This window comes from Myiozetetes cayanensis, unplaced genomic scaffold, assembly GCF_022539395.1.
Source record: "Myiozetetes cayanensis isolate MyiCay16 unplaced genomic scaffold, myiCay2020 scf6-25, whole genome shotgun sequence".
NCBI lineage: Eukaryota > Metazoa > Chordata > Aves > Passeriformes > Tyrannidae > Myiozetetes > Myiozetetes cayanensis.
In genome coordinates, this window is record NW_026087853.1 from 7,496,794 (window position 1) to 7,640,972 (window position 144,179).

Here is a 144,179-nt window from a genome sequence, read left to right on the forward strand (position 1 = left end):
AGTTTTTCTACTAACACGCTACAAAGCCACTAGATCAGGGAAAAACCACTTCCACCTCACACTGAACTTGAAATTAAGGAGGATTTGCAAGAGCTTACTCTCACACTATTCAGACATCACCTGGCACAACAGACACAGCTTCTGTCTAGTTGGTAGTCCATACTTTCTGCAGCATTAGACAAGCTGCAGGGGAAGCAGCAACTACCAGCCTAAAATTTTTCTCATCTTAGACCCAGAAACTGAGGCTGCTGGAGCCTGCCCATAGCTCCAAAAACTCCACATTCACATTATCACATCTCTCAGTGTGCTGTACACTACTCGACAGCAGGGTTTATCGGATTAGGTTCACTAACAACTACCTGACTTTTAAGCGAGACCAGGCTCGGGACGTGAGTACTGAGCCCTCTGCATCTGACAATATTAATTGATATCTGCTTTACAGGCCTTGCACATTGCAATATCTACCAAGGCCTCTTTTGACTGCAGGCAGAACAGTCATGGCAAGTTTAGCAGCAGTCTTTCACAATCAAGGTCTTCCACAAACAGTTATTTCTGCAAGATGAAAGCAGCCTCCCTGGACAGCAAGTAACTGGCTCCCTGCAAAGTTAGTGCTCTATGCCCTTCAGATTAGGGAAATTGCATATTTGTTTTCATTATGGGAAATAAACTGATTAGCAGATGGCTATTCATTCTTCCCTCTCTGTCAACTCTAATATAATATAAATAGAATTTATAAATAAAAATCTTACTTCAATGAACATTCAAAGAGCTCTCAAAGAAATCAAAATTCCTGCACATTAAGTATATGGTTTTTTGCAAATTAAGTAAATTAATCTTTAAAAAGGAAGTTTATTTTTACACTTGACTGATAGCATGCAATATGATTAAAATACATTGATCTGCAAGCTTTAAAAAGATGATTGAAGATTAACTTAGACATTGGACACACTTAACTAGGTTTTACAAACTAAGTGGATATTCTTCATGCTATGCAAGTGCCATTTCTTGTCTTTATTTCAGCTCGGTATCTTTATCAACATGGCAAACCAAAGTAGAGTGTTAAAGGACAAAAAAGTCAAGCAAGAGAGACCCACTTTCAACTTGTCACACTCTATTCAGGGCCAACAAGTCTGAAGCTTTTGCCCAGACATGGGTTTCACATTTATGCAGCATGCAGTGGAATGTGCATTTGAAATAGGCAGGGAAGAGCTTGTGCAGGAGACACTCAAGCGTGCACAGGGAGGCCTGAGCCCGTAACTGGAAGAAGCGGTAGAGATGACCTGTTATTCTGAATGTGTTGTTCCCTGTCTTTCATCTCCTAGCATTTCTCTGCCTGTTCTATTTTGATAATAAACACTTACTTGGGTGTGCTCACAACAGACCGGGGAGGCCTCAGCTGCAAGGGTCTTCCCAAGGGCAGCATAATGTGAAAACAAACAGCTCTGCAGGGGATTTATAGGACTAGAAAAATACAGAGAATTCTTTATTCCTCTGTAAGCCGGTCAGAAATCACTGCAAAAGGACAAAAATCACCATCACACTGGTGTCCTCCCCTCTCCATTCAGCAGATGCTACTTTAATAACAATGTGATCCAGCCTCATTATAAAGTTGTACAAAAATACCACAGCATCTCAGCGTATTGCTATTTTGTTTTCACATAATTTATGCCTTCTTGATCCCCAGCTATCACCTATCCAACAAACTGCCATCAGAAATACATTCTCCCAGACTCAAGATTAGGGAAAGTGCTGCTGTGTAGTTTACAGTAATTTCCTTCTCTTCCCAAATGCAGCAGTCAGACCAGCAGCCCATGAGGCTCTAACAAAACACCAATTAAAAAATATATGAAAAATAACTGTATTGCAGTAGCAAATACAAATATGGACCAAATAGGAGACCTGTGGAGCAAGGTCCATAGTCAGTGAGTGCTTGCCTCTCACTTGTAATATGCCTCTAGACAATAAAACACTTTAACATATGTGTAAGACATTGCAGTCAGTGAGCCTTAAGATGCTTAAATGCACTCTTGAACAAAAGCTTAAAGAAGAAATAAAACATTCTCCTCTATTTTTATAGTTTATTTCCAAAGAAGGTCCCTTGATTGAAATAATACTGTTTGTGTTAAAACTGTTTGACTCATGGCTTGAATTTCCTGCCAATGTTTCCCCAAAGAACCCCTGCAAATTACGAAATAAGAATTTGTCTTAATGACCATTTCCAGTCTTGCACTAAGGCCATTAATTATCTGTTTTCTCCTAAACAACAAATGATAAACTGGTATCTAAAAATTCAGTCAGCTATTAAAACACACTCTGTATATCAGAATAAAACCTAGAAATCTCATTCCAACTGCAAGGTCTGGAAAGGAACTGGAAATGAAGTCCACAGGGCCTCCCTGTTCCCCTCATTTCCAACATATTCCTGGTCTTATTCCTCTGATTCCCTAATTGGTAATAGAATCACTGTATCTCAGCTAACAAACCCACATGTCTAGACTCTTTCTCAAAACCAGGTTTACCTGCCCTTCACAGGATGCTCAGCTCCTACCCCATCATGAATTCCAGAGCTCCCCAGGAATTAGAGAAGTAAGAAAGGCTTTCCACCCTCCCTTGGCCATCCTTTGGGTGACTGTCTGAAGCAGGCAGGTCAGAGCACATTTCAGCCCAGGCCATCAGCAACAGCACCCCATCCTTCCTAAGGAGGGTGAGCTCAGAGCCCAGGTCAGTCAGCCCCAGGAAGTAGTGTCTTTTTACAGGACCTGGCTCATTGTTCATACTGCCAAGCCTTTTCTTCATTGTGTGACACAGACCCTCCAGGGTTACTTTGTCACCAGGGAATCCACACAGCATTTTGCATGCCCTCAAAACTTTAAGAACTTCCTAGATATTTAACCCCAAGAGAAAGAGTTAAAGAATTTTAAAACCAAGAGATTGTGTTTTTACTGTGTGAAATGAATTCAACCAAACACCGCAACCCAGTGGAAGCTCCAGACCTCTTTAAATGAGCTCATACAGCAGATAATGTCTTTTTAATCAGTTTGATGCTCTGATAAATAGACTCCTGTGTCCTAGTAGGGGGAGAAAAGGAGCAACTGAACTGATGCTTGCTCAAAACAAACTATTTTGAGATAGAAGCCATTTGTGTATATAAGTGCCAGAAAGCCTCTAATTTAAAAACACAGGCAATTCCTTTCTATTTCAACTCCATAAATCTGCTTGTCTAATCCTGAGATATTTTGAGGGGGGATTTATGATAGCCCATGTGCCTATCATTCCACTTGCCTGCACAGCAAAATTTGCTTGAGTACACAAAACATATAGCAACTTGTTGGGCTGAGTAATAGTAATAATCCATCTAATCACAGTCAATTCAGCTGCTGGTTGCTCATGGGCATCCTTTACACATTAATTTAAAGACTGAATAAGCAAGATCAGAGCAGCTATTTAACAAAATGCATGCTCATAAAACTCCTCTAAGCACCCAACACTCATTTTCAGAGGCTTGTGATCTAAGAGCATGCTTTTAAAACCAGTTTACCAGCTTTAACCTTTCTGCCTGTCATCAGAAACATACAAGTCAGGAGAATTTTATTTCATTTGTTACTAAATGATACATATTTCTGATTGATAATTTGGGCTTTGGGAAAAAGAACACGTATAAGCAAACAATGTGGTGTGTGGTTTTGGTTTTTTATTCGTGGTTTGATTTTTATTTTTACAAAAAACATGTGTTGTGTCCATTCCCCAGTCTCCACATGCCTTATTTTCAGTCAGAGTTACCCCAGTGAGGTGATGGGTAGCACGCAAGGTCTAGGTGGCACCATCATTTTCTTCATTAGAAATATTTCTTGTTTAAATACATCTGAGCAGGAAAACCACACACTGTCTAACTAGCTGAGGTTGTGGCCCATGAGGAGTGTTTCCCTGTTGTTTTCATCTGTCACAGAGCTGGTTGGCAGCAGAGGTCACCACTACAGAACAATTCATGATCTACTAAAGCACGTCACTGCTGCAAACCCCACAGCTTAAACCTGGTAACTTGTGTCCCTTACATTGTCACAACAGGGGAGTAAAGCAGAATAAAGAAATCTAGTGGTTTTAAGGGTGGGTGTGGCAGGACTAAGGGTCAAATTCCCCTAAACCAGGTGGACATTCCTGTGTGAAACAAGCACTCCCTGGACAGTGTGTCGGGAGGTGGTATTGCAAAGCACAGTTACTAAGCATGACTCCAGACTTCTGTCCAAACTTGTGCCACAGAATGTCCCAGCCCATGGCACTGTAAACAGAATCTGGTCACTTAGACCATGATTCAGAGTTGGCTATCAGTGATGCCCCTGTATCACCGCCTAAGCATGCTGCCTCAACCACAGCACCCAGACCATCACAGGGACGCACGTGTTTCCTGCACAGGTGATGTCACAGGCATCAGAACATCAAATAATTCCTCCCCAAGACAACACAGCAGTTTGGCTCCAGGAGAAGGTGCACTCACTTCTTAAACTCAGCCCTAAAGGTATTAGAAGTCAAGCATCAAGAGGAAAGAAGTTCCCACTGCCTTTCCTGGAGGAACATCAACAATAAATCAGAAGTGGGTTCTGTGAACACCTGAGTGGAAGTATGAGGGGCTAAGAAACAAGTATCCACCAAGAAAGAAATCTCAGCATGTGAGAAGAAAGAACAAGAACTTCTCTTCCCAAGAAGTTTTTCCTGACTTTTTTGCTTCAAGGCTTGAGATGGTGAATGCAGACAAAAATTCCAAGGATTAAAGAAATACAGAAAAGGCAAAAAGCTAGTAGTGGGAGAGTAAGTGACCACAAAGTGACCACATGCTTCTGCATGGCAGTACTCCTTCTGCAGAGTGCCTGTAACAACCCCAACAAAATGCCATTCAAGAATTACTCCTATAGAAAGTACAGTAAAACTGTATTGACTGGTGAATTGTTTCCCCACAGACCACAATACCACCACAGGAGGTAGTTCAGCAAAAGCAGAGATCAGTGGAAGCCACAGTGTTTAAAGAAGTTACTGGTTGGAGGAGGGCAGGGCGTTTTAGTGGAGCATTTGTTATGACAAGGTAGGTATGCATTCAAAGATCACTAGTTTATATCCAATATCATATGCAGACCTAAATTTTAAAATTTCAATTGAAAACTGCAGTTGTATGCATTGCCTTGCCCTTCTAACTGGAAAAGAGATACTAGAAAAACACTTAGTTCTTATTAGAATGCTACCTTCTCTTAAAAACACTTTTTTACATGTGACTGAGGATGCATTAAGTCCTTGATTATACTTCTAGTTAATATAAATTTGGCTTGTCAATACAGCACTCAAATTGTTGGTTTATGAAGCAACATAAGAAGGTCACTGGGCAATGAACTCAGTGAGAACTGGCTACAAAAATTTAGAGTCTAATTATAGATGAGAAGTAATCACTTTTTTATCAGTAAAGATACCATTGTTACATCATTCTACAGTATATTGCAACTCGGTTTCTCAAGGAGGCTTATTAATCACATAAGCTTCATAATATTCCAGTTAGTTGCAATTACTGTACCACAGCAGAAGTAAACAGAGATTGAGAAACCAAGTGTCTTACCCTCAGATCCCTTAAATATTCTGTGGCAGATTCAAGGTGTTCTTTATAGTAATGAAAAGGACGGCAGCTTAATAGCTAAGCACCAAATTGATATTTGGGAGATCTGAAGTCACTTCATTCCCATACAACTTTTGTTTTGTAGCTGGCATGCTTCCAAATATCTCTAGGTTCATCCTTAGTACCAGTGAGTAAAACTAATTAAACAGCAGCAAGACATGTTAGATAAATATAGAAAGCATCAAAGTAACCCAGCCACACACAGCACAAGCAAGTACTGCTTGTGCAGTAATGGGTTTTTTCACATGTAAGAAGGGAAAATCATTCCTCTCTTAATTGCCAACTGCTTAGTTTTAGACAATAGGAGCTGAAGCACAGGTTAATCCGAGGAGATTACACTTTACCCCCAGTGCAGATACACAAAGCAGCTTATTCCACCTATCCTTTCAAAGTATAAAGTGACTTCACATCAAGGAACCCCAAGAATGTGGGCAAGTTTGTGCTAGTATGCTGTAACTTCACATCACAACTTACTGCTCATGCCTGTCAGTGCCATATGGACTGCCCTACAATCCTCTTGGATTGTGCAGTTTCTGCCTCATGGCAGAGGAATTGGGATACACACATAAATATGCAGAAGGCTTTGTGGGAAAACACAATGGGAGCTCAACTAACCTCACCCAGCAGAGAGGAGAGAAGCTATAGGATAAATGTTCGTTCCTGTGTGCTTCAGCACCAGTGCTACCACACCACCTCTCACTAACTCACGGGGGGAAATCAGTGGCCTGCAATCTACAGAAGCAGCAATATGTCTTATGGAATTAAAGATATGAAAGCAGAGACATAATGGAGTGACACTGACTTTGACTCCACAATTCCTTCGGTTCTGGGCATCAATAGACTTATTCAAAAACTTGTTTAATAAGAGAACACACGTCGTGCATGTGGGTTCCTAAAACACTGTGTTGATTTCAGCCTCTCTTTGCTATGTTCCCAGGGCTGCAATACTTACCGCACTTTAGCTCCAACCTTTTCATTCAATCAGCTGTCAAATATATACTATACATTGAAATATCTTTCCTTCTCTACAAGAAAGAAAAATTTAAGATTAACAGAAAAGACCCCTGGGTCAGGCTTAGAAAAAAGGTACAGAAAAGATTTGGCTTTTCAAGTTTTGTATATGTTCTACAGCTCTCCCAGTATCACTAAGTCTCTTCATCTCAGGGGAATTACATTTGATAGCATATTTAGTTCACAGGACTAGCACAGTTACATTAAACAGAGGCTGCTAATAAAACATTACATCTTCCTCCCCCCGGCACTCCATTTGCCATGATGTAAAAGGCAGACACCCCATAGAGAAATTAATCAGAAAGAAGGGGAATGAATCTAAAGAGTGAAAATTAAAGACCCCATGACATCTACATCCATCTACCACATCCAGATGAAACAGTGTGCCAAAACTCATGGATTTATTAAGATCCTTCTGAGAGATGGAAGGGGTTATAGAATTCAGCATATTGGCATCAATATAAAATATAGTTATTTAAATGGAAAGATTTCTTTTTGTTCATCGGTGAAGCTCCACAGAGAACACAACATCCTTTAGAGGAAAGCACATCTGTTTTGCTCTGGAAACTGATGAAAAAGACTTAAAGCCAGATCCTATAGAGGTAGTATCAGTCTGACTTCAGTAAAACCATGCTGCTTTACCTTCAATAAGGATACAGCCTAAGTATCTACACTTCTCCCATAGAGGAAAATCTAAGCAAGTGTCTGTGTTCAAAAAAACACAAACAAATCATAATCATCTGTCCTCACATCCCAGTTCATCCCCATTTGGTCTAGCGCTCTCAAAGCTTTTCAATAGCAGAACTATTCCAACATAAGGAAAGCCTAAAACTGTCTTCAGCTAAAAAATTTGGCTGAAATGGATTAACCTGGATAGAATGTGAAAGAAGCAATCTTGACTTAAAGTACAGATGCACTACTCTAACTTTTGTAGACTTAAACTTGTAGCACAGAGGATGGATTTAACCAGCAAGGCAAATAGTAAGATGCAGACAAAAGTGAAGGGATTATGCAGCAACTTTTAAACCACCATGCGCATTTTGTTTGCAACACCCTAACTAAATGCCAGGATTTAAATTTATGACACATGTGCAAAAGTATATGCAAGAAGAACCTCATGAACCTTAGCTCTTCCAGACAGTACTGCATTTATGAAGCTCAGATTAGAACTTCCTCAAATAGGAATTTAGTAGAGCAAGGTTTGAAATGCTACTTTCAGATCTGTTATGCTTAATTCAGGTAGACCTGAATTTGGCGTGGGGAGCAGGGAGAGAAAGACCCTCCACAAGACAGGATACAGGATAAATACAACAGCTTTCCTGTATAGGTTATGTCACTTTGGGTCTTTGCAGATGAACAAGGCTGAATCAATCAAGCCTACTTACTTTACCAAAATAAAAACTTAACTTCATTATAAATTTAAGCTCACCTTTTCTAGACACACAGACTGCAAAAATTTCAACAGGAGAAGAATTCCAAATATAAAGCTGCTTCTATTCTCAAACATGATTTCAAACTTGGCAGCTCTGGGTCAAAGATCAGAACTGGGCCTTGAGAGATTATTAAACAAGTATTAAAGTAGAGTGAGGACTATTATTATATGCTCTTGCTAGGCAGTCATGTCTCCTGTGTCACAAACACTTTCTTTGCAGCAAGTGGCTGCATATCAGAAGACAGGAAATGTCAAATTTTGTCAGAGCTGACTTCCAAAACACATAATTTATTCAGAGTGAAAAAAAACTTCTTACCTCGTGCTCTTGCAGACTGCTGAGGTGAGGAGAACACAATGATCTCCTCTTGAGAATGGATGGTAACATCCAACTGAGGGTGGAAAGGCACTTCCCACATATTAAAGAATCCTGTTCATACCCACACTCCAGTTAAAAAACAAACAAACAAACCAAAACAAAACATCATAGTAGAGACTGCAACCAAATAACAAGACAGATAGCACTCCCATTAGCTGCTATCAGTGCAAGCCCACTACTTGACAGTAACATCTTTGGTACAGTCCTGCCTAGTCCACCTTTCTCACTTTATTTCCCCAAATGTTCCTTCTGTTTCCTCCATCTTCACAACAGCTTACTTGCCTTTCTGCCACTGCATATGCAAAAGAAAGCCAACAACTGGTTGTCCAGGCCCAGTGTTTTTCAGAAAAGCCCCTCTGAGCCTCTCAGTTCATAAGGAGCCCCCTGCTTAAATTTACCAAACAACCCAGTGCCAAAGTAGCCTCTGGTAACAATGCTACGGACATTCTATTTAGCAAATTTCACTAGATCATAAAATAATTTAGGTTGGAAGAGACCTTAAAGATCATTGAGTCCAATGTTAATACAGCACTGCCAAGGCACGTCCTTAAGCACCACATCTTTTAAATACCACCAGGGGTGGTTACTCCACCACTTGCCTGAGCAGTCTGTTCCAATGCTTGACAACCCTTTATCCATGAAGAAATTTTTCCTAATATCTGATCTAAACTTTCCCTGGCATAACTCGAGGCCATTTCCTCTCATCCTCTTGCTTGTTACCAGGGAGATGAGACCAACTCTCATCTCACTACAACCTCGTTTTAGGTAGTTGTAGACAGCGATGAGGTCCCCCCCAACCTCCTTTTCTCCAAATTAAAACAATCACAGCATCTTCAGTCACTCCTCGTAACAGCTGTACTCCAGACTCTTCACCAGCTCCCTTGTCCTTCTCTGCACACACCCAAGCACTTCAGTGTCTTTCTTGCAGTGAGGTGCCCAGAACTGAACACAGCACTTAAGGTGTGGCCTCACCAGTGCTGAGTTCAGGCGGAGGATCATTGTCCTGATCCTGCAGGCCACACTATGCCTGATACAAGCCAGGATGTCACTGGCCTTCTTGGCCACCTAGGCACACTGCTGGCTCATGTTCAGTCAGCTGTCAAACAGAACCCTCAGATCCTTTTCCACTGGGCAGCTTTCCAGCCACTCTCCCCTAAGCCTGTAGTGCTGCATGGGGTTGCTGTGACCCAGGTGCAGGACTCAGCACTTCACTTGTTGAAGCTCATACAAGTGACCACAATCCATCGATCCAGCCTGTCCAGATCCCTCTGCAGGACCTTCCTACCCTCCAGTAGACAAACACTCCTGACCAGCTTGATGTCATCTGCAGACTGACTGAGGGTGCCCTCAATCCCCTCATCAATAAAGATACTAAACAGAACTGGATCACTGCTTACCTAAAGATCAGAAACTCGATATTAAGAATTCCTCCAAGGATTATAATGTAGTAGACTTCCAACAACACCACCAACAGAACAGCAAACCACATGAAAGCACCTTGACTATGACCAAGACTGTCCCAGTACTTAGTTTTTCAAAATATGTTGGGCTGTGGCAACACCTGCACTACCAAGATATTTCATTCTACCACTTCAGTGAAGGCAAAATGCTATCCTGCTGACATGACAGAAAAGAGCAAGTCAAAGGAAGCATTCAAGCAACATCATTTAGTAAGATAATTTATGCTACAACTTCTGGGAGTTAAGAATCATTCCAGACACATCCATAGCACAATGCTATTGTGCTTTCTTTGTAAAAGATAGAAGTGGAAAGGATGAAAACATTTCTAACAAATGCTCATGACATATTATGCCAAGATTATTATCTATGGTTAAGTATTCTTTGGAGGATGTTGATTTATTTACCTGGTAAAAGGCTTACATGGACTAGATCTTAGTTTTTATCAGCACTACACATGCAAACACTCTGCAAAATATTAACTAAGTGAAATGAAGCGAGTTGGAAGTTGTCATGTGTTTCTGACTTCGTGTAATGCCAGATTTTTCTACGTTAACTCTCATTGGATTACTCTTGCCATTTCCCTTGATTATCTTCCTCTACAGTTTTACAAACCAACAGGCATTACTTCATTGCTATGTTCAGTACTGTGGTTTCCTCTCTTCTCATGTTACTATCATAAGAACAGTAGGAGAACCATTCTCCATGCCTTTTAAGAAAGAGGTCTGGTGCCACGGGCACCTGCTGATTGGAGAGGGCTTTCTGCCCTTGGCAGAGTAAACTGTTCCCCTAATACAGTAGGCAAATGACAATTAAGATAAAGGCTCAGGTATATGAATAACTTTCACTATACATTAGACTTCACTCAAGGGTTAATAATCTGCCCAGGGTTGAGGCCTGTGTGAAATGTCAGGATTTATCTGAAGCTGTAAGGAAGGCCTGTTCTAGCTTTCAACACCAGCAAATAAACCACCTGATTTTAACAAGATCACAAAGCAAAGCAATGCAATTTTGTTGCTACCACAGTTTTCTGCCTGAATGTGTGTCTAGGTGTATAATAAAACAAATCATTTCATCCACATAAACTTTCTCCAGGAACGTGACAATATTCAATTGTAAAAATATCGGTGAATTCCTACCTGAGGCAAGTTTAGCAGAATTCAGATTTGTTAGCGTTACAGTGACGAGTACCCTTTCCTCAGAAGCACATTTTTGTCCTGTAAATAATGCTCCAGCATTTGATTCAAAACATTTGGGCAGGTCCAGACAATATTAGATTGATAGCTCTTGGATGTGGGGCATCTTCCAACAGCCAGAGTAAGGAACAAGGAGCCAAGACTACGACCTACTTGCCTCACTAATTTGTGTGCCTTTGCTCTTCCTCAGTTTACCCTCAGTGGCACTCTTCTAAGAACAGCTTGCTTTAACGTTTGCTGCGTGCACATACAATGCACCTAAATACTATTGATTTCACAGCAAGGTGCTCAGCTTTGAAAAGTATTTTGGCATGGCATGCAAACGTGAGAAAAGCCTTAAATGAAAACTTCTCCTCAGACTAAATACTTCAGTTCAAACTAACAATTTACATCAGAATAATTCACATCCACTTCAGGCTAAGTTGTGTTTCAAGCTAACTTAACTTTTTGCACTATGATGAGAACAAGAGAACACTGGTAGGAAATACACACGTCAGCACTTTCTTTTCCTTTAAGCACAGTGCAGGCTTTGAAGTAGCAACAAATGAGAACAGGTGTATTTTGTAAACAAAATTCTACATCAACTTTCATGATTGAAGTGATTAAAAGACTCATCTTCCTTACTGTAAAGAGTAACAAAAATAAACAACCATTCTCTTTTTTTTTTTTTTTTTTCCCAAAGATATTAGGTTGATCAATTAGGACTATTGCAGAAAGACTTGAATTAGTCTGATTAGTCTCAGCTACTTAAATTCAGAAGCAGATGCCTCACTTTGCAAGACTGGTGATTAAAGGCTGCATTCACAAAAAAAATTGGATTACGCACACTTAAGACAATACCTACCATTTTTCAGCTCTCCCCCTCCACAGCAGATGGCCTGTACAATTAGTGACTTCAAAAAATTCTCACTCCAACTCCTCCAAACTGAGTCAGGACTGCCTTCACTTCTAGAGGTAAAGATATGTACAAGTCAAGACTATTTTCAAATGTTCTTCTCATATTAGGACTGATCACACAGGTCAAGAAAGCCATTCAAACCATTTACACAGATGCTTAAGACAAAATACAGCGCTCTCACCTTCCTGAAAGAGTGACCCATATGGCTACTAGCAGCAAGGGAAGAGGCAGAATAATAATATGAGAGCCTTGGCAGCAAATAAAATCCACATCTCACCCTTGTAATGCTTCAGCCAGCACAAGTAAGTGAGAAAGCCAGGACTCTGAGACACAAAATGGCTCATTATCTACCCCAGAAGGCACAGCACTGCCAAGCTGCTCTTTATCAAGTCCTTAACAGGTGTAAAATTAGCACTTGTTATTAAAGACAATGGAGTTACATGTATTGCCAGCAGCTGAAGAAATGTGCTAGAATTGTTTTCACCTCCAGTTAATTCGCCACCCTTCAATAATGCACACAAAGCCTGTAAATTAGAGGAGTGCTTTCTGAAGCATGGCAGCGAGCTAAGCCAGTGTGTGAGCATCCTTTCTAAAACACGGGTGCTTTCCTGAATGAAGGCCTGAGGACTAAATCTTCTCTTCATCAGTACTGATGCAAGTACATTTACCTGTGTGTACTCTCAGGTAAAGCTGTGCCAGTGTAATCTGTTATCAGAATCTGGAGCTGTAAGAAATCCTTGCAAGCAAATTCCAGTACAGAGTTATTTTCAGCTTTTCTAACCCTACTGAGGACAGATCAACCACCTACACCAATATCCTCTCTTCTCAACTACTTACAATTCATTCCTGGGAATGAAGTAGAGAAACGTGTTATTTACTGAGAGAAGCAAAATCCTATTTCAGATGTATCTCATTATAGTAGATGACCTCAGGTTTAAGACAAGCCACTGAATCACTCAGGACTGTGTAGCTTCATTGTATATTTTTCTGTTTTAATATCACACTTAGCTGTGAAAGCAAATTATTTAGATACATACTGTACATAGGAATGCATCTAACTGCTGAGCCATTTTATTCAATAGCACTACACTTCTCACCACCCTTCCCCTTCTCTCCAGTAACTAGGAGAATGGTTGGCCAACAACAAACAAATCTGACCACGGACAGAAATCTCAGTGATAATTACATTCTCACAGGGTTTCATGAAAACTGGCAGTGAGATAGAGGAGGAAATTAACTCCTCCACCAAGGGAAAGGCGAACGCAAGTCAGGCATCTCGCAGTCCCCGTGGCAGCAATTGGCCAGGCAGCCAGCACTCAATTTGCTCTGCACTAGCCATAGCACACACTACCTTTTGTCTGCTGGGACTGCCACTGGGAATGTGTCTGGAGCTCAGCTTTACTAGGAGGGGATGGAGGGAAGGTTTTCATAAGTCCATAAGACTTACTGTGCTTCTCTGCTTCTCCTGCCAGGTATCCGGCACAGCCTGAAGAGCAAATCATGAGGCAAAGCTCTCTTTCTTTAGTTTTGATATTGATTCTATTACTGGTGTGTTTGGGAATGGCACTGGTCTAATGGAGAACAAGTAATTCAGAGTTACTAATAGCCGCAGGTTCTCTTCTGTTGTAATGTTCTGCAGTTTTCCTTTTGTCACTTTTTGATGCAGTCAGAACATGTCTGAAACACCCAATATAAAAAGCAAACTGCATTTCTATTCAAAGGCCCGTGGACAAGTTCAGGTTTGGACAAAATGGGGGGAAAAAACCTGTTTGCTTAGGTATGAAACATCTTACCACTGTGTTTGGTTCATAACGCATCTTAGAGAAGGCAAAAATCAACACAAAGCAAATAAAAAGAGCAATTTCTTTTTGCACAGAGCAGATCTCCAGCTCTTGTTGGATTGATAGGTGTGGTGAGTCACCAGCATACTGCCAGGGCTGTCAAGTCATCACTTTAGCTGGCTGCAGTACAAGGCTGAGTCCTTCCACATGGTCACCACTCCCCTCTCTGCGTGCAAATAGACTACAGCCTTTTCACTCCTTGTTCCAAATGCACAGTGAAATCTGTTATTTCTTCATCAGTCTCCCATCCCTCTAGGCATGGGAGTGATCCTCATCTGATGCATGTAAATGCTAACAAAGCCCCCATCTTGATATTATATGGTTTAAAACTTAAGGTACAAGAAATGGCAACAGCAGTGCAGTACGACAAAAACTGGAAGGTTTCAGGTGGCCCATAGGGACCTGCCATGCTGGCACTGACATTGGTGACATTGCTAAACTAGACCTGGGCCTCCTCAGAGACTGGGAACTAGTAGGAGAACTTGAATTATAGTCTGGTTGCCACAGATACTTCTGTCGACCAGAGGAGCAGCTCAGTCACACACTTACCCTCTCCCCAGCCTGTGTGGGTGCACTTCAGAAATTAAAAGAAGCAGCAACAGGTTCCTTAAAAGAGTACATGCCAACGCCCTGCAGGCTGGCAAAACTCATCAGTCATACATTCTGATAAGATGAGAGCACAACAAAGGCAAGGCTGACGCAACACCTTTGTAAACACAGAGCCACACTGGCTTTGTTGAAGTATTGCCACATTTTAAACTTTACTTACAAACAGCAGAACTACTGCCTGTGCAGCGTGTTGCTGTGGGAGGCTACAGTTAAATCACCCCTTGCAAAGTACCAGGAGCTCTGTGTAAGTAGCAACACAATGGAAGCCACTTCAAATGCATGCAATAACTTGCATGGGTCCTCAAGTGCCATGAGCAGTCCTACACCTCACTTACTTACCCTCAGCTGGAAAACTATTAACTAGATGCATATATGCAAGGAGCAGAGAGAGGCTCTTGCCTGGGAAGGGAAGGCAGGGCACTAGCATTTCCAAAGGTTCCCAGTTAGTTTGCATATGGTGCTCTCAGACTGCTGTGCTCATTTCCAGCCTGATTATTAACACTGCTAATGGGGAAAGAAAGGCCTTGGAGGACAAGGAGTGCACAGCTGCACACCTGGTGCACACAGAGCCAAGATTCCTAGCCATATTCCCAGCTTATACTGACCTATCTATTATATTAACTGATCTTGTAACATGAGTGATTCAAACAGCACATCAAATCAGCACATCAAATAAGCACCATGGAGGGCTAAATTTTACAAAAACTTTCAATCCTGTATTTAAATGACATGCCTGAAAAGGGATCTTTAGTTGCAATGGTAGACCAGTCAGTGTGTTGTCAGTATATCTGGAAGTCTTTTCTTACAGAGTTAATCAGAATAGCTTCCCTAGTTCAGATTTTAAAGGAAAAAATAAATGAGATTTGCCATCGAAGTGTAATGCTACTTGAAAGTGTTGGGTCAGCTGTCTATCAAGGATAGCCTCATCAAGTAACTTCAACATCCAGACCAGAGAAGAAAATTTTTCCAGTCACAGGATCTTTGAAGAGAGCTCCAGGGCACCCCAAGAATATATATACCAGACCTTAGATTGTGTTTTGTTTTTTTCCAAAGAGTAAAGAAATAGGGCAATATAATAAGCTCTGAAACTAAGAAAAATAGTTGGTTTACACATTCAACACTTCGCTCAGCTGCCTACTGGACATTATATACGGAATCCCATGAAATTGGAATCTGTCTTGCTGGAGTTCTTTGGGGCATGGATATGTGGTGTACATGAATTATTTCAATGGTTGCCAAAAAAAAATATTAAAAAATCCTAGCAGTGTGAAGTTCTAGCTTTTGAATTTGGATTTAGTAATTATCGCAGCTTAATGTCTACACCCAACAATGTAATGAAAAGTGTGACACAAAACTGAGCAGTTAAATGGAAAAAGGAGGAAACAGAGAAACTGTGTATTTGCAAAAGTGTTTTAGAAAATTGCTACATCAAAGCTATACATAGGGGTTTTGCAAATTATTTGAGGCTGAGCATAAATGTGACCAAGGATGTAGAGAGGGGAACAGCACATGGCTGCCCCCAGTCTTCTCCAGTCCTTTGTGCTTGCCCAGAATGCACAGCTTTTGCAAAGTGCACAGTCCATGTATTGGCATGTACTTCCATTATGGATGTATTTGTATATATTATTACGTTTTCCTCCTTCTGTTTCTCTCCCCAAAAGCAAAGCTTTCCCTCATTTCCTATTGCGTAAGTAACATCATCTTCACTTTGAAAACTGAGCAGTTTGAGAGTGGCATCCCATTGTGTCTGCAGGGTTTCAGCTAAAGGTTTTCAGCTGCAGGTTTTGCTCTGTACTCAGAAAAGGACATTGTGAGAGACATATTTTTAAGAACTGTTACGTGCTCGATTTGAAGGGAAACACAGTAGTGCACTTTGTCCTTCCTCCTCATACCCTGTCTATTTAGGCTAAAAAATTGTGTTTGTACAGCACTTAGCCCCATGAGACTGAAGCCTTTAGGTACAAATGTAGCTCATTTAAATGGTAATGTACAACAAAATGAGTGGCACCCTTCAAAACAAGCAGCATTTGTAAGTGTATCTGTGCCAGGTGCTGACAAATGGAGGGTCGTGGTTACAGGAGTAGGCAAAGGTCCTGGTGAGCCAATATTTAAAAGTTGTTTTTTCCAGTCAAAGGCCAAACTCTAAAACGTCTGCTTGTTTCTCTGCTGCCTGTGCCCTGAAGCACTGTGCCTGCCTCCCAGAGAGCAGCATCTGAGGACTCCAAAGGTATTTCCTATACAAGGTCAGATCAATTAAAATGTGCTTTAAACGCAGCCAAGTGAGCTGTGGCAGGAGCTCCACAGCCTGATTAGGTCCCTGACACTCTGAAGGGCAGAATCTAAGGCAATCCTCTGACCTCAGGTAGAAGAGCAAGATAACAAGAAGCCATGGACCTGCTTTTTTCCTTACTTTGGAACTGAAGGCTTTGCTCCTTCTGGTCACCTAATATTGCTTTAATACCAGCAGTGCCAGGAATTAAATAGTGACCTGTCTCTTCTCCTATTGAAGTCAACAGCACAGCTCCAAACCCAAGTCTTTCAAAAGGAAACAAACTCTCTCATCCATCCCAGGGAGCACAGCAGCAGGGTGTGCACTACTACCTTCCTTTACCCCACCTCATAGGAAGCTTCTATGGAAATGTTTACACTAAAGAAATAGATGAAGCAAAACCTTAGCAGAATAAAGTTGTACTTGCTCATTCCAGGGCCTGGGCTGTCCACTTGGAAGACAAATCAAACAAACAAAAACTGTCTCAGAGAGACCTTCTTACCACCAAGATTTGAAAGGTCTTATTCTCAATAGAATATATCCATACAGAAATGCAGCAAGTGAATTATGCTACTAAGTGTTGATGCAGTGGAGAGATGGCAGAAATGTTATTTGTGTCTGCTGTAAGGGCATCTCTTTACTGTCCAACCCCCACTAAGATGTAGTCGAGGGACACCTGCCCTTCCCCCTCACATGGGGGTTGCAGGAATATATAGCCACACCCAGGAATGACCTGTCTCAAGCTGGAGAGCAACTGTCAGAAGCAAAAGACATTAAAAAAAAAGGTAAAAATAGGCCACAGAGGAAGTGTGCATCACCCAGAGTCCCTGCATGGGTTGCTCTGAAACATCCCTCTCCTTCTGCCACCATCCTTCAGCTGTCCCACCCACCCTCTCTTGTGGGGAGGCTTTTGGGAAGGGAAATAGTGAGTGAAGCAATGTAAGGTTACTGTAAGCTGCTGTAAGGTTACTGTCATGCCAAACACACCCCCTCACCAGGCAGCTCCCCTCAGGTCTGATAATAAATCTCCCCGAACACCTACACTGTCAGGGGTCATGTCTTATTCTATGTATTTCACAAGCATATTTCTGCAAGTCAAATTCTGCACAAAGCCATGAGATGCTACATACAGGAGCAGCCTGGGAGGCAGTTTCTGCTTTCTAATTTGCCCTTGTGAAATCATTGCACATCAACAAAACTATTCTTTCCTTTCTCCTAAATACCACTGATAAGTAAAATATTTTTAGCAGAATTTTCATCTAGTGAATGTCAACGTAGCTCTGCTGAACCACCGCTAAAGCAATTTACACCATCTGAAGCCCTGGAGCAAAAAAAATCCAAGTCAATGGGATATAAGCCAAAATTGGAGTGTTTTGCTGGATACAAAACAGATTTACTTGCTTGCTTAAACAGGTGCCTAAGTGCTCTAGTGAATTGGGGCCCAAATATGGCAACATTTTTTATTTGTGTCCACTTTTACCAGCTTGGACATCTGATACAGAGGTCACCTTATAGCTAACATTTTTGCCTTAAACCCTGCCTATAGCCACACTATAGAACAGCTGCCTCTGGAGTTATGTTCCATGCATAACTTTAAAAATAAAATGCAAGTGATTGGAAAACGTGTTTATAACTAGAAACAGAATACATGGGTACCTTGAAATAGAAATAAATGAAACGCTTTCTGTATGCTGAGAAAAGAACAAATAATCTCATATTTCTACTGCATTCTCTTTTAGTACTGATTCTTCAATACTGCAGTTACAGTGTCCTAGAACTGCCTCAGATGCAACTGGTTAGACCAGAAGCACTGTATGGAAAAAGGGTTGACACATACATTAAACAAATTTTGGTCTAAAGAGCACTTGATTTCTCTATAGGGAATCTGTGTTTGTAGTAACTGCAATTCCAAATAGTTTTGGCAGTGTAGCAATGTCCCCACCAATGTACATGGTTTAGTGTGCGGTTAGCAGAGCTTACAGAACTGGCTACTGACTCCTCCAACACATCCACCCAACTTGTAAATCCTGACAAGTGAGTTGAAATCCCACCTCCCAGGAATAGTTTTATGTATTGAACCATGACCATTGGGTAGGAAAAGGCAAAAGTGAGCATGGAGGCTGTGTCCAGAAGTTTCTCCTCACTTTCTGAGGTGGTCACCACATAAGAGTCCTCCTTTTTCACTTGATTTCTGTTCCAGTCCATACTCATCTCCTCCTGAAACATGCTTGACCATGTGGGGACTTCTCCTCTCCATTTTCCTCACATGCAGGCAAGCTCAGCTCTGGCCTCCTGGTTTGTGAAACCTGGTGAGAGTTGGGGTTTGAGGAAAAGGGAATCTGTATCCCCGAAATCTAATCTTTAAGCTTTGAGTCACCATTGCATTGGTTAAAAAAACCCTGCAGCTGTCAATACATGTCTTTCCTCTTTTTGGGAAATAAGTGAGTTGCTTGGTAAACTGGGACAACAAGGGACTTAGAAAGGGTTGCACCAGCAAGGAGAAGGTGAGGGATTTCATGGGAAGAACTGCAAGCAAGGGAGAAAGAATTCTAGCATGAACTATCCCTACCAAAAGTTATTCAGGCAATTCTCCAAAGCCAGTGGGTTTCTAAAGTTTTATATGATACCATAACAAGCTCAACATGATCAGGTCTTTAAGCGTACAATTTAATGGCTATTTTAAATCATTAAATTTCAATAGACAAGGAATGAAATAAAGCATCCGGCCTAATTTTGCAATTATCATTATAATCTGATATAATTAAGCCTTTTGCAAAATAGACTTATGTTTGAATAAGTTCTAACCAGACAGAACTGCAAAAGTAACCTAAAAGAAAGGAATATTTCCTGAGGCCTTAATGTAGGAAAGATAATTTACTATCCACAACTACCAAAAAGAACAGCATTTGCATAGGGAAAACTCCGTATTTCATCCATCAGTGCCTCACCTTATTTTGCATCTCAGGCTTGTATTTTGTCACCAAGCCAGAGGCTAAATGCATTTAATATGCAAGCTATTGCCATGTTGACTTGGAACTAAGCAGCCCTGAAGTGTCTCATTTGCTTCTTTGTGGCAAACATAACCATAGTTAGAAATTAAGGAGAAAGTATCAAATGATGCAAGTCTTATCAGAAAACACTATATAGAGGAATATTAAAACAAATTATCAGGTTTATGAAAATTGGGATGGATGATTAGTAGCTTGATTTATATTTCAGAGGATGATAATATTGCCAGGGTGGAGGAAAAGCAATGAAGACCTCACAGGAGAGGATGAAATACCTGGCAAATAAATAAAAGAAACAAAACCTCTGGTGTCCATTCAGAAGGGCATTACAGGTTAGCTTGAAAAAGACTGTGTGCCCAGTGCTGCTGTGCCCAGGGCTCAGAGGTACCACAGGTCAACTCATCCTGCTGCAGCACCATTAAAATGTGCATCTCCAGAGGACAGTGTAATGGCACCAGTGCAGAACATAACACCAAGTGCAGAGTTCCTCATGAATACATTCTCCTTTTGCCCTTCTGTTTGTGGAGGTTTTCCCTTTTGCTAATAAATACTTGTTCCTCAGCATGCTGCTCCTTTTTTTATTTTGATTGTATTTATTTATCTGATCCTTGCCCTGAAAAAGACCCACAACTGAATCACTACATGGGTTTGATTCTATCTTTGGAAGAACTGTGACTTTCTGCACACAGAAAGTAAATATAGCTGGGATTTACAAGTTAATAAATATATCTGGTATTAAAGGGTATCAGCAGGGGGATCCTCCAGAAATTCCAGATGCCGTATTCCTTTGCGTACAACCTGACACAGTGCCAAATGTTAGTAAGCAAACATGGTGCACCCTTTTCCAGGGATAAATCTCTGGATACCCTTTGTAACCCATACAAAGTCACAAAGATATTTAAGCATCAAACTCTTGCTCTGCCTCTCCCACTTCTCCAGCTGCAGAATAAGGAGAGGGAATTTAACCCCCTCTCAGGCCTCTTGTGACAGTAAGAAAACTTAGTGCATAGATGCCATGCTGTTAGGGCTACATAAGGAGAGAAAAAAAAGGAGGGGGAAATTTCACACATTATGGGGCATTCGGCCAAATGGCTGCAAAAAAAATCACTGGAGGTGATGTCATTAGAAGCATTAGCTTTACATTAACCCTGCCTGGAGTGACTCCAGACAGCATCAGTGAGTTGAGGATCAGGCACAGCTACTGTCTAACACAGCAGAGAGAAATCAATGTAGCTGTTTTGCCATGATGGACCTACGGGGCCCAGGGGTTCATTCCAGTTCCTAGTTTTCCTGTGGTTTTAAACCCATTTTTAATTGCTTTTTCTGATCAGGGAAAACAAGCACGTGAGTTGCAGGTCTTTGTTCTGTGAAGTAAAAAGTGCTAAGAGAATATAAGTATTATCATCACTATTTATTTTACCCTTTGGTGTTTTGTCTCTCTTTCCTGATTGGTTTATGATGACTAATGTCAGAAGTCTGTTCCCACTTATATATCTCTTGGGCAAAGAGACAATGTAATATGACATTTAATACAGTGTACCACAGGCCATCCTCTCTCTTATGAACATGAAAATCACACACATAGCAAAAAGCACTCATAACAATAGATGTATCTTTTATTCACAGATAAAAACTGAAGCAAGCTGTTATAATACATATTTATACAAAGGATTTGAAAAAACCATAAAAAGGAAGATGATTAGAAAATATGATTCGTTATGAAATGTGGTATTACATACACTATTAAACCTTTTCAAAAGTATTTGTTTGGCAACAATTTATCAATAGTTTCCACACTTAAGTGGCCTCCTTCAAAAAAGCACAAATCTCATGCAGCATGTATAAACTTGATCCTGAGGGTTTGCCTTCCTTAGAAAAACTGTAAAAAGATATACTATTTGTCTTAAAAGTTCAAAATGCAAATGCTATATTTATAGTCAAAACTATATAAAAATATGGACCTAACTTAACATTTACAAAAACTTTTTGCTCCTTTTTTTTTGTTTGTTTTATGGTTTTGGTAATAAACATAATTCTCAATTCCTGCAGTCAGAGAGGAAAAAAGAAAACCAAAACAAACCACAGTGCCCTTTGTAGACTTCCTCACATTACGTTTACAACTCCAAAAAAGACCAGGTCTGTGAAAAGTGAGGTTAGTAACCAAGGAAGTAGGTAAGCAGTTAATATATATCTATATATGTATATATAAAATGGAAAACAAACATTTATTTTGATCTGAAAAAGTAATAATACAAAACCTGAAGGTAAAACAATCATCTCAAAATGCCATAATACTCCTTTTCAATAGATAAATGTTCATAAAAATATCTTGAACCCTAACCAAGAAAACAATTATAATACAATTTTAATTCTGCTACATAAAACAGCTTTTCTATGAAACAAGAAGGCAAGTTCAGGTATGAAAACATAATTTACTTATTGCTTTTGCTACAATGTTGTTTGTTTTTTACATATAGTCATAAATACACTATACAGTATAAAATATTTTGTAGGAATACATTTTGTGGTCTGCTTAGGTTTGCTGGCTTTAATTGTAGCACCAAATACAAAAATGAAAATCAAATGAACTTTAAAGGCACTTCCACTGTATGCTGTTTGTTTGTTAATTAACATAACGGTTTGTACTAAATTTTTTCACTTTCCTCTGGTAGAAGCAATACTTGATCCTACTTTTATCTTTGTACAGCTCAGGTCACATTGAGGCACCAAATGATTTATGAACATTCCCATCCCTCAGCTGTTTCTTTCTCTTACAACATTCATTGTTGCTTTTTAGTCTTCACCTTTCCTCCTTCACTTCCCAGCTACTTTATGTCTTTACTTCTTCATGTCGGACGACCCAGCTTCACTTCCTTCAGTCCCTTGAAAAACCTCTCTTCAAACCTCCACTTCCCTTACTCCATCTTGCACATCTGTTATTCCAATATCAAAACACGTCACTATCATGATATGTGACTTGCACAGATTAACACACTGCTCCAGTTCTTCTGTCACTTGTTCCAGTGCCTCCAGGTACTCCTGTGACTCCTTGTCAAGATCAGGATCCACTTCAACTGCCAGACAAAAAAATTACTGAGTAAGAAAACAGCTCATGGTAAAACATTATTCTATCACAAGGGAGACAATAATGTAAAGTAAAATTTAATTTTTCTTGAACTCGGATTTTTTTTTTCCCCATATTGTTCAATAGATGCAAAACTCTACCTTGAGACTTCAGTTAAGCACAGCACTCAGTTTGTGAACAAATCTCATGTCTTATTTTCCCAGCTATAACGTGGGAACAACTTTTTCCTTCTTCAGAAAGAAGGATAATAAAAGATTATATAAATATTTAATATTAATAAGCATCACAGTGTGTCTCTGCACCACTTTGATGCTCTCTTCTGGTTGGTTTGGAGGGTGGTTTTTTTCAAATCCTGCATTAACGAAACACAGATTGAGTCACAGATTATTTTAGGGTTTGATTCAGCAAAATATCTTAGCAGGTGCTCAAGTTTTTCAGTCGGACTGCTGACATGCTGAAAATCTGCTAGATGCCATCATACCCACTTTAGCAAAATACTTACAGTCTTCTTTCCACTTATTTGGATCCATCATCAGCCTGCACTTTGTCTCTTCCAACTCTTCCTTCAAAAATTCATGCTTTGCCTTTATTTCTCTGATTCGCTGCTGGCGCCTTTCTAGTATCTTCAGCTTGGTATGGAAATACATCAGACCCTTTTAAGACACAGAAATGACCATTCCATTAATTTTTCTGTTGAGAGCTGACTTTCAACAGTCTGACACAAGCTTGTAGGAGTTACCAAGTGGGTTGTTTTGTTTGGTTGTGGGGTTGGTGTGAGTTTTATCTTTTTGGGGGATCTTTTTATTTGAAGTTTACATTAATGGATTCTAATGTAGAGGATCAGCAGGCTACATCACTTGAGCATTTGTTCACTTCTCTGAATTGGCAAACATCTTTTAATACTTTCTGAAATTACTACTGGTTGTAGTCAAATATTTTTTCCAGCAGTGAAAATTATAAACACAGCCTAATGATAATGTTAGACTTACAGTTCATACTAAAACAGATGAATTCTTATTTTCTTAAAAGTATTCCTACCTTCTCAACATCCTGGAAAGGCTATTATGAAAGAAATGGGAAAAAGGCATCAGTAGAACATAGAATTCTTGACTACAAAACAGAATTACCCAAAGTGTTTTCCAATTACAAGTAAATTAAACTCAGTGTATCCCTGATCTAATAGAATTCTGTCATCTACATAAAGAGTTAATGACCCTATCATTGAGGGAGTCTGTAAGGTTCCATCAGTCAGGCTAAGATTATGAAGTCTTCTCATAATGTATTCATTGGTGACTTCCATTTACACCATCAGTCATGTTAGACGCAATTAATTTTAGACAGTAATCATTTTCATTTTCTGTGTTAAGAGTACCCCAACATATGAATTGTAAAATTAATAATTATAGTACTTTAATTGCAATCAATTTCCTGAACACCATTCCGGCATTCAAGCAAGGACTCTGTCTGTATATTGTAATTTAAGTTGTCTACAGTTGTTGTAAAATATGTAAAATAAGTGCTGACCTCAGTTTCCTCTTGTCTGTGCCGCTGTAATCGTTCCACATCATCAATCTCATAAACTTTAATTTCAAATGGCTCTTTTAAAGTGCCTGGCAAAGGTGGCAGATCAACCCATTGGCCAGTGACACTGGGTTTTCTTCCTAGGGAGGCAGCATCTGGCAACGGAGCAGGAATCAGTCTGCGACGCTGGAGACCTAAAACACAGAAAAGCAAGCATTCCTCAGACTCTAAGAGACTTAACACACTGCAGAATGTACTGCAGTCAATTAAAGAAAGATTGAAGTTCTTGAGATACTCAGGAAGAAACACTTTTCTTGATCTTTTCCTTTTAGTAAAATACCCTCAGGCTGCTAATTGAGTTACTGCCTTGACAAAGTATGTCTCACTTGGTTCACAGATGGGAGTAACAGCAGTTCCTCTCCCAAAGCAGATGTCTGAACACCAGTTCTTTATTCTCTCCTCACAAAAATATTTTGCCTGGATTGATTTTTCTTTGGTGGACTACAGTGGTATTCATTCCCTTGCAAAGGCAATGAGAGAGTGAGTAATCCAATACTGATATTGGCAGACGTATCTGGAAATCTCCTGCTCCTCCAGTTGAAGCCAAGCAAGGCTAAGACCCCTTTCATCGTACTATCTCTTCACAAAGACCAAACAGTTCCCTCCAGAACTACTGCTGATATTTTAGAGTGCTAAATACCACCAGTTTTCAGTGACTTTGTGGGATTGAGAGGCATTCAGAAGGCATCAACCAACCAATCTGCAACTTCAGCCACCTCCAACATTGAGATGTATGACCCCTTCCCAGCAGCACTCAGGTCAGTGCATGACAAAACTCACCACTTCAGGCCCTCAGTAGAGGTGCTCCCAGATTTACCAAGAAACATCATACTGCCACCACTGATGTGTCTGCTAGGGCTCAAGTGTCATGAAGCAGAGACTGAGTTATGTCCTTCAAAAATGCTGATACTTTTGATTACAAGAGTTAGCACTTTGGTGTCCAGCACTTTTTTGTGATTATAAGTCTCTCTTCATTCTGGAAAAGGTTGACTTTTACAGTACATGTGCCAAGAACGAGAACAAAGCAACACATGACCACTGATATCTGAAGAGCTACCTATTTTACACTCTTAAAAAAAAAATCTCTCAATTTCATCCTTGCTAATTTCTTAGTGACAAGAACAAAACAGGAATGTTTTCAAAAGGGGAAGACTTGATTCTAACTACAACACCTGTTCACCATTCTCACACCTCAATCCATTTAGCCTGAAACACCACTATCGTCCTGTCAGAGGAAACCACACACTTTAACTCTGATCCTGGAACCACTCTGGTGACAGCAGGATCCCTCTGAAGAGGACACCAAACAGATACAACCAAACACATGCAATTAGCCAGAAAACTTCATATCCTTCCCCTGTACAAGCCAGGGTTAATGTCATTTCTCCAAGGATGATGTTAAAGGATAAGGGAACAAGGTTTTCAGTAACATATATGGGAGTAGGATCTGTCCCAGAGATTGCAGGACTCCAACACAGTTTGGAGCAACAAAAGCTACTCCAAGAATCTCTAATAATGTGCAAAGGTTACAATTATTTTAGGATAATAAAGGGTCTGAACCAAACATTTTTCATAAGAAGTATTTGATGCACTTCCTAGCAAACCTCATTTAATGTATAAAACTCACTATTTTCTTGAAGTCTACAGCACTCCAAAAAAAGTAATACATAATTTACTGATATAGAGCAATTACAGTTGGAAAAAGAAATAGTTTGTCATTTTTAAAGATCTTATAAGCATTTCCTGGGGCAAAAACAAATACAAATCCATCAGTGGGTAATGCCTTCTCAATATGTGTGCAACTCATACAGCTGTTAATATTGATTTGCAGGAAAGGTTTAAGAGGTTGATATGCTATGGAAAGAGAACTGTGGCAAACGTTGCACTAGGTTTCCAGAATGATTTATCACTTGATGAAACAACTCAGTAGCCTTGACCAGAAAGCACCATGAGATCTACATCAGCTTCACTCATTTGGTTTTACTGCCAGAACTGAGCATCATGGGTACCTACAGGGATTGCAGTAATTACCACTTTCCAACCCAAAGTTCAGATTCAGTGCATTGCTGATATTAGTTCTACTATATTTCCAATAGTCAGTATGCTCAGGTTGCTGAAGGAGGCTGTTGGTCATAGTTGTGTGGCACCGACTGCCACAGACTCTTTACAATACCATAGGACCTCAACCCAGATCAGTAAAAACAAACACTGTAACAGCAATTATATGAGCCTGATTTTTGAAGGTGGCTACAAATACATTTGACTACAACAACACTTACATGAGCACTACCTGCAAAAGCAGTAAGGAAAGGCACCAGAGAGAAGGAAAGGGGACCTGGCTCTCAAACGCCCACTTTTGCAAGCTGTGGTCAGACTCAGAAAGTGAGACAGAGTAGCCTCTTCTAAGCTACTAAACTGTCAGTAGTTTCCTACTGCTCAGTTTCCTACAGCTTATACTGTCCACACGTACACACTAAAATTTCTTTCTATAAATACTATTATCATGCAGTACAATTTTACAATTAGCTTGTAGCATTAACCTAGGAGTCACTGCATCTTACACACACACCCTACTGCTCTGCCCCTAAGCCTTATCTTTGGGTAATCTAATGCACATTCAGCAATCCTCATTAATTCACAAACACTCTTCTTCCCTCCAGGCCTTTCCTTTGTTTCCAAACTGCAGTCCCAGCCCTCTCACTGACATTCCCTCACAGATGCCTAGCAGCAGAGCTCCTCCTTCTCTTACCATTCTTCCAGGATCACTTACTTGTTCCTCACAAACCCTCATCAGCACTCACCCAGCACCCTCACTTTTTGCCAACACACCCATAAAACCCTCCTGTTTTGGGCTACCGTGGTGCTGAGCTCACTGCTGACCCTGTTGAGGAAGGAAGGAATGTCCCTCATCTGCCGGGGGCCATCTGCTGCCTCCTCCCTCGCAGGGAGGCTGCCGGTACCCTGGGGGCACCCTGCACCTCTCCTGCCCTCTCCACCACAGCACCTGTCTCACACCTGCAGCTTTGAAGTGAAATAAATGACAGGTAGCTGCTGTCACAGCAATACACATGCACACACAGGCACATGCAGTCAGTCCACCTCCCTGCTCTGAGATCCCTCCAAACCTTCTCTGTGAGGCCACGAAACACCTCCATCCCCAGGGATGCAGTAGAGCACCAGCAGACACACCTGGACACCTGCCCCTTTATTCCTTACCTGTTGATCGTTTCTTGGGGGATTTAAGGCTCCTCATCCGACCCGGAGATGACATCCCGCTCTCGCTCATGGAGTCGTGTGCTGAGGAGGCGCTGCCAGTGGCCTCGCTGTCCCGAATCATGCTCTCGTAGCCACTGCTGCCCCCACTGTGGTAGAACAGAGCTGTCCTCCCCATGGCTGGGGGCAGCTCCCCGCTCAGGACGCTGCTGTTGTCGCTGCCGTGCCCACTGCTGTAGCGCTGCGGCCGCCGTGGCGCTGTGATCTTGCTGTACGGGGATGGCAGCACTGGGATTTGTGACTTCTCATCGCTGAGGTTAATGCCACTGTCATTGCCACTGTCGGAGTCGGTGGAGCCTCGGAAGTGGCCTGCCTTGGCAGAGCCACCTGACACCAGCTCGTTCACGCGGCTGTTGGCTGCCCTCATGGCCTGCTTGGTCCCCATGATGGTCCCTCGGCCAGGTTTGCTGCTGACAGGCTGCACAGAACGGGGGGCTGCCTTCCCGCCAGGGGCCATGCCAGAGCTCTTCCCTGCAGGCTGTGCCAGGGACTTCACAGAGGAGCTGAGAGACTTTGACCCACTAGCAGAGAGGCCCCGGTTTTTATTCCCATTGGCTTGCACCTTCTGGTTAGCTACAGGTTTTGCCTGGCTGTTTTTACCTGGTGCAGGGGCAGCGAAGGGCAGTGGTAAACCCACGCTGGAAGCAGCAGGGGGGATCCCCAGCCTGGGGACAGAGCGCCCTGCCCGGTTGTTGCCAGCGCTCCCGCTCTCCCTCACCACACTTGCTTTGGATCCAACCGATGTCAGACTGTCGCACCTCTCCAGAGACATGTGGCTCCCGTATCGGTGGACTGTTTCACTCTTTGATGTCTTCACCTTTAAGCTGGACGTCATCTTGGGCAAAGAGTGGTCACCCTTCAGGTTCATTTTGCTGCTGGCACTTTCACTAAAGTAAGACCCAGCTTTGAATCTTAAATCTGCTTCATCTTCAGCCTTTGGCGTGGGAGCTCTGGCAAAGTCCAGGCCAGAGGCTTTCCCCCCACCATTACCCAGACCAACAGGTTTCTGCTCCAGGCTCGACTTGCGTACAGGAGGTGTGGGAGGTGTTGGTCCACCTGGTCTGGGCAACATGGTTGATTTCTGTGGTGCATTCTTCTTTCCCAGTGACGATTTCAAGCTGCCAGTGGCCAAGGGAGCATCCGAATTCCCTCGGGTCACAGACTCTGGCAAAGTACTGTTAGCATGCGACACCGGCATCACTCCAAGTGTGGTGGCTCCTCTCTTCAGCTGTGGCATCTTCATCACAACTTCCGACTTCTTTGCAGCTCCGCTGGAGGATTTGCAGGCCATTTCACAACCATCCACAACCCTCTGCGAACAGGCAAGCATAGTCTGAGACTTCGTTGGCCTGGATGCTGTGCCAAAATACTGGGCAGCTTTTTCTGGCTGCTTCTCAGTACCGAACGTGTGAGATTTTGGAGACAGCAGTGAGTCTGCAGGTTTTGCTTCCAACTGATAATCGGTGCGTAACAGCCAAGGATCTTCAAATATGCCATGTGGATTCTGCAGCTCTTTATAGCTGAGGACAGTATTATTGTGGATTGGAGAAGAGGTAGTTTTTGTTTTCCTAGGAAGACTAGAATGTATGGTTTCTATCACTGGTGTATCACGAGAATTACTAAATTTAATTTTTACGGGTTGATCAGTGACACAAAAAGCACTTTTTATCTGAGATGCTTTGGTAGTTTCAGAGGTTTGAGGGCTTTTGCTGATGCCTGAGGACAGCTTGCTGGAACTCAAGCTCTCACCCTCCAGTTCAGAGAAGCAAAATCCACTGTCATTCAGAGCGCTTTTCAGGGGGACACATAAATGGGATGAATCCAAGTTGAAGGGTTCCTCGGACTTATTACAGCTGTAAGATGACTGTGCGACAAAACTGTCACTAGACTGAGCTCCATCACTTTCAACTGTACAAATGCTGACTTCACTAAGCCATGAACTGATGGAGGAACGTCTGCTGCTGGTAAAGGGATCTTTAGCAAAGGGCACAACAATATCAATATTTACACCAGTAGAAGTTTCCTGTGAGGTATAAGCATCAAACTCATCATTTATGCTGCTGATAATACTGACCGGCCTCGAACCTGATGCAAGGGCTTGAAGAGAGCAGTCACTGTTAAAGCTAATGATACTGGAAGGTCTTCCATTATCCATAATTCCACTAATAGACAGTTCTTCCACCACTGTGAAAACAAGCTCATCCTCTCCATTCAGCTCAACAGGCTGCTGCAAAGTCACTGTGGTGGTCAGTATATCCCGATCAAAACACTTCCCTCTGAACGCCGACCTGAAGCTGTGTACCTCTATCGCACCTGACTGATTCTGGGTGTTGCTACCAACCAGGAATGTGCTTCCTACAGGGTTTTGCTCAGGGTTGTTTCCCATCTGTTTGCTCATTCCCACAGGAGGAGTCCGAACTGCATTGCTATTGTCCAGCTCCAGATTCTCAGCTTTGGAGCCCAGTGAGTGCTCTCTCTGCTGAGGAGGGGGAGGTGCTGGGCTTGGCAAGGGTCTCTTCATGTACGAGGGCTTTTCCTTAATTACACATTCAGCTGGGGCCTTATTCTGCTCTGGATTCCTTGAAGGGCTACACCTTGAGGACTGCAGGGATTCAGTGATTGTCTCTCTCTCTCCCTCCAGTATCGAGTCTATTATTTTGTTGTCAGCTCTGCTCTGCAGCTTGGAAACCTCTGCTTTCAAGTGAGGTGTGCTGTTTTCTTGACAGTTGCCATTGCCACCCCTTGGTACAACAGCCTGGAAAGGAAGATTATGTCCTTTTTTGGGAGATGCAGCTTCTTGTGGAATTGGTTTCTTGAATCCTCCAGAAGGAGAGGATATCTTTTCCTTTATCAGCTTAGACTGTGCATTTTCTGTACCTCCAGGAACAGGACTACAACTGGACCCAACAGAGATTTCTCCACAAGCAAATTTCATGGGCTCCTCACTTCCATCAATGCACTCTAACCTTTCTTGCAGTTCAGCAAAAGTGTTGCATTTAAAATGGTCCTTGTCAGAACTCCTACCAATAGCAGAATTGTCTTTACTTCTTTTCTTATTTAGGGACGGGATTATGGGAACAAACTCTGGAGGACCTTCATTATCTGTCAACTCCCTGTCGGACAAAGCTGCCCCATTGGGACCAACATATATGACAGTATCACAAGACTGTTCACTGCTGGATGAATAATCAGGATCACTGGATATATTCAGGACAGGAAGGTCAGGGTCAAGGGCAACAGTTCGTGGGTGGAATGGGCGCAAATGGGGTGGTCTCCGGACATGTCCTTCTTCACATGAACTCTCTCCTCCAGAGGAGCTGGATGCATACTGCGAATGATCAATACAGGAAAAGTTATTAATATTAATTGACCAATAAGTGTATGTATATGTATATGTAATTAATTAAAAGGTCAAGTTTGCTATATATTCCATGCTTCGTTTATACTATCACCACTATATCTAGTGGGAAAATAAAATTAGAGTGGAGGGTGAATTAAAACAACAAGGTCATGCTACATAGATTTTACTGTATTAGTAGTAATATAACAATCACACCTTTTCAGATAATTTCCATTAAATATTATGCACCATCTTTCTGCCCAACAGTTTTCTGTTCCCTCCTTATTGATTTTCAATTAATACAAATAGAAGCTTTTGAGATAGTTCCACATGTAGGCAAAGAAAGAATACGTGTTTGAAACAAAAAGAAGGGAAATTCAGGATTAAGGATTAGGGGGAGGATGATGGCTCAGTGCCAAGTCATTTGTTAGCTCATCTCCTGAGCTTTTATGCATTTTGTATTACTTCTTACCATCGAGAAATCCCATGTTCCCCTACCGAGAGGTTAGGAAAACTCATTTTCAAATGAATTAATTTCTGCTTGTTTGTGAACCAACCTTGGACTTCTTCTTTCTCATTCTGTGGATTCGCGATGCAAGCTGAATGGTGGTGAGAGTTTCTGCATAATTGGCTGGGGAGTCAGAAATATGTGCAATCATGGTAGTTCTGCAGTTGATGTTCCCAAGGGATTCCCTCAACAACATTGTCAACTTGTTGTCCCTATGCAACAAATAAGAACACTAGAATGACCTAAAGAAATCACAATCTTGTTCTGCAGAATTTTACACCACAAACCATACTTTCACTTTCATAGGATATATGCATGTATGCTACATGTAGATGAGAAATATGCTGTTATTGACCACACTTAAAATGTGTCTAAATGTACACATACAAAGATACCAGTATTTTAATTTACCTGCCTGTGTATTTGCAGTATGATAAGTCGTTTTCTTTGACACTTAGAAAACTGTAAAACGATTTACTGATAACTGTTTTATGAGGTTTAGCTTATATTGCCCAAAACAGCTCATGAGTGCTGTATTTTTAGCTGAACAGATTTAGCACCTGGATAGTTGCACTCTGCGAGCTCTATGCAAACAATTTTGATAATAAGAAAAAAAATAAGTCAACAGAAATGGTAAGAAATTTCTAAACAAATACAACAATGTTAGATACTAGAAATATATTGTGTCACCCCAACTAATGTGCTTTCCATTCTACCACCTATGGCCTGCTCTAACATAGCAAGGAGAAGCAGAAGGCTGTCCTGGTGATGCAAATCCTTCACTGTGGACAGTAAAGCTAGCAAGAGAGATGACATTTTTGTCCTCCACTGGTCTCCAAAACACCTCTCCTCAGGGCTCCCTGGGACTGGTTCCTACTGGCTCCCTGGGTTAGTCCACCATGAGGGAACTACTGTTATGTCTGCTCACTAAACCATGGTAGACGACAAAGTTGAGGATCTGCCCTTCCCCACTCTAACCCATCCATCTTCCCTTCCATACACAAACCTAGCAACTAGCCCGAGGAAAATATCTTTCTGCCTAATACAGAAAGAAACAACACCTGTTTGAGATGCATCACTAGATAAATATGTGAAATGACATGATTGATAACAACAGCACAAAGTTATAATGCATGAAGACAAGCAGCAATTAAATTTAAGGACTGAAGGCCAAGTTCTGGTAAGGGTATCACCAGTGTGGCTACTGTCTTCAAGCTGGGCTCCCCACAGGTGTGTTTGACACAAAATTATCATCAAGTACACTCCACAAAGGAACACAGCTAAGTGTTCACTTCTGCTAAACAAATGTGCAACATGGTGGTCTTCTTTTTTTTTTAACTGAAAAGATGTATTATTCAAAAAGACACACAGGAATAACAGCCTTTGATGACCATATTTGATAAACTCTCAAGTATTTTCTGAAATTTCAATACAAGTTTTATTTTGGAAAAAGAAGAGAAAATCCTATGAAATTTTGGTTAAATTTTTCACTAATGTCTAGCTGGCTGAGATCAGCCAAAACTCCAAATCCAGGAATCAAAGAAGAGATAGAAAGAAAACACCTTGGCCATTTTCCCTTCACTTTTTCCAACAACCAAACTGTCCCGAACATTTCACCCAACGTCAGTACATACCCACATGAATATAATTTTTGGCTATGTAACTAAGGATTTCATGTTACTTTGTAACATTTAGAAACCTGTGTGTATGTCCATACGGACAGGTAGATGAATAGATACATGTATCTGTAATACAGAAGTGGCCTTAAAAGAGGACAGACCCCTCTCAGACAGAATTTCCTTTAACTTGATCTTAGCTAAAAAGTAAGTTGTTGATGCAATTCATTTCTTAGGTAACACCAGTTACAAATTCAAGCTAATGCAGACAAGAATTCACTTACTTATATGGCACATGCTTAGCACCATTAATTAAGGCCAAAATTACATTGCCCAGGGCAGAGAGAGACAGACACAGAGAGCCTCCTCCATCTCGGCTCTTGCTCAGCACTTTTTCACAGCTCCCCAGATCAATGAGATGCAAACGACTGCGTCCTCCAGACACTAAAACAAAAAGGGGAAAAACAGTTGCACATCACGTTCTTGCATGGACTCAAGCCAAACTTGGTATTCAAGATGTATTCAAATGAGGAAAATAATGAATATAGCATGTGATAATGACCAAATTAAATATTAATTGTGAGGAAACCAGATATTGGCCACAGCTACAAAAGTTAAAGGTGACTCAACTGGCTTGAGAGTTCACTTCATTTTTTCAAGTTCATTGCAAGTTATTACTAAAACTAACCCAAGACCACATAATTTGAAAATAAACAATATGGTAAGAAGATTCATACTTCCTCCTTTGCCACTCTTCTCCATGCGATACTGGTATATATGAAGAGTAAAGAGCATATGTGAATTCCTCCTATCCTCTTCCTCGCATTCAGGTTTGCTGGTGCTTCTGGCAGCAATTGCAGCATCAAGGAAAAAGGCAGCTTTCTCTGCTGTCGGGGCCCTTAGCTCACTTTGGTTTTGAAGCTTGAATATAAACAAGAAAATGACTAATTAGCACAGGGGCAATTTTTTATTATTTTTTTTACTGAACTGGCTAAATCTCCAGGGCACTAAAAGAAACAAATATGCACACCATGGGAGAAGGGTTTATAAATTAAAAGCAATAAATTTTTTTTACTGTCTTAAAAGTTGTCATAATTGTTGTCAGATAACAGGAGATAAAAAGTAGAAGAAAGTCAGGCTCAAAAAAATCTATGCTGTGATATTCATTATACCTGGGTTCCACATATTGGATCTTCTCTCAGATAAACCCCAGGAGACTGGCCATCCTGAAGGCTGCCAGTGGCTACTTCAGCTAACAAATCCTTAAGGTTTTCATCTTTGCCACTGATCTCCACAGCAGATACTCTAATAGAGAAACGAGTTCCAGTTTTTTCTTTACGTTCATTGATTAATTTGAAGAGCCAAGAAATTGCACAGGGGATGATACCAAGGCTTTGTGTGGAGTTATCTTTCCCAATCATGGTAAAAGATTTTCCTAGAATGAAAAGACAAACATGAACATAATTTACCTTTCTTGTACAAGACAGTGTGTCTTCATATCACCACTGTACATTGCATGTAATGCCACATGAAGAACAGATGCAAAAATTCAAAGTATGTAATTATTAATCTATTACTATTTATTCAATTAGGTTTGCAATTTTTGTAAGTCAGACCCACAGCAAATTAATGTTAAAAACATCTCTGATCTTTTGATTTTCATCACAATGCACCCACATAAACCTGCTCTTGAATAAGCTAACCTGATGCCACGTTTTACCTTTTCAAATTAAAACTTACAGTCACAGTGTAGAAATAAACCATGATAAGTTTGCAAAGCTAATTAAAAAGAAATTCTAATCTATTCATATACTCCAGGTTTATTGTTCCAGGAGCTGACAGCATGTAATTACCAGACTGACATAGTAATTAACTGTAACGAATTTGGGAGCTCACCAAGCTTGACATGACCAAAGCAAAATATGCAACCATCTGCACCATTCACAACAGACTGGATTACTTCTGCTACTGTTCCAGAGCATACCTCAGCCTGAAAGAAAGATTGGAGACAAATAAGTAAAAGACATACACTGCTGTGGTTTTTACTATTCTTCTGTAATGAAATGAATGACTCAATATTTTTGAGGTGCAATATTCTCCCCATTTTTATGGCATCAGTCCTATTATTTTAGTAACTATGCTATCTTAAAAAAATAATAAAATACGCTACTACAGCCTAAAATAGTTTTCAATTCTATTAAACCTATTCTCTTGGAATATTGATTCTATGACTAATGTAGCAGACTGAATGGTATCCAACGAGGCTTCCTGCTGGTATAATAGCTTAGCCAAGGCTATTCAGTAATAGTAGCAACTCCACTGAAATTAAGCTACTGAGGAGTGCTCACAGGAATTAAAAAGACATCCATACTGAAGAAAATGCATTAAGATCCATGAATAAGATTTCATAGCATCACATTTTCCTTTTCCAAGGGAAACATCATCATCAATAAGGAGAATTTGCTAAAATATTTGAGTGTGTTAAAACCAGTTTATCCACGTCAGTGACGGTTTCAAATACACAATACGATGATCTATTAAGTACAGTAACTGGGGGCAGGGGAGAGGGCTGGTGTAAATATGTAACTACAGTGAAACGATAAGGCTCTGTTTGCAGGTGCATGGCAGCAAGTTTGCCTCCAGCAATGACGCCTGCACAGAAGTGGCTGCACTGGCCAACGTCACCCAGAAACACCACAACAGGCCACCCAACAGACCCACCACAAGGGACCGAAAAGCCAGCCCAAAACAGGGGTCAACAGCCTGAAGGACTGGTGCCAAAAACAGCAGAGAGGCAGGCTGTGACCAGCCACCTTGCAGCAGGGCTGGCAGCACAAGTGAGAAAAAACTCACTTGCAGTTCTGGACTAATGTTGAAATCACTGTTTCATACTTCTTCACAAAGACTCTGTTAGAACATATGCAGGATCTTAAAAACAGCCTCCAGATGTGGTTACCATTCCTCTGGGCACTGCTGTGTAGGGGAGGTTATTCTCCATTTTTAGTGCTTGGCCAGAACTTAGACTTAATAGATATTTTCATATCTATACTCTGGGATCCAAAAAATTAACAACGTTAGGAGAAGATCTGAGGGTGGGATTATGAACTAGATCTTGTCGTATTTTCTCAACATTAATAGGCTATTTTCAACCTGGAAGCTTTGTGGTATTTTTCACCCTAATTTTCTTTCCAGCAGTTCAAACTTGGCACAGTTCTTCATACACTGTTGAATTTGTTCTTCTTTTTAAAGTTGTTCTAGAACTTTTTTTCTGAATGAAAGATTTTACCCCAGAGGGAAACTTCAGGTGTACATGAGTACAACCTCATTGAGTACCCTGCCCATCACAATCCTCTCAAAGACCAGCTGTCCTGCCTGTATAGCAGATTTCAGGTCTAGGGCTACTACTGTACAAATATACCCTTTTGCAGGCCAAAAGAAAGGCTTACACCACGATCATCAAAACCATCAAGATAAAATAATCACTCAAAACCACAGTATAAACAATCTGGAAGTGGTGAAGAGAATATTAGAGCTCCCTGGCTGCTTCAGTACAGGAATCCCAAGGGGTTAGCTTTATCTTTGCTCCTAACAACACCATTTAGTTTAACATTAGGCACATGTTCATTTCTCATTGAAAGCCGTGGGGAAGGACTTTATTTCAGGGCCATCAAATGGATGGAAACTGAATTTCAAATTGGCTGTGTGTCTTGCTCTAACAAGAGAAAATGCAGGAAGGCAATTTAGTCAGCAAATCCATCTCCCCAGCTATTACTCCTTAATTTTACATCTCAACCAAGCTGAAAAATATAAGAATTTACATACTTGTCTATTAATTACCATGTTTTTCCAGGCACTAGGGCAACTCATTTAAATAAAGTTCCCCAGAAACAGAAGGAACTCTTCAGGCAATCAAATGCAGTGGCCACGAGAAGACTCGGGAGGTTTATACAAGTGATTCCAATACCTGTGAAGCATCCTGGGGGAAAACTGCATCAAAGGCAAACATCTTTGGGACAGCAACAACACCTCTTCTGTGGCCTGCATTTGAAGGCCCACTTGCTGCTGGATCATAAAAGGTGATTTGCTTTTTTCGTGGGTCTACCTTTAGGAAGGACATGGATTCAGATGTTTCGTGTGCTCCTTGAGAGGAACAAATCCTCACCATCACTTTCACCTGCAAGAATTCAGAAGAAAGCAACAACTTGAGTTCCCAGCTACAGATAAACAGATGCAAAGCATTCCTCCCAAACCCACTCTTCTTCCTATGATGGGTTTGTTTGTAATGGTTAGGTGTGTCAGAACAGCCGCAGGGCAAACATAGAGCCAGATTTTCCAGCCTGGGGTCTTCACTGAACTAAATAGCTTTTGAAGGTGCATTTTGTCTTTTCAGTTGATTCTGTTCCAGTTTTACCATTTCAATTTATAAATGTCTGACCTGCAGGGATGATCCACTGCAGGTGTAACACCATGCCAAAGAAAAGAAAATTCTAGTCTCCTACCTTTCAAGTACTCAATGCGACCGAAAGGACATGCCACTTTGAAAATCAGTCTGAATAACACAGGGCTCAGTTAGTGCATTTGAACTAAATCTAGAAACTTTCAATTCTTTGTTCACATTATTCTAATAAAAAGGTGTTTTTCTCATAACTTTCCCAGGCACATGCCTTTATGCTGTCATTGCTAGGCTCTTTAGTGATTAGTTGCAGATTTAATAGGGGAAAAAAAAGGAAGGAAAAATCCCCCACAAACCATTAAAAGGTCAAAAAGCTTGAAACAAAAGCACTCACAGAGTACTTTTCTATTGCAACACTACAAATTATAATATCCTACACAAAGATTTTTAAAGCAATATTTTTAGAAAGCTCAGACATGTTATCTGATTTCCAAAGAAGTTTATGGGAGCCAAAAGACTCGGTCTGAGGAAAGTTCAGCAACAGCTGCACGCCTGCTTCTTTTAAGTTTCCTGGAAATCATAGTCTTACTTGAAAAACCTGTGAAATACTGCCTCCCACCCACTTATGACCATTTATCCTTATGCAATTATCCCAAGGTCAGTACCAGCATGTTTTATACACCTTGCATTGAAGTAAATTACCATTACAGGTGTAACTACAACTCTGAACTGCCCAGCAGATCAAACTTCCGAGAAAAGCAGTGCTTGGCCAGAATTACTGTTTCCATGGCCAGTCTAAAATGTTTCCCTGGTACCCCACACAAGCCGAACAACAGTATTATCCCTTTATCCAACTATCAGACAACTCTCTCAGTACCAGTGTTAACTAGGTAGTTTCACTGGATGAAGAGCCTCCATGGCTGTGATATACCACAGCTGGAACAATTTACACTTGCACTCTCCACAGCACCCACCAGGAGCTTCATCTTCTGCATCACAGCTGCTGACCCACTAAACACCCACTCCTGTTAAAGCACTTGCACCTGATTTGGAAGGGGAGTGACAGAGAGTAACCCCTTCACTGCAAATCTATCAGGTGAACCCTCCAGACACAGAGCACGCAGTCACCTACTGGTGAATCAGCACTTGGTGAGGCCACACCTCAAATCCTGTACTCAGTTTTGGGCCTCTCACTTCAAGAAAGACATTTTGGCGCTGGAGCATCTCCAGAGAAGGGCAACTGAGCTGGTGAAGGGTCTGGAGCACAAGTCTGATGAGGAAGAGCACCTTAAGGGAGCTGGGGTTGTTCAGCTGGGGAAAGAAGAGGCTCAAGGGGGACCTTATTGCTCTCTACAGAGAACAATAGGCTGAAAGGCTGTAGCGAGGTGGGAGTTGATCCCTCCTCACAGGTAACAAGTGGTAGGGCAAGAGGAAATGACCTCAAATTGCACCAGGAGAGCTTTAGGCTGAATATTAGGAAAATATTCTTCACATAAAGCGCTGTCAAGCCCTGGAACAGGCTGCCAAGCGAAGTGGTAGAGACACCATCCCTGGAGGTATTTAAAAGATATGTGCATGTGACACTTGGGGACATGGTTTAATGGTGGGCTTGGCAGTGCTGGGTTAACAGTTGGACTCAAAGATCCATTCCAACCTAAACAATTCTATGGTTCTATGAGTCAGGCTTGCTTTCAGCCCTGAGCTGGATACTGCACATGGAAGCCAGGTTCAAAAGCTCACATCTCTGCTAAAGAATGATTCTCCTTTTTTTTTTTTTTTGCTAAATTTAACCTCAAATCTGCCGGAAGAGTTTGATTCCTACTTACTATGTTTCAGGAACATTATGTTGTTAAAATGGTGTGCACTTATTAGACTGACATATTCTTTGTGTCTTTACAAAAAGAAGGCACTTTGCAGTCAGCACTTCCCTGTCACTCCTGAACCCAGAGAAATACTGGCAAAGCAAGAACCAAAGCTGAAAACCTACTTCAGCAAAGCAAAAAATGGTAAATGCAAGCAGCAAACAGAGCAGAGCAGGCTGAGCCACCCTCTGGGACTGCCCTTCATACTAGAGAAGATGAAAAGATGACAGCATACAAACCTGCACCCAGTGTGTGCAGTGAAATGCAGTGCCCAAGCCAGGATGATCTACAGCAGACAGGTGGGAACAGCAGGAAGCACGGCACTGAACTGTCCCTGCCTTTATCAACTGGGAAGGGCAGGTAATTTGAACATTTTATTTAAGTTCTCAATTGTTCCAGTTTTCCACGTCCTCCTCTGTATGGCGGCTAAGCTGCAGACAGGCATCCCTATACAATTATTCAAGCACCCTCACAAAGCAACTGTAAAAGCTTTTCCTCAACATTTTTTCCAAACAAAAAGGTTAAGAAACAACCAACCCTTCCCGTAAACACTGCAGGAGGCTCCACCAAAGGTAGCAGCATATTCTTCTACCTATTGACTCAAGCAGTACCCTTATTCAACACTTTCTTTTCTTTCCCCTTTCATAGTGATATGAATATGGAAATACAGTCCCAGAAAACAAGCAAACCTTAGAATAAATGAAACAGCTGCCTCAAAAGCAAAGTGCATCAGAGGTGACACACTCAAGGCTGTTTCCCCATAAAAGCTGCATGAAGCCAGCTTTGTGTATTAGCCTGCTAGCTCAACCTTGACACGCTACCAAGGTGCTCATAGAAATAACCTCCCTCGAGGCAAAAAAAACTGAAACAAAACCTAAATATATAAATATATATAAGTACAAATGCCCACTCCAGGGTCACTTGATTAAAATGAATTTTAAAATATACGCTGTTTTCAGAGCACTTATCTAAACAGTCCTTTCCTGTTCTCTCCTCCACCTATTAGATTATAGCTGCCAAAGCAAGAGGAAAATTGGTTTGCTTCTCACCTAAACATTAAGTTACCTCCATCAGGGTGTTGCTCCCCCTAACCGCAATGATGGCTTCACCCACAGAAAAACCCTGTGTATCAAATTAGCTTTTTAAGACCACCTCTATGAAACAGAAAGATAATAAAATAGCTTCCCATACTGGACCAGATCCCAAACTTAACAAGTCTCGAGGGTCATCTTCATTTTTACAATGGAAGTGAGCTTTCAAGACAAATGGGAGGAGGAAGAGAAAAGCAGCTTAAGGGAGTTCCTCTTTTAATGTTTAAAAGCAGATTTGGCAGTAGAAAAACACTGATTTCATATTTAGTTTCCCTGCTCACTAAATATATCTGTAGGTGGTATCTACCAGAGATTATAGGGTTATAATGTGTCACACTCATTCATGATGCTGAGCCAGACTGATTTCATTCAGAAATAAAGCAGAAGTGCTCATGAAAGTACCAATAAACATGAAGATTACTCAAATATATCCCTTCACAACAGCAAAAACTAAGAGCAGGCAGATCCCAGGTGCATGCACACACTTCTAAGTACATAAAGGAAAGGTTTGGTATAATACTATTTATTCTTCTTACACTCCTTGCATGCCTGTGTTTGAGGACCAATATTAAGTGACAGCTTTATATTCTCAGCTCTGAAGTTCATCCCAGTGTTCTGGAATGAATACTGCTGGAAAAGCAGCATACTAAAGGGCTAGCATGGCTCTCGCCTTAAGGATCAATTTAACTGCAGCTTCTCCTGGGTCTCTTTATCTAGTTCTCATCCAAAAGGCATGCTCACCTGCAGGGACAGCAATGTGCAGTGCAGGAAATCATCCAGATACAAGGGCTTGCAGGGAGGGGAGGATCCAAGATAACATGTGAACCCATAAATCTGAAAGTAACTTTGGCCCATAACTAGAGAGCGAATCAGCAGTAACTGCACTCCAGTGCTTTTATTCACTTATGAAAATGAATTATTATAATTAAGTGCAATAACAATAATTTCAGGCCCATTCAGGATCACACCCATCATAGGCAAATTATTCAACAATATGTCCAGCTTTCTGTGGTCAACTCCAGCTGCAGTGGTACCAGCTACCGGTAACATTTGTAAAAAGCAAGGAAACACAAGGAATTTAGAAGAGAATGAACAAAAAAAATGTAAGAATACGACAAGTCAAAAGGAATAAAAACAGGTCTGGTGGGAGGTGGAAAGAGAGCTAAAAGAAATGGTGGGGGGAGGGGAGAGAGAAAGAACAGAAACGAGGATACGCAATACAAATTTGGTGATTTCAGAAAAGTCATCCCAGGCTGTGGGCATCCTGCCCTGACCTCCTTTAAGGAGAGCTAAGACAGTACCTCCATCCTGTGATGGAAATGCCCCTTATTGCTAGAACTAGGTATTATTACTAACTCTTTTTCTTTTTGCCCTTTCTGTGTATTTCTTATTCAATGCAGAGAACAATGCAGGGTAAGAAAAAGAAACACAAGTGGAAGTTTATAATCATGAAGGATACAAGACTTTGTACACAGACATTTTTACAGACATTGAATAGTGGATAGAGGCTCCATTTTAATGAGGATGTTGATAAAAAGGAGGCTAGCTTTATATTTCAGTTCCATTTCTGCAAATAAAATAAACACAAACATCACAATACTTGCAGACTAGTAACATTTTTCTCAGTGCCTAAAGACAGCCTAAATCATGCAAACCACTGAAGTATCTCATTAATTAACTGACTCTAATCTAGTGGGTTTTGTACACTGGGGGGTTCACACTCCATTGCTGAACTTTTCCAAATTCATGTTTCTGCAGAACCAACAGGTCAGCAGAATTGCTGAAGGAAATCCTATTAAAATCAAAAGTGTTTGGGAAAAGAAGATGGCAAATACATCTTGAATATATCATTACAAGATAAAGAATTTTTAAAAATAAATAAACAAGGACCTAATTTGGAAAAGCTTTAGAAATTGGTGGCACAAGGTCAGAGACCCCTCACCCAGCACAACAATGGATGTAATTTTAACCTTCACTGGCAAGAGTGGGAGAGACATTCAGAGCAATCAAGGAATTATTTTTTTTTAAAGTTTATCTGTCTGTCAGCCTGCAGTGGAAGTCAGGGCAAAGAAAGGCAACAAAAGAAAACATCTGCAAGCTAGAATTAATTTGTTCCAGCTATGTAAGGGCAAGCCTAATGGATGGATGCTGAAGCATAAAAACAAAAATCATACCACACGAGTCTGGGACTAAACCCCCCAAAATTTTAGAAACATTTGATGAGATCACTAGAAAATAACAAAGATCTACTCAAATTTCAGTAACCTGTTGGAGTCCTGAGCCAAAACTCTAGACCTTGAGATCTTTGGCCCTTATTAAAGTGAAATCTAAATGCATATTTAACAATTTTCACCGAAACACTGAAATATATCAGAAACTGAGGGATGCATTGCTGGTTGGCCCTTCCTCCTCTTGCAGCTCTCCTCCTCCACTGCTACTGGCTACCCCATTTCACACCTAAAGGTCACAAGGAGAGACCTCGTGCCCCATCACCACATGGCAGTCACTGTTCCCATGCTGTGACCTTCTCCAGTGTTGCCAGACCCATGTGCCCCTTTTGTGGGGACTCGTGATTTCCAGATCCTCCCCCCAACATACTGAATGAGCTGGAGTTGAGGAGAACAGGACGAGGGAGTCACAGCAAACAAAATAATGGGCTGACTTCCAGACTCATCAAGACAGTGCAGAACATCAAGCCTATGTCCCTGCCAGAAGGCAGGTCTGCAAAAAGTAAAAGACAGACCGAAAAACTGTGAAACCCAAAATTCAAAGAAACTGTCTGACAGCAAGACACGAATGTGAGACTGATGGTCGGAGGCAAGCTAGCAATTTAATCTAATAAAGCCCATATATTTTGGATATGCTGAATTGAATGGAGCTATCACAAAGCCACATGTCTGTCAATGAACACAAAACTCCCCCAAGACCAGTGAGGAATGTGTTGTCCCAGAAGAAATCACATCCAAGGCTGAGTTTGTAGAGAAAAGAGCCAGTGATAACAGAGAGAATGATCTACACAATCCTACTCAATTTTAGACAGAAACAGCCAGGAGACTGACAGTCAGGGTCTCACAGATTACTACCCCATAACCGAGAGAGATGGAAGGGCTATAAACTCTGAGACCAGAGAAAAGAGGAAGAACCATCTCACACTTAAAGAACCATATGATTTGAATTCTGGTCCTATCATAGACCTCTACTACATGTTTTAGACAATTTAAAAAATACTATATATATATATATGTATATATCTCAAAGTTGTTCATTCATCTCTCAGTGGAGGGTGCCAAATACTCTACCACAGTTTAATTAGGAGCAGACATGTAGATGGAAAAGACTCCACTAATTCACTAGGTAATGACTAGACTCAATGGCATTTTGAATGCTGAGGAAATTAAGATCCTGACCCAGCCAAGTATGTTAGCACAGGCATAACTGTAACATATGGTACCTCCTTTGAAATCAATGGATGTGAAGTGTTTATGTTTTTGTAGTGGTGTTTTGTTAGCATTTGATGCTTATGTAGTTGTCAAGTTGCAAATCAGACATAATGAGAAGGAAAAAGTAAAAGGAATGGATTAAAAAGCATGTAAAATTTTAAAATACACAGGCTCAAGCCTTTTTTACTAAAATAAACTCTGACTTAATCTGTCTGTATTTTGGAGAGGTGATGGCACTATACTGGAATCCATTTTAGAAATGTCGGTCATATTCTGCATAACAGTAGTATCATAATCCCTAAATGAACAAGCAATTTGATCTTTAGCAATAAATGTCATTATATCAAATTTGAACAGACACTAAATATTCCCTGGAAACACACATCCTTGACAGGCATCATGCAGCCAGGAAGGTAATTTTGCCCAATGTTCACAAAATGGTGTACAGTAGCAGGTTAATTAAATAACTATGTTTAGACATCCACCATTCTGAATTAAGATTTCTCACCAAGAAATTACAAAGAATTCACATTCAGTTGAATAAAGACCATTTTCCAATGAAATCACTTATTTTTCAACTACAGTGTAAATCAAATTACAAAAGTCCTAGTTCAGAGCCAATATTTTTCATGGATTTAATTGTAACTGACAGATATATAACCCTTGCTAAATTGGTTTACTGTGGGTAGTTCGTACAAGCCTTTCATAAACTGCCACTACCAATGGATGGCAAATTTATATGCAAAACTGCCATGCTAGCATAGACCATCTAGCTCCCCTGAGAGAACCTAAAAAAAGAAAAAAAAAATCACTTCTATATTGTACTCTGTTAAAGAAAAATTGATTCGCTATTCCCAGACAACGTGAAGAGAACTATTTCATTTTTTCAAGGTGAAAAAAGCAGAAGGTGAAAGAAGAATTTATGTATTTTTATCTAACTTTTCCACATTTTTGTTTAAGCAGTTCAAGGTGTTTTGGCAGGGATACATATACTTTGGATGATGCAGTGCTACACACATCGATAGACAAGTACTTACTATGATACATGACTTATATTAGAAATAACACTTTAGTCATTAGGAAACAAGGAGCAATAAAGATGACAAAATTAAGTATCTATTTGTTATCTGTCATCAAACCATCGTGAGAACCAGTGAATGGGACACACAGCACACTTAAGAAAATCCTGCATGATCAGTAAATCATATTAGCAGTACCTTAGCTATGGCTTGGTAAAGCATAAATGAAAGTAAATGTCTAAAACTCGTAAGTGGAGACCAGTGTGGATATACCTGTCCAAGAAACATGTCTGACAATTCAGGTCCTCTTTAAATGCTCCACTTCAATTGTCTTACATAGGAGGATTCTGTCATTATAACATAAAAAAAATTGACAGAATCCTTGAAAGAGACAAGCACTTAAAGGTGCTGTTGTAAGTGATGCAGTATTATAAAGAATGAGCTGAATAGAACCCCAGAAAAAAAACATTTTGCATGAAAAAGGCTTCCTACCATGCTAAAGAAAAATAGCACATTAGAATGCTACACAGCAGCCACTGTAAAAAGGATGTCTTTTTTAATATCACAATATGATAAATTATCTTAAGTAGCACATTAATGTCAGAAATTGAGCATAATCTAACTTCTTTCCAGTGACAACATTAAATGGCTTTCAGACGTCTTTCCTACTATTCTGACATTAAATTTAATAACACCCAGAGAGACCACAAAAATGATTCAGTTACAAGAATCATACTGCACTGGATCATTGCCTTTTAAGTAGGATTCAGCTAAATGATTTGGACTCTGATGCTTTTGGCACATTCAAGAGAAAGGTATGAATTTTACTATGTAACATCTATCCGTAGTGAGCAAAATTCCTTTCAGTATCCAGTTTGCCTTGGTAGTAGGATTTTCCTTTGTGCATGAGTTTGATTATTGTTGATTATATGAAACATGGGTCCCAGACAGACCTACCATTCTATATTATTTTTTTTTCAACTTCTCTCTGCTTGGTATTGTTGAATATTGACAATCCCTACAAGCACCTGTGAGAGCGTATAACATCTTACAACATTAGTAAAGAAAATTAAGCAAAAGGCTTAATTAAAGATTTGTATCACAGGACAAGTTCACACACTGCTGCTGAAATTATTATAATGGGAAAAATTAGTATTTCTGAAATGTAAAAGAAATTAATAAGACATTTATTTTCCACCTTCCAGAAGAGTACTTGAAACAGTGAGAAATTATAAATTCAAACTGTAAAAGATACACACAGGCTCTCTGCTGAAGCAGGTCTCTAATAACAAACGCATTCAACCATAAAAGCCATACAGCAATTTCACCACAGCAGAACTGCATGATACGCATGGAGATGATGATGCAAAATTAAGAATAAATTTAGATGTTGGGCTCAAATAATCAATAACAGAGTTCAAGTGCAGGAACCAGCCATCGCGATCTCCCCACATCCTGTCTCATCCAGCAGTTCTCCCAATGCACAGTAACTGCCTTTGCTGTAGTCATGCAGCTTATGAAAAGCAAGAATTCAAGCCTCTTCCTTTCCCCAAACGCCAGTTGGGCTCAAAAGTTCAAGACAAGGTCCCACAACCAGTGGCAGGACCTGTCCAATTATAGACACCACAGAAGAACACAAGACAGTCCAGGTGCTGCCTTCAATCAGCTCCTTAGACTCAACTGTCCCATCACTCAGTTCAGAATAATTCTTATTTCTGTGTTTAACTCTGAAACCAGTGGAAGGGCTTAATGCCTTCAGCTCACTACTGAATCAGTGCTTTGGCCAAAGGGAGTTTTTGGCAGGATAAGCCAATAGCCATACACTTTCAAAGATGTCCTACCATATCAAGTAAGGATAAGGAAGATAAAATTCTAGGTACAGATGTTAAAGTGTTAGGTGAGGTCTTTTTTCCAAAGGTTTAGGTTTACTGGGGTCCAGGTCTATGCCAGCAGGAAATACACTCCATTGCTGCGGTCTTAGGACTCAGCTCTTCCTTCACTCAGTCAGAGCAGTGCCTCTCCTCTGAGAAGGTAATTTGGAGATAAACACAGGATAGAGGAGGTGATATCTTTATATTTCTTGTTACCATCCTCTCAAACTTCTTTAAAGAAGTTCCTCAAGGAAAAAGGCAAGTACAGAAAAAAAAACCCACATGAATGAATGTCTGTTATTTAAACATTATGAGTCTGAGGAAGAACATTTATTTATACCACATATTGTTAGAGACCCCCTAAAACTAACAATGCTTAATCTTTTTGCCATCTGAACAGTCAATAAAGCATTTCTTTAGAAGCTCAGGTTGATAACAAACCTAATGCTGTAGCTTCCACACTGGCTGTTAAAATGGGTTCTGGTCATGCCTGATTTCCTTACAGCTTACTGTCTGTGCATGCATAGTTAGAGCTGCTTTTCTTGCGTACACTACCGTGTGTTAATCAATATGAAAGTTCATCTGCCTCCTTACTCACCCAGTAACTTCAGTGTTGTGACACCTTTTTCCAAATCTTCACAGTCAGTTTTAGTTTTGGCTGCTGTGAATACACAGCTTCACCACTTCACCTAAACCCTTTAATAGAGATGACACCAAACAGGATGGATTTCCATATGACAACACTGCTAACTTTGCTTCAGTGTGAGATCTACCCTCAGTTTCCTACCAGTTATTAAGCCACTAGAGAATACATGACAAATTAGAGTTTTTTAAGAGACCTAGGTCAAGGCACTTGTCAAAAAGCTTTTACATAATCCAAATATACTGTACACCAGACCAACCCTATTCTAATGCTCACTGACTCTTCTACAAAATGCTAATGTATGTGTTCCATCTGTAAAAGCTTCATCAACTGATCCCTCCTATATCACATTAATCCCTGCCGGCTAATTTTTATCTTTATTATTGTCTCAAACACTTTGCTGGGATACCTGGTCTCAAAGTCAGCTTTATGACACTGTATTTCTAGATTCCCTCTGGAGACCTTGTTCTACTTTTGACCTTCATGTTTTCCATATTTTGTTCCTCTATCTCTTATAACATATTGAATACCAGCTAAAATACAACCGTGAATATCAGTGGGGTGAAAAATATTAAGAATTACCACTGCAGGGACAATACAGAAAGCCATTCATATTTGCCATTCTAAATGCTTCAATGTGCACTTTACTCTGAGCTTCCAGCAGATTTACAAAAGAAATGGGACTACAAAGAATGTGTCGGTACAGATAATAATTAGTTGCTGTAGTATTCAGGCTTTAATCACTTGATGTGCCAACTGTACCAAAATACCATTTATTGTAATAAATGGTACTTTGTTACAGTTGGCATATCATTCATCTCTTCAGTTTGCTACACTGCTCTCACTGAAGCATCTTGGACACTTCATGGGTTTCCAGTTTGTTACTTCTGTTTGTCATTCTTGTATAACTTCCTCTCCTCAGAGGTGAAGGAGGAAAGGGCTGCCCCAGCAGCTGCTTAACCCACTGTAACCACACAGTAATAGTCGGGTGAGGGACACTGTTGACATGGAAATGATCACACAAACCAAGGACAGCACAAGCCACAGATGCTGCGGTAGAAAAAAGCGACTCCAGAATTCATCACTGACTCTGTCCCCTATGTCACTGGACAGGCTGCAAGAAAAAACTGAAGAAAATGATAATCAGGAGCAGTGTAAAGTAAAAAGCTGTTAGAAGAGAGACTGAAGTTAACAGAGGATCACAGCACAACTGCCAGTGTTTACTGATTGTTCTCTCAATTGCTAAGACATTTAAAGCAGTGAGGAATAAAAGTGATTACTTTATTCCCATCACCCTCATCATGAGATACCAACTGAGTAAATCTTGATCAACAGAAGCAGTTGAATAGGAGATAATGGAGAGTGCTAATGCACACTGAGCTAAATGATATTAAAAGCTATTTGGCATTGCTCAGAAAAAGGTGAAACTATGAAGTTTTAGTACTAAAGTACACTTACAGAGGAGTGACACTGTTCCTTTGACCACAAGTTCTAAGAATTGGGACACATGAAATTTCATTTCTGCTGACTCATAATTTTTACAAAAAGCTGTATTGCTGGAGGGCTTTTTTTATGGGCCAACACTGATATTTATGATGTTGCAAAAGAGGAATGGGTTAAGAGAGACATTTAATAGGTATTGCATATCAAACTGGATCAGAGAAGATGCCTAGTTACTTTGTGTTTTGAGGAGCATTAAAACTAGTAACTAGCACTCCACATCACCGTTTGGATGGTCTAGATTTTAACTGTAAGAACTAAAGAGCTGATTCAATTAGCAAAATGCTTCTATCCTCTCCAGCATAGCACAGGATTCTTCCAAATTGTGGTTAACAAGTACGTGGTGAGAAGGACTCAGCTGAAATCCTGGGCCCAAACAAACAGTATCTTCAACACTCAATGATCCTTGTAGGTCCTGTCCAACACAGGATATTTTATGATTCTATGTTTTTAATGTTTTCAGCTGAGAGCTAAACAACAGACATTTTCAGGGTCAACAGTAACTCATTGACCCATAAACTTTGGAAATTCTTGTTGTAGTGTGCCAAAGCAGGGGAGGAATGCCACCCACATTTCCAGTGTGCTACAGGTATATCTCCTGTGCTGAAAGAGAAGCTTCCACAGCTGACTTGATCAAGGTCCTACCATACTCCTTAGCATTTTGGTGAAGCTCTTCCCTTGGAAAGCTCTCTGCTCTACTCACTAATGAAGAAAATAGGCAGAGCACATGACCCAAGGCATATAATCTCCTGCTATCTGGGATAATGCACTTGATCCATATTAGACTTTGTGAAACTTGTTTAAGACACCTGATAAACCAGAGCCTTCCATGAAGTACAAGTCATGTTGGGAAGCTCCACTGGCCACCCTCAAAGCATAGTAAAAAGGCTGAAGTTTCTTGGTTAGACAGAGCTGGAGGCACACAAGTGAAATGAGGTACAAAGACAGCTTTATTGAGCTGTAGGCACAAGGATATACAATCACACTTTAAAGGTCTTCCTAAGGCAAAGTGCCTCAGAAATGCCACGCTCCCTGTTATTTTGCCATAGACAAGTACTAAGTCCCACAGAAAAAAGGCAGGCACAACAAATGGGCTCCATTAAAAACTCACACACAGAAAGGGTATTCCTTAGCAAAACCTCATCCACCTGGGAATCTCTAAATTAATGTGTCAGGTTTTCTGTATTTCACTATTTAATACTTCATTCTCTTTTCTAAGACACTGGAAGAACAGGAAAAGAAACCACATTTTCATCTGTGAGTTTCCACCTGCTTAAAATAGCCAAAACTATTCCTTTGTTTTCCATTTAGCATAAACTCACTCAGTTAGGAAATATAAAGTATTCTCTGTGAGCAAGTGTCAGTTCTAGGTATTTAGGCTGACAATCTCTTTCTGTTAATGCTGATTTGTATAGTTACTCTAGGTGCATATTTTAGCTCTCCTGTGCACATTATATACTTCAATTCTATCTTCAAACACTAATCTCTTGTAACCTATGTAAATAAGTGTTCAGACTCTGCTGTGTGGGTGATTAAACAGTTATAAATATGAATAAAGCTCTAAGTAATTGGTTTGTATTTTAATTAATTTTAGATAAAATTAGCACAAATTTTTTGAATTTCAAAAGGTGCTGCATTTCCTAAGCTGGTGAGATGTATATTTCTCTCCTGCTCCTCCATTTTCCAACTCTTGCTTTACAGTGACATGTGAAGCAGAGGGAAACAAAGCCCCCTCAGTGTATCTCCTCAACCTCAGCAGACAGACAGCACCAGCACCAGCTGAGCCTTGCTGGCAATGCAAAGACTATTTCTTCCACAAGCAAAGCCTGTACGTGCATTGGTTTAGAACCAGTGATGTCAAAGGAAATTTTGTCTCTTACTGTAACAGAAGGAAGGGCGAAACAACCTTTGGCAATACTGTTGTCAGTGATGTTAACTGGCTTCAAGGAAGACTGCACTCCAGCACTGAATCTGCCCTGAGTCTGCCAACTCTTCACAAAATCAACAGGAGATAACAGGAACACTCAAAAGGATGTGGCTATCTCTCTCTCCCAAGATCCTTTCCTTGAGCCTGCCCAGCTCTGTTCTAGGCTGAAAGCTTCCAGGCCCTTTAAAATTTGCCAAGAAAACCGTTTTAAAAAATTGAAATCCAAAGTTACCTTTCCAATGCCAGGGTTGTCCTTGATTTTGGACACAGCTCTCAGAAGGCATGGTGGTGCTGGGGGAGGACAGAGCTGCAGGATGCCACTAAAGTTAGTAGCATAAATAGAGAAGTCATGTGTGTGTGGCAGGGGTGGATGGCATTTCTTTCTCTTCGAAGACAGGTTAAGCTTCTGTGCTGCTCTGTATAAAAGTAATAGCAAGAAAGGACAAAGTTACTAGGTGTTAATGGGAATCTGGACCAGACAAACAGATGCTCATTGTCATCACTGCCTGCTTAACAAATCAAGTCATTACGTTCTAATCTGATTTCATAAGGATAAACCATCAGGATGCCAACAGAAGGAAATATGGGTAGGAAAATTAGCAAAATATTCAGTTAACTTCTCCACCAACACAGTTTAAATTATTATCTAACTTTCCCTTCTTTCCCCAAATAGCTGACATCTGAATCCTAGAAAGCTAACATCTCACTGACATAATAAAAAGCTGAAATAATCCCCTTGTCACTGGCAGAACCAGATGGACTTTGTTGGTGATAACATTATGAAAGTGGTTCTTTGTACTCTACGAGTTACTCAAGGCAGAGGATAACACTCCAAGTCAGCTAAGCTCAAGATCCTCTCCTGTTGGCTGCACAGAAAATCCTTAGATAACAGAAAATTTCCTTCAAGACAGATTGGTTTTTCCTCCCCAATTCCATTCTTTCACATTAAAATGGAAAGCTATTAAAAAGACATGCTTTAATGTGCTGAATGATAATGATGTTGCTTTTGAAATGTAGAATTTCAAAACATAAAAGATGGAGAAAAAAATTAAAACATACAATTAAAATTGTAACATTCTTCCCTGTGAATAAAAATAGGAATATAATCATTTTTTTCTGTGATTCCCCATCAGCAACACTGAACAATACAGCAAGAAACAACAACAGAAACTCGACTCTACATCAAAACCCACGTGATTAAAGAAAAAATAAATCACACTGCAGGTTTAAGTATAATAAAAATGTGTTAGCAAGCACATGCTGGGCATCTGGGGGTGGCAGTGAGGGTGAAATCTCAGCTTTCAAACTCAAGGAGAGCTTTACCACACAAATAACACACGTGGGATCTGACCCTGAGGCTGTCAGTAGATAGTAGTCCACCCACAAATAAGTATCATAAAGGATCCAACATGTTATTTTCTAAATATTTCTTTGAACAACTGTAAAATGCTCAAAATTTGCAAAGTGTTCCACTGCCAGCATCTGCGACCAACCTGAGACCATGCTGCTGATGCCAACAGGTCTTCTGGGGGCAAATCACTATTCTGGTCCATGCTGGCAATAAAAAGGCTTGTCACTATGAACATATTAGTTTATAAATATGCGATGACCAAAAGTATCTTTATACAATGACTACTTTATATTTTCATCATGTCTTTCAGCCTAAGATCTCAAAGTACTTTTCAGTGAGATCAAACTGGCACTAGCATCTGTGAAGTATTATAAGCAACAGACAAGGAGAAACTAAGTCAGTGCTTTGCTGTCAAACCAAATTAAGGGTAAATCTAGAACCTTAATCTTGCCATGAATCTTGTCATCAGGCAATCTCATGCTAAGTCAGTTTAGTAAGCTGATCAGAGATAAGAACTCTTCCTTTTCTTATATTTATGGTAGGTTACAAGCAAAACCAAAAACCGAGAGCAGGAGGGCTGCAGAGTTTCTTCCAGCAGCACTATTGCCTTCAAATGAGTAATAATAGAAAGAACTGGTTGTGTCTGAGGAACAAAATGCCACATTTGAGTCAACACTGGACAGTCAGTGCTAAGGATAGGACTCTCAATACAGATCTACAAAATTCTCAGTCCTATGTTCTATATTTCCAAACTTGTTATGTTAAACTCCTGAACTTTTTACTTCAACTTCCAAAGTTGCAGACCTCCTATGTGCTCCTTTCTCCCTCTATAAACATTGCAATGTTTAGGAAAAGACAAAGATTTGTATGATGAAAAAATGAGGTTCTAGTTCCAAACTCAGAGGGAGCCTGAAGCCACTGTCCTTTGAGCAGGAAGCTGGACTTTTGCCTCTGAGGAAAGGAGCAGCTTTTGACTCTGACTGCATCCTGAAACCAGCAGGAACTGGATCCCACAGTGAAGCAAAATATCACAAGCATGGGTTTATACAGAACCTTGGCGGGTTGGTGGCAATGAGAACTGATTTAACTGCCTAAATCTCAAATCCCCTTGCTAATACTTCATTCAGTATGAAAACATATGCCTGAAATAGGACACCAGGCACACAGTTGCACAAATTCACAGTGGTTGCAGCTGCACATTAAAACTGTATAGCCTCCTAAATTATATACAGCTTTACTGTGCAGGAAAGAGTCTCTACCTGTTGGTACTGCCATTGTGGAACTCAAGACAGTCATTAGCCTCTATCTCCAAGTACCAATTAACAGTTGTGGTTATTATTTAATCATCTTGTTGATTAATATGAAAGATAATGTTTATTTTCTTGTTTACATGCTATGATCCCTTGTTGAAATTATAAAAACTCCTCAAGAGAATGTCTTCAAAGCGCAATCAAGATATACATTAAATCCTGATGAAATAATTACTCCTGCAACAGATCTGGCTGAAGGAGCTCCTCTGGGAAACATACATAAAAGAGAATGAGATAGAAAGGACAAATTTACTCAGGAATTGTGTATTCAAGCAGCTAACTAAGCACTAACACTCAGTGAGTAACTGCACCCAAACAGGCCTAGCTAAGCAAAGCATACAAATAAATCAAGAGAAATTCCACTTTTTAGAAGCACAGAATCTCTCACAATACCTCAGTGGCACATTTCTGGGTCATTTTGATAAGCAGATCTCAGATACTCAATCCAGTACTAGTTACACACCAAGACAGAACAACTTTCGAAGTGGTTCACTTCTGACAATATGAGCCACCTTTCTGCATCTCCACTGTTCAAAGGACAATGTCATATGCTAGCTAAAGCAATTAACTGCTGTAGTGCTGATAAATCCTCTTCCTATGAGTCTGGAGTGCCACTGTTTTACTAAGAAATTTGGCAAAGGGACTGCTGATGTCCATGTGAGATAACAGGAAACTGAAAGGAGAGGAACTGGAGTAGCTGTTGCAGAAAATAATCGGTGCTTTGATGGGCAACAGGCCAACAGCACTAATAATGATGTATGTGGTTCACACTTAAAATGCATCTCTTGTCAGGTAACAGTGCACAAAGCTTAATTACAACCTTTCTGTGTTTGAATGCAAGAATGACTTTGCCTGGCATTAAAACAAAGTTGTTTCTGGAGCTGGAACATCACAGACATCTTGTAGCAGTATCTAACAGCTTGCTGGGTTTGGTTTTATTTGTTGGTTTGGGTTTTTCTAATAGGGAAAGGTTAAGGATCTAATGGAAAGAATAGGGTGATTTAGGTAAAACAAACACCACTATCAAGCCATGCACTCTGAATATGAATTCAAGTAATTGTCATCCTCAGCCCCTATAAAAAGCACAGTCAGTTCTTTAACAAAAGCCATTTGGGTAGTAGCCTTCATATGCTTTGCTTAGGCTCCTGGACTTGTCCAGGCAAAGAACACAACATAAGGACTCATCAATCCTTATGAACTTCTTGCAGAACCAACAATATACTTGGTGGCATCCCAGCCAAGTACTCATTAGGCCAAAATATAGGCCAAGCTGGTCTGGACATGGGTCCAAATAAATTAAAACAAAAATCAACTTCACAAACCTCCTCACTTCAGTAAAATTCATGAGAGGATGTATTTACATGGAGCCAATTCTGAAATACTCCAGAGTGCTGGATTTTCTGCAGTCCTTATCCAACAACCCATTACTGAATCTATACCTAAGTTTCCAGTTGTATCTTTTCTCCAGCATTCCTTTTCTCAGGGGAGTTCATTTCATGGAGAGAGAACAAGGAAGGATTTCCTAAACTGGGCCCTTTTTGCCTAGCACCAGAAAGACAGAATTCAGGCTCATACCAGATCACTTTCTGTAGGAGCCTAATTGGGTGCCATGCCTATTGCCTGATTTGCTTCTTTTTCTCAAATTTAATCTTGCACAAGAGGCCCTCACGTACATCTTCAGCACCACAGTGGGCTGTCTGACCTTCCTCAACATCAACTTCTGTTTCCTCACAGGAAAAATTATGACCCATAGGAAATACTATGCAAAACTTAAGCATTACAGTAATTTGTTTCTCCAGGCATTTGCCAAGCATTTTGTCACACTTTTGTCACAGTTATACACTTTCCACCTACCTTTGCTTTCCCCATTCAGCCTTCCCAAGCACTCTTCTACAAAACATTCTTGCAAGGGAAACTAAGCTCCATATTCCTAAGCTGCTCTTCCAATTAAAGCATGAGAGACATCCATGTATATTACTTTTACCTCCAGCTGTGAGATCTACTGTCTGCATTTTGCTTAACTCTTTCCCTCTTTAATAGAAGATGTCTTTTAAGACACTCTGGAGAGTTCTTTCCTCATAGCTAGGTGTCACAGTAGAAAATAAAACTAATATATGGCCCATGCAGGGGCACTCAAATATCAAATGACAAGGGACAGTCTCTAACCTGCTCCTTACCCCACACAATTTACAGATTACTAGGTTTTCTGCCATGCATGGATGAGACCAGTGAGGAAAACCATGGCCAGATCAATTACATAATGCTCAGCATCTAGGGAACAAGACTGCAACAACAGCCTCTACAAAGCCTGCTCATTGAAAGAACCATACTATTTTTTATTTTAAATTCTGCCTATGTAGTTAGTATGACATTTCAGATAGTCTGATGTAACAGCAAGCTGCTTCTAGCTTACACTCACTGCACATGTTCTGCACGTTATAGCTGTGAAAGTAAACAGCACAATTTAAATCCCTTAAGCATCCCTTCCGGGTATAACTTTTCTGAAAAAAAAAAAAAAAAAAAAAATCAGACTTTTATAACTATGCAAAATTACAAAATTTTTGCTTAACACTTTGTGGAATTTATTACGCTTCAGAAGGGGATGTGAAACATGCTCTGGGATGCATACCAGAAATGGGTCAACTGAGATAAATGCAGAGGACTTAATTGACACCGTGGGTGGGTTTATGGACAAACTGCCACAAGTCACAAAGAGAACTGGGAGTCCTGCTTCCCATTATTAACATCCACTGACAAGAAAAATAAAAGAAAACTTCTGCCCGTTCATTTCAGCATGACTCATTACATATTAACAGTTTTAGTGTTATTAGCCAGCCTTATCTTTCAAAGATCACAATCATTATTCATATTGTGAGAATGCTTAAGGGCTTCACTTAGAGGGTCAAGGTCAAAGAGGTGTACAGTCCAGGCCTTAAATATCCTGAAATTCAGAGTTTACTCAAGAGTACACTTAGTCAAGACTTTTGGTTTGACCTTGACAGACATCATGGAAGTGACTTTTATCCTGATTCTGAACCCTCTGCAAAGTTTGCAACATTATAGATGCAGGTTTACACTGAGAATCAGTCTACTCTAAAGCAAAGCTTTCCTGAACTTTCCCAGTTCCAACAAGGCATCGACTGCCTCCCATAACCAGTATCCCAAGCTTTTCCCACTGCAAACCAGCCCCTAAAGGAAGCAGTGGGAAAGTCACAGCCTATCATCATATCTGCAGTTCCAGTTATTGTTTCCTTAATTACTCATCAATACAGATAATAAATAGACGGATGTCCTACAATACACCCTCCAGCACTCTGTCCCAAGCCTTCCGCAATTCAGAGAATAAACTTGGTTGGCATTATTATTTTTCTTATCACTATTACTTGTTTGATTTCTGGTTCTAAAATTAGAAAAGGTAGCACAATGGAAGAGTGCAGTTGCTACCCAAAATCCCAAGCAAAATTAAAAATGAATAAGGTATCAGTTTCTGCTAACAGCATGCAACGTGGAAAATAAAATGTGATTTAGAAAAAGACATTTTTAAAGAGAAAACTGGGAATGTCTAAATCTGTCATGTAGGTTTGGAAAGGATAGGCACCATTTGTATTTCTACAGTAAAATTTGTCCACTTCTAAAGTATGCATAAAACTTTGAGGTTACAGTCTCTTCTTCCCCCTAGAACAAGCTTAGAGGTTCCTGGGATGCATATATAGCTCCAGGAGGATATAAAGGCTTTCCCCACATAGTATCACTACACAAGTACAGCACCAAACCTTTGTTTGGTTAGCTGTCCCAGCAATCCTGCCGAAAAGCACTGCCAGGAAGAACAAACAATTAATGTTCCTTATTTCCGTGGTTCAACTTCCTCAATAAATAATCAGTTCATCTGGATCACAATGCACAGCCTCAAACAATGGCACTTTTATAATGGATGATGGTAATAAAGTTTCAATAGAAACCCATTATTCTGAAACATTCCAAAATGTCAAACCACATTTAATATTGTGGGGATGTTACCAGTACAATATTATAAAAGAAAGTATCTCCAGTACAGACCATGTTCATGCCTTGCCTCTTGCACACAACATAAGCTTGCAATTTGGGCTTGAACTTCCCTTTGACCCCTTACTTTTCTCTTACTGTCTCTTATTAAAATCAGCAAGGTAGAAATAAAGATCAGCTATTTATTAGGAAAAGCATTACAGCTGGAAGAAGAGTCCAGAAGAGATTCTAAGAGGTTATCTACACTTTCCCACTGCTAGAGGGTAGGATGAACCTTACCTAATACAATCCAATATATATTTCTCCAACTTATTCCTAGAAATCTCCAGTAAAAGCAAGTCTACACCCTCCCAAAGCAATCAATTCCAGTTTTTAACTAGTCTTATTCTTAGAAAACTCACGTCTCATGTCTCTCATTCCTTATCTTCCCCCCATCTCACCAGCAGACATGCAGAGGAGTTTACTTCCTTCTCCTGTGGAAGCTGTTACCTGTATGAAAACCACTACCACACCCCAGACTTTTCTTTTACAAATTGAAAAGTTCTAATCCTTCCTCAGGAACTTTCCTCACAGGTCAGGTTTCCTTGATTTCTGACTATCCTTGTTGTTCTCCCCCTACTCTATTCACAACTTCATGAAGTATGGAATCAGGGCTTCATGCATCAGTGAGAAATAATCAAGCATCATCTGAATTAAGGCACCATACAGAAAGGCCAGGCAAAGCCACTTTGGGATAATCTCAGAAAGACCTCCAGAAGATAAGTTAAAACAAACCTGCTGGGTACCCTGACATCAGAAGAGCTTCTTCATGCTATACAGAACCAAGAGCTGATCCCTCCTCTCTGATATACATCATTAATTTAGCAGAAGAAACCAATCAAGCCCATCTTCAAGCAGTCAAGTAATTTGCATACAGGAATCCAAGGAGGAATTTTCACTATGCTTCTCCGTAATTTTTCCCCAGTTTGACAAACACCAAAGGGTAGATCCTCACAAGCACTGAAGAGTTACACTCCAGCCATTTTTTTCTGCTCTCCCAAAACAGCAGCCTCTGAGGTTGCTGCTACAAAACTGTCATGGGTAACGTCAGCTCCATATTCTCTTCAGATTGCAGATTTAAGACATTTTTCTGGCCAAAGAACATTGCTTGAGCAGCCAGGACCAGCGTTCAGGAACTGACTTTTATATATATATATATACACACATACACTCACCAGAATAACAGCTAGTCACCGCAGCCTGCCACATACCATTTCCAGCTCTGCTCACTAATGATGTTAAACAAAGCAAAGAGCAGACGAACATATTGCTGCACTTCCACACTCGCTGTTTACAATTGTACCATATGACAAACTGCTGAAAACCTGTGTAGGTTAATCTTTAAGTAAGCAAGACTGTCAACACCTAATATAGAAATATGTCAGTTCCCAGGCTACACACTGCATAGCTATGGAGTGAAAATACAGCTACCTGAACGCCAGCAGTATTTCCCAGCTCTGTTTCATGACCTAACTGAGCTAAAGCAGGCAGAACCACATCAATCTAAGCACACTCCTTAGGCAAAAAACATTGGGCTTATTTGCCAGCGAGACATAAACTCATCAAACAGTCAGGTTGAGCAAAACAGAATTCTAGCCTCATTTGTACTCTGTCAAGAAAAAGTAATAAAGACATTTTTAAAGCTACAAAGTAACGAAATTTAAGCAATAGTGTTAACTAGCCCTTCATTATTAAAGTAATCACTTAAATAGATCGCTTAGCATTTTGCTCTGTAGTATCAGCTCCTGGTGCACAGAAGACGACTAATTTTTTTTTGTTACAAAAGATATTACACTCCATGCTATTCATCAAAAACAATCTGCTATGAAACGCAACAGCATTCTGCTCATTCAGGCTGCTCCGGGGAAGAAAGAGATGCACTTGCAAGTTGAAAAGACGAGAGAAAAATACATGACATTTCTAACAAGGGTTCATCTGAAGCACTAGATTCAGACAAGTGTCTGACAGGAAAGAGGAAAAGTAAAAGGGGGGAAAATTCCCTATTTTCACATTCTTGATTGCATATACCAGTCTGAATACAAGTGAGTATCTGTGACTGTAATGCCTCCTTTACCATAAAAGCTGTGGGGTGGGTTACAGTTTCAGGTTACCTTCCTTTGCCCCAGCACACCATGCCCACAGGCGTACCCTTCTCATCAATTTCAGCTCCCTCAGTTCCATATTTTATTGCACATCCTGAAAATCCACAGAGGATCCATTCCTACTTCATGGGTTTTATTTCAGATGCTTAGTCAAAGTCTTGACACCTATACTGCCAAGCAAATAACTTCTCAGGGGGGCATTTACTTATTCCTACTGTTAGTGACTTAAATGGTCACTGACAGCACTAAATGATGCAGGGGAAATCACCCGAGTACAGGAGTCATGTGCCCACACAATGACTATTTTTAAACAGAGGAGGGACACATGGGCTTCTAAACCCAGGGTTTCCATGATTTATTTAACTGACATCAGTTCTGAAGTAATATTTCTCACAGGTATAATGGGCTGAAATTACAGCACCATTTGAAATAGCACTTAACAGGAAAATTTAGGATGCATGTTCTTCCGTCACTGTGGATGGAGGGATTTGACTATTTCTGACCCAAAGATGATAACTTCAAATTTCAGTAGAAATTAGCGACTCCTGAAGACCTGCTGAGACACAGTATCAAAGGATATTCTGAAGCTTGCCCTGAACTCCAACAAGCTTCACTAATAACATTTAGATTAGATTCATTTTATGCTGATTAACTTCCCCTGAGTCATTTCCTCACAGTAAAAACTCTATAGGGCAGTGCTTCTTAATAAGTGAGTTCCACCACTGCGGACACAAAAAGCCCAGCAAAGCAGAAAGCAACCCCAAGAGCAGCACTAACTGATGTTGAGTGAGGTACTGGCTAAGCTCTTCGAAATGTCCTGCCAAAAGAAACATCTTCCATCCTCCAACAGGAAAGATGAAGGAAGTTTTAGAAAGCCAAAATTCAATCATATTTCACAGAGAATTTAAAAGTATCCTCAGAGTAATCCTGCAGTTGATCAAGCACTGCAGCTATAGTGCTACTGCATTATTTTGGCTTGACATTTCATTTTTGTTATAAATGATAATGTGGGATGTCTTATTCTACCACAAGCACAAGCAAGCAAAGCAATGTTGCTCAGAATAGAGAAAGCGTCACTTCAAAGTCCATCTGCCCTGCAAACCACATCCTGCACATCATAAACTTAGTGTTAGATCGACTGCAAGTTAGTCCTGAGAACTAAACACTCACCTATCAGTCTGATTTAACTATTTCACCTGCTAAGTCTGTCTGTCTTAGCAACATGTTAAAATAGTTAAATATGGTACTGTAAGACTCTGAAAGTCACTAACAAAGTTATAAAACAGGTGCAAACTGTCAAATTACATCCCCACAGGAAAGTAACCATTATCATTTTACCTATGGAATGCTCCATTCCCACTGCAGCAAAACCACCAGTGCAGCTGCCACTGCTGCCAAGCTGAGGAGCCCCAAATAACGGAGTCAGAGCAAGCGCTGGTGTTCAGGAGTCCAGGAACCAAAAAAGCAGGCAGACTGGGAGGGCTGGGGTGAGGAGGAGGCAGGAGAAGAACTCCTCTTGACAAGCTAGGAAGGGTAGAAAGAAGGGAAAAAGCCAAACGGAAAGAGAGACTCTGGTAGCCAGACAACAGCAAGATTCCATACAGTCAGGAAAACAGAATGATCAAGTGTGTTCAGCTAGGAAGGAAGGAGAAAATATAGAAAGGATCATGTAAAAAAAAAATCTTAAAATTAAGGGAGAAAATATTAAGTCCAAGCAAGCAGAAGATCCAAGAGAGGACAAAGTAAGAAGAAATATCTGCATGACTCCAGTTAAGTACTTCAGACTTTTCCCTAGTTTAAAATCCACTGACCGCCATTTACCCCCACAAATAAATGCAAACTTGGGTAGCTCTGAAGTCTCCCCTCTGGCATACTTGTGGACACATCTGTTTTAAATTATTCTTTTTTGCTCCTCCTTATGGGGCACCGAGGACATCTCAGAACATAGAGGTAATCCACGACCCAACCACTGCAACAGCCATCTGTACTGAACCACCTACAGTAGCTCAAAAAGTCATCACATCTCCTGGAGAGGCTTCCTCTGGTACTCCAGAACCTCTTGTATTATCCATCAAGGCACTCAGAGCTGAAAAAAGTCAGTCCTCGTCAGGGATAGCCTCACATGCTAAAGATCTCTACGGTATTCAGTCAGCAGGAAACACTGCAAATGCTTTGTTGTGCCCCAATTCAGTTTTTGCTATGAACCTAGGAATAAAGACCTAGAACATCCTCTCCAAAATCCTGACCTCATCATGAGGTTCCCACATCACTAGATCCATTTTTTCCATCTTTCACTGTTTCCTCCTTTTCATACTTCCTGCCAATCTGTTTTGCACCAGGTTCCCTCCTTTTTTCATTCTGCCACCTCCTGCCCAACCTGTTCCCACACAAGTCCTACGGGCTGTGCTATCCAAGTGAGGCTTCTCCTTCCAAACATGTCCCTGACACTGATGCGCCTTGCATCATCTTTCCTTGGTTCATACCACGATCCTTAACACTCTGTATTGGGAGCTTCATCTTCCAAGGCAATGACTCACAGATGCCCAGCGCTGCTTCATCTGGTCACCACCCCGTTCCTTCTGAGGCTCTCTTAAATCCTCACCATGTGCTCTCCACCTTGGCTCATCACTCAGTGCCTGTCCCCTCTAAATCAACAGGCATACCCCGATCGCAAATCTGTCGGCCTTTGGGACATTCTTCACACTTTCAGTAGTGTTCTAACTCAGCAGTGCTGACATCCAAACTCTACGTTCCCTCTCCTCTCAGCTACTCCAATTTCTTTACCTCCTCCCTTTGCTGAACTACAGCTCTGTGTCTCATCTCTGTTTGCCCAGTCAATCTCTCAGTCATCCTAGATGAGCTCTCCATAGCAGGGGGCCTGGCTCACCATGCGCTGATAACGCACTATGTCAATGTACGATGCTGTATTAGCAGTAATGATGTTCCGCTGCTAAACACGCCGTCCTGAGAGTCATTTGTGTTCCCAAGAACAAAGCCTACTAAATTCAGGCTTATCTCCTAATTTATCCTCCTTACAGGCTAACGTGAAACGGGATATACCCAAAGCATACACTCTTTGTTTGTCCTTAATTACAGGCAGTATTATGCTGCCACAGCAACTAGGAAAGCTTAAGCTGCCCTGAGATGATACAAGATACTGCACAATGCCACACACCCTGCCCCGTCTCCTGTCCCCACGTAGTGCTGTGCTACGTGCAGGTCATGTTTTCTCTTAGCAACCACATTCCAGCAGCCACGGCATGGCACCGGCAAGACAAGGCAAGCCCTCTGGTGACACCCGCTCCCTCTCCATTTGCACACGTGCATGAGGGCTTTCCTGCTCTCCCCCCAGCTCCATGCAGAGAGGGGAAAGGGGACAGGAGGGCATCCCCCTCTCCAGCTCCACACAGCGGGGAGGACACTGCAGGGATCAGGCTGCTCCAGCCTTCTAAGTCCAGAGTAGGGAGTCATTAAGGGGAAAAGAATAATTACGTATCTAATTATGTACCTGGCTGACCCTCAAAACAGCTGGATGCTCCACTTCATCTGAACATCCATAGTTCTCCTCCAAGCTGCAAATTTCTCAGCCACCCTTCCTGACCAGTGACCAAATGGTAGCAAGAGAAATTGGGGCATTCCAGGCATTCAACAAAGGAGGGATGGTGCACTGAGGGGCTGTTGGGCTGCATTAATGTCAGCAAGCTCTGATGTCCCTGAGGAGCCCTGCATCTCTTATGATACTGCTACGACACTGCAAATTAGGGACAAACCATGCATGGGTTTTGGATAAATCTGCCAGCAAAGTAGCCTTACCTGGGAAGAGCTGGTACCCTGCTTCCCTAGCTAACCAGTTCAAAGAGAATTTTCGCACATCACCTCAGCACAGGATTCCTTGGGCGTGAGTTATGCTTACTGAGGAAGCTTTAATGAGTGACTCCACTGCTTCTCTTCACCTCTGATTTATCAAGAATTTACTATGGTTACCTGCAACTATTGTAAGCACTTCTGTTTCAGCCTCACAGACTAGCTTAACTACTACACGTCAGCACAAAAATCTCTAACCCAGGATACAATGAATCACACATTTTCTTCACCTTTCGGTGAACTACTGCTTATTCGTAACCCAGTTATCCACTTTATCTGTCAAAGAGATTTAATTTGTGCCAGTTCCACACAAAGGCAGGATACCAGTGCATCCCAGCAGGGTAGTGGGCAAAAGTTTACAGCTATTAAATACAGGGAACTACATTATGAGCTTAGCAGAAATATAATTCTTGCTTTTAACAGGACAGAGAATGAGAGGCTGAAGTGATTTACCTAGAAACATCTTAAACATTGCAACTTTAAAAAAAGTATGTCTTCCTTTTTTTCTTCCCTTTTTTTCATCTGCATTAAATTCCGAAAGTACTGGTAGTCATGGAATAATCAGGTTTAACAGGTTAGCAGTAATATATGCCTCAAGTGTTCCTAATACATCATAATCTTCTTTCACAGAATTTGCATCACTGTCAAACTGAACTACTGATTTTCAGTTGATGCTTTTAACATGTTTCTATGGTTACTTTCCAAGGTCGTATCACAGAAGCCTCAATAGCAATTCAGAAAGACAAAAGGCATTTTGCACCCTTCACCATATTAAATAATTTATGAAAGTTAAGGCATCCTCATGGAAAAGAAAATCATAAAAGAATAGGTTCTGAGGTTATTTTCTCAGCAACAGTTTGAAGCACAGCAAAATCAATATCTCTACAAAAGCTTTCAAGACAAGACTATTTGACTAATGTTCCATATGGCAGAAAATGCTAAGGAACACACAGTTTAGATTATATGCACAAGCCTACATGAACTGCATGAATGGACCTTAAAGCAAAATGTAGACATCTAATTTGCTGCTATCAGCTTCATCTTTTAAATCAGGCATTAGGCATTGTCTCAGTATTCCAAACCTAAAAAATGCAAAAAAATCCCTGGGAAAAAAAAAAAAAGTAAAAACGGTAATGACAGCCTTTATTACTTCCACCATTTTTCATTCAAAGCCACACAGATTTCATCTGTCCCCTAAACGTTACAAATTTTGACTAGTGTAATGAAAGCTTGTACACAAAATATCTGAATTCTCTGCCTACCGCTACACTAGATCAGAGTTTATTGGAACTAATTGAAGTGTCTAAGGCTTGGAACAAAAACACATTAGTCATTTAGTGGTTGTGCTAATATTGCTATGCCTTTCCTGCAGTTTCATTAGATACAGACTGCTTCAATACCCTAATCATATGCTCAGTCACAGCACAATCAGGACACAGAGTACTGACAAGCTGTCCCACCATGCCTAAAGCTGATAAGGTGTCTGCTCTATGAGTAACCTCAATTATTGACTATATTTTATGGTCAATCTAATGACCAAATGCTTATCAGTGAACCATCAGGTGCCTGTAATAGGATAGTGACCCTTAGTTTATATGTACCATTACTGCTCATTAGTGAATAATTAGATTCTTTAATCCAAACTCACAGGCATTAAAATATGATGGAATATCCTGACTCTAGAAGAAGACAACTACGCTTATTTTAACTCTTCAGATGTTCAATTACATTACTCAGAGATTGTATATTCTGTTAAGAAAAGCTGCTTGCAAAAAGCATATCATGTGCAATGTTTTGTATCATGTCTAAATTGACACAGCTTTCCCAAACATGTGCAGGAAGATGGTGAGAGTGGAAAGATAATGGGTGTGTTCACTAATGTAATTCTCCAGATTTATTAACTTTAATGTTTTTAATCTAGCAAAGCCCAGCAACATAGCAAATAATTTAGAAAACTGAAAACCAGTAAGTGCATAGTGAGTGTTATATGTTTGGAAGAGTATTTGTTAAACAAAAGCAGGCAGATACAAGGGAAAGGAGCTGCAACCATACAGATATTCCCCTGCTTCAAAGGCAGCAGCCCCACAGCAGCAAGTGCAACGCTGTGACCACGCCAGTTTGAAAAGATCAACAACTCGACATCAAAGAAGATGGCAAGTTTAGAAGAGGGACTTAATACAGCTTGTCTTCTGCTCAACACTGCTTGCTTTGATATCCATTTTCTTCTAAACAGCTTTTGTTTCATCCTAGCTGCCCTGTCAAGGCTCAAACCTTCCTTCCAGCTTGTCACTGGGGGCAGGTCCCCATGGTCTCACCCAAACAGCAGCACAGGCGCTGCTGCCACCACTGTCACCAGCCACCAGCAGGCAGAAAGGGCATGTTAATGGTGGCAGCTTCGATTTATTGGGGGTCTTGATTCTCCTCCCAAGGGAGTGGTATTTTCTTTTTGTCAGATAGCCCATTAACCTCTTCCCAAGTGCATGCCTCTTCTCCTCACCGCTGCGCTTCTCCTGCCTGTTCTTGGAAACACCATTTCCTCTCCTTCCCAGGTGTCCAGGTGACAGAAAAGCCTAAGAGCTTATTATAGTTTTACAACAAAATATGCCAATATTTACTTAGTTGCAAGCATAACCCACAGAAGGGTCCTACAATTATCTCACATATTTTCACTTAATAATATAAAGTTTGTTCAGGTTCCTTATACAAAAAACACCTGGAAAGAGGTATAAAGTGTGGAGCACTAGGCAAGGCACAGTTTATGTTACGCCAAGGGACAAAGCCCAGCTGCATTCTTCTTAAATCTGAAAAATGCAAGAATAAACCTCTCCTCTTGAATCATAAGGGTGAACTGGGAGTCTCTTCACAGCCATCTATGAACATGAGCTGTGCTTTTTGCCTGAGCTTTCTTATTCTGTCAGTGACCTACTGAGAAGCTCCATTTCCTGCTAAATCCTCTGGTCCTTCGGTAACACAACCACTGAGTAATGCCTGGCAATTTGCTTGCGTGACACAGTCAGATGTTAATCAAAGCTTTCCTCCTTCTGTGACAGATCACAGTGAGGAAAAAAGCTTAAAACTGATTTAATTTCTTAATACGCTTCTGTCTGCTGTCTTTAATATTTGGCTTTGATTTTGAATACTTAGCACTTCTCTGCATTTCTTGGTAATGAATAAAATACTTTTTTTTTTTAAGCAGAAGATAATTAAGCTTGAAGAAATTAAATATGACATTCAAATGAGAAGGAGGTTTGGATGAATATGTAGATTTGGGCTGCACATATGCTTAACAAAATCAATGCATTCACTGCAAAGAATATCTTAAAGATTCTCATTTTAACCACGGGTACCTCTTATCACCAGGTAAAAGTTTTACTGCAGCTCTTAGTTGTTATTTTCCAGGTGAGGAAATGAACTTCTTGTACTATCTTTTGATTTTGTGACCTTACAAACAGAAAACTCTGAATCCTATCAGGAAGCAAATTGGAGCAAAAAACAAAGCAACCGACAAAAATAAACCAAAAAAACAATGCAGGCCATAAGCAAGAGTGTGTGTCATTTCACCAAATAGACACTCTAGTTCTAATGTGAAAAAGACATTTATATGCTGCCAGGAAACCATGTCACAACCCAAAAGCTAATTGTGCTGTACAAGCACAGTTAATGCTGTTTCATGAAGAGTTAGTCTGAATCCTTTATTCATATGAAAAAAAGTCTGTATCTAGTGTCACTGCAGCTCAGGAAATCACAGATGTAGTTTCCACAAGCATCCTATGAAGGCTTTGTCTTCCAAAGTAACTAAACCTACACCCAAATATACTGAACATTAACATGCATGCAAATTTTTACCTTGCTACTCTATTTCTAAGGCAAAAGTTCCAACCAGAGCTCCTTTTACGAAAGGTTCATGTAAAAAGATGCAGGTTCTCAGTAGACTTGGTCAAGGAGAGGCCAATGATTTACAAAAATATATATATGTGTGTGTGTCTATGGGATTATCAATATATTAACTGCATTTATTCCACAAGAACAAACTGTGCCAGGCTCTGCAGAACATGACTAACACACTGGCCTTGCTATAAAGTTCAGAATTTAAGTGGCTGAGGAGAGAAACTCAGAATGGAAAAAAATCAGCAAATGTAATGAACAGGGACTACAGCCTAACACTACTGCCATGACTCCTCTTCCATCTCCAGGTGCTTCCTGAGAGAGGATTAGTTGAACAGAGAGATGAAGGAGAGAGAAGTGGATGCTGCTGTAAAGGATTCAAGGCAGGGCTGACCTTCTTCCTCAACAAGTTCACAGCCAGATGGTGCGAAGGGAAACAGATAGGACTGGAAAGGTTGAAGTAAAGAAGCCTGGTAGCCCACCAGTGCTGGACAAAAGCCCCCAGACTGTTGATATCCTAATACCTGTAGTCCCTGCATAAGATATTCTCCTAGCATCTATCGTCACTCACTCATCCTTGAAGATTTTCCCCTCTTCTCCCCTCCTGCTGAGAACTGCACAGCTCAAAGGTGGGAGGAAGACTCAGCATGAAAACCTTGATCCATAAAGGTCCCCATGGCAGGAGGAGTCAGAAGAGAAGGAGCAGTGGCAGAGGGAGCCTCTCCTGAGGTGAATGCCAATGCTGGGGGAGCAGCCCAGCCAGGACCATGCAATGGTACCCACCTGAGGACCTGCTCAACATATTTATGACTGCCAGGGATCAGTGATGGACCTCTCTCCCCCAGCCCTTCTGAGATTTTATGTGTGTCAACAACAACACAAAAACAAACAGAAGTGCTTTGTGCACAAAAATTTCAACCAGCCCTGTTCTTTGATTAAAAAATTGAAGAGAAACAATTTTGAACAGATGAAACATAGGTAGGGAATAAGCAATGTACTAATGGGTTTTTAAAATGTTTTAGCTAGCACATAGCTGCTAAAGCTATAAAACTCTGATTCACTCGAGGCAAAGACAGATTCATGAGAAGCAATTAGGGCCTGATCCAAAGTACAGTGATGTCATTTGCAGTCTTGTTGCTGACTTCAAGAATTTTTGACTCAAACCAATGACAATCGCTTCACAATAAAAACAGAACTGAGTTTTGCTGACCAATGACAAAAGCATCAATGGGAGAAAAAATTTTGGGTCTTATTTCAGACTACTAGGCAACGATTTCTTTCAGTTCCAAGGAAGGTATTTTATTTTCTGCCTTACCCTGTGAAAGAGACAAGTCTTTACATTTGTTTGTGACATGCAGATTAACACTGAAATAAACCCAAAGTAGATTAAGCTAAAATCACACTGTTTATACCCATAATAGGAAACACAGTAACAAAAGCTGTGCTGCTGTCCATTCTAGATACTTTGCATAGTATTCATCTGTCCTTACTTAGGTAACTAAACAAGAAGAGAGATGCCTGAGCTTTCCCCTTATTCTTCCTCTCCATTCCCACTAATTTCAGACACCTATCTTTAAATTAAACCAATCATCCTCTGTAGGCAGCCATTTCTCTGTGTTGACTTCAAATCCACAGCACAAACCACTAACTTACATAAAGAACTCTTATGGCAGTCATTTCCTAACTTCTTGTGTACAGACGGACTGTGATATGTAGGCATTTAACACTTAAGATTCATTGTACTATTTTCTTCTGAAAAAACAAAACTTGGGAAGTCGAGCTCTTTTTGAGGTCAGGCTGTAACTTATAGTAAACACCATTTATGTAATGGTACAAAACATGTTAAAGATCAACGAAAAGGAAACATCACAATTACCATCGTGTTTAAATGATAAAAAGTATTCTCACTCCGTGCATAAATTTGACTTTACTGCCATTCACAGACATACGTTTCTCAATATTGTCTGAAAATATGTTCAGTTCTGAATTAAAAAGGAGTTGGAATGCAAGTACAAAGCCCTGAATTTTGTTGTTTTAAATACCATCTGCTTGACAGCGTATTGCATTTAATCAACATTGCTAATTACAACAAACATCCAAACAAAACTAACATATAATTTTTGTTACAAGACCAAGGAATGAAAGAAGAAGATTCTTCTGGGCTACTGCTAAAAAAAGAATTTCTTAAACTGTTTTAACTGTTACTACCAACCATGCAAAAACTTTCATTTGGACACACAGGCCATGCTACTGAATAAAAATCTAAATTTTTTTTTTTTTTTTAAACTTGGTACTTCGGCTTTAGCACCAAGGTAACCTACAGAATAAAAGGCTTACGGTAGAAATGGCCATCAAGGACTAGAATATGCCCAACACACAATTTCTAGGATTTTGGTTAAGTTCCTGCTGAGGTCTCCAGAGAGAGAAACAGGGTGTCACCATCACACCCCTGCACCCCAGCAGCAGCACAAAGCCACAGTCATGAGCAGGTGACCAACTCCACTTCTCACCAGCCAGCACCACACAGCACACCTTCTACCCGTGGCAAAGATTCAACGGCATTTCACAACTGCCTGAAGACCCATGAGCAGTTATGGAAACCAGAAAGGTGAAAAACTACCTTATGAAGAAGGACGCTGCAGCTGAAGTACCCGCCGAGACCCCGGCCGGAGCAACCACGCTCTGGGAGGCTGCCATGCCGCCGGCTCCCGAGGGGTCGGAGCTGTGCTGCCCTGAGCTGATCTGAACGCTGGGAACATCTCGGCCACTTTCTGGTGCTGTTTCTGCCTGAAAAAAAAACAAAAAACCGAAAAACATATGTACAGGTTAGTACTAGTTAATACATGGCCATGACAGGGAAAATCTCATGCAGCACTTCCAAAGAGTACCTTTGAAGGTGAAGATCAGCAGCAGCTGAGGAGTGATAGAGCTGGACAAGTGTACCACAGCAGGTCCAGCAACAGAGAATGTAAAAACCATGACCACAGCAGAGGAGCAGAAAAACAGAGAGAACCTTTGTGATGGGTAATGCACAGTTAAATAGTTTGACAGGCATGAAGAAATGGAAAACGATAAGCAGAACCCTTTTGTTTTACAGTGTTATTTGGGAGCTGGCAGAACTGTTTATCTGGTTCAGTTATAACTGTCAGGAATTATTTCTCAGTGGCACATCATCTACAGAACCTATCTGTTTAAGAGGAACTAACCAAACAGTCACATTTGTAACATGTTTCCAGATGAATAACTCTAAGAACTAAATAAAAGAAAAAATTGATTTTTTTAAAAACATATATATACTGCCTTGCTTTTCAGCATTATTTATCTTAGCAGCACAAGTGTATGACACTTTTTTTCCTGTAAACCATTCTAGTGGAAGAACAGGAGCGACTGGAGATGCATCTTCTCCAGCATAATGCATCTGCAGTGTCTGAGACAGTTTGGAAGGTGGTGATTGTTTTGCAATTTTTGCCAAAATATCAGACATCTGTATTGTGAAACTGTGTCATGTCTATATCTTTGTGTTTAGGCCACCAACTCTTTCAAGTACCGAGTTCAATTAAGCCCCATCAGTCAAATGCTCACTGACAGTGCTGGGATGCTTCCTTTTCTAAAGAACCTGCTCTATGTCTAGGAGTTCTGAAGATTTAATTAAAGATGACACTACAATAAATATTTGTCAAAAGAGTTAATTGCTTCATGTATGATAATATATGATGTTTCTGTCATCTGAAATACTACTTTGACATTTCCAACTAATTAGCTAAAATAAATTCCAGGAAAGCAGACAGCCTTGTAATGAAGCACAAATGCAATTAAGGCACTTCCTGGGATGCCACCAAATTTTAAATTTTGAGCTGCCGTAGATCATGTTTTACAACTATAGATATGCAGACATGGGAATAGGACCTTCCCAGTTCCATACACACCCTCAATTTTCTCATACACCAACAACACAAACAGATTTTCTCATGAGAATTGAGGCAACCCTGTTATTAGGTACTAAGTAAAGAAAACTGTCAACCAAGTAGTGTTCAACAGGTGCATGAAAAGATGTCTGGAGTTTCCTCTGGACTCATGTCTATATAGACTGAGTGCTGAATTCCCAGTTCCCAGCAAAGTCAACAAGCAGAAAGTACACCCAGCTCTTTTGAATGTCTGCTCTTTAAAGACTAGTAGTATTAGCAGTATTATGGAGTGGCTGACTAATGCTTTACCATAGAGTGCTACACAAAAATGTACTTTTATAGAGCTCACCTAAGAGATCTGAGGCTGAGATACAGAAGAACATTCATGCAGATTAAGTTAATCCTAGCAAAGCTACTCATGCTAGAAGCCAAACTGGAAACTTTGAATAAGCCTCTACAAAACCCTTCACTTTGTAATGCAGAAGTCTCATGAGATCAGATTTCTTAGCGATGCAGGCAGAAAGACAGACCAAGCATAGCCTGAGATCAAGACTGGCACACAGAAATGGTACAGCAAGAAAACATGCTTTAAAAAGGGAGTTTGTCTATCCCATCCATGATCTACTGGCAATGACAGCCAGGAACAGAGATGCTTGGAAAAGGATCAGATTCACTCAAGTGGTTAATTGCTTATAACTAAGTGATGGAGTAATGAACCTTGAGGGGGTCAATAAAGCAGGTATTTGATCATTAATGCACTGAAGCAACAAATGTGTGGTCTTGACCTATACCAGTCACAGAAAGTACATGGCACGGGGAAGAATGCAGATGGGTAAAATCCACTGTGGTATCTGAACTTTGGAGTTATGTGAACTGACACAAAACACTGACAAATAAGTGGAGCTTACTTATGGATTTAACAATTTTCAGACTAAAAATATCTACAGCAGAAACTCTGTAGCCATCACCTGGAGCCTAAAAACTAGCCCATCAAGGACTGTCATTCTCAGCAGCAATGGCCTGATGGCCAGCAAGAGAATGACACCCAACCAGCAACCACGGTGGCAGACACTGCCACATTAGTGTCTGAATACTCCCCCACATTCTGTCAGGAGGACAACCATAACCATAACCCTCCGACACATAGAATGTTGTCTCAGATTAAAAATTACAGGCTCAAGATTAATTCCCAACACATTTTTCCACTCACTTTCAACAGGGGCTATATTACACAATGGACCTTGAAACAAAGAAAATTATGTTTAAGCAAAATTTTAGGGAAAAAAAGGTAAAGCGGTAACGTGTTTCTAACCAATCAAACTTTAACTAGCATATAATCTCAATGATAGTATGATCTAAAGCTAAATATGAAATCTGTAGAGTTAGCATGAAATGTCACTGAATTTTACAGTAAAGTGTAAGAGACTTGTAACAACTGACTGGAACCTCTAAATAGATCAATTCCTGTAAAAGCTATTCACACTTAACAAAAAAAAGAATAATGTGTAACACATATTCCTTTTACACCACCTTTTTATTTCTATGAGAACTGAAAAACCTGTATTTCTAAGAGACCAATGATTTTGGACATATTAGGTATGTAACTTAAAAGATCCAAATCAAATCTGATATTTCAGATAGCAGATGGTTAATATACCTTCCAGAACAACATATCTAAGTTGGATGTCTGAAAATTGCCATTCCCTCTTTAGACACATTTGAAAATTCAAACTGCAATTTCTGGATAAATCTGGAAGGTTTTTTTCTCAATTCTGTGTGTGCACGAAAGGAGGATGAAGGGAAGCCAAGGAGAAGGCACTGCTTCTTGTAAAGAGAGAAAAAGTGAAGACATGCAAGATAAAAACTACTGCAGAAGACAACCCATCCCATTTCATTTGTCTTCAACTACCCAATTAGCATTCCTAAACACAGAGGTAACATCAGTTTTGCTGCATGATCAGAAGCTGAAAAACCACAAAACTTCTTCCAAGTTTAGGACTCATTTCAAGGACTGCTTGCACCATCCAAAGTGACAGGATTTTCCAGCACAGCCACGTTCAGGTCTCCCTGGGACAGCTACATCTCTCGGGTGGTGAGGAGGAGGACTCGGGTATGAGGAAATTTGCCAGGTCCGAGTGCTATGCCCTGAGGCAAGAACACTAAAGACAAGTAATGGACCTGGGCACTTCAGCCTGTCACACCACAAAAAAAGAATGCAGGAATTACTTCATGCTCCTTCCTCATCTCAACACATACTTTTCTCACAAGTGCGTATGGAAAATATAATTCTCTAGGGGACTGTAAGCAACTTCGTGTGACTTTTTCAAGCGTGCAAGTCTGCACAGAGAGAAGACTCCAGACTGCAGCTGAGAGGGAACTGTGCTTCAACGTTTACTGAATTTTCATAAATCACTCATGATCAAATGCTGAAATCACAATCTCGTCACTATAAAGTGTTACTGACTGCACCGAATATTTAAAGTGTCATAAGCCTCCACATCCAGAAAGTAATGTTTGTTTTAATTTTCTAAGAGAAGATTCACTGGACAAAAACCATTAACCCTCTGGAAACAATCTAAACTTCAAAGGAAGGATTTCCAAAACTGCTCTATAGGACCCCTTCTTTCTACTCTCCTCAAAGCCACATGAAAACCAGCACCAGTACGAGCACAGCAAGGACAACATTTGAGAATGCCACACGAAGCATTCTGCACTGCAGGAATGACCAATGTTTTGGTGTTTCATACCAGTGCCTGCATCACAGACAGGAGGCTTTTGGTACCAGGTCCCAGTGCCCACCCTGAGGACATGGGAGCAGAGCTAGACATGCTGTGTTCCCAGCTGGCAGCATCCACACACACAGCTGAAGTTGGCAGGACCACAACAAGTAATTACAGCATGAGTTGTTCCCACTTAAGACAGCCAAAGGCTGGGGGAGAGGGCAGGAAGAGATGGAGGTGACCAGACATCCTCAAGCTACAGAGGTGTGCTGGGCAGAGCAGAGGCACTCCCATTACACAGGTTCTCTGCCGTGACTAGATGGCAGGAAACATCTGCCCAGGTTTAAACAAGTCAGATTAGTCCAAAATCACACTACAAAGAAGTTGGCCATGAATGAAACTTCCAGGTACACGGTACTCTGTCAGGCCATTACCATCCAAAGGACAATTACAATCCTAACAAGCTCTTTACAAGTTTGAAATGCAAAGCCAAAAACTAAGCCATAATGTTTTCAGTTTCCTGAATGCTTCCATTATCTGGACATTGACCTTTGTCCAGGGATCCAAAAAAGCCAAGCTAAGTCATGCCACTTGGTCTCTGTAACACGTGCAAGACATGTCTCTGGTGACAGGCAAGAAAAACACGGGACTATAAAAATAGAGAGAAAAACTAGTCCCAGGATTAGCCCCAGGACAGTACTGTCATGGCAAAAGAAAACCAGAGGGTTGGATAGAGCTGCAAAAGACTATCAAGAACAGAATCATAGAAGATAGAATGGAGAAAATTACAAGAGCTAACAAGTCTGACACACATCTCTGTAATCAGAGTCAGAACTCAATACAATTTACTTTGTTTCAAAAAATTAGTCCCATAATGAAAGTACTCCACAGGGTTTCAACAGTGTATTGCAGGTAAAGCTCTAGCTGCTCTAGTAGAGCTCTGTACTGGTGATTTTTTCCCCCTCCTTGTTTTTACCTCTTTCTGACTAGCAGTCAGACATACAGAATTCTGAGTATTTGCTTTAACTTACCATTTTCCCGTTTCTGACTAGAATGTCACAGTCAATTAAATTGTAAAAACTACTCGATCTAATGATTTTGCAATATATTAAAGCTACTGTTTGTATATGATAAAACAATAATTTTCTGCCTAAATGATTCATTCAAAGACTCTCATGACCTATTACCACTAACTGGAACAAATGTGACGTAAATCTCTAGCTGGATAACGCTCATAATATAAACCCCTCTTTCAAGTAAGCATGGATAAGTCCTGCACACGTCTTCTGTGTGAAATGCCTCCTCCTGACTGACGAGCATTACATAAAGTTAACAGGGCAGCATATGCCAGGCTGAAGTGAAACATGTTCTGGGATAAACTTTTTTACTGCCATTTGACGTTGTTTCTGCCAGGGCTCATTATAAAATAACTGGGGCATTTTATAACTACAATACACTACTGTAGTCATTTTATAACCTGCAGCTGTGATGTGGTAACCAGAATGCCTAAACCTGTAGCTCCAAACTTTTATATGCATCTCGTGTTCAGTGAAAAATCAAATGCAGAGCATAATATCCCTTCTCTCAAAAAAAAGGTTTTCAGCTACAAAAGTTGCTAATGCCTGGCTTATCACTGATCTCTGAAAACGAGGCAGAAGGAGAAAAATTACAGAGAAACAGAATTAAACAGAAATAGGAAGGCCCATCTGCTCTCACAGACTGGAAAGTAATATAGGCAATCCAAAGGCAACCTCAGAGCTCTTGCCTTTTGAAATTATATCTGTATTACTAAAACAGGTTGAGGGTTTGGATCTTAACCATCAAAAATTAGTAGCAGTCTGTGCCTCATGCACAGAAAAGACCTCATCCTTCAAGTGCAGGGCACATGCACCCAGCTTCATCCAGCACTGGCACCCCTGACAGTACAGGGATGGAGAATTAGCAGCTTCTTCCCTCTGACCAGGGGTTTTTTGATCTCAGTCTGAGCCAGATCTCTCCTAAACCATGATCCTTGGTCCTCAAAAAATTTATTAAGGTTTTGGGCAGGCCTCCATCTACAAAATGAAATGTCATTCATTCCTTCATTGCCCATGTTCTCAGCCTCTGAAGCCGGGGCTCTGGTAGTGCAAAGATGCCACCAGGCAGTGACAAACCAATTGGTCCACATTTCAGCCACTCAGGCCACCAATACTAAAAGAGACAGCAAGCAATTCTCTTTTTCTTTCCTTCTTCACAGCTATCTGACCACCAGTCACATGAACCTCACCCTCCTATTTGCTCAAACTCACCACCTGGAAAATCAGGAAGTCATGAAATGCACTATCAAGAAGGACATAGATCCTGCTGCACATTAATATCTCAAATAAGGACTTTTCATGTGCAGCAGCTTTAAAACAGTCAGGCTAGAGGAACTGTTTCTTCCAATGCTTCCAGGCAAGCATCAGTAAGTGTTGCCCAGAGCCTTCCCTGCTGACACATATTACAATAGTTACAACCTCCAGTGCCAAAAAATATAGCTGTGTACTGCTCAGAGTATTTATTCAAGTGGGCAAATATACAGTTGAACCCCTGCTTTTTGTCAGAGGTTTATATGAGCAAGCAAAGGAATTCATTAACAAGCTCATAATAATGCAAATTTCTGTCAGTTTAGGATTGGGTTTCCAACACAAAGACAAATGGTTTTCCATTAGGACTGACTTCCCTAGGCCAGATGTGTTTCAAACAGCCACTAAACCCAGGACACACACAGAGCTTTGAGGTGGGAGAACTTGTGTCACCTTCCTGACTCCACAACAGAATTTCTCAATCATTTAGGCAATTCAACCAAATCTCCCTGTACCTTGATTACTCTCTATTCAGCAATTACCATGTTCCCAATTTTATTATAATCACTATATTGTTATAATGATTGACATACAACGTCATCAAATAAAGGCAAAGGTGGACTGAGACTGTCATACCTAATTTCTATTTCAATCATGCTTGAACTGATTGTATATTAGATGTAACTGTCTTAAAAAGAACATCCCTGGGATCGATTTGCCTGACAGCTACCACATGCAAGGCACCCATTGACTAGTGATCTCATTTGAAGAGGTACAAGCCCTCATTATCTGAAGGGAAAACTGGGTCTTCAGTACACCCAAACCCAGAGACCCAGATTCCATTACAGGTAAGCTCATGAAGCAGCATTAAGTTTGCACAGCTGTGGTCACTGGGATGGTTGTTGAAGCACACTCATGTCCCAAATGAGGGATGGAGCTGTGCAGGCACAGCTCTTGTCTTCTGGCTGTTTCTTGCCATGTGCTGTTTGCTCCCAATGTGGGAACCATGTAACCCAGACACACAGCCAGCCATGATCCACCATGAGTAGAGTGAAATCTGCAAGCCTGCAGATGTCCCAAAGCTCTTTCAAGTAGCCAAATGCCAGTAGTAAGGAATTCCAGAAGAACTTCCCAAATGTGAGTGAGCAAAGAAGTGTCAGGTGAGATTTGACATAGATAAGAACATGTATATGGGGGAAAATAACTGAATAACTCCTCCACAGTGCTGAGCTCAAAATTTGCAGTTACAGCTTGGAAGATCCAAGGGTTATTGACAGTTCCTCTGAATCAAGATGGAGCAGCAGACAAGAAAAAACAGGAAAAAATTCTGGACATGACAATGGAGGGCATAAAGAACAAGGAGGGTGCTCACATACTGAGTACCACAGAATCACAGAATCTGCCAAGTTGGAAGAGACCCCCAAGAATCACTGAGTCCAACTATTAAACGTGACAGGACCATTCCCAAGAGTGTCTGAGGGTATTATCTGAACACTGAACTCTGTCAGGCTTGGTGTTGTGACCACTTCTCTGGGGAACCTGTTCCAGTACCCAACCACCCTCTGGGTGAAAAACCTTTTTCTAATATCCAACCTACACCCCCCCCCCCAACACAACTTCAGGCCATTCCCTCGGATTCTGTCCCTGGTCACCACAGAGAAGAGATCAGTGCCTGCCTCTCCTCTATGAGTCCTAGTCCTGCATCTCTCATCCCTCAAGACAGAGTAGTGGAGGAAGGGAAATGGCAGAGACATGCAAGTAAATAGTCAAGAAGATGAATCAACTGCCCCAGGAGATGAAAGAGGTCGGGACTCTTGCTTGGAGAGGGGAAGATTGAGGGCAGCCTGATTGAGGTTTACAAAGTCATGGAAGTGCACTAGGACAGTGAACTTGTGGAACCTGCTGACATAGGAGGCTGTGGAGGTAGAGAGTGTTTGCAGGGTCAGAGAGGAATTAGAGCAATTCCTGGAGAGCAGGTCCATAAACAGATACTAAAGGGAAGAGACAGGTATGTATCCCTGTGAATTTTCCAACTGTGTGCACTGGGGAAGTATGAGCAGACTGCAGGGAGCAGCTCTCCCTAAACACCATTTCCAGCTTCACTGCTGGAGACAGCCCTGGGCTACACAGGCTGCAGCTGAGACCCAGCAGGATATTATTAATGTTCTTATCATTCCCATATAATCTTTTCACTACAGTCTTAGCTTAACGAGTAGCAGAAGGTTGTGCTATTCCCACAGGCCCCTATAAGTACTTCAGAGTCATCAGGAGAGGCTGACGAGACTCAAGGGGATGTCCACACAGTTACCTTGCATGAACAAACTAAACCCAGATCCTTCCCAAGCCAGGTATCACAAGGGCCACTCTCCCCTTCTTCATCCTTCCACTGCCATCTCCCCCTAAAACAGCCAACTGCCTTTCACAACTCTGTCACCATCATTTTTGAGAAACAGGGACTGTTCTGAATGGCAGATCCATTATCTTTGCCAAACACCACCAAAACCACAGCAATGGACTCCTGCCTACAGCACCTTTCAAACATTTCCTTCAAATAAGATAACAGAAAAGAACAAACTCATCCAGTTTTGAGATAGTGGCAGTTATGCAAACAGTGCTACAGATGCAGCCTCACTAGTGCTGAGTAGAGGGGCAGGATCACCTCCCTAGACCTGCTAGCAATGCTTTTCCTAATGCAGCCCAGGATATCACTGGCCTTCTTGGCCACAAGGGCACACTGCTGGCTGTCTATCAGGATCCTGAGAGCTGCTTTCCAGTAGGTCAGCCCCAGGTCTGTACTGGTACATGGGATTAATGCTCCAGGTGCAGGACCCTGCACTTGCCTTTGCTGAATTTCATTAGGTTCATCTCCTCCCATTTCTTCAGACTGTCCATGTCTTGCTGAATGGCAGCATAGCACTCTGGGGTATCGGCCACTCCTCCCAGCTGTTCATCCTCCACAAACTTCTTGAGGCTGCACTGTCTCTTCATCAGAGCACTGATGAATAAGATGAATGACACTGGACACAGTACTGACCCCTGGGGAACACCACTGGCTGTAGGGCTCCAACTGGACTCTGTGCTACTGATCACAGCCAAGGTCCAGCACAACACCTTTCCTTGTTGGCTCTTCTATCATTTGGAGAAGAAAGTTATCATCAACACATTCCAGGAACCTCTTGGATTGTTTATGTCCTGCTGTGTTGTCCCTCCAACAGATATCAGGGTAGTTGAAGGACCAGGGCTTCTGAACATGAGGTTGCTCCTATCTGTCTATGGAGGACTCATTTTTCCTGGTTGGGCAGCCCACTCACTATAATGTCACTGGTAAATTACCTCATCGTAGTTTTAAAGTTCTATTTTAAGTCTAATAATCTCATCATTGATTACAGTGACTGTATTCAAATTATAAATCCATTAGCAGCTCAACAATGAAATAAAATCAATAATGCACGTAAATGGGAAAAAAGGCATTTAAATGCATATATTAATGTCACTTCAAGTAGCACTATTTTATGCACCATCTCTAACAAAACTGTGTCACATCATTAGCAATAATGTGAAAAATCTTTTTCAATTAACAGAGCTGATTTGATGCTATATTCAGTAAAGTGGCAATCCATTCCATTAAACACACACATATGAAATGCTTGAAGTATCTATGAACTCTATCTATACATCATAAATTCTCTCCTAAGTGCTGAAACACAAAATTAGATACATTTTCTATTGATGTTTTTTAAACCTCCTCTCAGAAGCTACCACCCAGGGCACCTCAGTGATTCTAGTTGCAAGTAACAAAGAGCATCAATTTTTGCCCCATGCTCTGCCACTCACGCCACAGAACAACAGGAGATGCTTTCAGCAATGCTCACACTGTGCACAGCTTCGACTGCCTGGAGTCCCACAGCCTCAACATGACCATAGTTCCAGTAAACAATCTATGGAGCAAATGTTACATTCAAAGCACTTTTCAAAAAAAAAAAAGTACAAATCCTATTTTTACACAAGCAGGACAACTGGGCAATCCACACCTGCATCCAGCTGTGCAAATCAGTTCCTTCCATATGGTATAGAGAGATCACTGCAAAAGACCTTCTCTCCACCAGCCTGCACACAACTAAGGTCTAAACTCAGCCTGAAATTATTCAGTTTCACTGCTGTATTAACTTTTGAAACCAAAGGGCATTATTCAGCTGCACCCCACCCTTAACCCACATAGCCAATGCAGAGCAACAGTAGCCTCATAAAATCTGTTCTACGTGACATACATAGAGCCTTTCTCAAATACTGGATGACAATTCTGAGCTCAAGCCAAAAAATATGAACCTTACTTGTATGGTGATTTGAAATGTTTGGGTGGCATGGGATGTCATATACCTTCAGGGTACACTGAAGGATTCATAGCAGACCAAATTCACAGTATAAATGAACCAGCATGAAGCAAAAGAAGCTGAAGAGAACAAAGCGAACAGAAAAGGCCATCCCAAAGAAACTAGTTGAAAGGCAAGAGTAGAACACTTAAATATTTGGGGTATTTAGTGTACCTTATGATAGATACATTTGCCAGATGAGAGAATGATCTGTGGGCCAAAGGTAAATCCAGTGGATTATCATTTGCACATAATCTCTCAAGTCTGCTTGTCTTAAATCTACTTCTGATGAGTTACAGGTGAAGTCTGGGCCAACATTCCTTATTATTGCCTGTTGACTTCAATTGTCAACAAAGGCGAGTATGGACTTGTTTCCCCTTGAGACCTGTAATAACAACTGCTTACCCTGCAGGGGTGAAAGATCAAAAGAACTGCTTTCAGGTTGTAATTTGAGCCACAAGAGGGTCCAAGTCCTACAAATAGTTACCCTGTCCCACAACTGTAAAACCAGTATTACGGTGGAAGTGTCAAACACACAATATAAAGAAATGCAATCCACACCCTCATCTAAGAACATGCTCATTTCCATCTTGTAGCCAATAATCTTCCTGTTAACTCTTGACATTTTTCCTACATCACTCTGATACCTGGAAATACATTAAAAAGTAACTTCATTTTCACCTTCAATATCCTACACTGGGAACAAGCTAGAATAAGAGAGCACAAAGATCTTAGCAACGACACAAAACAGAGGGTTCTGGCTTCCATCTGCATGTTTAAGGCTGTATTTGCAATTCACACTTTCCAAGCCAGTCTGCCACCTGGCTGCTGGGACAGGGGCTTGATGACGGTGGCAGCATTGGCCTCCCGTATCGCACACCCCCCCTCTGCATTTGCTAAGGCAGCAAAGTGCAAAGCAAGGCATGACTGCCCAGCCGAGATGCGGCAGTCACAGGAAAGGTCTTTTCCATGGGGGGTTTAAATCAGGTTAGTATGATAAAGCATTTAGTAACTCGGAGCAAAAGGCTTCCCTTCTGCTGTTGAGACTCGTTATGGAAAGTGACCCACAGTAACTTTGAAGAGTAGTGTGTTTTGCCACCCCCTTTCTGTCACGTACTTCCTCTATAAGAGCAATGTCACCAACAGCACTGAAGCTAAAAGGAAGACAAAAAAGCCTCTATGCAGTCCTGACCCCACCAGCTGTCTGACATTGACTTCTTGAGATTCAAGATGTTATACGTGGAGTCAGAAATATTCCAAAGCTCAAAGATATCCATATGTCTCACAGACAAGATTTATGGTCAATGCACTGTATTTTAATTGTTTCATTACAAAATATATTTCCCACGTTGTATTAATAAAAGGTCACTGAGAAAGCTATCAAGAAGGATTTTAAAAATTAATTTAAAAATCCATTTGGTATGACATTTATCAAAGTAAAAAAGTAAATGCTGGAAAGTAAATCTTGCCATTCTTCTGTTTTCTGCAGTCAGCTTTTTATTGCATCTTTTAAACAAAATGTAAGTCACCCTTGCTATAAACAAACAAAGAGGCTTTAAGGAAAGCCAGAGGCTGAACTACCCTCTGATGAATCCATCTGGTTTAGATTAGGGTAAGGAATAGACTTACTCATAGAAACTACATGAAAATGTTGAATTGTGACTAAAATAACTCTGAGATATTTCACATAAGACAAGCAAACATAATTAACTTTATAATCTATGCACCCATTTACATGTGCTGTGGGTGAACCCTCCCTCTTTGAATCTCGCAGACCCAGGCCATAAACTTATACCTAACTTTAAATTTGTGAATACTCTCAGGGATGTACACTGAGCTTTTGATAATTGTACAACTTTACATATATAGCCTTTAAAAGTTTTACTTAAGTCACTTTGAATTTTACAGAGCTCCAACTTCTTCAATTTCCTAGTGGTGCATTTTTTAATATATTTTTAAAACAACTTACAAACTGGTAAAGGTTCAAGGAGCCACAATATTTTGCCTTATATGTAGTGTCAATTGTATAAATTCAGATAAGAAATAGTGTGACAAGGATTTCATTTTGCACAGAGATAAAAGAAAAAGCAATTTGCAAATAAGCTCTATTTCACTGTGATGTCTTTATAGCACATGGCATGGCTACTTTAGCACTTTTATGCAGTACATAACACTGCATAATAATAACACAGTCGATTTAAAGCACACAGTAAGACCTCTTTCTTCCTCACAATACAAAATAAATGCAGATACTTCTAATAGGTTTACAAGGTACTTTCAGTGGTTTTAATATTCTACCTCTCAGCCAGATTCCAACACATCTGTGAAGCCTAAATTGCCCTCAGTCCTCTGCTTTTGCATTAAACTGAGTGGCAGTGCTGAGCAGTGCTAATGTTTTTCCGTTTGAGTAGTAACCTTATATTCACTTGTCAGGTCTTGAACTAAAAACATCAATATAAAACTATTTATTAATTAAAGTTGTCAGGCATCCACTACAAATCAGCTGTCTTACCCAGAGTTATACCAGCTCCCTCCACAGTGCTTGTTGTCTGGTCAGACCACTTATCACTGCTACTGGTGATTATTATTTGTAATTTTTCACAACAGGCCACTTGGGTAAAGCAACTGATTACATCTTCACCTTTTGCACCTTGCTTGCAATCCTAGTCTTCCCCTCCCTGAACCTTCCTCCAGATCCTTAATTACTGTTCCTCTTCACGGCTCCCAAAGACCAGTTATTATTTTGGTTTGAGCAGCACCCTCACCATGCTTCAAACACTTCCTGTTCAAAAAATTTATAATCTATATAATGGATTTTTCACACTTGAACTCCAAACATGTATTAAAAATTTACGATGTCCTGCACTTGTGACCCTCAACCTTCAGCCCAGAAGTGTTTTCACAACAGTAAGTGACATTACAAGGTAATACATGCGAGTTTGGGGAGGGAGATGAGAGGAGCAAAATAATCAAATCATTTTCTTTTCCTCGCCACAGACAATTCCACTACGGCCTCTATTAAAACTGACCATGACTAAAATATATGGATCCTGGAGAAATATGTGTAGGTACAAGGTCTCCTGAGGATTGGCAGATGTACACTGAGGTGTACAGAAGGCACTGGGCACACAGCAGCCTGCATCAGACACCGATGCAAGGATTTGCTCCATATCACACACCTGGGCTCTGCCAGCACCTTCTGTGGACAGGCAGACATCCAAGGTGAGAAGGACAAGGCACCTCTTGGAGGTGACTGCTGCTCTTCCACAGCTACAAGAGAAGCCTCAGTAATTACCTCAGAACAAACAACTGTCTTTTGGGCAGCTAAAAATATTTGAGATGAACCCCAGCCTTCACCGGTGTCTGCCTTTCCATTTATAGAAGATTAATTACACTCCCTTCATATGCAGCAGTGAGTTAAATCACTGAGAGGTTAGGAATTGGGTAACAGCTTCCCACCAGGGATTTCAGCACTTGTTTCAAGTACCCTTTGGTAAGGAAAAAAGGCAAAAGTACAGATTCCCAGTGAAACAGGTATTTACATGAGTGGTCAAAATAACTGGTATCACAACCAAGAGTGTAAACTCCCTGGGAAAAGATCCATCTTTTTCTTCTCCATTTGTGCAGTATCTTGCCTAAATTGGGGTCGAAGACTCCAAGGTGCAGTCACACATACAGTACATGCAGTGATGTCCTTTCTACTGCAGTAGTTCTTGTTCCAGAATTCCTCTAGCCAGACCAGCTTTGCTCTACAAGAATATGTGAAATGTTACTAAAGACATCACTAAAAGCATGTACATCCACATCTGTCTTCTGGGTTAATGTGAAACCTAAACTCTGTCTCCAACTTCAGGAAAGAAAAGCCAAAATTATCTCTCTAACTAGGATTTTTTTTTTAAAAAAAAGGAAATAAATCAAGTAAACTTTTCTAATAGGAAAGGAAGTTCAGACTTGAGAATCAAGAGAAACCGGGAAATCCCAGTCTTTGAAAAATTGTAAGAGGAGGTCAGATAAGCATTGGACAAGAATGTTCTGCAGTGAATGCTATCCTAGACAAGAGCTATAATAGATTTTTCCTGAAATCTCTCCAATCCTATTTCCTTCAACACCTGTGATTCCTCAGGGGAAGAGCGTAGGGGAAGCACTTTCTGCCTCACCCACCCAAACAGCTCCATCAGACACAAGGTTCTTAATAATACAAAAGGCAGTAGAAGAATTCAGACATACACAAGAAGCACAATTTGGAAAGAGATGCACACACAATTTTCAGTAACTACATTTGGGTGTAAATGAACTTAAAAAAAAAAAATTAAAAGAGATAAAACAACTGCAGACTAGCTCCTCTCCAAAAACTGCTTATAAATCTTAACTGTCCTTGCAGGTGCCTGGATCATATCCAAGCTGTCTCCGACACTCTCAGTGTTTGTCCATTCATTAAAGGTCACTGTTTTCCAGGCTACTGAGTTTCTTTGCACATTTCTTGATCACACTTAAGCTCTGTTGCATTAGACACATTTTTCCTTCAGGGGGTTTAAATGAGGCAACAGTTTTATGTTAGAATAGCGCAGTGGTTAGGGAAAACCACATCTATCAGTCAGCACAGTTAAGTAGGAAGAAATCTGGAGCTGTTACTGAATTATTCAGGATAGGAATAAGGGCAGACAAGGAATGAGCAGGAAAATGGAAATACTTCTGCTTTCAGAGTGCAGGCTTCTTAACCCAGTAGTTTTCTCATTTTTCCTTCCACAATTCTGAGATATATACAGAATTTAAAAGGTAATTTAAAGACAACATCATGCACTTATGCCAGCCAAATTTATCCCTAGTGCATGGAGCAACATCTTAGAGAAAAGCTCTTATAGCAGCAGTTCCTTATAAACTATGAAGAGCTGAATGGGCTAGGTTTTTTCCTTTTCTCAATGAGTGATCTGATGCCAGTGAATATTCACTAGATTTAAATCCAACCCCTCAGAGGTGGGATGTATGTGAATTCACAAATTTCCATATGAGAGAGAAGCATGGGAGGGAGGAATCATGTCTCCAAGCTTTTTCTGGAAGAAAATACAACTGTCAGGCTGCAAAAGTAATGTTACACAGCAGCACTGTTAAATATTTATCACTGATGATCTTGGAGCTCAACCAGATGAAGTTACAAAGCAATATTAGGCAGTGTTTACATACAACAGCACATAAGGCATTATGTTAAATTTAAAACTGTCTAGCACCAACATACCTGGTCTTGCAGGATCTGTTACATCTTTTAAGGGGACACTATTACTTCAAATGGTACACATTTCATCATTACACACACTCCCCTGTTCACTACCATGTGAAAAACATTTAGGAACAGATCTTAATCAAAACCAGTCACTATATCCTTCTTAGCACAGTGCCATAGATAGTCACAAATACATAATAAACTTGATTTTAAAGGTAACATGTACCTCTATAAAGCTTTTTCAATTGCCACATGGGTTCTTAAAATGCATGCAGAATACAGGGAATCAACAGCAATGCTTAAAACCCAAGTGCAATGACATTTACAGGCATGTGGCTCTGAAGCAACCTTCTGAGCACCCTCCTCAGCAGCAAAACTGTTTTGCAACACATCTAACCTGAAGATTAACGCTCATCACAATCCATCAACAGCAACTGCTGAACTGTACACAGCGTTAGAAGCTCAGTGCTAAACTTGAGGGTCAAGTTCATCTTTGATATAATCCCACGAAGCTCCCAGAGTTTCATATGTGACAAACTTGGCCTTTTATGTCTTTCTAAAGGGGTTACCAGGCAGGTGACAGACAAATAACATGACCTGCATATGTGAAGCTAAAGTAGGTGCAAAAACATCTGAGGAAAGGATCTCACCATCTGAGATAAGAAAGCAAATTCCTTGTGACATTTGATAGAACATCGTTCAAAGCTCTTTTTCAAGCCCTTGAAACATGGCTTAGAATACCATTAGCTGATCCCCACTAACATAAATATGTATGCATCTTGAGTTTTATCTTCATCTCTCTGTATGTCCACACACATGTAAACAAAACTCAAGCAGCCGCATTATTGCTACTTACTAGACAAGCCTGAGGCAGGAAGCTGTTCACCCTGGAGATACTCCACATGCCCTCGAGGTACTGCTGAGCTTGGATGGTGACCGAGCTCAGAGCACCGCTGAGACCGCTGGGGGCCACCGTCACCTGAACGCTGGAGTTCGGAAAACCGCCCACGCCTTGAGACCATCCAAGTCCCTTCTTCCTCTCTGCTGCAGAGAAGAGATTCGGCGACTTTCCAGGTTGCCTGCCCACCTGCCCAGCAATGAGTGGCAGGTCCCTCTGGGAAGAGACAGTGACCATCCTGGGTACCATGCTGGTCACGGCCCCGGCGCCGGGCGGGAGGTCGGGCATTTCTGGGTAGCTGGTTTGACTCAGGGTGTGCATCATCTGAATGGCTTCCTGCTTCAGCTGATTCAAGTGAGTGGCACAAGTTTCGCATCTGCTCTCTCCTTCATTCCTGTTTTTCTGTAAATAGTCAGGCACTTGAAGCTTGTCAAAAATTAAAGCTGATAATCGTGGGTCCTAAAGAAGTGGAGAAAGGCAAGAAAAAAAACATACTGAGTGACCACAGAAAGATAAAAAGAAGGGAAAAAAAAGTTCTCTGATTTGCTTTCCACTCACAGAAGTACTTTAAATCTGTTCTGGTAACTCTCAGTCTTTTGTACCCTGAATACCTCAATAGGCTCACAGGTTGCAGTGGATTAATAAACCATAAGTGCATTCATTTGTATCAGATGCAGCATAAAAATTATCACGAGAATTAAAGAGTGGAGCTGTGGTGTACTTGATAACTGCTCATTCTTCTAATTAACTCTCCTTTGGAGACATCTAAAGGGCCTGTGTTTCCCGTGCTCAGGAACAATGTCAGTTGAGATGCTGAACCTACAAATATCATAACTTGATTCAAAGGCATACCACCACCACCAGAAGCCCAGGAAAATTAGACTTTAAAGCATTTTAAAAAATTAATGCATGACCTGGTAAATGTTTTGCTGTCTTCACCCTCAGAAATGATTAATCAAGTGGCATAAAAGCTATTTTTACGTGGTGCTGCCCACAGCTGGTTCCTCTGCTAGCAAGGACCGTTATTTCTGATCTTTGCAACCCAGATGGTTGCAATATTCCCTTATGCTACAGTTGCTTTGATGAGAAATAGATTTGAGCCTACAGCCATGTGCGAAGGTGTGACAATGTACATGCTAAGAAGCTGATTTAAAAGCAACACCTATTTTGTTTCCACAAAGCAATTCCCCACCACCCCTTTGCCAGTTCATTTTAAGGCTGCTCAGACATTTTAAAACCCAGTACCGTGTTTCCACTTCAGAGATAGAGTTACCTATCTCCTGGAACACACAAATGCCTTCCCATCCCAAGCCTGCTACTGTAAAGATTAGTCAAGAGATTAAATCCAGCCCTGTTGTAAATCTGCTATCGAGACTAATGCCATGCAGTAAAACTGACCCAACCTAAACACACTCTCATTGAGCTCTCTAAACAAATAAGGTTTTAATGAAATCTCAGCACAGCCAAAGGTTTATTTGTATAATTATTTTAAGTGAAAATGTTTAATTTGCTTGTTAATAAGGAGGGCACACATAGCTAGTAAGTCAGCCATCCAACATATGCTGGGGATATCCCCAGACCAGTACTTGTTTTTAAAAGTGTATTACTTTATGCCAAGCTGCAATTGCTCTCTAGGAAATTAATGTCCTATTAGAAAACTAATTCTGGTTTTAATTACAACGCACATCAATAAAACTCTTTAAAGAAGTCTTGGCATTGGTACTTTTGCTTTGCTCTGAATTCAAAGTCCTAAAACACTGCCTAATTTCTGCAGCAGCAGCACAGAATTCATCTCATGTTCAGCTGTTGCACTAATCCTGGAATAGTTTTAATCTCTCACAAGACACACAGAGTGTTGATAGAAGCTATTGTGAGTATATCTAGCATTCCACAGCCAAAAGCCATTAACAAAAGTTGCTCTTTCTGCAATGATCTAAATAATTGTTTATTTACTTAAAAAAATACTTCTCAGGATAAGAAAACCTACTCCTGCTAGGGGTTGAACAATAAATTGCATTCACATCAGTGAACAAAATATAAAAAATGAAGTGAAAGACACTGTTCCATTTTTATCTCTTCTCCTCATTGAGGTTTAGATCCTAATAAAAATGCTTCTGAAGTTGCACCATTTGCTTACCCTCAAGAGGAGGAAAATTCATTCCCTGCAAACCTCCCAAAAGATGATAATACTAAATGAACAGATATTAGTCAGGAAAAAAAGGGAGTAATTAATATTTTAGAAACTTTTTTCTAAGCCTTCAGCAGAAAGTGCTATTGGTTAGACTTAAACATAGAGACTCAGTGCTGCAAGCACTATTTAGCCTCAGGCAAAACAAAGGCCACGCAGTCTGTCTCCCAAGAAAAACAAACAACACCGTGCTCTGTGCTCCACAGAAACCTCTTCAAGAGAGAGAACCCTCTGAGCAAATTCTTGCTGAGGCTGACACACAGCATCTATTCAAACAGCCCCAGAACACAGCCCCTTCCAGCACTGGGTGCCCTGTCTGCAGCCAGGCACATCCCTGGGCTCACTCCTTTGATCCAAGTTGGGCACACAAGGAAGCACCTGCAGGTCCCAAACTGCATGAGCCTCATCTGGCAATGTTTAAATTGCTATCAAATGTCAAAAGTTTCAAATAAGCAATTAAAGCGAATTACTAGGTGAAACAGGCTTCTCATTTAAAAGAAATTACTTCTTTTGATGTAAAGAAAATTAATGACCCCAATTCTAGCTCCATAAACACAGTTTACAGCACAAGGCAGATCAGAGTCAGGCCTGTCTTGCAGTTACAAAGAAATCAAGTGGATGCCATATTAAAGGGGGGAACAAAAATAAATTTTAAAAAATAATATATTTAGAAAATTACACAGAGCAAAAGCATATAGCTACATAGTATGCCAAATTTAAACCTTGTAATTTATTTATGTTAAAAAAAAAAAAAAAGGCACCTCATTTCCAATGCTTATATTTTTCCAGGCATTACAAGGAGCCTCTTAACCCACTCAACCAGCATCTGTGATCCCCAGGTTGCATCTGTGGTCAACCTCCTCCAGCACCGCAGTGAAGGCCCAGCTGGACAGTTAGATTACTTTTATTTTTCCACTCTGTGCAACAAAAACACCTGGCTAATGGTTGGGCGTGAAGGCCAGAGGAAACACAAGTTACTGTTAAAAACATTAACCATAACTTAAAAGTTCAGCCAGCCCCATTAAAGAGGTTTTACTATCCGGTGACAATGCCTGGTCCTGGGGAGCCCCTGCTTCGGCAGCTCATGCCCTAACAAGGCTGGGGTGGAAGTTACACTCTCATGTTTTACAGAGGGAAGAAATAAAACTTGAGTGACCATATGTGTTAGACACACAGGCCGGAGGGGTGAAGCAGCTAAAGCCATCCCTCTTGCAGCTCCACCAGCAGAGAGGCAGCCCAGACAAAGGGGGTGTGCAAATTGCTGAGGGGAATGGCACAAAAACTAAATGTACAACCTACAAGCCTCTATTCTTCAGTCTGCTGTGCTACAAAGAACATGACTCTTTTGTTCCTGCACAGCATAAATAAACTATGCTGTCGTTGTCACACCTACTTTCCAAATGCTGTTCTTACCTCCTGAACAAGCAGGATAAGCAAAATACTGTGATGCTGTAATGTTCACAGCTTCCCCTCCTACAGCAGAAACTAAAACCCTAATTTCAGACTCAACTTATTAACTTTGGCATACAGATTTTAGGTATCCAAATATCAGAGACTGTTAGAATTGTAAAATAAATGGTCCCACTAAGAGCAACTATACTGGGGAGAACAGCAGCCTCCAGTAAGGTAAAGGCATGAGATAATTACATGTTGTTATATGAGGACAAGTCTTCTGAAATGCTTGAATTTACCACTGCTTTTCAGCAAGAAGTTCTTACAGACACAAGCCAGCTTGCCAGCTGCTGCTGGGAGATTAAACATACACATGCAAACTGCCCACGTGAGAAGAGCTCACAAGTCCTTCCAAACTCAACTGCGCAGGACAGTAAGCTCAGAAAACCAGGATTGTTCTCCTGTTAGAACACATGGCACAAAAAAAAAAATTTCCTCCAACACCAGCACATTTAGCCTGAAGCCTGCCTTCAGGCTTTACCTCTGAAACCATGAGTAGGGAAAACGAGCACAGGTTTGAAAACACATCGAGCCACACATAACAGAGAGAAAGAAACAGTCACCGTAATTCACGTTTCCCTCTCTGACGTACACTTCACCTCTGCTGCCTCCACATGAAAGCAGGTGAGGATCAAGCAGGGTTTCAGCTATTCGGGTAACACCACGTGCTGCATGTGGGGCACACAAACAAAACTCCCATCTCACAACTGTAAAACACCACAGCCTGAGACCACTGCCCTTGAAACTACACACCTACTCAAAGCATCTGAGATGGGGCCAAAGGCCAATATCTCTGAAAACCTTGCTACAGCTTAGGTACCTAAGTTATAGACAGGTTTTCAAAGCATGAAATAACAAATTACCTTCTTGTAGCTGAACTCTTCTGCAAACAGTCTGTCAGGGATCCTGCACGTCAATTACATTCTTTTGAAATTTTAGCTCTACCTGTAATTTTCTTAAATTAAAGTTAACTTATAGTTTGCAGTCAGATTTTCTGTTCAATTACAAGGAGCAACATAGAGGCTTTTTCCACTGCATAAGAGAAACAAAGATACAAGCTTTGAAACTTACCTGCAGCTACTGACTTCTAACTCCCGAACCAAGCAAGAGGAAAGGAGGCAGAAAAGCATCTGGATTCTCACTTAAGAAGTCCCTGAAGTAATACCCACCCATCTGTAACCTAATCCTTTCAGTGAGGAACTATCCACAGAGTGCGAACAAACGATGACGAACAAATGATGAAAAGTCAAATTGCCAACAACCAGCCTCAGTAATTACCTGCAATTCTGCCTGGCACTAGTTTCTGCAATGCGAGCGTATCTGGAGCAGTATTCTGAATTAAATTAAATTCTTGATATAAATATAATTAAAAAGAAAAAAGAAACACTGAATGTCACACCGTAATACATAATTAAATACAGACCTAGGTGAACAACATTTTAAAAGGATGCTTTTGGAGACAGAAACGTACTATCCCAATGCAAAAGAATCAGTGTTAATGATTTTTTGTCTTAATTGTCTTTCCAGATTTCTGCCACACTGCTTACAAAGTAGTTTTTATCTTACATGACATTGTGATATATCCACTATTATCTTCTATATTGACAAATACTTTGAAGGCTGAGGTTTGCTTTCAACTATAAAGCAGTCATTGCCAAAAAACCCCAAAATACGAAAGCACTACACTCAGCAAACCCAGAGGCTGCTCAGTGTAATCAAGGAAAAAAACCACTGCTAATTATTTTTTTTTAAGAAAAGTTTCCAACTATCTGACTATCTCAAGGGAGTGAAAATATGAGCTTTAAGTCTTCAAGTAACCCGTGTTGTGCATGCATTCAGTTACTGACTTAATCTTATCAGAATATAAACAACCAAGGAAAAACAAACACATGAAGCCTTCACAAAAACAGAATTCACCTGAAGTCCTATCTCCTGCTGGTTAAGGGTATCTGGAACTTGCAGTGTAACTTTGCTATCCTTGAAAACATCTCTCTGAATAAGCAGAAGAGCAATCCACATTTCCAAAAGTGAGCAAAACGTGCAGGCGTTAAAAAACAAGCAAATGCATTTTTAAGGCCAAATTCCATTCAGCCTCCCTACAGGAATGCCTCGCTACCTTTGGGTGGAAGATTAATTTAAGCCAATGGACTGTGGTCCTCCTCCCATTCTATTTGCTAGCAGGATTTCTTCAAATCTTCAATCACATTATTCTGTTTCTAACCACAACCTGAGGTAGTGCACACAGACATATCCCACTGACCCTACCCAGCTGAGACTCAACCCAATTTCTTTTCATCTCTGGTATCCCAAAGAGTTTGAAAGGATAGTATCCAAGCACATTTTACTATTTAAAAAAAATAAATAAATATACTGTATCTCTCTTAAACAGCGCCCATCTTTCCAACAAAAGTTAAGCAATACGATAAATCTGCTAAAAAACGCATGACCCCACACTAAAAATGACTGTGGTGTGTTTAGTTATCCAGCAGCCTCCACTGAACTCTATTTATTTCCATTTCCTGCCCACTTTAATGTACTTCAGTGGCCCGCAGTAAAGTTAAAGCAATAGGTGTCTGTCATAAAGATGAATAGTGCTATTGGAATGCATAATACAGTGGAAAGAGGAAATGAGAGCAATCTGGTTTATTTACATCTCAGGCTCCCATCAGCACCTCAACCCACCTCCCAATGGTTTCAGCTGCCTTTCCTGTTATCTTGCTGTATAGTCCCCTGCAATGATTTGGCTTTTAACCTCGCAGAACCAGAGGGTATGAGCTGATCTCCCAGATTTACTTTCATGAGCTGGCAGAGTGTTGGAGCAAACAGCCACGCAGTGTGATCAGGGCAAAGAAAACAAAATAAAGGTGGTGATTGCCATTTAAAATAATTAGAAGACACAAACAAAACAAAAGACCCCAAAGAGATGTGCTATCACCGTTAAATTTAGATCAACACATAGGAACCTCATTACTTCTGAAAAACAGTAATTACTGTTTCACAAAATATTACTTTTAATCTTCTTTCTTTACAGTCTAATTAAACAGATATTTTACTTGCCTTTGGAAAGTGTTTTTCTTAATTTCATTCAATTTTAACATTTGGTGTATTCTATAAACTACACATGCAAACTAGTATGTAATTTTGTGCTTATTTTTAATAGTGTATGACTTCATTTAAAATTGATGACTTTTAATTTGCATGTTTATTGTTGGTTTTAAGTATTCTTTTAATTTTCCCTCTTGGGTCTGTGGCTTACTGTAATTTCACAATGTAAATTCAGTAGTGATTTTGTTCATAAGAAAACACCATCTTCCAACAGCCATTGTATCTTTTTTAACTTTCCTCTTATATTTCTTATAAACCTTCAGCAAAGTATTATCCCCTTGAACAGCAGCAAGTGTTTGGGGGAATACTTGCACATCTATCACTACACAACACTGGGTGTCTGAAAGTCTTTGTTTGACTCTACTTTCAGAAACAGCTACTTAAATGAAGTTGCCTTTCAGAAATTCAAACAAAAACCTCTTATAGAAATTAGACACTTTTATTTAAAGAGTTTATTTAAAGAGTTTCCCATCCATAATTATTTCTCTTTGAAACTAGAGAGTAAATTTTGGTTAGCCTGTGAGCACAGTAAATCAGACTGTTAAGAACTGTGCCTATCAGAGTCACAACTGCACAGAAAGTCACAACTTCTGTTTCCTCTTCAAAGCAATCCAAGTGCTTATGTGTTAGAACAGCTACTTGGGAAAATTATACTGTCTCATATCTTCACCACATTGAATGCTACTCCACATGCAATTTGAGTTCAGTCAAGGTGCTCAGATAATAAAGTAGGTCTGAATTCCAGCACAGGGATGAAAATCATAGCACAGCACCTCTACACAGAAACATGCTGCCTTGTCAAAATGCTTCAGAAACATCAACTCTTCATATCATTTTAATGGAAACAAAAGGCTGTTCCCACTATTAGAATTATTTAGTCAACAGCCTGTGTTTTCAGAATGACAAATTGCAACGTAAGCCTGGTGAGATGGACTCCTTCACTGGTGAACTCTGGCCAGAGACCAGCAACCCAGCCCAGCCAGCCCAATGGATTGGGAGAGGAGCACGTTTAAGTGATCATAACTGCATTTGTCCCAGTAGAACCGTGCCCATTTGTATCAGACAGACCTTTAATGAGGGAGTTCGAGAATGTCTGGGCACCAGCCACAGTGAAAGGAACTCTGGCTCAGAAAGACGGAGTAGGAAAAAAAAGTGCTTGGAACACTCCTTTGTATACGAAACCTGCAACTGTTTCAGTCCAACCATCTGAATCCAATTAAGAGAACGCTCAGCGGCAGAAGTTAGGGAGTGGACACATTTTCCAAATGAACATCATTAGCATGATGTAGATTTAAAATCAACTACAAAAAACCCGTGCTTGGCATTGGATCACACTCTCTTAGTGTCTCTTTCCCTCACTCATTTTATCAATTATTTAGTAAATGAATACTTGAGGACTGAATACAGGAACGATTTAGCGTTCACAACCAAAAGGCTGCCTGCCCATTGTGAACTCCTCCTGCAAGCTAAGCTCCTTTAATATGTGCTGCATACAGTTTGCACACCACACAGTTTTTATTATCTAAAAAACTGGATTTCACTTATTCTTCATCTTAATTAAGTTCCACTGCCTAAGTTTAACTGCTTCTACTTAAAAACAATAACAAAACAAATCAATCAAACAAACAAACAAAATATACTTTTTGGCTGAAAAATTTTGAGGTTACATCTGAATTTATTCAGTACTGTAGTGGGTTAGAGTTTTTCCTTTTTCTTCTTGCTTGAACTTAATCAAAGGAAAAAAAAACCACACACAAAACAACCTTCTAAAAAGGGATTAATAGAAGAGGATTAATGAAGAGAATCTCTAACTCCTCTACCACAAGCAGGCCACACTCTGCCTGAAGAGTCTGCTCCAGTTCCTTTGCTTACTAGGTGGCACATGTGTGAGACACCACCTCCCTCTCCAATCTGTTCATCCTACAGCTGCTGCATAGAAGTAACTGACCCCATTCTGCTGGCCCCAGCTTGCATTAGAAAGAAAACTGTGTGGATCCTAAGGGATTTATGCAGGTGGAGAATATTGCCCAAAGAAGCAAATGATTCTCCTATGGAATCTCATTAGGTGAAGTACTATCCCAACCATATAAAATGCAGATGGAGACAGAACATTTGAGGAGTGTCTATTGGACAAAAAGCAGTTTAGAAAACAAGAATGTTGTAGGAAGTTAGAATAAGCGTGGTTTATTTAGTTTAGAAGAGAGAAAACTGATCAGGGTCCTTCAGTACACAAAAAATGGTAGCAAAGAGACTGGTGACAAATTACTTTTCATATCCACTTGGGAAGGGAGAATAAAAATCATGCTACTTTTCAGCAAAGATGACTCAAGAAAAAACTTTCAAAGGCCAGTGAATATTGGCAATTGCCACAGAATGATGTTGAGAAATCTTGTTCCTTTGAGACAGTTTCTGAAGAGCAGGTAAAAAACATCAGTGGGAGGTGATCTACAGACAGGATGACCCATTTCAGGGGAGGAAGCTTTTTAAAGATCTGCAGATCCTTTCCCAGCCCTATGTTCTTATGATCCTACTTTTGGAAAGATGGGTAACACATCTGTAAACAGACTTGTTGCTTGGGTCCAAGTGCCACAGACAAGGAATATGGACTTCAAAATACTGCTCTCCTTAGATGACTATTCAGTAACCTACATTATCTTGCTTAAAGCAAGTTTTCCAACCTTCATCATTCCTATATTAAATTCCATACTCCTTGTCTTAGTTGTGACCCTTTATACACCTTGAATAATTCTTCTTTTGTCAAATTCTAACAGCCCACCAGTACCACCACACCCAAAGTTTTCTTTATAATTAACTACGGCAAAATATATAGTCCACTTCAATCTATCTTCCCTTACAGATACAAAGTATAGAATTGTTACATTTCATTCCCCACAAGTTCAGGGGATAGCTTTGGAATACAAATGAGATGCCTAAATTAGATGGTGCAAGTCCAGCCACTTCTACCTCTCCAGTCTTGATGGACATCAGTGACAAGTGGTGTCCTTCAGGGGTCTGTATTGGGACCAGTGTTACTTAATATCTTCATTAATGACATAGATAAAGGGATCAAGTGCAGCCTTGGCAAATCTGCAGGTGGTACCAAGCCAAGTGGTACTGTTGATAAACCTGAGGGATGGGATGCCATCCAGAGGGACCTGGACAAGATCAGGAAGTGGGCCCATGGGAATCCCATGACGTTTAACAAAACCAAATGCAAGGTGGTGCACCTGGGTCAGGGCAACGCCCAGTATCAGCACAGGCTGGGGACTGTACAAATTGAGAGAAGCCCTGCCGAGAAGGACTTGGGGGTGCTGGTGGATGAGAGGCTGGACATGAGCCAGCAATGTGCACTGGCAGCCAAGAAAGCCAGTTGTATCCTGGGCTGCATCGAAAGCAACATGGCCAGCAGCCTGAGGGAGGTGATTGTCTCCCTCTGCTCTGCTCTCATGAGACACCATCTGGAGTACTGGATCCAGCTCTGGGGTCCAAGGCAAGGAAGGACATGGACGTGTTGGAGTAAGTCCAGAAGAGGCCACCAAGATGATGAGAAGGATGGTGCACCTCTCTTAAGAGGAAGGACTAGGACAATTGGGATTGTTCAGCCTGGAGAAGAAAAGGCTTTGTGGTGACCTCACTGCAGCCTTCCAGTACCTGCAGGCTGAACAGCCCCAACTCTATCAGTCTGCCTTCAGAGGAAAGGTGTTCCTCTAATCATCTTCATGGCCTCCTCTGAACTCACTCCAAGTCCACACCCTTCTTACACTGGGGACTCCAGAACTGGACAACTGGCTTTCTGTGCTGCATGCACACGTTGCCAGGTCATGCTGGCCTCATAGCAAGAACAAGTTGCATTAGGAGCAGATACTCCTGCTGTATTTATTGAGACTGTTGGTCTTCAGTAGCCATTACCTGAACAGTATTAGATAATCCTACCTACAACACTACTGTTTTCTAGCTGTCCTATGTCAGATCAATCAACCGCTTTGCATGAGAGTTACTTTGGTTTTCCCTAATACCACTTTTTGTAAGTTGGCTGCTCTCCTTTGATCAGACAGTCTTGTAACAAGCCTTTCAGTGGTTGTACTGCATTACTGACAACAAAGCATATATGCATCCCTGAATCCTTAAAATGCCTGACTGGGCACCAAAAGGCATTGTGTATTTTCTGTGCAACCCAAATAACAAGTAGGAATTGCCTTTATCAGCCCAGCAAATCACATCTGTCTGGTGATCAATACCCACCTGTAACCCTTATACTAAGAAGCCCTGCAGTGGTCCTATGAAAACTGCAAACTGTGCAACCTCTCACCATCCAAAGGGATAGCATAATCCAAGAGGAGCAACTCCCTTTGCCTAAGGTTTTCCTTCTACAAACATAAATCAATGGGGCTATGCCCACAGGCAGACAAAAACCCGCTCTACCCGTGCTCAGAGCATGTCAAAAGCCATGCTAATAGGGTTTGTAAACTCTGCTAGTGCATGGGATTATAAACACATTAAACCCGTGAGCAAAATGAGCTTGCATCTTCCTGTAACACACACATGTACACATACCCACAGATGACTGGCAAAAATCTTTCTGTAAACTCTTTCAGGCTCCTCACAAGTGCACACACACAAAACAAGCCTTATCTCCCGAGACACAGAAGCAATCAAATACCTGGCAACAACTTTCAAAACCCTTCAAGCCAGATCCTATTAAAAACAGCAACTAAGAGATGAAAGGCTCTAGCTTGTCCTACCAGTCACACTTAACAGGGCCCTTAAACATTTACTGTATCTAATGTTGCTTCTATAGAAATTCCACAAATGTAGACAATGCCTAACATCATAGGGTACATTAATGCTTCCGTTCAATTGAAGGTACTACATAAAAGGATGTTTTTATTTTAATTTGTGTTCTGAGACCTTGGAAAAAAAGCTGCCTCATCACCTGCTGGAAAAGGCCAAGTACAGAGGAAGAAAGGGTTCTTTTAAGAACAGAAATTACAGCCCCAGAGTGAGACCTGGGCTCCAAAGAAATCCATGGCAACATTCATACTGAAAGCCAAGTCATTATATCCCCTCTAAGTTTGAAGCATCCCTGTTCCTAATTTCAAATTAGCACTGAACTCTTTCACCAACTTGCCTCTCCACTTCAGAAAATGCCCACAAAAGGCATGTTTGTAATTATTAGATGATGAATTAAGTTACATTTTAGTGTGCAGATTTCTCCCTTCTTTTCAAAGTGAAGTTTTGTAGAAGTAACTTGTGTGTAAAATTTGCGGTAAATCTTTAAAAAAAAAAAAGGCCACCCAAGCTGTCTTAGTATTATAATTACAGATGTAAACACACATGTATAACCAGTAAAGTGTGTGTAATCATGCCTTGCTAATATCTTTATAAAATCTGACAGCTTGTCAAACAGCTCCCATTGTGGACAGCACTAAAGCAGTTCTACAGATCATTAAAGGCCAGGGAAGATAACCATCTTGTCCAGCCTCCTGCACATCACAGCTCTGCTAATTTCAACCAGCAGAAGCAGTGATCCCAATAGGCTTCTTTAATGAAAATAGATGCTTTAGTATTTTAAGAAACACTCACGTTTATTTAAGCCTACATGACTTCCAAAGCCACAGTACTCATGGAAAAAAAAAATCACATTTTTAAAGTACAAGCTATATGAATAAAAAAACCATACAATCAAACAGGAAGGGACAGTACTTGAGCTAATGTAAATCCAGAGCCAACACACATTATTCTTTGCTCCTATGCCAGTTTATATCAGCTGGGCCAGAGACTCTGCTCCCAGTGGCTGACCTGAAAAATCCAAGTGGTTGATTCCAGGACTCAGCACCATCCCAGACTGTGTACACTGTGTACAGTGTACATCATCCCAGACTGTGTACACTGACTGTGTACTGTTATTATTTGATGTACACTTGCAGCTCTAGTCTCAGAGAAACCTATTATGCAGGATATCCTCAAAGATGGGTGTTTTTTCTTCACATGGCTGATGCTGTGATTCGCAGGGAAAACCTGCACACAAGGCGCAGGCTGAGATGTTACTGCTCCAAGCTCCACCAGCAAATAGTCACTGAAATAACACCAGCAACTCGTGGAAGTCCCTGCATGAAAAAGTTAGGCAAGATTTATTCAAGACTATAATCTCAGGAGAAACTCATCAGAATCAGAGGTAAGCCAAAAGATAAATAAATGAAAACAGGACCAGCTAGAATAACAAAGCAGCACGGCCAAGGCAGCAGCCACATGACCGCCAGAGGCATCTCCAGAGCAATCAGAACAACTGTCCACAGATCTTGCCAATGAGCCAGATGCTGCTGCTGGAAGAAGGCTTGTGTTGATATAAACTCAGAGATGTGAGATGCTTAACACCAAGTGCAATCAATCTTCACCATTCCCACGTGGCTGCCGAGCTTTGCTGTTATGCCACAGAGAGATGAAAACAAACTTCATGAAACACATGTAGATTCTACATGACATTAAACTCCCTCCACCCTCCCCTTACTACTCAGAAACAAACCAGTAATTTGGGTGTAGCTATAAATGACCTGATGCTTTTCCTGAGTTAACAACAGAATCAGGAAAGAATATCGTTGGCTAAACAGTGCTCTGCACACACACTGCCAGAAAACCAGTGAACTTATCATACTGTATAGGAAATTCCTATCTTCCACACCAATTAGTGACCCAAGAGTGATTGATTTTATAATCCCAAACTTGACTTACAAAGTGACCTCCTCCGGGGCCAACTTTCCATTACCCAGTATGTGGAAAAATGCACATGGTCAGTGCACTATGAAAATCAAGGAAAAATAAGTGCTATTTAAACCCCAATTCTACCATGCCTCCACATTCCTGCTTTCCTAAGGGAGATGCACTTTCGACAGTTACTTCCTTTCCCTGCCCCAACATCCTATCTGCACCACACACCAGCTGGGCACTCAATCAAAACAGAAACAACAACAGGAACTAAGAGCTATTCATTACAATAGGATCAAAACATTTCTAGGCATTAGTGCTTTGCCAAGTCACTGTCCTTGAAGACCTGCCACAATCCACTTCTTCCCTCCCATCACAGACACCATTACTGAAAGTGGCCCCACTTCAACATGAAGCACAACATATTAAAGATCATGCCTTTCTCATCAGAAGCCACTTGGTGGTTGGCAGTCACACCTCAGAACTGCAGGAGGCAGTGAAACTGGGCAGCAGAAAGGTGAGAAAATTAACGGGCCAACAACACAGGCCAATGTTAAACCTTCATTTTAATCAAGCTAACATTAGCTCCAGTCTATAAAACCAGAATTGCACTGCACACTAACTACCAGTGTAATCACAGAAACAGCACCACAATATGATTACTGGACACTAATTATATCTTATAAAGAGTTAAAGACAATCAAGTACATGTAATAAAGATTTATATGCAGTTTTTCACTGACCTGGAAACAGCTTCATACATTAGTAAGTTAACGTTACTGCAGGAACAAAGCAAACAGTTACATCTACATGACAAAACACATGAAACACAAGAGCCAGATGTTGGGTCTTTTCATCAAGGAAACAATTATTTAATTCCTGGGAAAAGATATTATCTCTCATTGATCCATCTATATATATTATCTCTCATAAAAGACCCAGTCCTGGCTCCCTGGTCCTGGTCTGGGTACAAATCTGCAGGTTTGCACAGCAGCATGAACCCAGGGTCTCCTTTTCCCACTGTGCCATTGCCTCTGGGCAGTGAGCACAGAGCAACTGGCAACACTGTCTGTTGAATACAATTCCTTTTCTTAAATTTGTGTTGTACTTTGTATCTCACGAGATGCATGAGAGAATATCTTTTGGATTTAATGATTTGGGAAACAAACTACATTGGCAGTTCCCAGGAACTCCTTTGTAACTGAGGATGCTTCCATTTAACAACTTGCTTTCAAAGGGAAGGGGAGATGCCAGCATGCATGAGACATTCCCAGACCATATCAATATCTCCCCGTTCATGCACAACAGCACAGACCCCAAGATGGCTGTCAACACTGTGCTTCCCCTCACATCTCTCAAGGAAGTCCAGTTCTCCATGGGTAAGCATCATAGGGAATGCCAGGGATCTGCCCACACTCTCCATCACAGTTGCTGACCTCCAGCTCCCAAACACTAGGGGTTCCTTGGTCACCAACTGATGGCTCCCTGCTCAGAACACCATCAAGAACTGCTGGTTTCTGGTGACTCACTTTGGCCATACCCTCTCACCTGTTGTCCATCCTCTCAGATAACATTTGTCATCTCTCAACAGGTCAACAGCCGTCATTAGCATACACCCAGAGATCACAGAATACTTTGGATTGTAAAGGTCCTAAAAGATCATCCAGTTCCAACTTCCCTGCCATGGGCAGCAACACCTTCCACAAGACCAGGTTGCTTTAAGCTCCATCCAAACTGGTCACATCCATAGGCCCAGCTGGGTCTAGGCCCTCCTGTGTCAAACTCACAACTCTAAAGCATCTAATGATTTTATCAAAAACCATAAATTACACAGGACCCTCCACCACAAGCAATTCAGCAGTTTTGCTGACTAAGCTACAGACATCGTAACTGAGAAAGCACATCCCTCTGTAAGGTTATTCCAAGGCTGTCACTAGACAAACCAGCCAGGCTCAGCCTGAAAATACCATATGTAAGGCACGCTCCTGAACAAGACACAACAGATAGGAGCACTTAATAAACAGAGCCATTAACTAGGAAACATCCCTGCAGCAATTAAAAGTTTGCAAAGTACTACAGTGCGCACCTGGTTATTGCTCTGACATCTGCTTAGGTTTTCTACGTGTTTGCAAGTTGGACCAAAGAGAAAGGTAATTGAGTTTATGGACATATCATGACAAAAATGACAACAAGGTGCTGTTAACTGTTCATGAAAAATAGCATAAAAACTCAAATAAAGCATGTGTACTGCCTGAAATGCTTAAAAGTTATCACATTTTATAATGAACCATATATGACCAAATGGTGTTTCTCCTACTGCTGAAGAATAAAATTATTCTAAAATAAGGATCCCATCATAAAATGAGAGGAAATTCATAGTCTGAACAATTGCAGTTGTACTAAGCACATTTTTAGGTAGCATATGGCAATTTTATAATGGTCATTGGGGATGAAGAGCTAAAATTCTGTGGCAGATTCTGAATTTAAGACATTTCACATAAAATTGCATATCTCAGGAAACAAATTTTTAAGTATGTATCCTCATAATGTTGCAGACCATATTTGGCATTGGTAAAATCTGACTACCTGAAAATACAAATACCATTTTCTGTACAATGACCCAGTTACTTTATAAAGTATAAAAAATGCCTGAAGGCACCACTAAAAGAAAACAAATACAATGAGATCTGCTTTAACTTTATACAGACTTACCGCAACATTATGCAACTACAGTATGTGATCCAGTGTTCCCAAGTAAATGCCCCAATTACTATTGTAAGCCTGTCATTTAAATAGTTCCTTCCTGTTTAAAATGTAGACAGCCAAATGCATTTTCCCACCGCTAAGCATTGTGTAAGACTCCTTTCTCTTCCAGCAAGCTGGCTGAAGATGGATGAGCTTCCAAACTGATATCATTTTTAATTACGTGTTTTTCTCTCATTACTAATTTCCTAAACATGTCTGTAATCTTGCAGTGAAATCTCTGAGCGCAGTAGGTGTATCCACACACATCATGCTCTAGAAAATTAATATGAGATAATGATCAGGACTGCTATCACAACATAACCTGAAACAAGCAAGATACACAGGAGGCGATACATACTCAGAAGACTCTGATCTCGAGTGATTCTGGAAAGCAGTGGTTAATGGATGGTTTCCATCCTTCCTACTGGCCCCTCTTGGAGCTGGTAGCACAGTTGCTGGGCTCTAGGAGAGGGAGATGCTTCAAGCAACCTCCCCTTCGCACTTTCCACAACGCATTTATAAGACTGGGATGCCAAACGTGTATTCACCCCTTCACTCCCTTCCCCTAAATACTCCACCAAGAAGCACTGTTTGTGTAAAGGAGCCATGATCAGCGGCTCCTCTACAGCAGATAAGCACAGGTATCCCAGTTCCTTCCTGCCATCAAGGGTCCAACAGCTCCCTCCACCTAGGACAAGGTCTCCTGAAGTCAGGAGTCTTCTCCAAGAGCACGGTAGACCAGGAAGCACAGGAAGCAGCCGCACCCACCGAACAGGTAGGAAGGCACATGCCCACGCACGCCCCACGTACCAAAAGGGGTCACACACCCAGCAGCTGTCTGCATCAGATGCTCTTTTGGCTGGCAGCAATCAGGACTATGTATAGACCCGCCAGCTTAGGTCAACCAAGTGCCAGCCAGTTATTCCCACGGGATCTCTCTCATTCCTCAGATACTTCTCACTACCTGAAAGGCACTGCACAGCTACACAACACTGCAGCATTCTTTCACCATTAAACCAGCAGGGCAAGACGGCAACTTTTCAGGGAAAAAGAAAACAAAAACAAAAGGGTAACTGTCACGGGGCTTTTTTCCCAGCTAAACACACACTAAATTCTTAAGGGAATGATGCTTTCAGCACACCAGCTGCCTTCTCATCAACTGACACTTCCCAAATAAAGGAGGAAAATCCTGGAACTGTTCAGAGTGGATGACATTTAAGAAATCAAATAAAGCAAAACAAGATAAATCACCGGCACTTAAATAAGTTTATATCGTCTAAGTGGTCTTAAAGTATGTCACAAGGTATGATTCTGACTACTCACTCAAAGAAAAAGGATCACTGCTGTTTCACAGTCAAAAAGATGAAGGTAGAGAGGGATTAGAACTATGGTTGAAGTAAACATGCACATAAAACCAGTGCAAATATAAAGAAACACCAACAGCAGTGCTCTGGTGTGTATGTAGGCAACTCACTAGTCTGTAATCACATGCTGATCAAAATGCATATGCTAAATGGGGTAAGCTTATCTAAAAATGTAATGCTAGCTCAATTGCCCTGGGTCCCAAGGGAAGCCTGCAGCACAGACAGTGTGAGTGGGCTGGAGTTCAGATGTTTCACTGTATTCACACATGCTGCTATGGAAGCTGGCTGACAGAAAACTACACCATTTCACATTTTCTTCTCACAAAAAGAAAAGTCAACAAAATTCCATTCTGTTTTTCTGTCTGCTATCCACCTACCGACCAAGATCAAAAGCTTTAAATCCAGCCTTAACTTCCTCAAGAATCTGATGAAGAAATTCCTACAAGAAACCTGGTTCCTCTCGAAAACAAACACATCTACTAAACTTCAGTCATTCAGCAGATGGAAAGAAAAGCTGGTGGGCGCTCCTATTTTCTTTTCCCACAGCATCTTGGAAGGACCACAAAGAGGGCACATACAAACCCGAGGCTCCACCAGAGCTTTGCTGTGCATCACCCAGCTCCTTGGCTGGAACCAGCGCCCACATCGGAGTCACGCAACGCTGAAGGGAGCAACGCAACCCTCCCGCTCAGGTGGGAATTAACTGACCGCTGAAGGCACGGCAAGCCTTTCAAGTGACTCTGCTGGGTTATGACTGGTCTCCTGCTTCTTTTTAATTCTCATTAACATTTGCTGACACCTCTTTTACAACCAGAGGGACTGGTTCTTTACGAGAAGCCGTTTCACCTTCCCCGGTTAATGTCTTAATCCACAGACTGAAGCAGGTCAGATTATCTACACTTATCAAAGACAACATTATGCTTCATAAGCTATTTTTCTGCTTCAGTAAGGAATAAGCACATTTTATGTCTTACTATGTTTACCCATTACCTCACCAAGAGGCATTATTGTTAGTCTTTCTGAGGCTCTCCTAGAATAGGAGCATATAAAACAGGATTTCCTCCAGCTCTGCATACCTACTTACTCCAGAGTCATTAATGACATAGCTCTGGATTGAACAAAGACTTAAGATCAAATGAGCATTCAAAACAGCTGGGAACAAAATTGTATCTGCCTGGAACACTGCATCTGTGTTTTGTCTTTAAAAAAAAACGCCAATGAGGCAAAAGTTTGCTTTCAAGACTACTTTTAAAGAAATGTTTTCATGAGAAAAAAGAGGAATGGTTAAATATTTGCATATGGGACATGTATCTCAGTGGTCTCTAAATTAAGTTTATAGCAGCTTTTATATATAAATCTGCAAATCAAGTTGTCCTTTTACTGGAGATCAGAAGTACCTTCATTGCTGTCAAAAGGAACTCTGCAGAAAAGACGCAAGAGCTGCACAGGAATCCTCCAAAAATCCAAACCCAAATTGTCTTGCATGTGATAACAAGCAATAGCTGAAATATTCAAGGATAGGTAACTATCCTCAGAACTCAACTCTGAAATTTTTAAAATACCTCTAACCAATATTTTAAGGAAAACCTAAAGATGTATATATGTAAGAAAAATATAAGTGATACTGTTCCAGGATTGGCTGAAGTTGATTCCTCGGGTTGTTACACTGTTTAAGTGTCAGGTAGGGATATTTATCAGAAGGACTCCCTCTCCTGACAGGGTGTGGTTTCCCATCAGAGGCTGCAGGACGACTTGGGTCCTGTACCCCTCACATCGTGCAGCAGGACAGGCTGCTGATAGCCCAGCACTGAGACACAGAACACTCTGTTCCATTCCCTTCTTCCTTCCCTCCCCACTGTCCCACAGACAGATAGAATAACTCAGGGTAGGCCTCCAAAAGCTAACCTGTAAGCACACCTCCCCTGAAAATTATTTGGAAAAAATTATAGGCAAACAATGAAAAAACAAGCCAAAGGCTACAGACTGTCCATATAATTACCCCATGTAGGGCCAAAGTCGGTAGGACATGGGAAAAATAACCCAAAAGCTAAGGATACAGCTTGGGTTCAGTGGTTAGCATCCAAAATTACCTTGGCAGTCTCTTTAAGACCTCGGTAGGGATGGTGTACACAAAAGCAGTGGCAGCCAGCAGGCTGGGAGAAGCACAGAGCAATGTAGGGATGCATGAGGAGAAACACAGTGCTCTGTGTAATGTTATCAGATCCTACCTGCCCCAGGACATTTCCTACCTCTACCTACAAACACAGTGATTCTCCAACCATTAAGTAAACAGTCTTTGAAGATAACAAAGCTTATTCTAATCTCTCACTGATGTCACTCCCGCATTGTATTCAGCTGAGCTACAGAACTCCTGGGTTAACAAACTCCTCTGTAAAATCAGGATTACCTTAACTCTTTGCTCTTGCACAGACTTCAGGAATCCTGTTCAAGTACAGAAAGAAGTACATTCTTCACACAGTGGATTTACATTTTTTCTTATTGAACCATCACAGACATTTTTCAGCTCCCTCCTTTAGCGGCAAGTGAACCATTTCTGTATTATTAGTGAAGCTTTCCCAAAGAAAGCACAAGCACAGCCTCTAGAAAGTAGGGAATGCCATGGAATATTCTCCAGGATTAGCAAACAGGACTGTTCCTCCAGTGGTAAGAAAAAAGAAAAATCAGATTAAGCCTTGACTAGTGTGGTGTGATTCCTGAGGTGGTTCTGTGCAGGGCCAGGAGTTGGACTTTGATGATCCTCACGGGTCCCTTCCAACTCAGGATAGTCTATGATTCTATTAAGTGAAATTCAAATAGAAACTACAAAAAGAAAACAGAAAAGCAGTGATCTTCCAATGTACCACCTCAGAGGACAATGCCTTTGTGCTCACTTCCCAGGGTCAAGTCTTTTTTCTGCATTGCAGTTCTTTAACTATCTACTCCACACTTCTGATTGCACCCAATCCTACCCTCTCACATGAATAAAACGCTCAGTGAAAAACTCAGGGTGAGTCAGAAAAGTCAGCCCTGTGTATAACACATCTTTCATGCCATCGAAAGTCTTGGCAATAAGAAGCTGAAACCCAACTAAATTCTAACAGCACATATCAGAGCTATTTTGCTCTTGATCTGTGTGTGCTTATGAGTAGCCATGACCAGAATAATAAAAGGACACACAGCACAAATCTGAGAAAGGGGGCTCAAGTTGTGCCTGAATATTCACACTTACTCAGTCCCAAAGCAAGTTTCTTTTGAACAGCCTGAATATTATCAGGTTGGGTTGTTTGCCTCTTCAATAAGCTATGTCTTAGTTATAACAAACAGATCCTGGCACTATTTCCACACACATACACATAAACAGGTAATTATGTTCTCACTGAACAGAAAAATGAAGAAGATGTGCTGGAAAAAAAGCAGACGGAGGCAATGATACCTACACAGAGAGATGGATTTGGAATACAGACATTGACCCAGTTCTGCAGTCTGGCTTCCTCTTCATTTCACCCTTGTAAATCTACTGAAACTACACAGAGCCAACAGGCTTCATTTCCCACCTGTTAACACATTTTTGATTCCACTGTCAATAAAAGAACCACGACACAAACTGTTCTGAAATGAAAATCCAGTGTCATATGTAACTGAAGACAGAAGTAGAGAGATGAACAGCCCGATTCAGGATGAAATATTGCTGAAAATACTCTTCCCTGAACCCAGTCATTGCTCCCCAAAGGGTTGTTACCAAGGACATGACTACTTTCCACTGCCAAACTGCCCTCAGGGAGCCAGCAAGGCTGAGGCCAGGGTGTTGCTACTCAAGATCAGCTGAGCAAACACTGAGCACAAAGTCCACCCTTCCACATAAAAATCAGAGAAACCCATTCACAGCCTGTGTTTCACAACATGTCAGGATGAGAAACTCTCTCAATCACACAAATATTTTTCTAATCATTTGGTTCTTTGTGGAGGTCTCAGATTTTAAACTTGAATAACAAGTAACTTCATCAGAGGTCAGTCAAGCAGCAGTAAGACTGCACAAGGTAGCAGGTTAAAGCATCTCTTATGTATAAGAGTACAAGTATGAAATTCAGAAAGGGCCCCCAGGGATCCCAATGCAAGACATGAAGGTGTAATTAAAAACCATAAATCCATCAAACGAAAAACATGTAAACTTAACATATTAACTCATATATTTTTCTTCCTCAAACGCATTTGTCTTACTCTACACTCCTTTGCAGCCTACAAATAAAAAACTAACAATATCAGAAGAAATATTTCTTCGTATGTGGAATGTGAATATCAATAATAAATGCTTTTTAATTTATTCTTATAGGTAATTGCTGAAAAAAGCGCTCTCAGCAGACTGCTGAGATTCTGTGCATATTATAAACTACTTCAACTGTATCTCCTCTTCATAAAACCCACAAAAGGACAATATCTTACAGTGCTTCCATGCCACTCAATCATCCACACGAAATTACCCTTGTGAGAGCTTGTTGGAAGAATGTCAAATGTATTTGTCTGCCTTTGCAGCAAAATCTTCAGACAGAAAAATAGTTCACAGTTTACAGTTACACAAGTTACACTAACACCTGAACATCTTAACTGCAGATTCTGGGTTTAACTTTGTATTTCAAGCTACAGGCAAAATAGTTACAGGCCCATGTTTCACCCACAGCATAGTTTTCAAGATAGCTTACAAAAGCTCTGCAGCACCTGTAGGTCATATTAAGGCTAAGGCACTTCTTCTGAAAAGGGTATTTGGGACAAACCAGCCCTTCCACCTTCTGCTCACTGACTGGAAAAGTAGCACCAGCATCGCCCAGAAATGACAAAGTGGCAAAGACGCTCGCCTCCGTCCTACAAAGGCCAAATTTTGTAGAGCAAACTTGTTTCTCATCATTAATGAGTGCTTCCTTGGGACCAGATGGCCCAGGGCCAGGCAGCAGCATGGGAACACCACTATTCCTAATGACACAGAGAGAGTTAGGGCACATGTGTGGGGATTATGTGATGTTCACATCAGAGATTCAACTCAGTTTCCTCTCTATTTCTGGTGCACTCGTTCTCACAGTGGGGCAGCCAGGTCTCTGTATAAACACATGTACATGTGTTCATCACAAAAGTGTTTCATTATTACAACATGGCTAACACTTCTCAAATAATACCCAACTCAGCAAAATATCTCTTTTCCTAACACTCAGTGATCACTTTTACTAAATCTAGGCCAAAACTCTAACACAATTCTGCTGCTCTGTCAACACAACACACAAACCAACACTAGCAGACAGTGGTATTCTCTTTAAATTTGTCCTAAGCACACCCACCACATGAGAAGCAAAATCCTCTTTGTCCTGGATGCCATGGATTAGCTCACTCAACTACCTCCCCACCCTTCCTTCAATCACTTAGATGTCAGGTGCTCTGGCATCATTAGTCAAGCTTCACCTGCTGAACAGAAGCCAGATCTCTCCAACTTTTGCTATTTGCAGTGGAAAATCATGTATTTGCATGAAAACAGGCCATGTGGGATGTTCCCAGTCTGGACTGGTGACTGGTCACCCAAGTCTGGCAGTGGCCTTGGCTCCTGCAGCCACTTCCAAACCAGTGTCTACCAAGCACTCCACAAATGACAGAGCACATTGATAGGGTTTTTCTCTCAGCCACTAAACCCTCCTAGGAACAATGCCATTAATCATATAGACTGGCTGCAGTTGGGCACTACATACAAGCAGTTGCTTTTACACTCCACACTAGACAATTTGGTGTTAAAGAGAGGGTTTGTGGCAACACCAGCACGTCTTGTCCAGGGACACTCAAAGAGGACCCAAGAGGTACCAAGAAATAAAAAAAAAAGCAGAGTGCTTTCACCATTCCACAACAAGCAGTACAGAAACCATCAACAGATGACCCAAAAGTAGTAAAGCAATTGAAACAAGGATGGCCAGATTTCCTTATTGTAGAAGGCACTTGTTTGTCTTCAAGTTTCTGACAGTTGTTAAGACTGTCACATTCCACAGAGTCCCTGGAGACAGCTCATGGTCTGGGGATGGCAACTGCTGCCCTATTTTGGGGGGAATTGGATACGTACCACCCATCCAGCACAGTGCAATTGATCTCAGTCACTTCAGCAGTCTCATCTCCTTCAACACACTCAGAAGTATCACTCTGCTGAAGGCCCCATGATGTAACCTGGGCATAGCCACCACACCTGAACTACTCAGGAGCCACATAAGGTGCAAATGCAGCAGGAAACCACTGAAAACAAATTTTTACTTGATAAAGCTACATGCAAACTGCAGGAAACTGCTGTACTCAGACCCAGGAGAAAAGCAGCAATGCCAAAAGGAGTAAATACATGCTACAACATACAATACAGTGAGAACAACACAATAAAAAGAGAGTACAATACAAACTGAGTACATCTAACTTCCTAAATGACTCAAACCACAAAACCAAATGCTGCCCATTTAAAGTATAATCAGCACTGATCAATATATACACACAGACAGCGACACAAATCACACTGTAACAAATGGTATGTTGCAGTAAAACAGGAAACACATTTAAACATAACCCTTTGAATGCTGTGAGAACTAGGACCAATGCCTTGCTCTCGCTGTTCATGCTGAAAGCCACCCAATGCCCAACTTAGCCAGAAATATCACATTTCAGTTTTGTACAGAGGTCTTCCCATCCTGCTCACCCAGCAGCGTAAAAATCCCTCAGCAACATCAGAGGAAGATCTGCTAAGAGCTAAATGAAAACTGATCGTTTCCCTACAGCTGTCCAGTGTTCCAACCAATCCTGCAGAGGTATTGACACATGGTAACAGCAGCCCAGCCCCAGCTGAAACTTGGAGCAGCTTGCCCAACTCCAGGAACGCTGATCAAAGAAGAATTTAAGACTTGACTCAAAGAAGGATAGTTGTACTCACCTAAGCCTCTTTTTGTGAGCAAGTGCTGAGATTTCACTGATTCACTGTACTTTAGGGTGATGTATACAGCAGTCAGATTCTTAGAGATAAAACAAACATGCAACAATGGCATTATGCTGCCTAAAATAGGTGGATATATTTACACTAAACATTCTTTCTCCAGCATGAAAATGAACATCTGCCAGCTACATCTTAAAAGTTCACACAACTTCAAAGCAAAGAATTCAGTCCAAAGAACTATACGCCAAAGGTTTACATTCACTTTAATTTATCCTAGAGAAGAATACCTTACTCCTGCAAAGTGACATATTCCCACCATATTCTAAATGATTGAAATAACAATCTGAAGCTTTGTTCTTAGCTTCCCCTATAAAATTTACCTTTCTTTCCACTTAAAAATAAAACATTTTTAATTAAAAACTAGTAAGTAATACATTTTGGCATAAACTTCAACAGCAATATTAGGGACTGCAGGAACTGAAGAGTTTTCAGTTTACAAGGCCACACCATATTTCCACAAGGCAGCTTTCCAGTTTCATCACAGGGAGGCAAAGCACAGTATGCAGATACACCCTTTTTAGATACCATCAGCACAGTTCTAATCCTTGCTCCCTGAGCTGATCTAATACCTGCTACTTAACGAAGCTTCACTTCAACTGGACACACACCACAGCATCTTCAGAGCCCTCCCACAGCCTCACCACTCCCCTCCTGGTGAAGTGGCAGATTTTTCAGGACTACCTGTTACTGTCTTCATGGTTTATCTGAAGTCCCTGGCTTTGTTTGCTGTTTCTGCTGTTGCAGTGACCCCAGTCCCAGAAACGCCCCCAACACCCAACCTTAAAGTTCAGTTTCAAGTCATAGAGCCTACTTTTTTCTGTGTCCCTGTGTTATATATTCTTCCTTATTATGCATATTATAGGAGCAGTCAGCTCTGCTAAGAACAGCAGTTGATGGGGCTCAATCCTATACGAGGAAAAGAGCCTCCACCATTTAAAAAAAAAGTTTTAACTGGAAATGGACAAAAGATGGAAGCAAAGGAGAAATTAGGCACAAGAATATTAAGCAGCTTGCCCAAATTCAGTGTCAGTGACACATCTAGGGATTAACTCAGGTCTTGCATCCCTGCAATGGGACATAATTCCTCCTGTTAACAGAGGGAATAGGAGGCATGATTCTTCTGGACATAAGACCCAAGTTTTCTCCCATAAAGCACTCGTCTATATAAAATTAGTATACACTCATTTAAGAAGTCAGACAGCTTCTGATCACAAGCACAGTCAGCAACAGACAAGAATCCCACCTTCCTAATGATGTCCTCCATTTGCGGATATATAGGACACATAAATACAAAACAGTTATTCCAGTGCTGCAGGTCTGAAGTCAGAGGACAAGGAGACAAATCCAGACAAATTAAATTCCATTGATTTCCAGTAAATAATAAACAGCATACTCCCAACTGGACAGCTGCCTGGCCATACTCAGTATGAGCAATATCCAATATCTAAGTTCCTGAAAGTAATCCAATCTTCAGAAAGGCAACAGCACTGGCATGGAAAAATCTTCCATAACACATGCACAGGCTTACAGGTAGGTTCTCCTCACCTAACCAGGGTGAAACAAAATCTCTGCTCACTTTTCACAAAAAAAAAATGTTCATCTGCCAGCTGAAAGCCCAGGGACTAACTGGCTTTTCTCTACATCAGCATTGTCACTGTGAGAAGTACAACTCAGGCCCACAGAGGGCAGCTGTAGTCGGGTACCTGAGCAGCAGGAGACACAGCAACTGTGAACGTGGCAGGTGATCCTCATCTTGGAGGAAAAAACTGGTTTTCAGCCATTCCCACTCTTATACCCTGCGGTACCAGGTCCAGAGCAGCAGCCACTATCAGCTGCTGTGAACCAGGGAAGAGCAGGATGACTACTGCCTCCAACAACCTCACTGTTAACAAGTCAGAGGTTGGGATCACTGTAGGTGGAAACCCTTGGCAAAAACAATAAAGCAGCTACTACATATTTCAACAGGTTCAAAGTAACCTCAGATGTTAGGAGCAGATGCTCTTTTCCACCCCCTGGGATTTTGAAATGGTATATGTGTTTCCTCCCTTTTCCCTAATAGGGCAGGGTGCTGAAGGAATTAGCCAGGGAAAGAGCCAGAGCAATACTAATTACCCTCAGCTACCCGGGAGACCACAGTACCTTCAGCTAATTGTGCAATGCCCTACTCCCCCAGTGAGAAGGTCTCTTGCCTCCAGCTTCTGAACTGCAAGACAATCCCCCTCACCTGTATTTTAAAAGGGTATGCTTGAAAATCCTAAATGTCTAAAGCAAACTAATTACAATTAGTTTCCACAGCCTATCGTATCACATAGGGACTACTGCACTGACTGAAACAAGGGAACTGCTCATGTCAACACATTTGACACTGTGCTGTCACTAACCCTGTTATTAGACTGCACACGTACCTGAAATCCACATCTGAGATCACTGCCTGAAGCACTCCACAGCCAAGTCTGTGCAAGAGTCTCTCTCACAAAATTAAATATTAAGTGTGCATCTTAAAAAAATGCCCCGTAGTTTCGTATTTATTAACTAAGACATTACTTTTACACTTGCACATTTTTGAAATGTTAAATATAGAACATTTTAAGGTGCATTTAGTGCTTGTAAAGAGCTGTGAAAATTGCATTCCCCTAGAGAGCAATCTGTAAAAGACAGCTCTCACAATCAATTCCCCTTATCTGTATCAACCCAATTGCAGAAAGATATCCCATGAAAATAAAAAGAGCCCCTAAGTAAAAGGACCCCAAACTTATCCAAGACCCATCAGTCTCACCATCATGACTTCCAAATTCCAGGTGACCATGCCACCCAATAGTAAGGACTGACACATTAATAGAAAACAATGTGCACAGGAAGGAAAACATCAATGAAGGTAGAGACTGCTTCTAAAAGCTTAGACCTAGTTCACATGCACCTCAAATGCTGCGAGAAGTCCCCACATGCTCTGAATCCTTGCTCTTTTAGGGAAGCAGGAGCCTGCAATAGAGCCCTCTCCCAGGCCCACATGCAGCACAGGTTTCTGAAGCATCCAACAGTGCACACCACAGCGAGGAGACAGGTACTGGCAGCCAGGGATCATACAAGCTCTCCTTGGCACCACTCCTGCTGATGCCATGCCATCAGAGTGGCCACAGGGGGAATAACAAAGCATACCTGACCCTCACACATTAAGACCACAGTCCTCAATCCCATGCCTGTCCCCTTGGCCTGGTTTTCCAAAGCAGTAAGAACGGCTTCACTGCCCTTCTTTCCATCCTCCTTGCTGCCTCCTTCTTAGCAGCTTTCGAACCTGTCAGATGATCTGAAATTGACGTAGAAGGCTCAAAGCAAGTTCTTACAACTTCCACAAACCGGCACTGAGAGAAACCGGGCAGGACTCACGTGTTATTAGTTGTTTGGCAGAAGCCAGATGTCAAAGTACTATCTTACTGTCAATCTGACTGTGGGTGCGCAGCTGCAGAGAAGATGGAGTCTTCTAGGACAAGGAGGGCACAGCTGGTATTAATGCAGAAGGATGGGGAAAACAAATGCAGTGAACACCCATCCTACCAAACCCTCCTTCTGCTGCTCATGGAAACGTGGGGGTTATTTAGCACACAGGAGAAACCCACAGGAAAAAGCATGCCCCTCCCAAAACTTCGTTCTTCATCTCCCCTTCAGGTGATGCAATCAGCAGCACATAGAGGTGTGCCACCAAGAGACCATCACTTTGATCAGGAGTGATGGGACTTCAATCCAGCATTTGCACAGCAAAACACATCCATATAAACAGCATGTCTAAAGCCACTGCTGTTCTCCCCTTTTTTTTCCCCAGAGAAGCTGGGATTCCTCCAGCTCTAGCTGGTTTAACACCGAGCCTTGACAAGGATACAGCAGGCTAAGACTTGCTGAGCTCTCTCAAATGATTCATGGTTTGTTAGCAACCCAGGCATGACCTGTCCTGGTCACTGAGACTCCCTGCAGACCAGGGCTGGCAGCGTGCTCCTTTGTGTCCAGCCACAGTTTACCTGGGCAACTGGGAGTACAGGGGGTTTCAAGTACTGGAGAAAAAACATCGCAGACCCCACCAGCAACAAAGAGCCACACTTGCTTCTTTGTCCTTCAGGCTCTTGGAAGCTGTCCAGTGATGTGTCTCATGTAGAGCAGAGAACGCAAGGGGGACAAAAATCAAAAACAAAACAACAAAACAGGGAAGAAGAGAAGCTCTTAGAAACTAAGACAGCAAAAACTTCCTGAACTCAAGCTACAATACAATATGAATGTTTCTGCCCCACTTTATGTTGCCTCTGGCACCCACCTGCACTGGCAGTAGGTACAATATAAACTGCTCAGATTGGCAGGGTTTGGAATGAGGGTGGATGGGGACAAGGGTGTCTGAATCCCTGGGCTGGGAGAAACACAGTCAAAGCTAATCACTTCCAAAGTGAATTTCCATTCGTCTTGGCCTCCTTTCAATACTGACAAAAAATTCTCTTATTTCGTATACCTGGGTACAACTATTACTTTTCTAGAACCAGCGTATTTACACCAGTATGAAACCCTTCTGTGGATGTAGTTGCATCCGTGCGTGCGTTCCTCTCACCACGAGAGCTTTCTTCCTCTGCTCAAAAGGGATTAGATTAAATCATTTTACAGTAGCTGTATATCCTTAAGGCTATTGCCTTCACCAGAGGCAGCACAGAGTTCACTTCCAGCAGTGCAGCTACAGGAGCACATCCCTCATGTTGAACAGTCCCTGCCTGTCCCTTTCCTTTTGGAGACACCCACCTCGCTCTGACACACACCTCTTTAGAAACAGCATGTTTGGGTTTTACCTAACAGGGGCATCACACAAATTGACTAATTAGCATTTCTGAAGCACTGTGAAGATTTTAGGTGCTAAGTATTATTATTACTAATTTAATCTACATCCCATTCAGTCCTTAGCCTCTCCTGTGAAACTGCCAACAGTGATGCCAATTAGCAGTAATTGTTGCGGTGGTTTTGTGACAAGGCTATTTGCCAACTGGGAGTGAGACACAGACCACCAACTCATTTCCCGTGGATTGTCCCACAGCTGCCAACAGCAACAACTTCCAGGCACAGCAACCTGCTCTCCACTCCATCCAGAACTCTGGCAGTAGGAGATCCTGTATCCCATTACCAACTCCCCAGGGACACAGCCTGCAAAACTTTTAATTAGGGATAAACCAAGGCACCGTGTTTTTCCCTCCATTAGTTCAGTACATGACCTGACAACTGATGCCGATACTGCAATACCAAAATGCTAATCTGGAATAATTTCAAATTAAACTTTGCTCATTTCCATTCACGCTTGATGAAAACCACATTTTGACTCACACACAGGCCTCACTGTGGTGGCAAGCTGTAAAGGCAGCAGCAGTAAAATGAAGGGAATTGAGAGTGTAGGGTGCATTAAATCTTGTGCTTGGGAGACTGTTAACAGAGTTTTAACATAAGCAAAGAGGTGTATCTTTTAAATATCAGCTGTCCACAGAGATTTGGAGGACTTTGAAGAGACACAAACAACTAACAGTATTCTGTAATCAATGCACATCATCTGAGCACCGAAACTTTAAATTATTTATATATTTTAAATACGCCTAATTGAAAGGACAGCAACACATAAACTGTATGAATCATAGCCCTCTCAAGCAATTAGATTTGTTATCCCTGCAGACTGCAAACAGTATGTTGGTTTTTTATTCTAATGTGAATTCAATCCCTTGTCAGCTGCCCCACGCATGAGAATACACCTCCTCTCTTTCATCAGGAAAGATATCAACAGCAGGAAACTAGCCCTTCTTTCATCTCTGAGGCACCCACCCACCTTTCCAAAGGGTTTTCAACCAGGTGTGGAAATCTTTCTGAATCTGTGCTGAAAGATCTCTTAATTATTATGGCAAAGGAGGTAAATCCTTTGAGAGCAGCATGCTCCAAGCAGTAGCCTTCTGGTGTTTACTTATCCAGTAGTTGCTTAGTTTGACAGTGCATCAGAAGAGCTTATAAGAAACTTTGGACTTGCATTGTATGGGCATGAAACCCTGTAAAAGAGAAGCTGCTTTTTCAGATGTCTTGTTATATAATTAAACAAGAAAGGGAGGGGGGTGGAAATCGAGCAAGCTGCCTTTCTGGCACAAACATTACACAGTGCTCACCCTGCCAGCATATTGCATCAGATTCCCACTGCAAGGCCAATTCACAGCAGCTGAGTAGCCAAACCCCTGACTGTTATCTCCCGCTAACCTACTTCACGCTCAGAAGGCAGTAAGTACGACTGTTTATTGCATCTTCCTTCCTGAGGAGCTGCTCACTACACCAGGATTAGGGGGTCTGAGCTTGCAATTAGGCTGCAGGTCACAAAAGCGTCAGAGAATGTAGTTTTTAAAAAATTTCAAAGATCAAACGCTACTGTACACTACAGAATGAGTAAACTCCAGGTATCTGTTACTCTGTGCTCAGGTCTGTCGAGGTTCTGACAGTGATGACTACTATTTTATTACGTTCCTAGGCATGCTTTGAAACCCTGCAGAAAAGGGGGATCAATTTACCCATCATCAAGTGCTTATCAGGGAAGTCCCCTGAGACTTGCAGGAAGGAGACCACACAAACAGGCCTTTGCTTACAGGTCTCCTCATCTGAACACCTGGCCGAGAGCCCCAGACTCTCCTGCACTGGCAATTTTTTTTTTCCCATGGCAGAGATGCACTCCTAGATAGGACACAATTCTTTATGGCAGAGTCCCACCCCAACAATGGGAACAGGGGTTTCTGTGCAGACTGAAGCAGTCTAATGCATGCACTTCACAAGGGAAATTAAACTTCTTTCCACCACTTGCTGCAATCCAGAAAACAAAAGGTGCAGTAGTCCTGAATCCAATGAGATAAGACACACAATCTTTTACACCACAGAAATAAGAGCCCACTCCAAACCCAGCAAGTCAATAGGTAGACTCCTGGTGATTTCAAAGGGCTTTGGATCCTGCCTGAAAATGCAAACCTCACCGTGCATTTGGACACTGCTCCACAATGCACTTCCAAACAAAACTATATTTAGATTCAATGGGAATTCTGTAGATCATACAGGAACTCTTTGAATGAAAACGAAGGTCAGTAGGGTTTGGCTTCCTCTTCAGACCCTCCCCCCCATTCTTGCAAACATCCAGATAAGCATTGTTTAGAAAACAATACGTTACTTCCAAATGTTATCAAAACCCCAACACACGTTTTGTGTGTCCCGAAACAGAATCTCAGGGTCTTCTGTTGCATTTTGCCCCATGAGCTAATCCACGGGATCTCTTCAGAGGTCTAGACAAGACTCCGTATTTTTTCACCTGTACCACCTTTCAAAAGCTTTGCTTCACCTGCTTTGACTAAAGGAAAAGGGACAAGGATAATAAAGGCCTTCGATATACAGAAAACAAACACGGAAAGGAAAAACTGTGCAGACAATTACAATACATGCAAATGAAGCTGCACCTGTGTTAGAGGGAACCTCTGGCACCTTCATGTACTTTCTCCATCCCCTACCAGATACGAAATAACATCGTGAAGCACAAACTGGAGGGAAATGACACAGCCAGTGCTTGCCCGAGTGACATTAAGGACAGGAGTGAGCCCATCAGCCAGGCAGGCGCATTCAAGCACCCAAAGGGTGAAAGCACAGCAAAATCATTCCACTCAAAGTTTCCTCCAGAGCCACAACCACGATTGCGTGATTCTCAGCTGCACTTTATGGGCTCCTCGGAAGGAGGAGCTGAACCGCTGCCATCGGCAGCTCCTCTTAGGAAGGATGAAGGCAAAGCCCAGTCGCAGCACCGAGCCGGCATCCCCGGGGCGGTGTCAGCAGGGCTGGGCGGCACAGGGTCCCACGGAGCTCTCCCGGGCTCTGGGGCGGCTCCGAGGGCGCGTCCGGGACGGCTCCCTCACAGCCGCTCCTCGGCTCTCTCCCTCCGCTTCCCAAACTCCCTATTTTATTTTTAACTGTTTCTGGCAGCCAGTGAGAGTCCAGCCGCACAGTTTCGCTTTCTGACAAAGTCCGGGACGGGAAATCCTTGAACTTCTGAAGAACCGTCCTGGGTTGGAAATCACCCGCTCTGCCGCCACGCTACCCTCCCAAATCCATAGGGATGTACCTCTGACCCCGCCCCGGGCCAGGCTCCCGCTGGTCCCGCACCCCCCGCGACCCCCGGTGGACTTACCGGCGGGGCGTTGGGCGGGCAGCCCCCGGCGGCTAGCCGGGCCGCCTGTCTCCTCAGCTCGGCCAGCTGCGCCTGGCAGCTCCGGCACCAGCCCCCGGCCGCCGCCCGCTCCAGCGGCCGCGGCTCGGCCCCCGCGGCGGCCCCCGCGCCCTCGGGCGGCGGGCGGCTGGCGCAGCGCTCCTCCTCGGCCCCCGGCCTCTTCCTCGGGGAGAGCTCCCGCGCCGCACTCCCCTCCGCCACCTGCGGAGACAGCACAGCTCAGCAACGCGGGACGCGGAGGCAATGCGGCTCCCCCCACCCACCGCGCGGGAGAAAGAGGGGGAGGAGGGGGGAAGAGGTAAAGGAAAAAGAAGGAAAAATAAATTTTAAAAAAAAAAAAACCTCAGCTGCGGGGAGCAGTGTTGTCACAACTTACCCCCGGCGCCCGGGGCTCAGGTCCCAGAGCCTTCCTGCCGGCGGCTGCGATCATGGTGGCGGGGGATGCGCCCCTGCCCCGCAGCGCTAGTGCGGGCGCAGTGCCCGGCGGCGCGGCCGGCCCGGGGCGCCCATGGCCGGGCGGGGGTCCGGGGTACCAACAGTGATCACGCCGGTTCCCCGCCACCCGCGCTGCCGCTCTAGGTGATGTTGCCTCCCATGCTGAGACGGGAGTGAAGTTTGGGATGGGAGAGGGAGGCGGAGTGAGCTCCCCACGGCGGCACGAGGAAGGACCCAGAGCACGGGAGCACGTCGGCAAAAAAAGCTGGAAAAATGCTCGGAGGGCAGGGGAGGAGGGGCTGGGCTGGGCTGGGCGGGGGCGGGTGGGGTGGGGTAAGCGGAGCGGGCTGGGGTTTGGGTTTAGGTTTGGGATAGCGGGAGGGGCGGGGGGGGAGAAAGATACCATTTCATAGTGACCCCACGGAATAGTCCCAAAACCGGTGTGACATAAGTCGTTGCCCCCTTCACACTCCAACACCCAGGTTCCTCGGGAGTGCGCAAAAAAGGGCCGGGCAGGGGGTGCGGGTCCCGCTGCGGAGCGCGGGGACACGAAAGCGGCGCTGTGGGTGCGGACCAGCTGCCAGCGGGGTCCGAGGGTCCGGCCGGGGCGCGCTTCCCCCCGCTCCGCCCCGCGGCTGGTGCTCTCCTGCGTGGGTTGGGGGGCGGTACCCCCCTCCGCGGGTAGATGCGCGGTACCGCGGGGCACAACCCCTGCGGAGCCGGCTCCCCAGCCGCTCGGCGGGCGCGACGGGATGCTCCTACACGCGAAAATTGACCTGACAGATGGAGAAACTAACGTTCGCCCAGCTAGTTGACTACTTGGCTGCCTCTCCGGCTCATATATTTAGCACTTTTTTCCGTTTTTTAGGGTTTTTTTCCCCCCAGAGAGAGGAATACTCGCCGCTGTCTGTCACGATTCCCCCCCGGTGCCGGTCCCGGTGCCCGGGCCGGGCCGTGCCCGGACCCGCGGGGCTCAGCGCCGTCCCTGTGACCAGAGTGCCACCTGCCGGCACGGCGCGGCCGCACAGCGGAGACCCCGGTCCCGCCCGGGACAGGAACGGAGACGGAGATGGAGCCCCGCGGAGCCGCGCCGGGTGGCGGCGGCGGCTTCCTCCGGCGATGCCAACGCAGCTCCTCGTTGGAGGAGCTTTCCCCACCCGCGGGTGGGTGCTGGTGGCACTGAACCGCGGGGTAGGGTCTGCGGCGGAGTGAGCAGCGCCAAGCACAAAGAGTGGGGAAATTAATATATATATATATATGGAGGGGGGAAATAATCCTCCCTAAGAGGCGCCCTCCACCGCCGCTTAAACTTTTCTGGCTCTCCCGAGCACGTGTGTGAAGCGCCCCTCCTCCCCCTCCCCGCTATGCCCAAGGGTGGGTGCCCTGGCACCGCCGGTAGAGCCCCCTATCCACTACGGCTGCTGCCCCCCGCCCGCCCGGACCGCCCTATAAAAGTTTGGATGGGGAGCTGAAGACGGGGGTGCGGGCTGTTGCCACGGGGTGTGCCGTGAGCTGCTCTTGGGGCGGGCGGGGGAGCGGGACTGGCACAGACACACGCACCCGGGCGGTGCGCCCCGGCCCCCTTCTACCGCCTGCTCGGGGCAATGCTGGTCTACGGGCACTTGCTACGAAATTCCCTGCGCCCGAACAACGGCTGCAAAACCTTCCCGCGGCTCAGAGTCTCGGGTTGGACGGGGCGGGGGGTAAAGGGGTGGGCTCCCCGACCGGCGCTGGGCTGAGCCGCGCTGCGGGGCTGAGCCACCTCCTTTTCTTAGTAAAAAAACACTCCTGGAAATAGCGGGACGCAGTGCCCCCCCTTCCCATCTGAAACCGGGGTCACATAAGGCGCCGCAGTGCCCTCAGGGAGCCTCGGGAGCGGGCCGGCAGCGCTGTCCCTCCGCGCCGCTCCGCGGAGCCGCCAGGACTGTTCGTGGTGCTGAAACCTGCCCGGCACCTCCGCCCGCAACTTCGCACCGCCAAGTTTGCCACCCCCTTCCCGTGAGCCGGCCCAGGACAGGGCAGGCAGCCGGACCCCACGACCCTCTCCCGGGCCCCAGCTCCCCGGGACCGCGCCAAGGTCCCCTTACCTTGGCTTTCCTCCGCAGGAGGTGGCTGGTGAAGCCGAAGATGATCTCCGAATCCAAGCACAAGGCTCCTATTTCCAAGAGGCTGGGGTTTTTCCTCGTGGCATTGGAGGCATCGGGCGATTTTTGAAAAGCCATAGTTTGGGATTGGAAATATCCGGCTCCCTGAGCGGAGGCGATGTATTTGTATACACACAAGCACACAGAGGGAGGGTTAAAAAAAAAGAAAGAAAAAAAAAAAAGGATAAAATAGCAAACGCCTCCCACCCCTTTAAAAAAAAAAAAAAAAAAGAAGGGGAAAAAAAAGAAAAAAAAAGCCAAGCGCGGGTGAGTTACTCCGTCATCTGCCAGGATGCGCCGCCGGGGTGAGGTAGCCAGCAGCCGGGCAGACCCGCCAGCCTCCCTGCCTCTCTCTGCCGCTCTCCACCGCTCTCCCTCCCGTTTTATCCCCCCTCAGCGCACCTTGCCTGACGAGCGAGCGCGGGCGCGGACCCCTCAGCGCCCCACCGGCGCCGGGGCCGCGGCCGCCGCTGCGCTGGGTGCGCGGGGCCGGCAGCGCCCTGATCCCCCGCCGCCGGCCATCAGCTCGCCGAGCGAGGGGGCTCCCACCGCCCGCTGGCCAGGAGCCCGCACTGCGAGCCTCCTGCCTCCCCCCATCCACTGCTGGGTGGGTTTAGTGCCTGGGTTGGTGGGTTGTTTTTTTCCCTCCTCCTTCTCCTCCTCCTCCTCCTCCTCCGGGGTGAGCGCAAGGAGGAAAAAGCTACCAGTGAAGTCAGTTTAGGAGGGAAGAACGACACGAAAAAAAAAAAAAAAAGGTGTGGGGGGCGAGAAGGTAAAAAAAAGGAAAGCCTGAGGGAGCAGCAGAGGTAAAGCACTTTCCAGGAGGGATCCGGCCTTTCACTCTTTCACTCCTCTAAAAAACTTCCCCCTCTTTTCTCCCCCGTGCTTAATTTTATGTGTAGTGGGTGCGGACAGCAGGACGGAGCGAGGTCCTCCTCATCGAGGGGGCAGCACACGGGCAGCCCTCACTGCAGGCTGCCTCTCCGGCCGCCCCCTCCGCCGCGCGTCCCAGCCTGGGAGCCAGGGCAGACCCTTTGATCGGGGATCTCCGCCAAAGCGTGGCCCGTCCCGTCGAGGCGGGCGGGATGGACGGGGCTCGCCGGAGAAGCGGGGAGGAGGCTCCGGGCAAAGCGCTAATCCCTTCCCGAGTTCTTTCCCGCTAGACAAATGATCCCTCCCTGACAAAAGCATTATCCAGCTTCATATCGCCTGCAGTGAAAGGGAGTTGAATAATCTGTTTAGCCTGGCTTCGCGGGGCAGCCCCGCCCGCACACCGGGTGCTGCTGGGCGGGGGTCCCGCTCCTCCCATCCGCAACTGCGTCCTGGGCAGGGCTGAGATCCGGGAGTGAACTGCGAGACGGTGCGTGCTTAGGGGAGGGGGTGAGGGAAGGAGGAAAGGAAGGATAGGGATAAGGGAATGGGAATGGAGGAAGGGAAGAGAGGCAGGGACGATGGAAAAGTAAGTAGAGGAAGAGAAAAGAAAGAAAGAAGGGAGAAGAGGGAAGAAAGAGGTTTTAAGTCTCTATGGCCATGAAAGGATATCGTAGCTTATCTTTACTCTGACTTTACTGGGTTGACTGTTCTGGGATTCCAGCTAATGATGATCCTGTGTTAGATGAAGGAAGTGGGTTAATGAGTGTCTCTGTAGGATGGAGGTACACAGATGTCACAGGCAGGCACAGAAGCAGTGGTGGAGGGGAGCAGAGAGGGATGAGAATGGTGAGATGGCTTACAGCAAAGGTGTAAGGATTTGTTTGGCTCCTCATTGCATCCCTTCCTGATGTAGATATCAGACCAGATATGCCATCTTGCATAGACTCATCCTCTCACTCCCCAACAACCCTGTCCCAGCCTCCTATCTTACTGTGAACCACTATGCATTCAAAGTCTTCCACCACCCTCTGCTGCACAAGTGGGACATCCCCCTGCCCCAGAATATCCCTGGGCTTGGAAGGTGTCACCTTATCAAGGCATTGTGAAGAAGTGGGTGAAGAGGAGGGCAGAAGGAAAAGCTATTCAAGTAAAATGGTGGTATGGACATCAACAGTCCAGGTAGAAAGTGTCCCTACCTAGGCATTCAGCTCAGGTGTTCAGCATGAGGTAGAACAGTGCCCATTACCAGAACCAGAAGCATGAAATGTCACTTCCCATCCATTGGGGTCTTTCCCACCTTGGCTCGGAAATATCCAAGGATAGAGACAAACTTGGCCAGGATGGGGAGGCTTGTTGCCTGCTTTGGAGAAGGCCTGAGGCATCTGCCCTCATCTCCCACATCTTCGGGCCAACCAAGTTTAAGCACTCACACCATGCTGTTCTGGCCTCAAGGAGAGCCCAGGTCTTCACTGTCCTCAGGCCACCTCTGGCCCACCAAGTCTCTCTTCCACACCCCAGTTTGTCCCTCTTCCCTGACTCTTGGCAAAGATCCTGGGAAGGTTTGGGTCTAAAAGAGGCACTGAACATCAGGCACTGAGGGTCTCTCTGCAACCCTAACCTCACCCCTAATTCCAAAGTCTCCCTTTAATCACCCCTATTAAAGGAAATATCTCCCCACCCCACTGCCCTCAGGTGTCTTGCCGATAAACAAGCTGAAGGGAAAGTTATTACCTTTTATTCACGGTGTCTAAACTAAAGTAAAACATCAACAGGGTGACTGTACATAATAATAGACTAGATAAAGTCCATTTTTCCTGGGCCCTCTGAAAGCGATCCCTGAGCATTAAAACGGGTCTCTTAATAAATATCTTATCTCCCCGCCACAGAGCCCTGGCTGCAGATAACCAGACAGCCATTACTGTACCTCTGAAATAACCCCATTTCCATCAGGGCCACTTCAAACAGGCTTCTCTTTAAAGACCACCCCCCTCCTCCCCGAGAGGAGATGGGAGAAGGCTTGAACCTCCCAGGGTGGGGGATTTCATCCAAGTCCCTAAGCAAGGTATGAGGTTACTGCATTGCGAAGCATTCTCATCCACAAGTAACCACGGAGCAAGGCATTCCCTCTGCAAACCACAAGTATAAATCCATCCCCCTTGTGCCCTGCTTTGGGGTGAGCAGTGCTTGGCTCCCACAGTTCTGCTCCCCTGGGCCCGATCTTCAAGCAGAGAGAAAGTTGGCCAGGAGAGCAGGGACACGGCAGGCAGCTGCCATCTCCTCGATGGAAATGGCCTTCCCAGTGTGCACATCTCAGGCTGCAAGGTGATGCTGTACAGGTTGCACTGGACTCCTTTATTAATACACCATACAGGTGATAGTAGATTTATTAAGTATATTGCTGTGATTTCACATTTAATTTACTAAGAATACAATGGTTTGGACTAGAGGACCCAAGGGAAATCTAGGCAACAGTGAGCAAAAATCCATGAAATTCAATGTAGCACACTAATCATGGAGGCATTATAGTATTAATTGCTATAATGATATACTTCTAATCCTATCTTACACTGTGCCACATAATTTCATTGGGTAAGAGAGGAAAGGAATTAAATTTAGTTCAATACAGGCAAGCGTGTAACTTAATAGAGTAGTTTGACTCTGGCACACTCAGGGGTTTAGGACTAATGTCACAGAACACAGTCGGCAGCAGGGAAGAAGGTCGGCACAAGACTTTTAACACCCTCACTGAAATCTGGAAGCAATATGGAAAAGTGTTAGATTTCTGCTTTTCGAGAGGCAACCTGGCCATATAAAGGATAATTAGAATTCGTTGCAAAGATGATTTATCATGTCTATCATTGTGCTTGAAAAGGCTAGGTCACCCATGAATGCTGATGAAATTTCAAAGATCTACTCCCCAAGGACTTTCTGCATCTGCTGCCCTCTGAGAAGGGGAAATAGCCCAGGGCAAGCTTCTCATTAATAGCGCAGGAAAATATAAGCATTTTGTCTGACATAACATTTTTCTTCAGTATTATACCTGACACGATCAGACCTTTAAATAACGTGGTAATAGGGCTCACTTTAAAGTTCATGTACTTGGTGTTGTGTCTCCCCTTCCCCTTTACCCCCGCCTCCACCCCGCTCCGGTTTCAGCTAGGTAGTAGCTCTCTCGAACAAGGCAGCGTTTTGACCCGAAACACACTTTCTCCCGTAACAAATATTGTGTGAGGTGGGCGGAGGTGGTAAAAGTAGCTTTTGATCTTGTGTGTATAATATGCAAGAGGACATCAAAGCGAGGGAAGAGGGGGAGGGAGGGAAAGGAAAGCAGAGCAGAAATAACCCTAGTCAGTGGAACACCAAATAGCTCATGAATAGCTAAATAAAACGTAATTAGGAAAACACGATAAATGAGTGGTTCTTTAAAGAGGGCGATGGCGGAGCTGGCTGGGAGGGCGGCCAGGGGAGGCGGGCACGGCCCGATTCAAAGCCATACCCGAGGCGACACAAGCGGGTCCCGGACCTCGGAGTGGGGGCAGCAGGATCCCTCGGGTAGCCCCCTCCCCAGCCGCCCCGGAGGCGGCTTTCCCCGGCCTCATCCCTGTCGGGGAGCCCCAGGACAGCCCGAGGGGCGGGAGGAGCCGGAGGAGGGAGGGTCCGGCGGTGTCCGGACCCGCTCCCTGCGGCGGGATAAGGGGGAGCTGGTTTCCCCGCGGGGCGCTGCAGGTTTCGGGGCGTTCCCGGGCGCTCTCCGCTGCGAAACCCCCGGGGGGCGTGTGTGGCGGGGGGGTGCCCTGGGAGCCGCGGGGGCGCCGGTTTGTTTTGGGTTGGTTTGTTTGTTTGCTGTGTGGCCTCCCCTTTATGTCGATCAGGCCGACGCTGGGTTTAATTGATCTGCGGGGCGGGCAGTTGAGACCATCAAGGGAAACTTCAGCCCTTGCAGGCTGTGAAGAAAATAACGATCGTATCGGCTGAAACCGGCGTGAAACTCAAACACAGCCACCTCCCCCAGCTCCTTCCCCCGCGCGTGTTCACACACAGGTGGGGATGCGGCCACCCCAGAGACCCGGGGGTGCCCGGGTGAAGCTGCAGGGCTGGACCGACCGCATGGGACATCCCTGGGGCCCGGGGGGATGTTCGGAGAAGCCTCCGGCCCTCTTCCCGTCGCCAGTTACAGGCTGAGGGCTGCGAGAGGGACGATGCCGGGTCCGCGGTGACACTGCAGGGGCTCTGAGGGCGGGATGCGCCTGCACCAGAAGGGACGGAGAGGACACACGGAGGAGGGTGGTTAAATTCAGCCCCCGAGGCAGATTTCCTCTCTGTTCCGCAGGTGAACCAGGCTGGCCAACTCCTGGGCTGACTCTGGGTTCCAACCCAGGCTGACTCTGGGTAGTTCTCCTTCCAGCTCTGCATTTGGGTAATTCTTCCCCACAACCCTGAGGCTCTGCCCTCTGCTCATTTCAGCGGCGCTTCCTTGCCACACCTGTTGTCCTGGGGGGTCAAGCCCAGCCTGCAGGACTCCTTTTCAGTTTCCACCACAGTAATGGGGCTCCCAGGCATGCCAAGACCATGTCCTGCCTGCATTTGGGGCAATTCAGGCTGCAATGAGGATCTCATCAGTCTGGAGCAAAGCAGGGGCTTAAGAAAGCCCTAGATCGTGACCTGCCTTGTAGGAGAGGGCTGGGTAAGACAGCTCGGTGCAAGGGTTCTCCCCTGGGCTTGGCAGCTCAGAGCAGATCTCGGGTCTGCTCAGCCTCTTGCCTCTTCCTGACCCTGTTCTCCAAGGGGAGATCAAAAACCCTCCTGTAAACAACTGGTGAAGGTCAGGGGAAGGAAAGCCTGACACCACTAAATGAAAGACAGTTACAGACAATCTTTTGCTCAGTTGTCCGTGTCTGGGAGGCGTGGGCATCTCTGTGTTCAAGCTTTTTAATTTCCATTCTAATTTGCAAGTCATAAAGAGAGACAGTATGCAGTCCATGGTCTCCCGTTTAATTTCTTGTCACCCTAATCATGCCAGTTTAACCCTCACTTGCTTGCCTAGGTGCTTCTTATGCTCAGCCCTAGCTACCATCTCCTCTGTGAAACAGCCTACCCAGGCACATTAGTGCTCTGCTTCCACTGTAGATCTGAGCTTCTAATACTGGTCCAATGAGTTCTGCCCAGATGCATTTGAGCAGCAACAGCCCGTAGGAAGAGCGGAAAACAAACAAACAAACAAACAAACGAAAATCAAAGACAAACCAAAGCTCACAACTGCCTCCTTTTCAATGTTTGGTTGGGTGGTTTTTAGAGGGGAGAGTAGAGGAGAGAGATTTACTTCTTCCATGCTTTTCCCTCGGTGTGGAACTCGCATCCGGAGAATCGCAGGCCAGAATTTGCGGGAGGGGGGGTGGGCACAAAGGCTGGTTCCCCTTTCTGTGCTGCCGGGGGCGAGGGGGAGGGGGGAGGAAGGGGGACCCCGCGGCTCCTCCCCGGGATGGATGGAGTGGAGGGCGGCGATTCAGCACCCTGGAGAGCGTTCCTGTGCCCGGCGGGGCCGCCGCCACCTCCCTCCGCCAGCGGCCGCTCCCTCTGAGAGGGAACCGGGCTCGGGAGAAGATGCCCGCACGACTCCTCCTCAGTGGACGTGAAGGGCAGAGATCAAAAAAAAAAAAAAAGAGCTTCTGGCAGCAGCTGCGTGCTGTGGTTTAGTCTCCTCCTGGGGAGTATCCCCACAGAGGGATCCCGCGGGTTGCAAGGGATAGGTGGTGATGGACGCTCCCGCAGGAGCGGGAACTCAGGGGACTATTCTGCTCTTTCCCGTGACAGCTCGGTATTAACAAGCCCACATAAACAGCGTGAGAAGCAAGGGAAATCACCTGTTACTTAAACAAGGCAGCAGCTCTACGCTGTCCAAGCCTGGGGTGCCACCGGCAGACTTCATTCCATTGCAGAGGCATGAACTGGCATTAACCAAGTGCCCTCCTCTTCCTCGTCCTCTCAACAGCGGAGTGACTCCGGATGGCCGAGAAATCCTCTCGGGGGGCTCCAAGAGCCCTGGGCAGCAAGCAGGGCCTAGGGGAGACTTCATGCATGGGGGAAGACAAAGAGAAAGGGAACAAACCAGCACTGGCTTCTAGCCTTCAACAAATAGTTCCCCACCTCCCCAGCACAGCGCACGTGGAAGCGTTCTCAGGGGCAGACTGCTTTGTGACAAAAGACTCGTTTAAAAAGCAAGCATCAACTTCTACACAGCTGTATTTTCATCAAAGGTAAAATAGCATCATAACAAACATGAGAATACCCAAGGAGCTGCTGCAGAAAGAATCAGCTTTGCTGGCCATGCACAGCAGAAGCATTTACAGCTTTTGTGACTTAAGAACATATCAAGCATGGCCCTGGAAGTGCAGCCTCCCCTCTCTCATCCCCTCCTACAGAATGAAGACCACATTGTAAGGAACAAACTCAGGAAATGTGCTATAGGGAGCTCGGTGTGGCATCATATCATATCTCTTCTCAGCTCACCTTTTCTAACTGGAGAAGTTGCTCTTTTATTTCCTTCACCGCGTCAGACCTCGAGTGCATTTTTGTTACGGCCCTAGCCTTTCTTATCACTTTCTTAATTCTTTAACCAATCAGAGAGACTCAATTTTCTAAATTCAATTTTTAAATGTATTTGTTTGAAAAGAGAAAATGGTGTATCTCAATGGAAAAGGGTCTGGTTTGCCAGTAAGAGACACAGAACAGGGCAGGCGGATCACATTTGATATCAACCGAGTGGATCCTCAGAGCACGTATCACTCGCAGCAACGGGCAAGAACTTTTTGACTGAAAAGCACTGGTGATTCTGACAACTGCACTAGAGGCGCTGGAATCACAAACCCGGGGAAAGACACACACCGCCGAGTATTCATCCATCATCCATCATCCATCAGGGCCGGCCGGTGCTCGGCGTCCCCGGCAGGTGGTGCTGCTCCGCCAGGAACCGTCCCGGGCCGGGAGCGGGGCTGAGCGGCACCGGCACACGAGGGACCGGAGGGAATACCCTCGTGGCAACTGCTGGGATGTGGCCGTGCCTTCTGCACGTCGGAAAAGGTCCCGATAGAAAAACACATTTCGCAGAATCACAGAGTGATTTGGGTTGGAAGGGCCATCTGGCCCAACCTCCCTGCTCAGGCAGGATCCCGTGGTGCAGGTTTTTTGGGATTGTGTTCAGACAGCAAGAGATTCCACAGCCTTTCTCTTTCAGAGCTCAGTCACCCGCACAGTAAAGAAGTTCTTCCTCATGTTCAGGTGGCACTTCCCGCGTTTCAGTTTCCATCTATTGCATCTCATCCTACTGCTTGGCACCACCAAGAAGAGCCTGGCTTGACACCCTCTCTTCAGATACTCATATACATTGATGAGGTCCCCTCTCAGTTGTCCCTTCTCGAGGATGAACAGGCCCAGCTCCCCCAGCCTTTCCTCATAAGAGAGATGCTCCTGTCCCCTCATCATCAGTGTAGCTCTCTGCTGGACCCGCTCTAGGAGCTCTTGTACTGAGAGGCCCAGAACTGGACTCAGTGCCACACTCTGTGCCACTGATCAGAACCTCCTGAGACCTGCCATTCAGCCAGTTCTCACTTCACAATGTCACAATAAACAAATCAAACAGCAGATCACCAATAGTTCTTTCTTTCTCTCCCCACCTCATCTCATCCCATCCCATCCCATCCTGTATGATGATGCTTTACAGAGGAAGTTTTAAAATCAAGTGGCTAGACCAGCTAATTCATTGAGTGATCTTCCTCAGAAAAACCTTCTTTTTCTAGTTATTCAACTTTTGCACTAAAGTTTGGCTGTAAAATTTTTATTCTCTGTCCTAGAATAGAAAGGGTGAAGACCTGAACCACTGTCAGGGAGCTGACAGCTTGAGAAGGAAAAGGAGAATTAATACAGTTTTCTGTGAAACAAGGCAGAAAAGGGGTGTGAGAGCATCAGTCTTGCACATGGAAAACATTGCTGGAGAGCCTATGACACAAAAAGCGATGACAGGTTCTTGCAAAATATGACAGTTCAAACTACAAATGGTTCCCTAAACTAGAAAAGCACTCCCTCTGTACCCACTCAGACCCAAACATTTTCAAGCCACAAATACTTTACTTGTACATGAGATTCCTATGGGCTTACCAATGTATCTCTGGGCCATCCTCAACCAGTAGTCAACATACACGGAGAAAATGAAAAGCAGGACCAGCTCCAGTTACTGGAAAAATAAGCAGTTGTTTAGTCCAACAGGCAACCTGTCGCACTAAACATGGCCAACATGGCCAAATGACCTTGAGCTCCGGTGTCTCTATTCTCTTTGACAAAGCTCTGGAAAGCCAGGCTAGAACTTATGGACCCTTCTGTGGAAAAAGGGAAGATCCCTTTGGGTCTCATACAGGCACATCTCCCCCACAACAGTAGGGACACCAAGCCAGAATCTCTCCCCCAGTATTTTTCTTTCCAGCTGTAAAAGACACCTAGCCAATGCCTTTATTTATAGAACAATATATCAAATTTTGACTCCTGCCTGCATAGCTGAGAAGCCTTCAGCCAGCTCTGCTAAACACATCAAGACAAAACAGTCCATCACATAACAACAGATGCAAATTGATCATTCAAACAAAGGAAAATTTTATTTCCAGTGGGGGAGAACAGAATTCAGACACTTCATCTTCAGAAGACTGAAACAATAACTGGGAGAGGCGATCTCCCTGGTTCACTGATTCTGCAAACTAAACCACAACTGGGTCTAACCTGGAAAAACTAGCAACAGCTTTGAGCAACAAAGGTTATTTTCTCCTCTGATAATCCTTCTGGCAGGTGGCACTGGAGGAAGAAGTCAGAGTGAAACAGGATTTTGGAAACGCAGCCAGGAAGAAGATGCGTGAAGATTAAAGGAGACAAGAGAAAAGAGAGAAACAAAGAGAGCAAGTGAAGGCAAAGGGCAGAAAAAGTAGCATTCCCACACAGAGGAAGACACATCAGTGGGAGAAAGATAAGGAATCAAACCTTCACTGAAAAGAATCCCAAAATAAATGAACACCTAAGACACTCTCTTTTCTACGGCTTTCCTAACACATTCATCCAACATCCTGCACCAGAGCACTCATCCCCTTCTTGCTTTCCTTTCCCCTCTTTTATCAAAGGCACACAGAAGCATGAGCTTAGTACAGCACAATAAACACCTTGGCTGGCTGCTTTCCCAGGCCAGTGCCTCCCCATGCCAATCCTGCAGCAAGATACCCATCACCAGTGCCAAGCCACCATTTATCTACTTCATTGAACAGCAATAGCTTCCAGCTCCTCTGGCAACACAGCAGCTCCCCTGGCCCCACAGTAACCCATTATTTTCAGCTCCTTAGTAGATCTTGCTCAATTTCCAGCACACCATCAGGAATAACCCCAGTTTATACAAGGTTGCACGTACGCACTGCAGATTTCCAGCCACTCAGAAGCCAAATTCACATCTATAGGGATGGTGACAGCAGCAAAGCCTTCAGTTATACTGCTGACTTACCTTGGCAAAGATGACAGTTTCCATTCCATCAACACCAGTGACCCAGAGGCACCTGAATGAAAGACCAAAGCCATCTGGATTAGAGCCCATGGCACCAGGGCTTCTACAGTTCTGTCCTCTCTCCAGCTCCTGCTCATATATGTAGGGTGACATGGCACATGCTACCACCAAACAAATGGCCCTCTGCTTTTTTTTTTTTTTCTTTTTAACTAACAACTAACAACACACACATGAGAAGGAGGGGCACAGGAGTGGATGGTTTGCTGTTACAATTAGGTTAGCTCATGGTCTGTTTTTTTTTCCTCGACTGCCTCAGTTATATCAGTGCTGGTATAGCTAAGTGTGACAAAACTGCTACAGGCACACAAGTCCCAGAGGTGTCTCCTCTTGTCTCTGAATGAAACTCCTGTCCCAAGACAGAGCAACTGCTACCAGCAGTAAAGAATATCTCTTGCAGAATGCTCAGCCATGCTGGAAAGTCAGCTCTTAAAGGAAGATGGACAGCAACTTATTATTATTACCATTATATTCCAAAAATTTTTCAAGAGACATTGTATAATAGGCTGACTATAATCTTCATACTTTTTCTGGAATTTGTGATACATGGAAGACTATTGATACTTGCTCTTGGTAGGAAGCCACCTGAAGCCAGGTTAGTTCTCTCTCTTTCTGTCAAAAAAAATTACAGGTTTATGCAAACACATTCTGTATTTGTTTTTACTGATCAGTAATTAGCAATAATAATTCATGGTTTCATGGAGCCATTTCCACAGGCTGAAACACCTGCCATAGAAACACTGTTCACTCATCATTGTAGCATCACTAAATAGCATCTGAAGTCATAGCTGTATGGGTTCCCAGATGTGACGAGTATTGGACAGTCCATGAATACTGGCAGTGCCCGTGTTCCTGGATGCTGACAGGCTGAAAGATGCAGTATCTTACATGTTGACTTTTTAGACCACTTAAAATTAAGTCTAAGTATGGATTTTGGAGCTAAATTTAGGCTTTGGGTCTGGAAAGCCATGACTTTGCAGGAGGCTGGCCTCTCCTGGAATATTAGATGCTTAACACACTGTCTGCACAAATATAAAAATCCAGTGCTTGTTTTTAAAGTCGTGTGGTCACTCTGTTTTTTTTTTTTTAAACCCTCATTACCAAATGGAATGCATAAGAAGAGCCAGGAAAAATATGTTTGTATTTACTAGGGAAAGAAAAATAGAGAGGGAAGACATGAACAACATTATTATATGTGCTGAATCTCCTGCTTATTTTAGAAAGTCTGGAAATCGCCTTATTTTTTTCAATTGGACCACATGTCCTTGTTAAAGATGTGTTCTACTCCAAACCATAAATATTCCAGGGACATTCTATTAGCAGCATTATGCAAGAGGGGGAACTAGGTTGTCCCAGTGGAAGGTATTCACGCTGTTTCCTAACACACATTTGATGTAAGCGAGCCTTCTACACTCCCTCTCCAGCAAAGAGGATTCTGTCCAGGAGCCTTGTTACAGTCCTCCATCCTCCCTTTGGAGAAGTCTGGGAAGATAAGCTTCTCACACATGCCATCTAAAATTAGAGTCATGTGAATATCCTCTTCTAAACTCTGAGTCTGTGAAAACAATAAAACACTATTCTTTAATTTGACATGAGCACAAAACTGCCTTTTACAATTGTACATCTGAATCTGGTTAGAGTGAGCTTGGGATGCCATCACTTTGACCTTTAGTACTTGGAAATGTGCTGCTGAGGTAGGAAGCCAAAAGTGATCCCCAAAGAAACCTGCACAACTCTGCTGAGTCCACATCAAGCTGTGGGAATATGTCTGGGAAGAGTATGGTCTGAAGAGGCAAGTTTACATCCAGGCTGCAGTGAGAGCAGAAGAATCAAATCGGAATAAAAACTCTGTCAGACCTCCTCCTAGTACTAAGTCACCTTTTAGATCTCATCCATCTATCAGGGAGATTAAGGTGCCCAGGAATATGATCCACAAAAGTCATCATACTCCTCAGGAAGCTGATCTTGTGAGAATTAAAATTCAGAAGAGAAGCTCAAGACTGGAGAGAGAAAGGCTCTAGTGCACAGAGCCACTTTCTACAGATCCTCCCTTGCCTGGAGCCAAGAGGTTATGGATTCTGTCCCCAGGCAATAGAGTCATCAAGGGAACCTCTTCCCATATCTCTTGCTGCCAGAATTTAAACTGCCCTTCTCCATAGACCACCAAAAGTAATTTTTCTATGAGCCAATCAAGCTTCACAAGCCTTCTGACCTAGTAATAGATTAGCAAAACACAGATTTGGCCAGATGGAATTTGGGATTGGGAATGACTGTTTTTACCTGAAATGACAAATGCACAGATCATTGTACCAGTTTTAGCATCTTCTGTTTTTTTATTCTGTTCCATCAGTGTACACAAATAACTGGTGTTTTCCTGGTTTTAAGCCCATGTGAAAGAGAAAAGATTTGGCTTTCTGTTTAGATGTCATAATATTAATAGAGAACATCTTTAGAGGCTTATTACAATGCAATATTGCCAATTCAAACTATTAGGAAAATTAAGGGGAAAAAAAAGAGGACATAATGAGTCATTCATCCCCACCCTTCAACAGAAATCACGAGAGTAAAAATGGCTTTGATTCCATTTGTTTACCAGTTTCTGAGCATTTCTGTGTCGTCAGATTACTATTTCAAACCCTTCTGCCACAATGGGAGCTAGGACCTGTCTTAAATAAAGATATTCAGTTATTTTTAAATCACACGAGTCCTGAAGTTTGGGGAAAAAGAGATGTAACAAAATAAGCTAAAAAGGTACTTGGGATGAAAATACTAAAGCAATTAATGAACCAGAGACACTGACCAGGTTCACAAGGTTGACTGTGCTGCAAGACCCAGAAAAGATGACATTTGCCAGAACAAATTTAAAATGCTTGGAATGCAAAAAGAGACAATTTGGTTATTAACCCAGATCAGCTATACAAAATGTTCCTGGGAAAAAAAAAATTATCCAAATAAAAACCCACCCCCAAAAATCAGCCGGGGCTTTGTTTTGAGACTTGTTCCCCTACTCCTGATTTCTAATGGAGTCAGCAGAAAAGCTACTGGCAAAAATAGCTCTGTGTAGGACTCACAAAATGTGGTAACTAAACATTACTATAAATTTATTTTACCTTAACACCAAAAGCAGCTCTATAGCTGTTTTATGATACTGTGAAGGTTAAACTACTACAGAACAAGTACTCCTGCATGCGGCTACTATAAAAGTGTCACCGAATTATTTCTAATTTTAGTGCCCGTTGTTCTAAAAATTGCTTCCTGCTGCACTCCAGGAAGCAAGAAAAAAGGTGATTCCCATAAACCTAGCAGCTGAGGAACTACACGGACATAACTGATGGAGCAGAGCAGCTACAGGGTTTGTACTGGACTGAGCCTGAGGGGGGACTCACAACAGGATTCAAGTCACCATGGTCCACAATGTGTAAGTTGTGATGCTGCCCCATCTTCTACCAAACTAAGAGAAACAGGTACTTTTAAGGTAGAATGAGATTCGTTTCAGCCACCCAGTTGAAGATGATGCATTGAATAAAAACTGAGAATGGCCATTTGTCTGCACTAGCCATCAAGCTAGTTCAGGCAACTAGAATTTTTATCTTTTTTTTCAAGTGAGTATTGCCCAAGTGTCTAATAAAAGGTAAATTGGCACAACACTACTCCAGCCACAAATACTGCTACACCTCCACCCTGTGGGACTCAAATATGTGACAGAAAAAAAAAAAAAAAAGGAGGGAAAGAAACAAGAACAGCAGATATTACACCTTGACAATAGGCTTGCAGAAATTAGTGTTTTCAAAAGCCATTTCCTTCACTGGTATTCCCAAACACCATTAAAAAAAAAAAAAAATCTGTGAGCTAGATCTGTCTAAGAACATCTTAAAAAAAAAGATGTCATGAAGCCATGTAAGCTAAAGGGAGATATTTAGCTTGGAAAAGACTTTAGGGTCATCAAGTCCAACCATTAACCCAGCACCACCTTTCTCACCCTGGACTCCCCAAAACACTGTAGCAACTGAATAATTTTATTCTCAGAAATTGCTGGGTACCATGAACACCTTTAAAATGAGCATCATGTAAATTCTAAATCAGGGGTTGTCAGATAGCGTTTGGTTTTGGTTTTTTTTTCAAAGAAAGTAACCGAAACCAAACCAGTTAGCAAAGAAATCATGCCTTCACTGGTACCAAGCACTGACTTTGTCACCCCATTTATCTTATGGGGATGCTGTTACTGCTGCTATGGGCAATTAACTGTATTTGGAAAATGCATTTTTCAAAAATTATCTGCATTCTCCATCATCAGTTTTGAGCAGAAAATCACTTGCAGGGAGAAATAATTTCGAGGCCTGCCCCTGAGTTGGGGTAAGCTGGTGTAGCTACACAGAAATGGAAGACCAAACGCCAGTTTACTTGGTCTGAAAGAATGGCCCTTAATTCATGTCTGTAGGATTGGAAACTTCCACCAGTCTGTGAGCCTTCTGTGTCCCCCAGGTCAACAAATCAAATGGCTGATCAGGCTCCAAAATTTCTGATACTCAAAGTGGTGGATGTGTGTTCTCTCAGCATAGAAATTATTGTGTGAAGAACATTTCAAGTACAATCCCAGAAGCTAAGCACAAGCCCCCTGTGAATATTGGCTACTGGCATCTATACATTTTATTTTGTAATAATTTTTCATAAAACAACTTCTGCTGTTATTTTTAAAGCGTTTTAGAGATGCAGCTGTCTTATTTGGAGATGCAGCTATTCTTGTTCAAGAATCTAAGTATGATGCCTAAGTATGGGGCCTGGGATGCCCTGATTATAGCATTACTCAAGAGCTTTGAAGCAGCAGTATCTAGATTGCTCCTATGCAGAGGGCCTTGTTCAGTAGATTAAACTGACAGAACAACTCAAAACACACCTTTCTTAATTCAAAGGTGGATTTGATTTGAATGCACACTGTACTCGGTGTTCCTACCCGAATCTCTGACCAATCAGCATCCCACCCAACATATTCGTGTGTGTACTGAAACTCTGAGATGCTGCCAAAGCATTAAGCAGCCCACAGAAAAGGGTGGGGAGGGAGGAATGTGCTTCTACTTCCTGTTCTTGGGCAGAGCAGACAATGAGACTAACCTCCTTAGTCCAGGGGTTAGTCCAGAACCAGAAGGTTTAATCCACCTATCCTTTCAGTCTGGTCATAATACCATTTTGCTATTCATTTCAAAAGGGAGTAAAAAAAAATTAAATGTTATTATTCAAAGGCCAAGATTCCAGTGATAAGCAACTGAAATATTGTCTGGGATGTTAATAGCAAGAGCTAAAGACATGCTCTGCAACTGTGGGGCAACATTTTACTAAGTTTGGCTGATGAGTCTCCTCCTTCATCCCCTCAGGCTTTTGCTTAGCTTAGACAATATCACAAGGAAGGGCTGTTTGCCCAGAGGTTTTCATTGCGTATTTGTTGGGGATTTTTGTTTGTTTGTTTGTTCATCCACATGGCTTACTGCCAGCTTATGGAAACTACAAGCCTGTCACCAGGAGTTCACCCAGTCTGAGAGAGGAAAAGCAATGGTTAGAAGTCAACCTGATTCCATACCTTTAAAATGTCACAGAACAAAACACACGATAAAAAGACATTTCGGTAATGTTGCGGCACTCCCCAGTTTCAGCCATGCACTACAGTGAAACATCAGCTTTTGTAAGTAATCAGCAGAGGTCTGTCTTGACATGGACAACTCAGTACAAAAACATCAAGGTCTTGTCTTTGTGTAAGCAGAACCTCCCCCAGAGGTTTGCTCTTCCAGAATGATTAACACTATCCTTAAAAAAACAAGATTCTTCTCTTACCCCTATCAAACAGGTTTCTTTCAAACTTTTTCAGGGCACACTGCACTGAAACACGGAGAAAAAAATCATCTTGAGCTGTACTAAGAAGTGAAAAGAAGATTCCCTCAAAACAGGATTTCGTACAGTTAGTGTTCCTGCTGAAGCCAGTGGACAGCTTGGACACAATCATCTAAGAGGATCAGATTTATCAACTGGAGATAGGGCAGGAGAGGAAAAAGTACTGGGTCAAATCCCAGCTAGCGTAAATCAGTGTAACTCCACTGAAGTTAACAGGGCTCTGCCAATTCAAGCCAGCTGTGGATCTAACTCCTAGTGTGTTTTGCAAGTCTATTTTCAACTCTTCAGGGCTCTGCTCTGTTTAAACATCCACAACACCCACTGAAATTAATGAGAACTGTGTGTGAAAAATGCTAGTGTTACTTCTTGTTAAATATCTGGGAGGTGCTCAGAGACTGTGATAATGAGCGCCATACATTAGAACCCAGACGGAATGCTATTGAATCATCAGACCCTTAAGTGGGACAGGTTGTTAATCTTTTCCTTGGGAGAGTATTTCAATTTTTGCCTTGGCAAATGAGGAATCATCATTAATAGATGTGGGGGTTCTACCTTTGCCAAGTCCCAGACAAAGTGTGTTTTTCCATTTGCCTTGGGCTTGTGTAAGCTTGCCTAAGGAGGCCAGCCTTGCAGTTTGAGAAACACTGCTAAGCAGCCACCATACCCTCATTCCCAGCTAAATTAAACCCTATTATGCTGTAATTAACCTTGCCTAACTTGTTCTGAGTTACAGCAGTAGGTAAAAATCATGCTTTTCCTAGGCTGTCCCCGAGAAGAATTTTTACGTATCAGGCTTGCCGACTCTTCAAATATTTCCAGCTTCTCCAGCAAGCTCTTCTGAAGATCACAGCTCGACTGCAGACAACACCAGAACTCTTCTTGACTTCATTGAGGGCAGAATCCCCTGCAAATATACTTGTGCACCTCCTATTCATACCAGATGGCACGTTTTTGGAGCAGACAGAATTCCACAGAGTGATGGTGAGAATACATATATACAACCTGTTGATTTTAAAGGTTTAAAACATACACATAGCTCACTAAGTTTTCTTGTTCAAATTTAAAACAGTAAAATTCGATTTTATGAATTAGTCTGCTGCCTGTTTTATTTAGATGCAAGTTAAAAAGGAAGAAAGAAACCTATTACATTTCTAGTTCAATTTGATAACTTGGGACAAGGGTGAAAAGAATGAACACAAGGTAAGAGAAACCTCTCGTTTACAAAGCTACACTTTTATAAGAAAAATAAATTGTTGGCATGATTGCAGTTTCCAGACTTTTTCCCCCCCTCCTTTTTAAAAAACTCAAAATTCTTCAGCTGTATTTTAAAAGATCCAGAATTTTAGATAATATCTATCCAAATAAGTCCATGGACCTTCAAGCCAAGCCATTGATGTAACAGTCCTAAAAGCAGACATCCTCAGAAGTAATTCAACGAAGGTAGGACAGAAAGTACATACAATCCTTTAGCTGCCTACAATAAGTGTACACATGGAAAATACATTATAAACCAGCAAAACACAAAGGCTATGGTGCAATAAGTAAAAAGGCACTCAAATTAAAAAAGTGCTATCACTGGATACATCTTGCATATTATTGCCAATTAAAAGGTGGGAAGCTTCTGAAGAATGCAGCCTGGAGAGCCAATCTGCCTTTTTTTTTTTTTTTTTTTTTTTAATCTGTGCATCTCAGTGTATGGCGGAGATAGAGAACGGATGGTTATGTATGCAGTATCAGCCTGCCTCTAGCACATCCAGCTGACAGCAGCTGCAGAAGCAGCAGGATTTATCCTACCTGTTCCTTTCAAGTGTTTAAAACTCCTCGGTTCCCACGGGACATACAATAACATTTTTTTTTTTTTTTTAAGCACTTGCACTGACTTTCCTCGTCCCGCCATGCCCGGAGCGGGTCCCTCGGCCCATCCCTCCGCCTCCCTCGTCTCGCCGCCCGGTCCAGGTGCTGCGGGGCCGGGCCGGGCAGCTCCCCGAGCCTCTGCCTGTGCCTATGCCTTTGCCTCTGGCTCCGGCTCCTCCTCCCCGGGGCCGGCCCGGCGCTGCCCCGCTCCGGCTCTCTCCGCCGCCGGAGAACCTGCAGCGCCCGGGGCGCGCTGGTCGGCGCTGCCGGCCCGATGCCCGGGCCTCGCTGGTCAAGTGGTCCTAAACATTTCACAATTATGATAGAGAACTGTTGAACTGTTAAGAACCACTGCACCAAGGAGGCTGAGGGTCCGCGGGGAGCGGAGCGGAGCGGAGCAGGGGTGCGTTTCCCGCCCGCTCCTGCCCCGGGCTTGGCTCTTCCTTTCGCCACGGCGGACCTGGGGATGAGACAGAACACACGGGGCTGGCGAGCGGGTGGCCCCAGAGCCGCGGGGACAGCGCCCTGCCCGGCCCGGCCCCGCACGCCCGCCCCGCACCTCCTCGCTCAGCGCTGCCACTTACTGATGGCCACCGTCCTGCGAGCATCCCCCCGGCCTGGCGCTGGGAGAGCCGGACGGCAACAAGCTTTCTTTAAAAAAGAGGGGGGAAAAAAAAAAAAAGGCAAACAACCCAACAACAACAAAAAGTTTTAAAAAGAACGAAACAGATCAAAACAACAACAACAAACAAAGCGCCGTTCTGCTTGAAGGGCCCCAGCTCGGCGGCAGCCCGGGCCGGGCGCCCACGGCCGGTCCCCGCCACCCCTTGTGCCGCGGCCGCCCCTCTGCCGCGCCTGGCCGTGCGGGGCCCTTTTATACCCGCGCGGTACCTCGCGGTGATGAGCCGTCCCCTGCGCGGCAGCCAGGAATGCTGCCCTCGCCCCTCACACGACCAGTTTTTCCAGGCTGCCTTCGCACTGACGGGGCGGTTTTGTTTCCAGCCATCATCTGGGGCGGCCGAACGTCAGCAGGTAGAGAAGGACAAACCTGTTCCGAGGCGGCGCGTTTCCTCCCTCTCCCTCCCTCCTCCCGCCGCCCTCCTGCCCTCCGCCCTGCCACCGGGGGAAACTGCTCGACAGGTTTCGCCGAAGCTGGAGGTGGCTCCGGGAGGTGAGTAAGAGACTCCACCCTGCGCCCTCCCGACAGGAGCTGCCGCTGACGGGCCGCCTGCCCTCGCACCCTCCCGGCCCCCCTCTCCTGGCTGGCAGCCCTGGAAAACAAAACAAAACAAAACAACAAAACAAAACAAAACGAAACAAACAAACAAAAAAAAAATCCCTAAACCGTCACGTCACGTTCTCCGGGGGATTTCATCGCCGCGGCGTGAACACCCGCCCTGGCCCAGGCTCTGTGCGTCGCGCCGGGTGAGGACAGCGCTTCCCAGCCAGCCCTCGGGCAGGCCTGAGGGGAAGAGCTCTGGTGTCCTGGGTGCCATCCCCGGAGTCTGGAGCCAGGTTTCCCCTCTTTCCCCACTGGCCAGTTTTCTCTCAGAAGGCAATCTAGTAAAGCCCCCCGACATGCTGGTGTGGGCTGGCAGTATTGCCATGTGCTGCCCAGCCCTGCAGAAGGGCAGCACAGGTGCCCTTCCCCAGCCTGGAAGTGTTCACTGCCAGATTTACTCTGTTGAGAGTAGTTTTCAGTTTTTTTCAGAAATGTCACAAGAAAACATCTGTTACGTGCAAGGGGCTGAGTTTGCCCCATCTTCCCCCATTCTCCCCATAGCCCTGCTTGCTCTTTCCTCAGGTGAGGCACCTGAGAAGTCCCCTTTGGGGAGGGCCGTGCCTTTTCAGAGATTGCTTTCTGCTGCTGAACGTTCCTAACCTTGGTTTCAGAAAGGCAGGATGAAGAAGAAGCCAGGATTGAGAAATGTGAAGAAGGGCCTGATGTTCAGAGACGTTGGGCAGCCAACAGGGAAGAAGGACACCCTGAACATCAAGAGACTAGCAATGAAACCTAATTGATAGAGGTTTCTGAGCTGTGTTGTTCAGGTGAGCTGAAAAGCCCTCACACCCTGCAGCCTCAGGATGGGGATTATGGTAACCTCAGAGCAGGTTTCCCCATGGTGGCAGTGGGGATGCTGGTCGTTGTTGGTGCCAGGCTGCCTGCGTTGCCTGACCACACACTGCACTTGCCAGCCAGGCCAGGAGACAGCATTTCAAAAAGATGTGGATGGTAAACCCTGCTCTGCCGGTGACTCAACCTATGATCTTAGCCAGGTCACTTCACCACAGCTTGAGAGGGGAGAGATAATGCTTCATCTTATGAGGCTTCACTAATGTTTATATAGTGCTTTGAATGTTTAAAGAACTAAGTGCTGTGTATGAATTTTGGTGTTCCAGATCCTATGATCTTTGACCCTTTAAAAATATATGGGAGGCTGAAGCGGTCCCAGAGGAAATACCCATACAGGCATCACGGAGCAGCAGCAGGGGAGGGAGAAGCCCTTGTGGCTGCGCACAGCTCGTGTGAACGTGGCACTCTCACCAGAAGCAGGAGTACTGGAACCAGAACAGGTTGCTCTAGGAGCCTTATGCAAACCTCATGCTGAGGAAGCTCCCTGGATCTAGGCTGGAGGCATTTCAGTCCATCTTGGTAAAAACAGCTCCTGCTCTTCTGCTCTGCCCTCTCACACTCCAAACCAGAAGTTAAATTTTGTGTCTTCTTCCAGATAGCCCAAGCTATCAAAAGGATGTTCACTTGCCTCAGATAGAGGAGAGTGCACTGTTTGTGAGTTCACTCAAAGGGCACCTGTGTTCTTGGCATCCATGGAAATCTGTGGACACAAGGCTGGTCTTTACGCCCTGTAAGAACAGGCATTTGTGCTATGACACAGTGTTCTAGGTTGTCCACTCCTGCCAGTGATGTGTACAGCATGTGCAGCATGATTGCATGAGCTGTATTTTATATATAATCCCTCACTCACTACACTGGCAACTCTTGCCTTGCCTCTGACAAACACAGACCCACACCCACACCCACGGCTCCACAATACCACCCAGCCAAATAACAACCTGACTGTCCATACTAACTGGGTGCAAAAGTCCAGCCAAACCAGTCAGAACCCACTTCTGCACTGGTGAGATGTATAAAATCTCCAGAGATCCCATCACTGTTCTGGTCCAGGGTCAGACACACGGTGGGTGGCCCTGAAAGAACTCTGAGCGCTAAGTGGGGAAATGCCTGGGGCAGCCAGGGTACTCTGAGGTACCGGAACCTGTATGGAGTTTAGGCAGGATGAATCATCTTCTGCTTTGGACTTCTTTTTTAATAAGTGTTGGTGGTTTTACTGATTGAATGGGCAAACGCACCTTTATTTATATAATTATTTAATAAGTTCTGTTTCTCACCCATACACCCACCCTCAATTATAAAAGTGAGAAAGTGAACCTCCTACTACCTTCCTTTGCTAGGCAGAGTCTCAGAGAACAGGCTGAAGGCTTTGAAAGGTAAAGGTGCCCAGGAGTAAAATGCACAGATAACACTACACAAGGGATAAGCAATGTATTCTTACTCTGTGAAGGTATGAATGATGATCGATGCATTAAAATAATGGAATTGTTTGTGAAATTATGTAGGGGGGAAATTTAGGTGTATTAGAAGGATTAGTAATTAGCCCTTTGTTTCTACTGGTGGTCAAACTAAGTATTGTTTTTATATTGTACTCTTTTG

General features: G+C 42.7%; 1 protein-coding gene across 2 annotated transcripts; it reads right to left on the minus strand.

Moving 5' to 3' along the window:
* Positions 1-21,349: 21,349 nt before the first annotated feature.
* On the minus strand, positions 21,350-120,142 carry KIF26A (kinesin family member 26A). Of its 2 annotated transcripts, XM_050336563.1 has the most exons (16): positions 120,057-120,142; positions 119,642-119,881; positions 86,847-87,347; positions 70,074-70,240; positions 51,133-51,316; positions 37,119-37,328; positions 35,051-35,144; positions 34,327-34,589; positions 33,892-34,075; positions 33,439-33,598; positions 31,588-31,750; positions 27,634-31,018; positions 24,361-24,551; positions 23,875-23,895; positions 23,339-23,489; positions 21,350-22,825 (listed from the first exon to the last, which is right to left on the minus strand). In XM_050336563.1, the coding sequence occupies exons 1-16, from the start codon at positions 120,108-120,110 to the stop codon at positions 22,650-22,652; spliced, it is 6,144 nt and encodes a 2,047-aa protein (XP_050192520.1). In that variant the 5' UTR covers positions 120,111-120,142; the 3' UTR covers positions 21,350-22,649. The 2 variants fall into 2 exon arrangements, with proteins under 2 accessions (XP_050192520.1, XP_050192521.1); XM_050336564.1 differs by lacking the exon at positions 23,875-23,895.
* Between the last annotated feature and the right edge of the window lie 24,037 nt (positions 120,143-144,179).

Bases quoted from the DNA above. Each gene is read 5' to 3' on its own strand.
- KIF26A (XM_050336563.1), bottom strand. From the start codon at position 120,110: ATGATCGCAGCCGCCGGCAGGAAGGCTCTGGGACCTGAGCCCCGGGCG. The intron at 35,145-37,118 runs GTATTGGAATCA...TCTTTCTTTCAG, and splicing joins TCCCCCAGGATGCTTCACAG to GCTGAGGTATGCTCTGGAAC. The intron at 31,751-33,438 runs GTAAGTGAATTC...TTTGTTGCATAG, and splicing joins GCTAAGCATGTGCCATATAA to GGACAACAAGTTGACAATGT.